The sequence below is a fragment of the Ammospiza caudacuta genome, chromosome 9 (assembly GCF_027887145.1).
Source record: "Ammospiza caudacuta isolate bAmmCau1 chromosome 9, bAmmCau1.pri, whole genome shotgun sequence".
NCBI lineage: Eukaryota > Metazoa > Chordata > Aves > Passeriformes > Passerellidae > Ammospiza > Ammospiza caudacuta.
The window spans coordinates 29527672-29671850 of NC_080601.1; positions in this window are offsets into that span (position 1 = coordinate 29527672).

A 144179-nucleotide genomic window follows, 5' to 3' on the forward strand; every position below is an offset into this window, starting at 1 on the left:
TGTATGCTAATAACAATTCTTCTGCCTTTCTACTCTGTCTCTGCTTGAGCAGGTCAATGCTGAATTCATGATTCTGTTTTGTGCTGTGAGGATTTCACTTATATTTTAAAAAAATGGTATCTCAATAATTAATTATAGATAAATTATTGAGAAAGCAGCAGCAGGTGCAAAGGAAGAGTTGTCTGTATCCAACACAGACTTTGAAACCAGATATCTTTGAAATATCCCATATATATATACACACACACACATACACACATACATATATGTATATATATATATATAAAATTTTCATGTTCAGTTATCAGAATGCTTTCCTAGCATTTTATGCTTCATGTGATACCATAGACCGCTGACAAAAAATAAGCTTTTTCTATCATATTATGTCCATAATGAATATTTGAAACAAATGTCTCCCAAGAGAAAAATATACCAGTGTATCTAGACTATGCTTCAGTGAAGAAATTCCTGCATATTTAGGAAGAACAGCTCTGCTATCAGAGAAACTAAGTGAAGAGTTGACATATAATTTGAAATTTTCTGCTTATCTGAAATGTTTATATAATCACAATATTTAGGTATATTAGTAATAGCCCTGGACTTACTGAAGCATGACTGCCTGCTGAAAAAATGTTTAACCAAAGTTTTCAGTATCTTTTCTGATGCAGACAGGACTCCCACTGTTCTTGTGCATCTCTAAATCTCAGTAAGAGTTTGGATACCCTGTCTTAAGCTGAGATAATTAAGTTATATTAAATTCCCTGCTACTCACCGGCTCAAGGAGTGGTTTGGACTGGAACAGACCTCTGGAGGTTGTCCAGCCAAATCTCCATCCCAAAACAAGGACAACTCCAAAGGCAGGTCAGACTGCTTAGGGCTTTGAGCTGAGCATGGAGAGTCCACAAACTCACTGGCCCTGTGTTTCAGTGGTTATTGCCACCCACAGAGAAGATTTATTTCTTTGTGTCCTTGTACTCTTTCTCCCTCATTCTGTCCTTGTGATTCTTCAAGAGGAGCCTAGCTCGTTTTTTATAAAATCCTTTCAGGTAGTAGAAGACAGCAACAAGTTCCTCCTGAAGCTTCTCCCTGCCAGACTGAGTGTCCCCTGTGCTTTCCTCCTCTTGTCACACAGCCTGTGCTCAGCCCCAGCCTGATGTCCTCCAGCTGGGCCCTCCCCAGGATGTCAGAAAACGTGGTGCTCCTTTTGTGTGCACACACACAGTGGGGACTGGGGACTGCTACTGCAGCTCAAGTGACACACCAGGTATGTCTGAGCTCTGAGCAGTGCTGGCCACATCCAGACACCTATATTATTTCCTGATACATTCACTTATTTTATTTCCTGATCTCCAAATAAGTCTGTATTGGTAATGTCTGTTGTCTGCTCCTTCACATCTCTGCAGAGAACTGGCTTTGAAGGACTAATGGTGGCAGGGAGAGTCTTCCTCTTTAATATTTTACGATATTTAAAATGTTAGACCATGGAAGTAATTTCAGGGCCTAGTTCATCACAGTTTCTCTCCCCCAGAAAATCCATCTTCAGAGAGCTGCTCCAAGGCACAAGGATGCCAAAAGGAGTATTTCCATTGACGTTTGTCCTCCTTGCTTTCTATTCTAAAGAAAATCCAATTTTCAACTAAGCTTTCAACCACATTTGTCATAAAACATAAAACATGGGCCAATTTCACTTCTTAGTTACTTCAAGGAGAGATGATGCCAAGGCTGGGCTTCTGTTTTCGTGAAGAACAACACAAAAACCAGGCTCCTTGTTAGCAACACAAAAAGCTCTGTATGGGGAAATGAGCTGTCCTTGGAATGGCACAACTGATATTTTAGCCTCAGGATCCTTTTCTAAAGGTCACAGCACAATTTTAAGCCCAGAATATTGCAAAGCATTTAAATATCTAAGATTGAGGTTAAACAAGATCTACTAATGTAAAACAGAAATTAAGAAATCATATCTACCTTTTTCATTACAGAATTGACTCATCCCAGGAATAGACAATTGCAAGCAGTGGGGAAATAAAACTGGCCTGTCCATGCCATGATCTTGGCTTACAGACCTTCTTCCTCACTGCACAGAGGGATGATGATAGGTGAGGTGACTGGCTTAGTGGATGAGAGGAGAGAGGTGGATGTTGGTTATCTTAATTTTAGGGAGTGATTTTCAACACTGTTTTTCATTAGGTCCTCAGATACAATCTGATGAAGTAGGGAAACAACAAATGGAAATGACATGGGGTGAAACGGGCTCTGCTTAGAGAGAAATTCAGAGCAAGGCTTTACTGTAGCTGAGAGTTTCTGTTTATAGCACAAAATGATGATGGGCTCATCATCATTTAATTGTTAATTATTCAAAAGCAAATTGTATGCTTTTGTGCAAACATTTTTATCCTAGGAAGAATATTTTTGTTGAAGTATTTGAATCTTCAAAACATTCCAGTCAATTTAGCTGTAAGATGGTAAACCCTGCAAAGCACTCTTGTCCTTACTAAGGGATCAATGAAATTGAAACTATCTCAGTATGCAAGTATTGACTTTTATTCCTAGCACTGATTTAAACTGTAAAGGCCTATTAAACTAGAGATCAAAACATCTACCAAAGAGTTCACTTAGCTCTTTAAATAAAAACATACAGTATTTAGAAGATAATACAAGGAAAGTGATAGAAAATACAGGTCTACAATTAGTGATGGAAGCTTAATAGGTGTTCAGTGTGCTAAATCTTGCCAAAGGGAAAGTGGCTTAGACTTTGATTTGAAAGAGAATAGCATGAAAGACAAAATTTTTTTGCACTTTTGCAAAATAGAAAATGAAAAACTGAGTTCCACGAGAAGTTTGAATCAGTATTGAGTGCAAAATCTGGGTGTGAGTCCTAATCTGATATCTTCATCATAAAAATGTCCTTCCTTGTGCTGTACAGAGATGGGGATAAAATATTCCAAATAATCCTAGACTGTGCACTTGAATTAAGCAGCATAAGGGAGGGGACACTACTGTGCAAGCGGCTGTAGGGTGGCATGAAGATAGATGGTGTCTGGGATGAGACAGGGCTAAAAGAAGAGAAGCAGCATTATGTTTTTTCCATTCCAGTCAGTCACTAAAAGCAGGAATACACACATAAACTGAAGATTTTTTTTGTTTTCAACTGGCACAGAGAAGTCATATCAGCAGCCACATAATTAAAGCAACCTGGCTCCTCTCATGCACAGGGAGCAATTGTTCCTTTTCTTGCAGAAGGAAATGCACTCATGTGTGCACACACACACACTTTAAAATGTTTTAAAAATGTTATATTTGACTTCCTGGCTAGTTTGGAAATTCTCTTCAAAAATAGCTCTCATGATTGCAGGCTGGCAGAGCTGTTCCTGCCTGGATTTAAATGGGAAAACTCAATTAGAGTTTGAATCTGTTGTACTGAAATGGAATTGTCTCTTGCAGGCAGAGCTCAGTCACGGACACAGCAGCATGAATGAGAGAAGAGGGAGAGGAGGAGGTTGTGCCATTGTGGAGGGAAGGTTGTGGGGCTTTGAGCTGGAATGTTCCATGTCCTGTCACTCTGGAAAGGAAAATTCATTGCACTTCTCCAAACATGATCAAGGAAAAGTAGCTTCAATCAGGCTTTTTCCTGGAAGAGGCCCTGATGGGTCTGGGGGTGGCAGGGACTGGGCACTGAGTAGCTCACAGGCAGAGCAGTGACTTGCTCCATGAAGATTTTTACTTTTTACCTCCATTTACTTTACCTCTCTGGCTTTGTACAAACATTCACCCCTCCTCAGGCTCTTTCCATCAGGTTTAAGGATGTTATTTGTGTTTCTGTAGTCTAGAAATATTTGTGGGGATCTTGGGAAGGCTGAAGCTTAGGCACAGGAAAATTGGACTTTTGGTGGCAGTTTCACCACTGAGTCCTCCTCTCTCTCCTTGTCTCTGCCTGTGTTCCATTGCAGTCCCACATCTCTCCTTGTGGTTTCCACAGCAGCTTTCAAGCTGTGAGGGTAAACCCTTCAAAGCTGCCTCTGCTCCTGAGAGCCCTGAGCTGGCCTCAATATTTTTCTCATCATTGTGCATTGAGATCTATGTCTAGAAATGACCTGCTCCTCCTTGCTTCTCTTATCTGGGATCTCAGCCTGAGCCTCAGTTTCCTCTTGTCATCTATGTTAAACTACTCCTCATAAAGCAGCTTCCAGCATGACTTCTTTCATCTGTGGGCTTGTGTTTGTGTGTGAGAGGGAGAAAACAGGTTCATTTCCATGAGAGCAGCTGGCTCCTCTGATCTGCCCCCTGGAGACTTGGCTGACAGGGAATGTGTGTCTGCAGGCAGGGCAGACCCATGCTCCTCCAGCTGTGCCATCTCTGCTGTCACCCTGCTGGCATGGGCAAACACCCCTTTCCCCACTCCTTTGGGACCTGCTGGACACATTTATCGGATATTATGGGTTGGGAAGAAGATGCAGAGCTCCCAGCAGTGCACAGGCTCGAGGGATCCTTTTGTAAAACCTGCAGTGAAGAGATTCAAGTGTGTTCATTGAAGCAGGTGAGGAAAAGGCTTGTTCATGTGTGGGAGGGGATTGTGGGCAGGCAGGGCTCAGTCCAGCTCTGATTCCCTGCCCTCTGTTGACACTGCCATCCTGTGCTACAGACACCCAGCTGGAGATGTCCATGTGGGCTGTACTGCCCTTTGTCCAGGGGAGGAGGGTGACATTAATTAAACATTTTGTTGTTGTTCTTGGAGAATCTGTTGCTGAAGAAGTGTTTATGTCTTTCTTTGGGCATGTTGTGCAGGTGAGAGCAGATGGAGATGAAGGAGTTTTGACAGCCACACACAGAGGAGCCTCAGGTAAGGGTAAGTGCCCTGCACTGATGTAGTTATAGCCTGTCCATTCTTCAAACAAATGCTGTTTAATGCTGTAAAACTCCTCAGTGCAGGCCCCTGCTGCTCTTCCCTGCATGGATGGATGCACCTGCATGGTCTGAACTGAGGTGGTGTTACACGTGCTCAGGTTACCCTGTCCTTGACATGGGGCAGCCCAGGGATGTTCATTAAACTGTGACAGTTACTGTAATAGCACTCTCCACCCTCTGAAGAGATCATGGACTTTTGGTTTCTACCTGATTTAGCTTTTGTTGTTTTTCGTTGATTTTTTTTTCCCCATTAATAGGTTGAGATTTTCTTTGGTGTCAATTTCAAAAGAGTAAAGGAGAGAGAGTTTGGAAAAAATGCCATCTATGACTTCTGACAGCTGGAAAAAGCAAGGGCAGATAGCATGGCTCTGTGGTCCAGGGGAATTTTCTGAGGAGGGCATTCTCAGATGCCTGCGGCACTTTTGCAGGGACAAGGAGGAACCCATGTAAGCTGTGATGGGGCCAGCAGCTACCTGATGTTCCTGGGGCTGAGAAGGGCCCTCAGCAAATGTCAGAACTTGTCAGTGAGAAGGGGAGATTTTTCTAACTGTTCCAAATCCTACAGATTTTTGAGACAAGCAAGGAAATTTTCCAGAAAGCTCTCCTGAGAAAAACTAGCTGAGCTGTGGTGGCAAAAATGGTAAAAATGAAAAACCAACTCATAGCTCAGGCTGTGGCTCCTGCAGCAGAAGTGGTGGCTGCAGGTCCAGGGAGAAAGCCCAGGATGGATGAGATGGGAACAGGCATCAGGCCCAAGGGGGAACAGCTCTGCTCAGCACTGCAGGCACCATCCACGTGGCCAGCTCTGCCGGCAGCAGGAGCTTTAATGATCTCAGAACAGAAAGGGCTGAAATGAAACCAAGAGCTTTGCCTGACTGAGCTTCTCTAGAACGAGACTCAGAAGAGGGAACAAGCATTTCTATCAGGGGCTGTCCGCACCGCCCCTCACCTCCCGGGGCAGGGCGGCCCGGCCCTGCTGCCGGCTCTGCTCCGGGGCTGTGCGGGGAGCCTGGGCCCGGCTGGGTCGGGAGCTGGGGGCAGCGGGAGGCGGGGGAAAGAAGGGTCCCTGCCCAGGCTGGAGCAGTGGAAAGGGGGTGCCAGCAGCCAGCGGTGACCGCTCAGGAGGAGCAGGTGAGGAGAAATCCATCGCGGAGTGTCCGCGCTGGGCCCGGCTCTGCGCAGCCACAGAGCCCTCTGGTGTTGCCGGCTGGGTTGCAGAGCAGCCCGAAGAGCAGCCTGCTCCTTTCACCAGACCGAGCACGCTAAAAAAATGGGTGTCTAAGGTTTATTTGTCCCTGTTTAGAAGTTTTCAGCTCGTGGGTGTTTCTAGAAGGCAAGAATAGCAGGAGTGAAATAATCTCTTGTTGGTAGGAGTAGGAGATGTGTTCTGTGCAACTTCTAAAGAGCCGTACACCAGGAGGAGGAATTTACTCTGGAGCTGTTCCAATGTGCTAACCATTATTAATTGATTGATTTTTCAGACAATATTATAGCTTCTTGCAGAAACCCAAGCTGCAAGAACTTATTGTTTCATCTGTAAAAAATGTTCTTCTAACAAAACAACAACAACAAAAAAACCAACCAAAAAACCAACCAACCAACCAAACAAACAAACAAAAAACCTGCAAAACCCAAACAAACAAAAAAGAAATTGAAACCAACAAACCAAACCCAAAAAACTGTTCTGTTTTTAAATGTGGAAAATAAATTTTTATTTTCTTTTAAAGCAAAGCCTGAAACATACCCTTTGGCTGAACTGTCAAGTCTCTGAAGCCTTAAAGTTCAGGTAACCTTCCTTTGGACACCCACCTCCCTTCACTGCTCCCTTTAAGGGAAGCCACCTCAGGCACAAGGACTTTGCAGTGGAGGCTAATGAGGTACCGGGAAGCCCTGCTCCAGTGGAGTCCCCAGGGACACAATTCTGTCTTCCCCTGGCAGTCATACATCATTGGACAGGTTCCCAGAAATCACAAGCAGATTAAACATTACAGGATCTTTTCCCTTCCTGGCTCAGGTATGCTTGCCTCTCTAATGGTTGCAGAAGGTATAAAGCCAGAAAGGACTATTAGATCATTTTAATTTGCTCACTGATAGTTTTGTGTAATGTCTTCTATTAACTAGAAATTAATTAAACTAGCAGGCACCCCCAGCGAGGAAAAAATATGTCATCAAGGTTAAGAATGCTTTAAAACAACAGTGGGAGGAAAAAAAGGGATAGAAAGTGATTGTGAAAACATTTTACTGTGCTGCAGAAAAATGCAAATTTGTCCTTCCCTCTGTCGGCACTAAACTGCAATGACTCTGAACAGGGAGGAAATTATTTCCTGCCTTCAGATCCAATGGTCTCCAAACCCCTGATAATACAAACAAAGACTGAACGACTCAATCAGCCAAATACAGTGCAAGGGAGGTCTTGTTTTCAATCACATCCACAAATGGCAAACAGAGCTGTATGTCAGAGTCTTTTCCTATTTACAATCAGTGGAATAGACTCTTGTATATGTCTAAAATGTTCATGAGTTTAGAAACAGGTGGTGAGGGTTCAGGAAGCTGATGTGTGTTTTGGAATTTCCTATCTTCTGAAATAGTTTTTCTAATAATTCAAGATGCTGTCACATTAAATAAAATTATCCCAATGATGATGCTCTGTATGTGTCAGCTTCTGTTTCAATAATGTAGCCTGAATTTTGGCTGCCTAGGATCAATTTTTGGATAAAAATTTATTTTTCTTTATATTGGTGCCAGCATGATCCTATTTGAATTCGGTGTTGGCATCAGAAATGTAAGAATGAGGATCTGTTGTAGTGCTCCCTTTAGTTTACATTGATTAGTTTACATTAATTTTCACTTCAGCTGTTGCAATATCACCTTACCAAAATATTTGGATTGGGTTTTTTTTTTTAAGATTTTCCCTTCAAAGTTTAATTAAGTTAGTTTATGAAAACATTTTCACTCATTGCAGATTTGGGAAATACTGCATTATTTCAGAACAAAGCTCCTGGGTCTCTTTTTTTTTCCTGTCGTCAGAAAAATGTGTTCATACAAGACTAAGAAGTATACAAATTGGAAAAACAATCAAAAGAGCTGAGTATTACAGCATGACTTTTCAGTGTCATGTCAAGACAAATGAGGTGCTGCCCAGAGTGTTCTTTGCTATAGTTTTAGTAATGATTTTTAGTGGGATCTTTGGCCTGGCCCATGATAAAGAAAGTTATTATGTCATTTGTTTACTGATTCCTTTTCTTACTGTCTTCTTGCAAAGCCACCTCTTCTCCTATGAGCTCTAATTGAATTGACTGCCTATATTAGGTTCTTAGATTCACCATATGCTCTCTGCCTAACAATATTTATTTCAGATTAATGGTAACTGCACGAAGAGCAAGTGAATGCAAAGCCTGTAGGAGAGGTCACAGAGCATCTTCTTGTGCCACATGGTGTTGTAGCTCTCCTGAAAGCTGCCAGGTGGGTGTTGCAGAAAGTTATATTCTTCTTTTGAATTTGAGGAAAATTTAAAGAATTGCTATGAGATGCTGCCTAAAGGCTTCCAGTCCAGAGAAAGAGAGAAATGTCATTTAAACCATCAGGGAAAGAAGCTCAAGTGCTGTGATTCTCAGCTCTAAGGAAGTCTGTAAAAAGGCCAGAAATTCAAGATTTATATCTGAAACATGAACTTTGCTTCTCTATTCCCACTCATCTCTTGGTATTTGGTATGTTTTCATGGATTACTTTAAAAAAAAAAGGATCTTATTTGCAAACTATCTGTGTCTGTTTCATGTTACCCTTGCCAGAAGGTGTCTCACTTGCATGATCATTGCAAGGACCTGTAGGATCATTTACACTCCATGAGCTATCTTTAAGTGCACTACATATTGCTGGCTTGGTTTAAGATGATGTATTGCAGCCAGCCAGCAAGATAATTAAGAGAATATATTAAGGTAACCTGGGTGTTGTGAGCAAGGCTTGAATAAGCACAGCACATTTCACAAATTCTATTTAGCAGCAGAAATATTTTTTCCGATGTAGATTGTGTTGAAAAGAGACGAAAGCAATAAGGAAAAGTGAAAAAGAGAAAAGGAGGATGAAAGAAAAAACTGACCAGTGAAGGGAGAGGAGGTATTTGGGTACTGCAGGGACTGGAGGAGATGGGAGAAGATGGGAGTTTGTGTGTGAGGCAGGAACAGAGCAGTGGGGTAATGAGGTCTGGATGGGAGAGGAGATGGCAGAAGAAGGAGGGTTGTGGAGGGATCTCTGATTAGAGGAGAAGGTGTAACCAGGAAGAGGGATTAAGTGTCCCAGGCCAACAGCTCTGCCAGTTGTCCCATCTCTCTGGTCCCTTATCCAGCTGGATCCCATCCACAAGAGATGTTCTCTCTGGGCTGAGTCCTGCCCTGGCAGGAGGCTCTGCAGCTCAATTACAGAGTAATTAGCTCACTTGAGAACAGGAGATATGATGGAATAAGGGGGAGAGAGGAAAGCATAGCTAAGAAGTTGCTTTAATGAATTTGGCTTTCCTCTTTGAAAGTTTGAAGACACGAAAGATGTTTTCAAGGAAGCAGGAAAGCTTGCTTAAGGAATGGATTATTCAGAGCTTAAAAAGTGTTGATTGCAAATTGCTCTGTGTATGCTTTAGGTTGTTAAGTGTAAAGAGCTCTTAATAACTAAGCTAATAAACTCCTTGGTGTTTCACCTTGATATTTTTATTTGTCTTCAAAAATATGCTAACTTGCTGCATAAATAGCAAGGCATACTTCCTCTTGGAGCAAATGGAGAACACACTCAAAAATTTATTCAACATAGGAAAAAATGAGAGTTTTTTCATTTACTTTATTGTCCTTTGGTATTTTTTGTGTTTCCTGTTGTCCTCAAGTAAATACAAACTTCACCTGTGTGATCTTTCTGGAATATCTAGCAGATCTCTGTGCATCCAAGTGACATGTGAAAGCTGACAGCACTGATATGGGGTGAAGGCAGTCCCTTTAAAATGTGGATTAATTAAAAATGCTTGAAGATTTAGGACTTTTTAAGATAACCCTAGCCAGTTAACTTGATCCCTTAATTCCAAATGAAAGCTCTTGCCATCTTCTGTTTAAGGAACAATTCACAGACTGACTTGCAAATAAGATCTTTTCCTGAGAAGTGAGAGTTTACAGTGAGTTCCCTTTGTCTGGTGGGCAGAAAGATCTCGAAAAAGCTGTTACCCAGCTACTCTTAATGCCTTTCCCCTGAGGCAGACAGGGCATATTTGGACTCTACTTATTGATCTGTGTTATGAAACAATTACAGTAGCATTCATGAGCCTTGAAAGCCATAAGCAAGGATAATATGCACACTCCACTTAATTCAATAAGTTTGGTGGGGGGTGTAATATGCCTCTTGGAGCGTAGCTTGAGGAAATCATCTTGGTTTACACTGCTTGAGGAGGCTCTGATAATGTATTTAATAACAACAACAATAAAAATAAGACCACCTGGGTTATGTGGTGTTGCAAAACCTCTGCTCCCAGCTGTCATTAACACCAGCCTTGGCTGGCCCCAGATCTCTGTGCCTATGCCTGTGGGAAGAGGGGGAACAATTGCACCCCTGCCTTTCTCCTTTGTGTTGAGTTGGCAAAATAATTCAGGCAGAAACTGCCTCTCTCTGGCTCTGCACAGCACCTGCTAAAGAAAGGTCTCATTTAGGCTGGGGCTTTCAAACATAACAGTAGTACAAATAATTCCATGTAATGATTTCATTTTGTTTCCAGTCCCTGGCTTTATCCAGAGACTCACAGTGGAACTATTAGGCATGTCTGGAGTTGTTATGAACCTCTTTTCCCAAAAGTGATTTATCTGACTGAAGGTAATACAGTGTAATTTTATGTTAGCCTCTGATTTTTCTTCTAGGAAAGCTCAGCTCCTGTCCTTGTGAGAACCATCTCAAAAAATAAGACAGGAGCTGCTCTAAACCCAGCCACTGTCCCTTCAGGCTGGGCTGGTGCAGTACAAGCCAAAGCCTGCTGATGGATGGATGTGCTGTGTAGGCTGTGAGGAGCATCTTTAGCACAGAACAGGGGGGAAGAATGGGATCCAGTGGCTGCACAGAGAGTAACAAGACTCTGAATGAGGCAATAGAGGGGACCAGCTTTGCCTTGATGGAGGGTACATGTGGGCCTGCAGGAATAATTTGAAAGGGTTGGACTTTGAAAAATACTCTGCAGCCAAGCTAAGAAAGTCAGCATTGGGCTGGCCTTCTTCTTTTAGCTCCTGGCTGATGTGTTGAAATGTCTTTCATAGCTCAGTTCTGAAAGCTTTCCTGTGCAAACATGAAACCTCTTTGTCACTCATATATCGTAATAATGGGCTTATACCCTAAGCCATCACACAGAGCCCATTTTTTGCCATTGAAGTGGTCTGCAGGAAGGGATGGGGTTTAGTCCCACCTGGGGTTATCACCAATGTTGCACTGCTCTGTGGCCAAAGCCCATGCTGGGAGCAGCACTGTATGTCGCACATTTTTGCGATTGATATGGCAAAGTGGTGGATTTTGGGATGCACAGATTTGGGTCTTGTCTCCCAGGTTTGCAGAACCTCAGAAGCCTAAGCAGAAATGTGCGGTCCTCTTTGATGCTTTGTATGTTCCACGTCCCAAATACTGATAGCAAAACAGAGGAAATTTCAGGTGCTGAGAATGAGAAATTGCAAATTCTCATTCTCTGCATATGTTCTGCAAACAATAAACAGCTATTCAGGAGCACCTGGCTCTTTCACTAGTTGACTTGAAGTCCTGTAGCTTCACTGAATTTTAAAACAAGTCTTTTCAGGGCATCTTCAAAATACTGGCCTCTGGCAAGAAAGATCTTAATTTGCTGGAATAATCAAAGCTTGGCATGTAACAGCCTCAGCACTCTTTCTCCCTTTGCCCCAGCCCTACTGAATGAATTTAATGCCCTGCAAAATACCTGGTAGTTGAGGGGTCTTGCTTCATACAAACAACTAGCAGTGAGTTGGTCCAACAGTTGTGCTGTAAATACCAGGCTGTCTCTGTACCCCCCTCCTTCTCTTCAACCTGCCTGTCATTTTTGTTTGTTTGCTTTTGTTTTTCCTTCTGGTATGGGAGGTCTATCACATTTGGGATATAGATTTCTGGGGCTGTGAAAAGCCAGAGAAAACTGTAAAAATGTAATTGGAGGCTTAAAATTCAAAATCTGAAGCTTGGTTTAGTAAGCAAGTCTGGGCAAACAGTGAGTGCCAGTGATCTGCTCTTTTGAAATTGAGAGCTATCTTAGTGGAACAGACTCTGCTTTGAAGCAGGTAAAATGTAGCAAATGTACCACCTCAGACACACTTCACCCTGACAGGCACAAGCTATGTGCAGATTGGTAAAATCTGTCTGTGTTTTCCCTGGTGTTTTTCTTGAGTACAAGCATTTGTTCTACTTTGACTTTAATTAGTCCCTCATAGTGCCGCTCTGACAGACTAAATTAGGTGTCAGTAATAATATATTTTGTAAATGCTCTGTCTGTACAGAAATTCTCCATGCCAAGGCTAGGATTGTTTTCCATGTCTATTCACTCCACATAATTATACATTAATGTAGGAATAAATGTGAAACACTGGCTAGATCTTAAATTGTGCAATTTCTCAGGTGTTACTCCTGTGGCTTGTCCACAGGACAGTAAGTCTCCTCCTCAGTCAAGTGAAAGAAAGGTTTAATATGGAGATAAGGTGTAGCAATTAGCACTGGAGTCTGTTCAGAGCTGATGTTTATTTAGTAGAGCTGATCATTGATCATAAAGTGCAGACACTGAGATTTTTTGCAGACATTTTCCTGTCTGCTGTGTTTCTTAAGCTGTGATCTTCAACGTGATGCCCAATTCTGCTCACCTGTCCATGTACCCTTGTTGTGGGTCAAAATCAGTTCAAGCCAGCTCCTTTCATCTGCTCCTGTGAGCTTTGGCTGAGACACTTGATCTCTTTCAGATCACAGGCTTGAGCATGAGCATGAGTTCAAGCTGCAAGGTAACACATAGGCTGTCAACTGAGATTTTAAGATCAAAATGGATCTCTGAGGTATTTATAACATTAAACACCGAATTTCCTCTGATTACTCCTGTTCGGAGTCCAGCAGGTCATGTCTTCATCAAAACAGAGCTTCTAGTGCTGCTCCTGTCTTAACCAGAAGTCACAAAGAGGCAGAGATCCTGACATCTCCCTTTGCTGATTGTCCTGATCCCAGGTCACCCTTATTGTTACGTAATTGTGTACTGAGACATTGGAGAACCACAAGAAAACAGAAAAACACTTGTAGCCTGTAAAAAGCAGCCCCTTCCTTTCCACAAAGGAAAAGATGATGATTTCTATATCACCAGATGTTTTATAGGAAAATGAGGAGTATTCCTAATTGAAACCCTCTTTGGATTTTCTTGTAGCTGACAATGAAAAAGGTAATCACTGTGTGTTGAGACTTCTCTGTGACATTTCAGATAGAGGTACAATGTAAAAATAAGAATATTATGTGCTTTTCATAAAAAGCTTAATAGGAAAACTTTGTCTACTTTTCTTTCTTACTTGATATGCTTTGAATTTATTCAAAGAATTTAGAAAATTCTGGGTAAATAGCAAGTCAAATGACAAGTTTTTATGTTTTCTTTTTCATCCTTTTAAAAACAGAGCTATACCTTTGTCTGTGTTTCCAGTTCCTTTTTCTTTAAAACCAAATTCAGTGCAGTGGGGAAATTAGACTGGAGTCACATTCTTCTTTTTTCCCATATTTTGTAATGTCATGTTCTAAAATTTGCTGCTTATGAGACCACTTCAAAATATTCCATATGAATGGGAACTCTGCAGAAATAACAGACTTCAATTTGTCTAGTGGGCTGTTGCCTGAAGAGAGAGAGAGTCTCATTGTAGCTTCTCAGTGGTGGCTGCTTTCTCAATAATGAAACATGAAGAACAATTTTCTTACCTTGCATTTATGCAAACCTTAACAGTGGAAAAATGGGAAACTTAAAAAAACTTCCCAAACAAGACTTCTAACCATTCTTCAAGCCTCCCAGGGATCAACGAGCTTTGCAGATCAATGCTGTTATTACATGAATGAGGGGACTTCAGAAAGCCATCACATATAGGCAGGAGCCTATGGTTTGTGGCAAACCCTATTGGAAATGAGCATTCCTTGTCCCTTTGTGACTTCCTATGCTTTTCAAAAGGGAGTAGTTTGAGAAGTGTTTGGGATTCAGCATTTATAATGGAATCTGTAACAAAACTCAGCATGTGAACTGCAAGAAAGTATTTAAGCAGTTTGAGTGAGACTCAGAAACTGGTTTCAAAAGCATTTCCTGAAGGTACAATCACTTCTGGCACCAGAGTAGAAGCATTTATGCATATTTCTGCACCCTGGGGCAGTTTTCAAGAATGTACCTAATGTTAAATCTGAACTCAAAGGGTTTTAATTTTTCTGTTTAATGGGGAGCCCTCATTATGCAGATAAGATAGCCTTTGGTCAGCTGTCTATATTCCTAATTTTTTTTTTCTATTTTGGAAGGATGCTAGTTTAAAATGGAAATTTCCACATTGAGGTTACCTATTTAGTCACAGCTTTTTATTTGCCTCGAAGATGTGAAGTGGAAGACAATCAGATACAAGCATGATTAGTGAAGCCCAATCCTGGCATAAAAGGAATCTTGTCTCAGTTTGGCATGGCCACTTTTAAAACTCCTCCCTGACAGGGATATTGCAGCAACCTGGACTTATCTTTGACCTCATGGCACAGGTTAAATATCCATTTATTGTCTCCATGTCTGGCCTCTGGTGCCCAGCTACATCCCATAATTCCAGACCTATCTTCACCCTGGGCTTCTGGGGCAGGGGCAATTTGGGCCAGGGTTATAATTGTAGCTAATGTCTCTACTCTGCCTTGCAGTATTCTTGCTTTCCTCCTGACATTTGATGTTTAAGAGGGACCTCATTCCAGTCTTCCTGACCAACATCTGCAGTGTGACAGACCCACACTGAGCAGTGGAGATATGGCCATGTGAGAGGTACGTGCACATTTTGGCCTGTGGTGTCCATTTTTCCCACCTGATGGATTCCATGGCTTTCCTGGATGTGGACAAGCATGCAGGCATGCTTTGTTGTTTTTTAAATGAGGTAAGCAAGGGCCTTATTCACCACCAGCAAAGTCAAGAGATTGGGCCAGAAGAGACTCTGAAGATACATCCTTTGCTTGTACAGCTCACATGCCACGACAAAGCCAATAGAGTGAGGGGATTTTAGATCTGCAGGGATTTCTTTTTTCTGCTGATACTTTCCTTCTTCCAGCACTAGCACTTCTAGCAGTCTCACAAATATTATGGAGAATTCAGGGGATTTGACCCCTATCCCCACTGTGAAATCTAGGGACTTTTAGGAACCAGGCTTTAACCTTTGAGGAAAAGGCAGTCCATAAGGAACATGAAGAATTGAAAAGCAATAAAAGCCTTTAAGTAACTTCTAAAAACTTATTCCCCATTGACTACTGTGCTTCATAACATGGACACAGGTACCTGGATATGCATCTCCCAACAGCTCAGTGAGGGTCTGGTGCAGCCTCACTCTGGGAGCAGTGAAGGAAAAGAACCATCCTCCCTTCTCTGGTGCCTCTTGTGTAGGGGAAACCATAAATTATCTGACCTACTACCATTCAGATATTTCCTCCCCAGGCTGAGTTTCCTTACAAATAACTCTCATTATTTGTGCGAGGCTGGTGGTAAGACATCTGCTTTCTTACATCCAAAAGGGCTTTGTTGTGTAGCTCTAAGGAGAGCTTCCTCTGCTGAGTCTGGCTTGCTTAATTAACAGTTTGTGAAATGCTTTGGATCCATCTGGAGGAACGATCCTCCTGAAATGGGGCTCGTTATTCTAACAATGCAAACCCACCTCGGTGAGCAGGGGCTGGGGGACCAAACCTTGTCTGTAAGGAAGATGCATGGCAGGGGATGGGAGGTTTGCTGAGGGGGGAAGCAGGTGGCTCCTGTGAGTCGAGTGGGAGCTCTGCTCTCCTGGGGACAAAAGCAACAGCAGTGCAAGTGCTGAGACTGACAGGAAAAGTTAGTGGAAGTGCTTTCCTATGTTGCTGGGCACAGCTGCAGCAAAGTGCTTTGCTGTGCTTGAATACTTAGTGTTGCTGAGCTTGCAGCTGGAGAGCTGCAGAGCCAGGCAGGGAAAGCTATACACAGTGAACTTCACTTTCCATCCAGCACTGTAAAGTGATCAGGGTGAGTGATATCAGGACTCCAGGTTTTCAGGAGTTTGGGATGAAATTAAACAACCTTGGGACTTTTTCAGACAAAGAATGCAGAAGCAGCTGCTGAGCAGCCTGGTACATGGATGTCTCTCACTCTCCCTCTTTCCCAAGCATTCTGTTTGTCATGTGCTGTGTGTGGTTGTGTCTAAGGGCGGTCAAAGCTATTAATTCCCACTTGCCTCTTTTTAATTCTGAGGAACATTGGGGCAGGGCCCTCAGAAGTGTGTGCCAGGCAGCTCCCAGGGTAATGGCCCTTGGCGTTGGCTCCGTGGTTACAACAGCTTCTGCTTGGGGTGTGCCCTGCTCAGCTGTGCCCCTTTCTCCTTAAAGCTTTCCTCCTGCTTTGTTTTGCCAGGAACAACCTGAGTGCAGTGGTCAGAGGGTCTTCCTGTGCTGGTAAGCACATTTTGGAAGGAAGAGAAATGCTATTGCCTTATCATCAAATCATTTCCCACAGGCTTTTTATTCACCTGCTGCAGAGGACACAGTGAGCTATATGTGGGGAAGGCTGCTGAGGATACCCTGTTTTCTTCTCTCTGGTATCTGGATCATGCTTGGTGCAGTTGTAGCACCCTTTGAAGCCTAGCATCCTATTTTTCTGACACTTGGAAAAAATAGAGCCTGAAAGAGAAATAACAAGCAAACCAATCAAAACCATATTTTCGTAAAATATGCATAAACTTTCCCTTCCAGTAAGAAAATACCCCAAGGACATTGGGTCTCAGCACTGAATCCAAGCCTTTAGAAACAGGATGCATAAGGCAAACAACACTGCCAAGGTCACATGCAGCGTGCTTCAGTTGCCGTCATCCTTGGAGGAAATGCTGGGGCCGCCAGGAAGATCTGTGCTCCTGAGATATTTCAGGGACACACCAGGAGGAGAAGGAGAGCCAGGATGCTTGCTTTTGGTCTTGCTGGGGTGGACGAGTGCCTCCCAGTCTGCTGTGTCCACAGCTGAGCAGGTGCAGCTCCTACACAGGTTGGACCTTCTCTGTTTTTGTCTAAATATGGGTGTGGAGTGTTTTCTGAGCTGGGATTCATTACTCTGCTGGCTCAAACAAAAACAAAGCTGTGCTTTCCTTTTCCAAATCACACTGCAGGCTTTTTCACTCTCCCTGCTGATTTTGTTCTCAGGGAAATACCAGTGAATTTTCTGGTGTTACACCAGAATCAGCCATTAGCGTTGAAAATTTTAGGACTGGCTTGGTATTTTCTTACTTTCTTGTCAGAAATGAGTCAACAAAGTGCTAACATTGGTGACCTGCCTTTACACAAACATGCTCTGCGTTTCACTGTGAATTTACAGCCTGTCCAGGGAAGCTCCCTGCTGTCCAGATGCAAAAACTTCTGGAAGAGCACTCCTAGACATAAATATGTATTTTCAAGAGGCATAAAAGATGCTCAAGTAGAGGTTTTATGATTTTCCTTTAGAAGAGACTCAGGTGCTTAATTAAAGGCCCAGAAACAGGCTTTTCAAAAGCTACAGAAGGGTCTTGACCTATCCGAAAAGTAAAGAGAAAAGCAAGAACATGAGAAAGTGCCTTCATTTTTCCTCTATGCCAAGGAAACGTGCTGGTGTGATGGTTTCTCTGATGTCATTGGGAAAAGGGAGATGGGTGACAGTACACAACACTTATCCTGTGTCCCACTTCTGAGGATTTTGAGAATCCAGGAGCAGTTGCACAAAGACACTCAGTGCCTTTTGACATGAGCTTTCATCCTTCTTCAGAGAGTCATGGATATACCTGGGGTACCTGAGGTTGCTTAGCTGAAAATCAGAGCCATGAGGCAAAGTGGCATGAAGATAGGTGATGCCTTACATTTTAGATTTTATATTTTTCAGATTCTGTGCTGTTTTAGTGTGTACTTCTGAGCTTCATATTAAGAGACAGTAAGCTCTCTTCACAGAGTAGGTAGACAAAACAATTCCTTTTCTAGCTTTGAACCAAGGATAATCGATCCAAATTTCAGGCCCAAGAGCATAAACAATGTGGACTGAACAGAGGAAAACAAAAAGGATGGGATTTCATAACCTAAAGCTGTAAGTGGACAATTAACTCAAATATGTTAATGGGACAGAACTTATAAAAATGGGGGACCCCATGACTGGTCATGCATTTGTGACCATTTTGGGTTCATCTTGGGTGCAGCCCTGGCTGGGCTCTTGTGCTGCCCAAGGTGTATCCATTGAGGCCTTTTAATAAATAACTACTTTATTCTTTAACTCCATCTTCCCCTCTGTTCTGTCAGGTTCAGCCTTGATAAGGCAGCCTAGGAAAGTCTATCAGAGGACAGGAATAAAACCCCATAATCTGACTGTCAAAGGGATCAAGCTCCTGCTCTGTGCAGTGATACAGAAGTCTGGTGTAAGTCACAGTAGGGCAGTCTCAGGACGCTGTCAGCCACAGACATCTGGCAGGTATTTTCCTATTTTTCACTATTTTGTTCTTCCAAGTATCATCACAGAATTTGGCAAATTCTGCTTCCTTGAGTGTTTCTCACTGTCATGACTGTGAGAAGGCTGTGGCTGCTGTAGGATGTGCCCATGTGCTGTAGAGGAGGTACTGCTCCCAGGCAGCTGGCATGGGTTGCTTATGTGCTATGCAGGTTTCTGTCTTTTGCCAGGAAAAGTCAGTTGATGCTTTATTAGGTAAAGTAAAAATTCAGAATAAATTTCAGCAAATTAAATAAACTATGACTTGAGTGACTTGAACATCAGCTGTAATCGAATATACTACATTTTTTAATGTTGATTTTTTAAAATCAAAAATCAGCTTATTTCATCTCTTGGCTATCAGTCTATATTTCTCAATTTTTCATAATTACAAAAAGCAAAAAAAAAAATCACCTTTGCTTTTAATGCATTGAAAAGTCCAGGGAAAGATTTCAAGCTGAACATTTATAAAAATTTCACAGAAATCATACCAGATTTATAGCTGAGTTCACCGTCCTACCTCAAGTCCTATTTCCTTTTAAGGTATATCTATCATTTCAAGAGACTTTCTAAAGAGATTTAGATCTTTTAATCCCTTTACTTCCTTTTCCAGGCAGAATTTAGTATTTATGCTAAATTGCCTGCAGTTTGGATAAGATAGGTATGACTTCAAATTGTTACAGACTTACAAAATCCAGCCAGTACTTTTTGTAAACAACATCACTTAAGCCTAAAATGTTCAAATCTCTTTGCTACTCATAAGTCGAGCAATTAGTTGATGGGTCAAAGGTAAAGTGCAATAACTTCATTGAATTAAAATGAACCTGGGATAATTTCCTTTAGGTACAATCCAGCCCAATTTTCCCTTTAGCACTATATTCTGTTTTATTTTCCATAACACTCCTTATGCTGGCCTCTAAATTTTTTTTGCAAATAAATGGAGTTTTGTCTGCAAGCTTTTTGGTCATAATTTCTGCTATTAGTGTCAGAATGAACTCATGATTTTTCTCATAGTTAAAAAGCTGTGAATGCTGCACTTCCATCACCTTTCCTAGTAAAAGCTATAGTAAACCCAACAGCAGGCACATTTTAAACAAGATACAGCTGAAAAGTGCAGTGATCTCAGTGGTGTTTGTAGGTTAGGAGCTGCAAAAAAATGCATTCATGGTTTGCATAAAAGATTAGTGCTTAATCCTGTTTTCATGGTGTCAGTGGGAGTTCTGCCACCATTCAATAAGGGATGGGTCAGATCCTTAATATATTTGATGAAGTGGCTTGCCCAAGGATTGTAGCTTTCAATGCACAAAAGCACACACAGACTGTGGCCAAAATAAACTGAAAATAAACAAAACTCCTGTCTCTGGTGGCTAAGCAATGTCTCAGATCCTGCTTTGAAAAGATCCTGCTTTGAAACCGGGGCTGCTGTGTGTAAATGATTGAGCAGGTTCAGCAGAGAGGGCACAGAATGACATTTTCCTGGGGAATATTTGATGTAATGTCCAAATTTTGCTACACAGAGTAGTCTGATCCAAAAAGACTCTGATAGCACAAGAAGGATACTGGCAAGGCCAAAAGATTTAATGTGGAGCTCAGTCTGTGTCCAGGGTCCACCTGCAAAGGAACCCTGTTTGCACCTTAGCTGTTTCTCTGCTATGTTGGCAGGAATATTTTCTTTTCCTGAATTACTTTTTTTATAAATAAATTTCCTGATGTGATGCCCCAGGTACTGCCCTGAAAGGAGGTTGCACTGAGGTGGGGGTTGGTCACTTCTCCCAAATAGCAAATGGTAGGAAAAAAGGAAACTGCCACAAAAGCTGCACCAGGGGAGCTTTAGATTGGCTATTAGGGAAAATTTCTTCTCTGAAAGGATTGTCAGGCCCTGAAACAGGCTGCCCATGGAGGTGGTGGTGTGACCATCCCTGGAGGTATCTGTAAGGTGTGTAAATGTTGCACTGAGGGACACAGCTCAGTGTTGGACTTGGATAAACAGTTGGATTTAATGGTCGAAAAGTCTTTTCCAACCTAAAAAATTCTGTGATTCTATATATTGTGACAGCTGATGCCCCTGCATTTCCTTAAGGTGTTTCTGTGCTGTATTGCCATTGGTATGAGAAAGAATGTGTTTGCAGAGAGATCTTGGCAAACTATTTGAGTTCTCAAATTTCCTTCTGTTTAAACTCCGTACCTCTCATTTTCATAATGAGAACTGAACAGGAAAGGCAGCAACGTAGTTACAGTTTTGTTTCTCCTTAAGCAGAAACACTTTTTTTAAATTACTTTTTAAATTTCCTTTCTAAGTTAGAAGCAGAGATGCTTTGTGGCCAAACCAGATTCACAGAAGGGTGATTAAGCACCATCACAGCCTGGTTCTTAAGGATTCTGCTGGGGAGAATTGCCAAATATTTTGAGTGATCCTAGTGTCATGTGAATTCAGTTGCAGTGCAGTCGTGCAATGGTATCAATGGCTTGTAAAAGATTCTGAGTGGGCTCTCCAGAGACTGCCTTCAGCAGCAGAAATCCTTCTCACCTCAGCCCAGAAGGATTAGGCCCACCAGACACCACTGCCTGTCTGATGAGTGTTTTGTGAGAATTTTTGCTCTGGTTAATTGTGAAGAAAATTCTGCCCAGATGATGAAGGAACCCAGCACAAGTGAAAAATGTGTTAGGGATGGAAGATCTCCTAAGGGTTCCTGGAGAGCCCAGGTGGTCCTGGTGGCTGGTGGTGCTTTGCTGTTTGAAGCAAAACATATGAAGCTCATGACACTGCTAACCTTGTTCTTTGGTCAGTGTGTTTCCACATTTGTCAGTTGGATGTCTTCCTTGAAAATTATGTTTGCTTGGAAAGAAAATATAGTAAGAGCTGGTAAGAAACTGACAGCAGTGGAATAGGGTTATGCAAAAGAGACTGTAAAGAATATAAAATCATTGACTTTTGTAAATCTGAGTTTTTTTGGTCCTTGTATCTGTCGGCAGCTTAGCATAGAGAGATTCTACAGGAACTGAACTTAGGCAGTAAAGCTGTCACAGCACAGACTTTGGATAGGCAGAAATAATTCTTGTTGAACCTAAGGTCAGTGGCAAATACAGAATCTAAAAGGAAAGCACAAACCTTAAACACAGAAATTAGTATCTGCATCCTCACAAAGGAGAATTGCAGGTTTAAACCAAGATTTTTTAAGCAGACTGTATTTGTTACCTGTATTTCTTTCTTCCTTTCATTGAAGTGGGGACTTGGATGTAGCAGACATTTTAGAAATACATTTGCAAATGCTGTCTTTGTTAAGATCTTCTAGAATAAATTTCTCGATGTGTAAGGCGTAATTTTACATATCACTGTGACTCCATGGGTAGATTTCCACACAATTACTTGTGCACAAAGCAAAGTACATGCTTGAATATTTATTAAGCTTGGGTACACATTTCAAAATGGACCAAATGAGGGATAACTGGAGAGATTTTGGTAGGATCTTTTAAGGTATTTGAGCAATTCCCTTTTTTTCTGACTTGAGGCTAAATGATTTATAACAGTCTGGTGCATTTGTGTCTCACTCTAGGGTACTGGTGTGTAATTTGCAGTGGCTTTGCTTTTCAAACAATCCCAGGTAGTGTGAGGATGGTAATGAATGTAGGGACTTTAATATCATTGAGTCTTAAAAAACTTTGCATTGAGGAGAGCTGAAAGGGACTAGATGTCTACTTTCCTGAGAAAATCAGAAAAAAATGACACTTTTTATCCTGAATCACCAAGAATAGCATTTTTGAAAATCTATTAGTTTGTATCTCAGTTTTTCCAATATTAGATCTGAATTTATATTTGCATAATTTGGTTTATTATTGTACAAGAAGTCCCATGCTCTGTTTCCATTTTTGATACTCAGTTTTACTGAAATAAATGTGTTCCCATGAAAAACAATTAATCTGGCATATTTTCTGACAGAAAGACATGTTTTTGAAAATCTTTTAAGTAATTTTAGGCTTCAGCATACAAATGTGATTAATCAAAAAGTCAGCTCAAAAGCTGGCACTCTGTAATGCCGGAAAAGCAACTAAGTGGTGTTTGTGTTGTAATTGCAATCAAGCAGAGCAATGAAACTGGGAAATAGGGCAGTTACATATACAAAGTTGAAATCCATTGAATTTGCACTATATTTTCCTTCTTACGAGATCTGGAACAGTTTGGTTGCAGAGAATTCTGTCCATGGGCCTTAGATAATTAAAAAAACTCTCCAAAAGAAAGGAATTCTCTCCATACTGTTGCCCTTTGGCTCAGGAATATGTCTCTGCCAGGTGTGGTGTGGCAAATAGGGTAATCAGAAGTTTTCTGGGAAGTGGCTTCTCCAAATTGCATGAAGTGTTTCTAATTTGCCTTGGCCTGACAAGCACAGGCATGAATTTCCAATGAACATTTGAGAACTGTGAGCTGATTGATCCAGAATTGACTTGGACATGAAACAACTGCTTCTGGAAGGCCTAAAATTTGCTTCAGGTTTAGTGATTTTTGGGTGTCCAGGTTATTAGCTGCATCTTTCAGCAGAGAGGACTTTAGTGAAGCCTATGCTGTTCTACTCAGGTGCCAGTAAGAGTGAAAAAAAACCAGATGGATTGACTTCTAGCTGCCACCCTAACACAAAATTCAGAAATGCACCAATTCTTTCTGCCCAGGAAAAAGAAGAAATCCCTTTTGCAAAGATTTTGGCCTATAGCACCATTAGATGCTGTGTCTTCTTGGTAATTTCTGATCTCCTGTGTTGCAGTTTCTTTTTCTATTTTTTGCTTCTTCTCCACTCTGCAGACTAATTATAGCAAAGGCCTTTTATTCATGTGTAGCCCAGAACAGCATCCTTTTTTAAATAATTTGTATCATGTTTATAATAATGTCTGATATTTTTTCCTGTTTGCTTGGAGTGAGAATCAGGGAAGATAATGCTGAAAGAAGTCAAATGTCGGTAGGATGGTTTCACACTTTGAAAACATGCAAAGATAGAGAAAGAATACAGAAAATACTTTTAAAAAATAACAATATCAGCACAGCAACTTTTCCTATTCTTCAAAATTTATTACAAATCAGTTCAGAAGCTTATTGTTAAGAAGAACATTTTTTGTTTAATTCCTGGGTCAGTACAGAAACAGAACTGTGGATTTCTGCAGGAATGATGGCTACAAACAGCCGAGTCAGTGAGGTCCCCAGAGCTCTGTGTCCTGTCTCTGATCACAGCCAGGGAAGGTTTCTTGGGAAGCATTTTAACAGCAGTGCCCATAAGGTCTGGTGCAGCCCTAGGTATATTCTTATTTCTTTTCCAAGTTAGAAAGACCCCGGGCTGTTCACTTTCTCTGTGTACAGAAATCATCCTCTTTTACTGTTAATTTTCTAGGGCTGCTGCTGAGCCTGTGACTTGGGTGGTCACACTATTTGCTCTTACTGAAAGCACCAGAGAGTCAATTAAAATCAATGAAAGGGCAGGCGTGAATTCATTCAGTCTTTTGATCCAGCTTGCTTTTATGTAATGAAATTGAAAGGTACAGATGATTTTCAGAAAGATGATTAACTCCAATCAGGTAGATAAGCAAACCTGTTAACAACTATGGCATGTCCCCAGGTGCCCCAATGAATCAAGACTCATAAGGACACAATTTAAAATATTTTAATTATTACTTTTTGAATTTGTAGTTTAGTTAGGATCTTGAAAATGTACAATGATTAATGACTATCTAGTCAAGTGACTGTAAAAATGTATTAAGCCCCTAAGAATGATAAATCTTCTGTAGATAAGTACAGACTGACAGTCAAGGATCACGTGTTCTCCAGACCTTTTGATAAATGTTCTTGCTTTTATTTCCAATCAACTTTGATACATGAAACTGGATAATTTATTTTCACTAATTTATCTTTGTTCTCATGGGTAGCAGCTCCTCTCTTTCCATATTTTCACCCTAGAGAAACACAGTGGAGGTTAGATCATCATCAGTAACAACAAGCCTAATAAAATCAACTGGAATATGTGATGTAAGTTCAAATTATTAGCATGGCAGCTGCTTGGTTAGATTAGGAAAAGAGTGGTAGAGAACTGTCCATTGTGCCTTGTGACTATGGAAATCCTGTACATCTCAACAATGAATAATTTCATTTTGTCCTCAATTCCAGAATGTTTCACTAGCATATTATATTGCTATGAGGTTCATATGTTATATGTGCTCTGCATACCAAGAATGAAAGAGTCCTGCCCCGATAGCTTTCTAATCCATCTTTCCTGCAGCAGAAATCTCAAGGAAAATCCATGCAGCCATCCTCTTGTTAATTAAAAAAATTCTGTAGTTTTTTCCCCCCTCATTTTATATAAAAGATGGGATCAATTCAGTCCCAATACATAAGGGGGATTAAAATTCAGAACTGTACCTTTACTTTTTGATCTTATAAGTGATTAGGGATTTGCAGTAGTCATCTCAGGCACTATCCTCCTTCTATTCTTTTCCAGTAGCAAAGCTTTCCCCTTCACTAAATAAGATCTATTAAATTAAAAATAAAAATCCAGAGTACTGTCTCACTGTGGAAAACAGAAATCCAGGTGAGATAGGAGGGGAAACCACTCCAGTGCCAGGTGTTGCAGGCATGTTCATGAATAGAGGAATTCATGGGGCATTTCCAAAGGAGATGTCACCCCTGTATAAACAAAAGTAGAAGAGCAAATCAAATCTCCAAGGCTCTGTGACTGGAACACTGTAAAGTGCTTGCTCCTAGGAGGAGATTTGGAGATATATCTTGGAAGGCTGAGGACAGTGCATGCTTTCTGAACACTACTTGGGATTCACTGGCAAGGGGATTCTCTGGAACAAGGAGCTTTAAAATGCTTGTTAAGCTGGGAATGGAGCCTAAAGGACCTGCCGAGATGTGAAAAATCTGCCAAGCCTTCTGTCCTCAGGTAGAGGGGTAGTGACTTCACTGGGGAGCTGCAGATATCAGGGTTGAGTAATGTAAAAAGGATCTGTTTGTGTTGGTAGGTCAAAAAAGCAAAGGTTTTGACTTGGAGAAGACAGATCAATCTGAGTCGTAAATTAAACCGAAGGTCAGCTCTTTTCCCAGCATATGTGTCATTTCAGAGGGAAGAGGCTTGCAAACTACTGTGAACAGAGTGTACTGTGTACTGCACTGTACAGCTGGGAAAATTCCACAATGATATTCAAACTGCAGAAACTAATGTTTATTCCCAGTTTTCACTCAAGCTGTTTCAGCTAAATATACTTCAGGATAGTTTGAAAATCTATGATACAATATAAGCCACCTACTTTTTTTTTACAGAGTTAATGGGACAATTTAAAGTGAATTTTTCTTCTAAGTAATAAATTTGTTTGGGGATTAACATTTTTTTTTTTTTTTGCTTAGATAGAACATTTATTCCCCAATGATGAAGTGCTTGGATCATTAGAATAAGCTGTGACCACAGTGCTATCACGTTCTCTATCATTTATTCAAGGTTGTTAAAATAAGACTAAACCTCTTATGAATATTAAGTATTCATATATTCAGATGTGGGATTCTTTTACTACCTTCAAACTAGTTCCATTTAGGAAAATGAGGAAACAGTGAGCTTACTTTGGTTGGTCCTTTTGTTTGTAAAGTCAAATCTCACCATTGTTCTTTCAGCTATGATGCCAAAACCCAGGAAGATGGAAGTGGAAATTGTGGGGGTCATTTGTAACGTGAGGGGTCTTCATCTGACTCCTTCCTAGGTGAATGTCAGCAGGTCAACCTGTCAGCAAAGAGGAGGGGAGAGAAGAATATGGGCTGCTCTGAACCAACCCCATTAGGGCACCAGTTTTCTGAGGCAAGGTCTACAGCCAAACACAACCATTGCAAATACCAGGACAGGGATGGGCCCAGGATGATCCCCTCTGCTTTAAACCACCACCTGTATTCCTGGGGAAGATAGATGTTGCGTTCAGTCCCAGTCAGAAAGGGACAATTTATGTAAGTAAAAAACTGTTTTCAAAGTATAATAGATCAATAAATTATTGTCAGTCAATGAACTATACACAAGGAATGAAACATCTCCTACATTATGTGTTTATGTTTCTAAGTATTTATGTATACAGTATTCCATCTTCACTGAATATCACACAGTGATATTTCCTCAGGCATCTGCCTTCTGCCTGAAAATTTCCACGATAGTTAGAAATATGTGAGATGAAGAAATAGAGTTCTGCTGCAGGCCTCAAAAAAACCCCAAATGTTGAGCAGCTTAAATCATGTGCCTTAAATCCTAGGTAGTGGAGTGGCTACCCACAGAGCAAGAGTTAGCTGTCATGTGGTGAGAGATGGGAATGGCTTGTTGACGTGTGTGCTCTCCTGCTGTGGCACAGCAAGCAGAGTGTTCTGCAGGCTCCAAGTGCATCAGGGCCCTGGAGCAATGGTCCTCTGCAGGACACATGGCCCTGTCTCCTTGCCAGTGCTCCAGACCACTTCCAGCCAGGGCTGTGTCTGAACAGTGAGGAAAAGCCAGGGTGATTTCTGTGCAGATGCAGAGGGGGCATGGTTTGGCTCGTACCTGAGCCAATATTGTCCTATTTCTAAAGTGCTTTGGAACCCTTTGAGACAGCATATGGTGATAATTATGCAAGATAAATTTCCATACAATATCATCTTTACTGTGAATAGGGCTTGGGAGAATAAGATAATGGTTGGCTGCTGCAACTTCTCCTTAGTATAGTTAATAATTAATCCTTGGAAAAAGGTGACTTTTTTTGTAATCTAAGAAAGGGGCTCTGGCACCATTTAATCTCTCTGCAAATATTTATGAAAACAGGGTCTGCAGATGGGAATGATGGGAATATATGCTGTTCCATATTGATACTGCCTTGCTGGGCTGGATTGATGTAATCTCTTAATGACAGCATGATTATTTTCTTTGTAGAGCTATGTTTTTGGGGACACAATTCCTTGGCAGTATTATTTAGGATTATTTCATTGCTCTTCTATGCAGCATGTCCTTCAGCAGAGAGCTGAGGGTAAGATATTGGTGCTGTACACCTTGTCCTAGTTACTCTTTTAGTTACTCTTTTGGAAGTAAAGCCCTTTTGGAAGAGTTGAAGTGCAACTCTGTGTCCAGGGATGCATCCTGAACTGCTGCATTAGTTTGGGACAAAGTGTGGTGCTTCCTTCTTTCCTTCTCCTTCCAGGCTTCACCAAAACCAGCCTTTACCCCCTCCAGGAATGGTTTGAGTTAGCAGCAGTCTCCTTCCCCTCTCGTGTTGGCAGAAATGGGGCCACTGCTGCCGTGTGGCTTCACTTTGTGGCTTGGAGTGACTTCAGATGTGACTTCTCCAGAGGGTCCTCCCTTAACTCAAGTTACTGGTGAGCAATAAACTGACCATTCTAGGATTTTGGACTAAACTTGTAATGGTTTATCCCAAGTTTTGGTTGAGCTCTTGTTTGTTCCTACAAACATTCACCTCTAGATTTCACCCCACATAATTGATATAATGCTATAGCTCCAAAGCATGTCATTTGCCCAGTAACAGCCCAAATTACTCAGGGGTTGCTGACTTTGACCTTTTAAAATACATTAGCTACAGGAATTGCCATGACCCCAATTACTACAAATATGTTCATGGATCAATGACCCTGCAACCAGACTTCTCCTCCTGACTAAGCATTAACCAGAAGAAGTATTGTGGAGCTGCCACAGATTTTTCTTAAGCTACTTTAGTGGTAAGACCATCTGACATGTATCTTGCTCCTTTCATCCTTCTAGAGGACTTCTAGAATATTAGTGAATTAAGATGGACAGGAGTTCTGGAATGGTATTTGGTCAACCTATCAGAAATGGAGCTTGAAAATACTTTGGAATGCAATATCTATCCTATTTTTCTCATTGTTATTGATTGTTCCATTGGCACAGTGTAATGAAAAACAATTATTTTTCTTTTTTCTAATTTTTCAGAAGTTTGAGAGGCCTGGCAGTGCAGCTCAGCAGTGTGAGGGAAGAACCATAAATTTGTGTTTTGGCTATGGTCTTCCAACAACTTTGTAGATAACTTTCAATTATCTAGAGAGGGGTGGGGAAGAGAAAGTTGTGTTTAAAGGTGAGATGAAGAACATCTGCCTAGTCTGTTTGTCCTTTCTGTGCCTCTGACTGTTTCCTGAGGACACAAAGTCAAAGGTAACTTGAACTCATGGGATCTTTTACATGAGCTGTCCCTAAGAGTTCAAGGTGCAAGGAGGTTGCTTCAGGGTGCAGGAAGTTGGACTGCTGGAGTGCCCCAGACTACAAGATATTTCTGTAAATGAGGGGATTTTCTGATGTGACCATCTAAATTTTTTCACAGGGGCAGAGAGCCCTTGCTGCATTTGTAGTCAGACCCTATTTTGCATCACCAGGAAATACATTCCTTTACCCACGCAGTAAATTAAAAAAACATACACACATCTACAGAGTCATTTATGTAAGCATTACAAAATTGTGATTGTCAGGAAGCCTTGCATTAAAACCTTCATTCCTGATTAGAAAATGGCATGCTGAGTACTTCAACCCACTTTGCACTTCAAATCAAGCTATTATTAGGACATCTGTCCGTTCACTCTTTTACTTAATGAGAACTGTTTTGTAGAGATGCAATAATGATGCTTCAATATAAAACTTCAGCTAAAAGTCTGATTTTGTTAAGCATCTCCTCACAAAATAAAATAGTGAACCTTGCTTTTGCAAAGCTTGAAGACCACTGAGAACATTGATGTAAATCTGGACCTTGCCATATTCCCTCGAGCAGGACTTTGTAACTCCCACATGGAACTTGGCTGTCCTCCATCCCCACTGGATTAATGAAATGCTGCAGTGTACATGGAATGTGTGCTCATTTAGACCAGAGGATGTAGCCTTTGGGACACCCAAAGGAGCATGCCAGACAATCATAGAATACTTTGGGTTGGAAGGGATCTTTAAAGGCCATCCAGTCCAACTCCCCTGCAGTGAACAGGAGCATCTTCAGCCAGATCCGGTTGCTCACAGCCCTGTCCATCCTGACCTGGGATGTTTCCATGGATGGGGCATCTACCGTGTATCTGGGCAACCTGTGCCAGTGCTTTACAACACTTATCATGAAGAATTTCTTCCTTATGATTTAGGAGGAAGACCAGAAAATACAGGGTTCTAGCACTGAAAAGTCAGTAGGATTTGCCCATCTCTTGTCTTAGTTTTGGGAAAATAATTACATGCTAAGGAGCATTGACAAAATGGTCCAGAAAGCTGGGATTCAGGAGGACAGTGCAGACAGCAGTGCATGAAGACTGAAACTGCTCCTGAGACCAGGTCCTGGCAGCTAGGATCCACTGGAAATAATTTATACGAAACCACATGGGAACCATCACCCAGGTTGGACTGAAATTCCTCTGCAACAGCCCTGGGAATGACCAGTCCTCAGCTTGATGCTGTGGTCATTGATTTCAGAGCTTTTCAGTGAGCTTTAAAACCCTGCACTGATGTTCTGGAGGTCACTCTGTATGAAAAAACCATTTTCCTGATGTTCTCAGTATATATTAACATTACTACAGCAAGGTCTGCTCTCATCACCACAACATCAGGGACCTGCAGCACCCATGACACTACATTTCTCTGCAAAGAGTGTTTGGCAGTGGTAACATCCACTGCCCTTGGGTTATGCTTGGTGGAATATTATGTCTTATTTCTCCTACCTCAGTCTCTGTGCAAGTATTGCTTTTGTGACAGCTAGCAAAATCCCTAGCATAGGGATTACAGGAACAAGAAACTGTTGAAGGAATAATATTTTTGTTAATTGTATTCCTTAATTTGGAATATGTAGGGTCCAAAAATACATGAACTGAATCTACAGTCTACCATGGCTAATGTTTTATAAATATTAAAATGGAGTCAGACAGCCTGAAAAATTGCTGGAATTAAACCTACAATTAAGTAAATTCTCTTAGATGCTCTCAGATCTCTCTTGAACATGAGAAGAAGGGGAAATTATGAAAGGAAAACACAGTGACTTCATTGCAGATAGAGAAGATAATGCTGTATAAAGAAATGAGAAATTAGTTAATAATATTTACTTTAAGTATGAATCTACAGACAGTCATGCAGATAATGCTCATTAAAAAAGAGTAGAAAATTCTTTTTAGTGCAAATTGTTATTCAGCTGACTTGTTCAATTTTCTGTCACTTGTATGTGGAGTGATTTATTCTTGTGTTCTTTGCAGGCACCATTTGTTTCACATTTGAAATGCCAATGATGATCAAGGTGTCTTCTGTGAAATGCCAGAAAAACAAAATCCAGGGAGCTATAGGGATGATAAGAAAAGACCCCTGATCCTGGACCATGCAGATTCTTGTTGGAAGGGTGTGCTTTGCTTTAACTCCTCAATACAAATGGAGACACCTGTGCTAGAGTGGGCTCCCTTCATTATTGACAAAAGTCACTATTAATTTGCACAGCCTCTTCCTTGTGATGGGATTTAAGCAGATGGTGCTGCAAGAAGGGTGAGTTTGGAGGACCCTGACCTCTGGCTGCCTCCTCCCCCTGGGTATATCCCTGTTTGTGTGTTACAGATCTCAACGACCCAAGGAGGAAAACTGCCAATGTGCAAAATTTCATTAACTTGCAAGGCAGCAAGACAGAGTCCCCCAGGCCAAACCGCAAATCTGCAAATCATGGTGTAAGGTAGAGGTGAAGAACAAAGTAGTAGAAAAGGAGAGCAGAGGGAACAGTACTGATGGTTCCCATCAGTCTTTGTTGAGGCTGCTCTGAGAGTCCATTGAAATACACAGCCTTGGTTTTGGGAGAGTGGGAACACTCTGGACCCAGCTTCTCCAGGCCTCCTCCTGTGCAGGAGATGTGCTGGCACTGTCACAGCCACAGAATACAGGAAGAAAAACTAAACTCTGTTGGAGCTCTGAATGCTTCTAAGAAGAGAAACTGCTACCTAGCCTAGTGTCTGCACTTCTGCTCTGCTGCCTCAGAAAGGTAAGAGCAGTAAGGGTGTCAGTTTTATAGTACCTTGAAAATATTGTCTGACATTGTGGTTTCCTTGGAGGCTGTGTTGCTGATTACCTGCATATTAATAATGATGATTTATTCTACTAAGGGAATTCTCTTTAAGAAAGAAAGTCTGTGGTTTACAAGCTTTCCCAGCCTCTCTATCAAAGTCCTAGGGAAGCATAAGGATTTGAGCTTCCATGTACTAAAATCTGATGGAAAAATAAAAATGAAAAATCACTCACACTTCTTCACACATTGGCAGTGTGTGCAGTGCTTTCCACTCTGTGAAATGATAATAAATGATAACAGAGCAGGTTGCTAAGAGGTAACATAGCTTGCCAAAAGTGTGCAGACATAACCAAATTAAGCCACTGTGCACCCTGAAGTTTTCAGGCTACCTTGGCAACGCTAATGAACTTTTAATGGTTGAAAGGGCCAGAACAGTTTAAGCTTCTCTTTTTAAAACAAACTTTGAGCAGTCTTTGCTCAGATTAAACACAGTCCCCTACCTCTTCTTGCTTTTGCGATAGATTTTTTCCTGAGTTGAACTCAATAATGAATTATTTCCTCTGATTCATGGATAGAAAATCCTTCCACAAATCTTTTCAGTCTGACGCTAAAAAGGAACCCACAGTGTGAAATCCAGGCTGAGTCAGCCTTTACACCAGTTTCTGTGAAAGAATCATCCTAATTTCCAATTATCTAAAGCAGTGGCTGCTAAAGTATTGATGCTTCTAGTTACAGGTATCAGAAATTAGTTACTGAAGCAAATTGCCTTGCTGCGTTTCCATTTTCAAATGTAATTCCACTGAAGGGACTCTTGGTTTACCCATTAAGACATTTTTTCAGAAGGCTGAGAGCTATCTTGGACATGCAGTTGTCTTGCACAAAGATGTTTTATGGAGTAGGAATTAAAGAACTCAGAATATTGTGATTCTGTCTGAGGCCACTACTTGACATCACTTTGAACAGGTCTTCTGGAGAGGTCTTGGCTTAACAGGGCCAGCTGATGGGCCTTGTCAAGTGCAGACTTGTTGGCTCTAGTAATGAGTGCATGATGAGCAGAGAGAAGTGCTGTGATTACAGGCAGGTGTTGTACTCCAGAGCTCATGCCCTAAAATCAGTGCAGACAGACCAATTCTGGTGCTTCTAGAACATCAGGAAAGCAGTGAATGATCTGTGAGTAGGGCGCCATAAATTAATTTGTTTAACCTTATTACTACGCTTCTAGCTTCCTGAATTAGGCACCCAATTGTCTGTAAAATGTGTAAGGAAAAAATGAGAGTTACAAACCCACACCCTGTTGGGCAACTGCTAGTAGAAACACTGACTAGTAAGTGTGGGCCTAATTTTATCTGCCAGCAGCTTAGATGTCAGATGTGTTGCTAAGAGGGAACTCACATCCTATTTGCATGTGTAGCTCATGGAAGGGAATTGTCTGAATGCCGTCTCTTGTCACAGGTGAAATGAGAGCAAAGAGGAGAGCTCTTCACACCCTGTACACTTGTCCAGGAATTCAAAAGTTCCCAGGCCCAGATCCAGCATCTCACCCTGCCTGCTCTGAATGTGCCAGGGTTTGAGCCTGACTCTTGAGAACAGTGAGAAATGGAAAAGCTTGGGTGAAGTACCCCAGATGGGAGTCCTGCTCTGAGCTGGTGCCCTGGGCTAGGGGGAATGTGCTGGTTCTGCTCATGCGTTCAGCAGCTCACATGTCCTGAACCAGCATTGAGAGAAGTTTCAGAGCTTTACTTCTGAAGATTTTTGAACAAACAGGAATGAGAAATCTCTGTGTTAGGCAGCACCTCAGAGATGTCTTGGAGGATCTGAGTACTTACATTTGTCTGTACATCTGGTCTTAGGTCACGCACTTTGTTCAACAACTGTTCTCAAATGTAATAACTTTGCTACTGTAATGAGACAGTGTGCAGGAGTGTGAGTAGTGTGCAAGAGGGTGAGTGTGAGTAGTGTGCAAGGGTGTGTGTGAGTGTGCAAGAATGTGAGTGTGAGTAGTGTGCAAGAGGTTGTGAGTGTGCAATAGTGTGAGTAGTGTGCAAGAATGTGAGTAGTGTGCAAGAGTGTGAGTGTGAGTAGTGTGAGAAGTGTGCAAGAATGTGAGTGGTGTGCAAGAGTGTGAGTGAGTGCAAGAGTGTGAGTGTGCAAGAGTGTGAGTGTGCGTGAGTGTGAGTGTGCAAGAGTGTGAGTAGTGTGCAAGAGTGTGAGTGAGGGTCCCTGGTGTTGTGCAGATGTAGTGCATGAATCTAAATGAACATGAAGTGCACCTGCACTCCCTCTATTCACTTACCCAGACCAATAACATCCTCACACTCGCAAACCATTTGGAGCTGGCAGATGCTGCTTTGCTGTTACCTGTGTGTGCAGGGCTTGTGCACATGGTGGGAGTGGGACACCTGAGCTACCATCAGCATTTAGGGAGAAATAACTGCTAGTCTTCTCGGGTTCTCCAAATGGCATCTCTATGACTTTATTCATCCCATTCTAAAACGGACAAGCAATACGTCCTCTCAGAAGTCTTTATGTATGGGTTTAACACAATTTAAGTAGAAAGCACTAAAAAAAACCCCAAAGGTCAACAACAACCAGAGGAACAACAATACTGACAAAATAAGAGGCATTTTGTGTGAATCTCAAATCAGTTAATTATTCAGAAATATTTTCTTAGTCACTTTCCCTTATCTATTTTTCTATTTTCCATTTAATATCAGATGTCTTCAGTGTCTTAATATCAGACTTCTTTCAGTGTCTTAATTAGTCCATCCATAAATATGGATTGGTTATTATATATTGAAGTAATAACACAGTAGTCCTTTTTATATTAACTTTCACCTTAAGACCAGCAATTTCTTTACTTTGAGTTGGTTCTTTTCTGTTATAGTTTAGCTTAGAGGTTTTGTGCAATATGTGGCTTAAATTATTGCTACTTTTAATTTTTTTGGCTTTATTTCTTCATTAGTGCTTTTGAAACTCTTCAAGTTTTAAAACATTTAAACCTCAAATTATACTTTATGATTAAGAGAAAGTAAATTTTGCTTGTAATCCAAACACATCTTTAATATAAAAGAAGATCTTCTGCTCAAGCAGCAAAAACGTGTCTACGTGCATGTGGTCACACTGTAACACTATGAAGAAATTTCCTGTAAGGTGTGTATCTTTAATATTCAAGACATCAAATACAAAGCAGTGTGCAGCTCTTGGTATGATAAAATAGCTTTGCTGTGCATCTGAGAAAATCCCTCCAAAGATTTCCTTCCAGTCTTCTGAACCTCTCTGAGGCTCTTAAATTAGTGCAGAGGTTTCCCAATGGATGGTGACAGAATGAAGCACAGATTTGTTCATTTCTCTGGTATAAATTCCCACAGAAAGCTGTAACACCAACTCTGGAGATGAGATGCCAGAGGGACTCTCACTGTCTCTATTTCTAGTTTCTTATGCTCTTTCATCAAGGATTCATAACTGTCACATACAAAATAGCAGGATAAAGAGTTTTGGGTTGCTAAATCTTGTTTGGTTTTAGGTTCTACCTCCATGCTAAAAATACTTATATTAATATATATTTATAAAAACACTCTTTGTTTTAATCTTAAGAAAATAAATAAAAATAATACAGTTAAACACAGAAAAAAGACTACATAAGATTCTTATTTCATACATCTGTTAGGAGAAAGTGAATTTTTTTGAGTCATCTGAAAAGCAAAATTCTTTGAAAGCTTTTACGAACTAGGATACAAAAGGACTGATAAAAAGCCCCTAAGCAATATTCTAGGATTTCAAGTCAAATACTTTTAGTAAATAACAGAAAGTCCTATAATAACAACAATCAATTCAACTAATCATATCCATTAGTTGAAATCAAAGGAAAAATGTTGTGAGATATCATTTTAAATTATAATAAGTTTTTCTAAAAAAAAAAAAAAATGTCAATTGCATAAAGTGTTGCAATATACTGGCAAAGGTAATTAAACAAATTCTTTTGCATTTCTACTGCCAGGCCTTGGCTCCAGCTGAGAAAAAGTCCAGAAAAGATCCAGGACTAGTGGGATTCATGGGACATATTGGTATGTAGCAAGAGGAGGGACAATATCAGATTCAGATAACAGAGAAAACATTTTAATTGAATCCTGCTGTAATCCCATCAAAGTCACCATTCCTACTCAATTTGAACCAGAAGGCTAATGGCTGCTAGATTTCCAGCTCCCTCTGGGAATGTGGTTTGTGGAGACCCTTGAACCATTGGCTTCACATTCTGAACCAGATCAGGTCTGGTTTGGGTCTGTCCATCAGATGGGTATGATCCAGTAGCTGATGGAGAGATGCGGGCAGAGCAAGATTTGAGAAAAATCACCTTCCTCAGACACTGTCTCCTTTCTTTATCTCTGAGCTCTTGATTTTGGCTATGACATGGTGATGAAGTACAGGGCTGGAGCAACAAACAGTCTTTGACATTTAAAATTAGTTGACATAACTTCTCTGGTCAGGAAATCCCATCATAAAGCTTTCCTGCTGGACAGAAGAACGCAGGCTGAGATTAGATGCAGCAATCACATTGAGATGATGAACAGGCCCTTTGAGTCCTTTGGAGAATTTGCTTTTCACACATTGCTGCAGCATGTCAAAGTGTTCTACTGGTTATTTGGAGAGGGGAAGGCTTGCAGCTTTGATGGGACAGATGGGGCAGAACTCAGTACCTGCATTGGTACCTTGGAAAAGTGAGAGCAGGAGTTTGTGATTGTCACCCCAGTCCCCATCCCACCACAGCTGTGGGGAGCAGGAAGGGGTACCCTGACTGCCTGGGGGACCCCAGGGCTTTGCAGTGGCCTGCAGCCAGTGTGCAAAATTCCCTCTAGGTGCTCTGGGAACCCAGGGAAAGAGAGCTCACAGGGCCAGAATAACGCCTTCAGTTCCTTTCATTCTATTTGGTCCTGGCGGAAAAGATAGTCCAAGTCAGAAAGACAAAAAGTAATGATGAAAAGGTCATCCATTTGTACAAGGCCACTGTTCTTGTAGCTCCTGTCAGTCTCTCAATTTTCAATTTTGGAGGAGAGTAATAGCTAGATTTTCTTTAAAAACAGATTTGAGGACCTTTAGGGTCAAAAGAATTCGTGATTTCATATTTCTAATATTTTTTTCTCATTCTTGTTAGTTTAGGAGAACATTAAAAGAGTTTTGTTTAAATGTACTTAACAAAGAAATCCAAGTCACCTCAGGCTGGAATTTGAAAGTCTGAATTCAATTGAGATGAATTTTTAAAGATCTATTCATAATGCCTTAAAGGGTTTGTGTATGAGGAATGTTTTGAGTTTGTTCCACAGTCTTTTCAAGAGCGTATCACATAATTTTTCTTTAAACTAGTGGCCTATTTTCTCTTTGATATATCTTCTCATTTAGAATTCTAAATCTAATGATTTTTTTTCTCGTGCTGACAAAGAGAATAAAAGGCTCTGCACTGTTTTCCTTAACATTTTAAAATCTCAAACAAACATGAAAACTGCAAGAAGTCACTTTAAAAGAGTTATATTAAATAAATGCTACAGCAGGATTGGGTCCTTCTCCTGAAAGTAGAAAAAAAGAAAATGAAAAACAGCTCTTCAAATAAACATTGAATTTCCCCAGGTGGAGATGAAACACTGGCAGTTATCTCCAAGGCTATTTATGTTAGTCAAACTGTTGTGCCCTAAGAACCTGAACATCTCAGTGTTTGGAGATCAAAAATGGTAATTTTACCTTGTGCCAAACCAATGGCCCTAGAAATTGCCCAGCGTGCTGCCAGCTGCCTATTCAAGCAAGATGCATAGCAATGGAAAAAACCCCTCATGTTTCTCCTGTTCCTAGGTACCTGTGTGCTGTGCATACATCTCATCACAGCCAGTCAAAATCCTTTCCCACCAGTCTAACAAACGTATATTCTTGCTTCACAATTCCCAGCCCATGAAAAATAGAAATTACTTCCTTGTAATGTGCCCCTTCGTATCTGGAAGTATTCCTTTCCAATAATTCCTTGGGTTTGTTTTCTGTCATTACAACAATTACTAACAGAAACACAAGAGTGAAGGTTTATAACAGCTTGCATTATATTTGTTTCAGTATTTTTTTCTGTGGAGATAAAACTTTCCCAAATTTCCCATTGTGAAAAGAAATTTTCCCAGGCTTGGTTATATTTAAAAGCAAAATTATTCGGAAAGTTTGAGTTAAGTCTCTTAAGTGGCTTTTAAATGAGGGGAGAATGAGAAGGATAGGAAACTTGGTAAGGTCACAGGACACAGACATCAGCTCCCACAGACATCAGCAGCAATGTTCTCAAAGTCCTCCCAGAGGATCTAGAACCAGGGACAGGGACTGTTGCTCTGCATTCCTTGTATAGGCAGAGTTGCCAAAGAGTCTTGGTGCAACACTGGTGTGAAGTACAAATCCCAAACTCAACAAGGCAACATGAGCCTGTACAGAGCACCACAGGCTGGATGAACCACTTAACTACACACACAACCCAAGACTCCAAAGCTATTTGGTTCTCACTCAGCAAAGCCCTGCCCAGTCAACTTGCCTCTTTATCATGGGTGGAAGAAAGCAGAACATTCACCAAACTCTGGTTTTGTGCTTTCCGTACCTTTACTTTTTCCTGATGCATTTTCACTTAAAAAGGAGAAAAGAAAGCAACCGACCACCACCACCACTAATAATGGTAACAACAACAACAACAACATTGCATAGAATTTATAATATAATATAATATAATATAATATAATATAATATAATATAATATAATATAATATAATATAATTACACCAATAACAATATATATTACAAAACATCATAATAGAGATTATTAAATATTATTTATATGTTCTATATATTATAATATATAATAATATAAATTGCTTATATTGAAATATAATTTTTTAAACTGCTGTTGTTAATAAAACCAACCCATCGATCAAAAAAATTCCCTTGTTCCCAGTGAAGAGATTTGCATTCTTTCAAAATTTGTGCTGAAACTAAACTCTGCTAGTGATCAAGGAGATAGGTTTGTTTTTCTCTATACCCGTGTTGTGAAGTCTGTTGTAAGGATAGCTTTATGTTTTATGCAAGGAATCAGTCCTATGTAACTGGCCATAGTGAAAAAGTTTTGGAAATTTAGTATTCAGTTTTGCTGATGCAGCTGGAACCTTCTCTGTTTTTCTGTACTGCTTTCTTCCTGCAGAACAGAGCTCCTTCTGCCATGATTTTCTCTATTTCACAATGGGCTCAACCAGCTGAACTGGAGAGAATCATCATGGGACCAAGACTGCAAAGGTATCAATATATCTATATGTGCAAGGTATATAACTAAGTACCCAACATACAGTCCAAGAGAAACTTGAAGTATGCATGATAAGAGTTTTGATCAGCTAACTCTTTTCAGATCTGTGGGAATCCTTATTTATGAAAAGGAGAAATATGTTGCATCCAAAACTGTTTGTCAACATCCAGACAACCAAATCATCCCAGAATCCAGAAGCACAGCAGGAGGGTGGAGTAAAGACAAATCAGAGTCCCATTTAAAGTGGAATTTCTCTGAGTTCCCTAAAAACAGATAATTCAGGAGTTACTGGTAAAGAAAGACAGGGACAATGCAGGTACAATGTGAAAGCACTGCATGAAAATCCCTCCCCATGGATGCACTTTGATGGAAGAATGTTGCAATCTGCTAGACAACTAAAACATACTACCCCTGAGGATAATTGCTGCTTCAGCCTTCAGCTTCCTCACTGCTTGGATCAGGATCTTTTCTTTGCAAAAAAAAACCTTTCAATCTCATCGTAGTGACTCCAGTGCACAAGGCAGGGTGAATGCAGGACGTCTCAGCCTCTAAAATATATAATGTTTATATCTGTTGCATCTGCTTCTTTTCTTAGTTTAATCATTCAATCATCATGAGGAAACCTTGCTTACAAAACATATATTGTTTGTATTGTAAGCAAGGACTATGTGCATCATACTCCAGTATCTTTTCCTCTACACAAATATTTTGAGTAACTCTGATACCAAAAGATCTGGCAGGTCTCCAAGAAAGATTCAGGATAGAAGTTAAACAGCCTGAATTGTTACAGTTCAGCAAGCAACATTTCTTTTTTTTTCTGATGGATTCTGTAGTTTCTTAATAATTTCTGGACATAGAGCAATAATGTCTCACACCTGGATGTCTTTGAATTGCTATAAGAGCCATCAGTGCAGGGGATTGTGTCCATGGACTCCAGATTGGAGTTTCCATCATGGATAATAATTTTCCTTACTTTTAAACCTAAAGCCTCATTTGTAATAGATGAATGCAGTCAAACTGTTACATTGGGTTGGTAGGTGAAAGGATTCTGGTGCACAGGTTGTATCTCAGCTCTCAACCTCTGCACAGGTTTTATCTCAGCTATCTCAAACTCTCATAGTAGTCCTTCAAAATTTGAGGCATTAATGAACCAAAATTTACCAATATTCCTTCAGAAAATTACAACACTTTTAGTCTTGCTTTTCTTTTGCAACTTCTTCCTTTAAGTGACTTAAAAAGCAGCTTCTGAGGGTATTTTTTAAAAAGGGAGTGAAATTCTTAATAAGGACTTTATGAGCTTCTTAATCTATCTGCTAGTGCTCTCTTCCACCCCAACTTCTAGAGAATTGCATTGCTTGGATTAGTGTCATATTCCACTGTGAACTGGGACAGGTCACCCCTCCTCTAAGAAAAATGGCTGATGAAATATTTATCTAGTCAAATTATCTAAGCTGGAGCCCAGCATGCAGATGACACAGATTGCAAAAATGATGGGCAGGTGCTTTTTGGGTTGCAGGGCAGCATTTAGCCAGTCTCTGAGACTCAGAGAGGCCTTCCCTTATGCCAGTGATTGAGAGTTGATGATCTGTGCTGGGGTTTCCACTGTTCAGATGTCTTGGCATAATCCAGTGGAGGTTATGCAGGGGATTTGTCTCTGTGACACTGCAAAGGGCAGTTCATGCTCCAGCAGACTGAAAAGCACAATTACTAAATGGCTGGACTTGTCTCTCTGGATATTTTTGAAGCACATGCATTCTTCATGAATTTTTGCTGTCACCTGTAGTCACTGAGGGCATCTTAATGAATCGGACACTGTGCTCATTTGACAAAATCTTACGTATCTTCCTGGAGATAAATCTATTTTATTTCAATTTTCATCATGCAATGTGAGAAAGAGTGGGAAAGATGAATTTTTTAATGCTGGATATTCTCCATCATCATGCCAAAAATGTCTGTAAACAAACAAGCCTTTTCCTTAACTCTCACTGACATTTGGGAGACTAAAACTGACAACTTCAATTTCTCAGTAAACACTAGGTCTATGGGAGCTGGCAACATCCCCCTTGAAAGGAATTTAAATGAAAAAGAATCAAATCATTTACATCTCCAAGGGTGTGATATTGAGGAGATAGATGCCCTCTGTACGTAAGTCTTTGGAGTTGTGGTGTTTTGAGAACTGTCTGAGTTGGTTCTTGCTGGAGTGCAATTAAATATCTTTATATTTAAAAGAGGGAGGGAGGGAAATTCATGCCAATGCTTTCCTCTGCTGCCTTGCAAAGGAACAGCATCTTCCACCTTTGTCTTATTCAAGGAATAATGAAGCATATTACCCAGAAGCTGAACACTCTCCTATCTGTGGTGTCATGCACGCAGGAATTTTTCTGCTTTCTGTTTCCTGTTCTGTCTTCTTATGTACCTAGAGAAGTAGAAAAGAATCTCTGAACTCTTCTAATTACACTAATGCAATTTCTTCTCTCAGAGCTAGTTTAGATTTCTGTTTTAACTTGCATTCAGGGAGACCAACCACATTATGCTTTTGGGAAACAAAAGAGCTGTCTCTGTTTAAGAAAGCACCATGGCAGTGTTTGCAAACCTGTCTTTTCTCAGGCTTCAGAAAATAAAGTCGTATCAGAGCTCACCTTTTAAAGCAATCTCCAATTCACCTTCTAAAATAAGGTCTGACCTGAGGTTTCTAAGTGGGGAATGAGGGAACTCTGTCAATACAGTATTTCAAATGAGCAATCATTTGGAGGGGCAAGTGCCTCAGGGCCAATCTCTTTTCTTGGTTATCATTATAGTCCCCAGGGGAACTTTTTATTTCCCTAGTATGGCTTTCAGTTTGCACATGGAGAGGTGTAAGAATTCATGTCAGACATGATAGCATAACTCTACAGATTGGTCCATCACACTCATATCACAGAGATGATTTCATCAGAGCCAAGTGCCTGCATTACTGTAGATCTGGGTCTGCACAACTAATAATGATTTCAGCTGTTTTTAACTTCAGCTTCTACATTCTCCCTTTCTTTAGTTAATTCGAGTGAACAGTGAGAAATGTTTAATGCCTTATTTCAGACCCATGACCCAGTGAAGGGTAATGTCAGCTTCTTGTAATGATTTACCACTGAATGGTGATCGTGTTATTGTTCTGTAAGCCAAGTTTTTTTTTTTCACCAGCACTCAGAATTGCAGTCCTGAAATTTGCAAGAACTGCATGTGGCTGAGAAACAAACTGGATTTAAGGCACAAATTTTTGCTCAAAAATTTAATAAAATTGCTCAAATCACTGTGCCTCATGCAAGGAAGTTCAGCTTTACTCCAAACCCCACTTATTTTGCTGGCTGTGAGATACAGAAACACCCATTGCCAGTGAGCATCCCAGCTCACTTACAGACATCACGTGCCAGCAGCTGATGGCATGTGCTTCCTGATGGCAGCCTTGCTGCAGCCTGCACTCCCTGCTGCTCTCCCTTCCTTCAGAAAGGGACTCCTGCTGGGCTGGGGATGTTTGTCAGCTCCCCAGAATCACAGAGCTGATCCTTGGCTGCACGAGGCTGGCTGCTGGGAGGTTGCCTTCTGCCAGTGGAGTGCCACAGGATGTGTTGCAAGCTCTCCATATTAATGGCATAGCATGAGGCTAAGCAGCAGGGGCTGCTGCCTGAGAACCTTTCAAGACACCGGCACTTTTATTTATTTATTCTTCCACTTTTCTTATAAAATCATCAAGAATCTTTTCAATGTTCCTGAGAACTTCCGCTTTGCCTTCTTTTATGAGGAGGTGGAGGAGTTGATACCTCCTGCTGCCTCCTCTGACCCTCCTGCTCCTTCTCTGCAATCACATCACATGAGTACAAGTCCTTTCCTTCAGGCAGCTTTTTCGCTATTTGTGCAGGTAAATAGTGAAGTCTCTTTGCCTTTTTTTAAATTTTATTTTTTATTTGTCTGTGTGTATGTTTATGAATTTATGTTTCCACTGATTGCTGGAGATTTATACCAAAGGAATTGGCTATTTTAAACCATCTTCTCACTGGGATTTTTGCTGGATTAAGCATTGCCTGTAGTAATGGCACTGGGTGGTAATAGCTGCCTATATGAGAAACGTGCTTTTCTGTCAATAATGCTCTGAATCAAGTGTTTGAACTGACCAGCTCTGTGGTCAGACTGAACTGTTCTGTAAACTATAAACTCTCTTTGCTGCTCCCTTGCATGAAGCCAAAAAGGAAATCAGTGCAAAACAAGGAGAATGAAGGAAATTAGAAGCTGTTACTCCTTCCTGAGACAAGGTGTCCCCTTGAACAATTGCTGTGTTTAACACAAGTGTTATGTGTGGGCATCTGGAGTGGTAGAATGAGTGAAAAGCTGATGTGTTTCTAGACACTCCAGATTCTATCACTTCAGCAACAAGAGACTGAAGTGCCCTCCAAACTTTGTCTTCAGACAGGAGATCTCTCTCTACTTTTTGCAGTCACTGAATTCAAACTCAGCATCCATAAACTGTTCAACCATTTGCCATTCAAGGGGAGGAACCATGCACACTGATGAGATTTGAGATCAGCCGCAGTTTGGAGTGGAGACTGTAGCTAGGGAGAGAATGAAGGTACAGGAGACATGAAAACAAAAGGAAATGTCCATTTACAATGGACAGACTCAGTATTGAAGACCTTGCTTACAGACAAGAGTCAAGCTGAATTCTGCATTTGATTCTGCTGCCTCTAATAATCAAGTGTAAAAGAGCCACAGCAATCTGAAGGTATGGCTCTTGGGAAACACACCCAATTTGTTCTTACCAGATAACTTCCACAGCCAGTACCAGACCTCTGAAAAGCCCAGAAGAGAAGGCCTCTCAGATCCAAGCAATTTAAATTCAATGAATGTGATTTGGCTTGCAGTTAGTTCCCTAGGAAGTAATGAAAGAGGTAATTAAAAGACAACTGGACAACTGCTTTAAGTAAAACATTATGCATTAGAGTAAAAGCATTTCAGATAAACTGTTTCCAGGCCATGAAAGCCAGCTCTATGTCTTTATGTGCATCACTACAGTGACCCAGTTCCAGATGGGGGAATGAGACCTCCTTTCTGAAGGTCCCACCACATCCTGCTTCTGTTTGAGAAGGAGGAGAGACACTTATGTTAGAACGTGTAGAAACATTCATGAAATGTTAGGAATTTCCTTTACTCACTCCTCTCCAACAACTTTACTCCCCCTATGTCATCCTCAAAGACCTGTCCTCAACTTTCTTCTGGTACAGCGATGGAACAAAAGAATCCCTCTTCCCTGAAAGAGGTGGATTCCTTTGAGTTAAAGATCTGAGGGATGCTGGGAGGATGCACTGAGGGTGAAAAGGGGTAATCCAGGCAAAGTCTTGGATAATGGAATTTGATCAGCACCTTCCTTTTTAGAAAGCAAAAAATACTGCTGGTGTCAGGAAGAGAGTAAGTCCCAGCCATGTCAAGGACAGTGCTCCAATGGCAAGCAGCAGAGCAGGCAGAAAATTGTTCTCTGAAGAGGGAAAACATGTACTATTCAGTCAAGGAACTGGGCAATTTGCAACATCCTAAAAGTCCAGAAAAAAAACCCCCTCACCCAATCATTAAAAATACAAAAGACGCCCTTTAAATAAATGTACATATGTGAAGGTGAATAGCAGCAGAACAATATCTGTGCAGGCATCAGTGCTCCACACACACACACACCAGGTAGTATTTTTAAATACTATTAAATGGAAATGTGTAACTGCATCTCCGTGGTGGGTTTGAGCACACCCTAACTACCAACTGCATCAGTGCAATCAGCCTCCACGCTGAGATTTTTTCCTTCAACCTTCTATTTTACGAGGTGACAGTAAATCTCTTTTAACCTGCAAATACTGATCCTTAGTTAAGATAAAATAATCTGAGCCTGCAAATATCTCACCTTGAACACCCCAAATTAATCACATGAAGGAAAATACTTGCTGCCTTTTCCTGTGGAATGAGTGAAGGGTTAGGCATGTCTTCCTTGCTAACAAAATGCCTTAAAAAGCTTTTTTTTTGCTGTGGCATTGATTCTGCAGCCCAGCCAGTGTGAATAGGACTGCCAGTGTGTACAAGGGATGCAGAGATGAGGCAGGCTTTGCAGGGAGGAATTGCTGTTACTCTCTTTTGTGGCATTTGTGGGATGTTCCTGTTGCAGGTTCCATGACTCAGACATTTGTGGGTCGGCAGGGTCCTTCCCTGCTCCTTTGACTCGAGGCTGATGCAAGGAGATTGTGCCTTGGGAAGGAAGGGCCTGCCAACCACCACACTGTGCCTTTAATATCACAGTGAGAGGAATCAGGACTAATCAGCAAATAAATCAGGTTTTCATCATTATAACTAAGAGACTGTTTCACCTCTGCAAATCAGTGCAATGGTGCGATGAAAACACAATTAATATCTTCTAGAAATTCCCTGGGTGCATCTTTCCATCAAGATTATAGGCAATAAAATTATTAATGTTCCAAAACAATTAAGCCATAATGAAAATTAGTAAACTTTCCCTATCCTTCTGCCATTATTATTGATTAATTCCATCACTGAAACTTTACTGAGAACATTTTAAAGTAGGACAAATATCAGTAAGGCATAATTCAAGTAGTGTTGATCTTGCCTTAATGACCTAGTGACATCTTGAGATCCTTTCCAGAACAGTTTTTCTCCCAAAGCATTTTGAAAATCTGTTTTCTCAGCAGTGATTTGTATTCATTTCACATGGGTAGAGATGAGGACACTAGCTTCTTGAAATAGGGAAGTCAATCTCTAACACATTCAGATCAGGTCTATTTTTAACTTTTAGACATTGAGATATTCAAACACCTGAAAAATATCTCACTTTGACATAATGCATGCCATTTTGTTGATTTTTAGCAAGAAAAATTTCCTATTTGATATATTCTGGTTCTAAAGTACTAATTGATAAGTAAGCTTAAAACATACAGTAAAGTATTTTTCCTGTAATTCAACATTTTTTCATTCTGCTCATTTTAATTCTTTCTTCTTCCACTTTATTTAGCATTTCAATTGCAGTTCATCTTCAATGACTTAGAAGGAAATACTTTGTCAGAAGTGTAAATTATCATTTCCTTCATGTAAAGCCAATTTTCTTTTCTTAATCAAACACAAACCAAGCAAAAAGCCAGAGAAGATATCTGATTTTTTTTCCATATTCTTTCTGACATGATGAATTTTTGAATTTACTTTCATTAGGACTTTACATAACTTGTTGCATACGAGTTCTTTGTAAACTTATAATCACATACAAACTAACCTTAGGTACTCTTTAAGTATCTCTATTTGTTAACAGTAAGAAAAAAATAGTATATAAAACATTACAACAAATCAAGTTATCTAACTTCTTTTTGTTTTTCTCTGTATGACACTTCCCTTCTGTATAGGGACTTACACCCTTGGGTCTGGAGAGGCCAGAAGATGTTTGCAAGCATAGGAGGCAGAAACCACTGTTTGGGTTCATGTTCCCAGGACCATTTGGGTAACTGCTCTGGATGCAGTTCCCTCTCAGCTGTAGGTATGAGAGTTTTGGAAAACTCTGTCTCGTGCAGAGTGTGGCTGTCCTTCGGAGTCAGGGTCTCCACATACAAGGAGCTGTGTGCACTGCCAGGCAGGAGCCCAGGGACAGGGGGTGGACTAAGGGACCACAAGGGGATATGAGTGTGGATCCCTCAGGGGACTTCTGATTTGCCCTATAAATGTGAACTGATGTTATCTCTCCTGCATGGAAATCTTTACCTTGCATCAAGCATATAGATATAGACAGATAAAGTACATTTCACTCATTTTTTGAAGGCTAAAATCATTAACTCATAACATATCAAGTGCATCAGGATCCATTTGACACATTCTTCAGTGAATTGAATTGCAGTGCTGCCTTTCTCATTGGCCTTGCTTACAGATTGAAAGGAGAGAGAATGTTCTACCTCCTTCTGTGGAGCACACAGGATTTCATCATGGGTTACACCTGGTACCTACAGATACTTCTTTGTGCTATTGCCAGGTTATATCTTAGGAGGAATTCAAGGCTGAATTGCTGCAATTATTAACAGCCCCATTGTTTTCTTCATGGCCGTTGGACACAATTACTCCAACAGACTCTGCCAAAGATCAGGAAAGACATACCTTTTCTTTTCAGGCTTCCTCTGACCTTGCATTTCTCCTACAAGGCTATTTTGTAGGGTGATAGTATGTCTAATTAAATCAAAAGAGGAGCTCTTTTTTTTTGGTAGCTAGATACCACTTCAGACAATCAAAGAAATCTTTTATTTATTTTAATTTTAAACTGGATTGCTATTAAAAAGTATTACTAGCCTTGAATGTCTTGATTTATGATCAGATCCTTTCCCAGCTTTGGAAACTCATAAAATAAGACAAAATTTGCTTGGTGTCATATGGTGTATGAAGGAGCTTTTGCACAGGGAATGACAGAGCTGTCTGGAATTTTATGAAAATGCAGATACTGAGCTATCAGCATGCCTGATTAATTAACACTTGTTTATGTTCTGTTTCTTTCAACCTTATTTCAACACTCCAGAACTGATTCAAATAAAAATCCTTTGAGAGTTCTTTTTCCTTCCACACACTTAACTCATGATTGCAAAAATCATTACCACTTTTGATTATAATCTTTAATTAGCAGGAAAATATATGTGGTGAATTATTTAGCTAGCGTTCATTTTCATCGTGATGTTTTGACAGCTTTTGCATTAATAAATCTTTCATAGACCTGAAGACCCTGGATTGCCTTAGATGCAGTTGTCTAAGGATTTCCCTTAAACACTTTTCCTTCCAAGGACCTTAAAGCATGGTGTGCTACCCAGGATTTTTCACTCCCAGGTGAGTTTCTTGATCACTAGCCTGTCTCTTCTTTATAGCTCACTTTATAGCTTAATGAATTTTTAAGAGCTTTTCTTCTCAAAACCAGAGGAGGAGATAACATCTCGGCACAGCCTGTCATGCAAGAGTGGTTGTGTGGCCTGAGGCCAAATCCATCACTTGTCTGCTGCTTGGCCTTCTGGGTTGGTTCTGGGACTGCTCAACTGGATTTCCAAGGAGGAAGACTTTGATTTTAGCTTATTCCTTACAATGTTCTCAAAGGACCCTTTACCTGCCTCACAGAAGCGCCTCAGGGCATCTGTGCTTGATCTGGCATCCCATTTCTGTTAAATCCACATTTTTGGTGGGTGAGAACATTGGTTCAGATTCTCAGAAGGACCTCAGCATCTCTGCCAAGGCCTTTAGGGCTGTAGGCAGCAAAAGTTAAGGGTGTTCTATGGTTTGATCCATTTATGTAAAGCAAAGTCTGTAACGTGCAAAGAGCTTCAGATTGGAGGATATCTGGTTTCCTGCACAAAACCATGCTAGACCCAGTGGGGGTCCCTGCCAAGTTGTTATGTAAGAAAAAAGCCTTTTAGACTGGGCCTAGGCTTGTTCTTTAAGGCATAACACTGTCCCTGCTAGTTCAGCTCTAGACTTGCTATCCAGGCAGCATGAAATGTTGAGTTCAGCAGCCAGTGAACTGCAGCTCTGTGTTCTCAAGTTCTCTGACAACATTTGAGTCTATCAACACCTTGGGCTGTAGATAGGATGTTGAGTTTAAGGTTTAGCCTGATTATTGGCTTGATGTGTTTTTCTGTTCGGTCTGATGAAATGTCTGTGTCTATAATTGCAAGCATTGCGGGCAGTTATTTCTAAGTGAATGTAATTTATTAACTTTAATGAGCAAGTAAGCACCTAACCACCACAGAAAGAGTTGCCCCCCAAATCTTTAAATAATAATAAACAATACAGCCTCAAAGGACATCTCAGACTGGAGTAATGGCCCCATGTGCCATTATGCCCATACAATAACAATTTAAAACTGTTTTAAATGCTTCCTGTCATCACTGTGGAGGAGAAATAATTTTGCATGGTTCATTTGCTGCAGTACTTAGTTATCTTTGCTGCTTCTGGAAGGAGAGATTTTTATCAGAAAAATTACTATAGCAAGATTGTGTTATTATATGTTTAGTTTCCATTAGGAAATTCTCAATCCAAATCAAACTAGAATCAATGCAGCAGAGGAGTGCTTGCAATGGAATAGCACAATTTGTTCAGAACAGGGTGATGCTGACCATCCATCTGGAAACTGGAATTTCAAAATATTTATGAATTATGCAAAAGTATATTACTAATAACAAACTGTTTGTTATCTTGTTCTGAACAAACTCCAGAACTTTGACAGATAACCTGAGACCAAAGCATAACCTTTGATTTAAAAAACCCCAAAATTAGGAATGAGAAATAGAGATTTCCTCTAGTAAGTTTCCTTTGGACATTTTCTGATTAACCCTTAACCAAATATCCAAACCCCTCAATAAAAAACTCTCAGAAACAACTTAACTTTTTACAAAAAGAACAAGCTAAAGTGAAATTCAGACATTCTGCTTCCAAGAGTGTCCACTCAGGATTTTATTACAGCTCAATAACTTCACTTTAAATATTTATTCAAATTGATTCTCCTGGTTGTCCCTACATTTCAATGTCCTCTACTGAATGCAGAAGTATGAGTATTGACAGAAGAACTAACAAGTGGATAGAGATTCTTAGAGTGTTATGGTGTTAATTTAAACAGTATAGGTCTTTCCTGTACAATTTGAATAACATTTAATATTCCTAGAGCCAAACCACTTTTTGAGGCATCCTTGAATACAAGATGCTGCATCTCAAGGACTTATCACCAGACTTGCATCCTGACAAATTAATCTTTTCAATCCCTTTTTCAGCTTGTCAACTTTTTATGCTGGTCTTTTCACTAAATGAGTTGTTTATACTCATCACCCTTCATTTAACTTTAATAAGATGTTTAAACTGTGATATTATCTCTTTTTTTAAGGGACTTGCAAGTCTGGCATCTCAGTAGGGATAGAAAGAATTAAAATGGTATTCCTGACAACAGAAATGATTAATACAAGGCTCTTGAGAGGGCACTTTTGTGTTCGCAGTGTTGGTATCATTATATTTGCTGAGATGACTTAACACAGCATCAGAAATGCAAAAACTGTGAACAGCCTGTTACCAGATTTCTAGTGTCTGTTGCACTCTGTGAGCCCACAGAGATCTGGGAAGTGAAGGAAATACCTGGTCAGAGCAAAGATTTGATGGGCAAATGCAGTACTTTGTTTTGAATAAGCAGAAAATAAGTGAGCATAACAAAGAAACATCTGCAAACCTGAATCTGCCTCCTGAGCAGCAGTTAAGCACTTTGTCTGGTGAGAAGAGCAGAAGGAGATCAGTTAACATGGCATCAACCCTGGGCAGCTTGGGAACAAGAGAACCTTCACAAGAGGAGATGAAACAAAGCAAAGAGGTAAGAAGAGCTTTTTGTGGGTGGTTTGACTCTGGGCTTCATATATTCCATGTGTAAGAGATGTGAGAGGGAGAATTAGCATTCCTGAGTACACTTCTGAAGAGCATTTCTGTTTCTGCTCCAAATATGACCCTGACTACCTGCCCACTAATCCACGCTGGCGTGTCATCACACCCAGTGTCTCCCCAGCCTGCAGGGAAAATGAGATTCTTACAGCACTGCCTCCCTGTTTCCCTCCCCTCCTTGTCCATCACACCCCACAACAGGGGCCAGTGCTGCTCCTTGGTGGGAGCCCTTTGGCTGTGCTCCTCTTCTGGGCCTCTCCAAGGGAGCTTTTTGGTGCTCCAGCAGGGAAGGTGATCATCCTCCCATGCAGCTGGGGTGGGAGGGGTGAGAGACAGAGATCCCAACCCCACAGTCACCTTACAGCCCCTTGTTTCTGCTCTGTGCTCCTGGATAACAGGGAAAGTCCCTTACCCTTCTGCTTGAGCTGGTGCATTTGCTCCCTGCTGCTGTTCCACCTGTCACACTCCTGTGGTTGAGGGAGGACTCTGCCACTGCCTGTGGTATGAAACCCTTGGCTGCTGGGTACAGCAGAAGAGGAGTTGGTGAACAGGAGGGAAAGAAGTGAAGTTTAATGTCAAATCTATGAAAAGCAGAGCAGGAAAAATGAGATTGGGGGATGGGGATAAGGAGTGATGTCCTGGGTCATGGAGTACACTATTGTCATAGGTAAACAAAGTAAAAATCTATTAATTAAACAGGAGGTAAGTAAAACCAAGTTAATGGAAGATCAACCGATTGATAATTAGTTACATATATACAACCTATACTGTTATAATTAGATTAATTGATAAATTAGAAGTAACATCTATTTATTAAAATGTAGTAAAATTTTAAGTCCCTACTGAGTTTGCTGTCACTAATTTTTTTTGCCTGATAACTGCAAATCTTCCTCAATTTTAGCTTAAAATAGTTACTGACCACATTTAGGCAGTTAGTCCTCATGTCCCTTTAGAGAGGAGTGCGTGTTTTGGGTGGACAGGATGGCACTGTCAGCTGTGCCTCGTGCACCCCAAGTGCAAAGGTGTAAGAGGTTACCAAGAGAGGTTTGCCTGTCCCTTCTCTCCCAGGAGGCTTGAATCAGCAGCCAGACTGAAATCAGCAGCTCAGCACTGGGGGCTGGGCTGCTGACCTGTTATCTTTTGTCAGGGCATTGAGTATCCCCTCAACCTGTTTCTTTTAGGGACAAATTAACCCTGGACTCTTTAAATTTGTGCATTATATTAGTATGACAAGGCGCAAAGATGTTTTGTACTCTGTTCTGGGGGAGAGTCGACCTGCCAGCTCTACAACTTGACTTTCCTAGTTCCTTGTGTGACAAGTTGCAGCTCCTGCTCTCCTTTAGAGGTGGAAATCCACAAAAGAGCCAGGAGGTAGTTGTGATTGTGGCTGATATCTCAGTAGGCATTTCCTGTCCATGAATGACTGCCCTAAAACACTTTGCAGCATTTGACCTCTCATCCTGTGAGTAGCAAGCTCTTATTTATTCAGCTGACATGTAGGGCTCTAAGCCTATCCACTGGCATTTCCAAGATATTTAATAGTGACAGTAATTATTATAATCCTTCCATTCAGTAGCAGGCTTGAAGCCTACTCTTTCCATTGACATAGTTGATCTACGTGCAGAATAAGTCACATGTTGACAGCTGGACTGAAAAACCACCCACAGATGTTGCTTAATAGGAGCCTGAGTAAGTCCACCTACTGCGGGTACATTTAGTCCTTCTACAGGAGGCAGGTGTATAATCTCAGAAATTTTCCAGTTCAGCCCTTACAGATATGAATCATTAATGTTTTGTGCAAAGAAATAATGTCCTTTTTATCCATGGGGGAAAAAAGACCACAGACATGATAAAAAAAGTGAAGACAACGTGGAGACAGCTCACAAGCAGAAAGTAGCCAACTTTACACCAAAGCTGGCTGCTGGGTGTCACTATGGGAAATAACACAGAAGCCTCTCCCAATACTCTGAGGTATTTTTTCATGTCTAACCTGGAACATTTCTGCTGTCTACAAGACAGGGTCAGAGGCAGCAGGCTCTGAATGAGCAGAAATAATTGGACACTGCTATTGCTGGTGGCTCTGGGAGCTTTCCTGCTCTAGTTTTGAGTGAAATGGTGAACTTAGAGTTTGTATGTTTCTTGTTGTGTTTCTCTCTTTGTCCGCTGCCTTCCTATCACACCCAGGCAGGGGATGGCCCATACTTTGCCTGCCACATGGTGAAAGAGCATGGCACCAGGGGCATAAAGAGAGAGTTGGAATTGAGGATAATCCTTACTAAGCAGTGTTGAACACAAAAAGGCCCACTGGCTTGTTTTCAGAAAAGAAGAGGCTTCTAGGACAAAGCCCAAAAAAATCATCAACACAGAACCCTGTTTATTCCCATAGCCCTAAGACAGTGCTGAAAATGGCTAAGTAAATAATAGCCTGATAAAAAAAAGAGAAGCTACCTTTTTCTCCTCATTTGCATTTTTGCTCATTGTCTTTCTGAACCTTTTCCAAAACTGGAGTATTTTGTAAAGGTAGAGAGACTAAAACCTCAACGAGTCAATCAGTTGTAATGGGAAGAGTCCCAGAACAGCCATCCCAAACCTCATCTTTGAATGTGAACTTTGATCCAAAAGCCATTAGCTTTTTGACAGTACTGGAACATCTCCTGAATTGTGTGACCTTGGAGAACTAGGTTCTTTTGCCTGTGCAAACTGGCATTTTCTGATCTGTGTGCAGCAGCCCTCTGCTGTTATAAACTGGCTGGGTGTGTGACTCAAGACCATTTCTTCTTTACTACAGTTCTCTCTCTCTCTCTTGGTATTTTGTTCTTACTTCAAAAAAGAACATTTAAGAAAAGAAAGAGAAAGAAAAGGGCATTTCAGTTTTGATTAGTGTGATTTACTAGAGAGATGACAGGCTGTGGGGCTTCTGGCTGGTCCCCACAAGGTGTGTATAATGCAATTAGTCACAGGGCAACATAAATAGACAGATCTGAACTGTAAGCACTCACATGACCAGAAAACGTGCAGCAGCCTCCTCTGGGAAAATGGCATTTTTCCTAGCATTTACAGCACCCCTGGCAAGGTGGTTCCTGCTTTTTCCCAGAGCTCTCAGATATGGAGCCACGAGCTTCACTTGGCATTAGCCAAGAGCTGAGTAAGCCATACATTTTCATGGGATTGTAGACTTCTTAAGGAGGTAGACAGCATTCTAGTTCTTTATCTATTTTTGTTGGAGTGAATATCCTTGTCCTGAAAAAACTAACCCAAAAAATCTCTTGTTATTTTTTTAAAGCCAAAATTAAAACCCTCCTGGGAAAAACACGACTCTGGGGATGAGGAATGGGTTGTTTTGTTTCCTCAGTTAGGCCAAGTGTTTTGGAATATTCATTCAATGCCTCTGCTCTTTGTCAAACAAGTGGGAGAATATTAACTCCAGCCCTGAGCCATTTTGGGGTCTGGCATGGGACTGCTGGGAAATATCTAAGGAGAATCAATGGCAGCTGATTGAGTGCAGGGTCTCATTTTAAATACTGTGTTGGAGTAAAATCTCCACCAAGTAAGATTTCTTCACCAAAAGCATCACTGTGTTTGGAAAATTAAAAAAAAAATATTTTGAAGCAAGAAATTAGGTTTTGTAATTTGATAAAAAAGAAAATATAAACCTTTAGAAAAGACTAACAAAAATGAGCTAGTAGAAACATCAGGCAGAGTAGACCTAGGTGGATTTGACTGCTATTGCCATGTGGTTACATCCCTCCATGGACTTTGCAAATAAGGCAGTTTTTATTCAGTGCCTTAGATTGAAGGTGTGCCATTCCAAAGAAGAGCAGATGGAGGTTGAAATTAAAAAAAAAAAAAAAATAAAAACTCCATTTTTAGGAAAAGCCACTGTACTAACAGATGGTTATGTATCTGAAGAAATTACCAATTTGCTATTCTATTGTTGAAGGCATACTCCAAGAACCTGAACTTACAGGAGTAAAGTTTCCTTTTCAGAGATGCAAATTTCCCTTAATCACAAGATTCTACAATATCAAACTTTTCTCCTTTAACTAGCTTCAGCACAAATAAAGTGAAACCTGTTTTATCAGCAGTACCTCTGAGAACAACAGATTATAGAGTCTCTTTACATTAAATTCTTAGGCTTTTTGAGAGGGAAACATTTTAATGTGTCGCTTCCTGACATATCTTCTAACCAGTTTGTTCCCAGCAAAACACATGAATTCTATGTGCTATGTTTCATTGGCAAATTAATGAGGACATGAAAAACCAGCATCAATGTATAATAAAAAAATGCAAAAGCATTGAACACTTAATTACAGCTTGAGTTGTTCCAAAAGGCTCAGTAGCTGAAAGGTTGAAGAGGTACAGTTTCTAGGACTGGCTGCCTAGATCACACATAATTTTCTGAGATCTGTTGCTATCAGTGATGATGAAAGCAGAGGATGAAATGAACAATCCCCTGTTGGCACTGATGTACAGGAGAGCTCTGATTCAGAGCAGACACCAGTGTTTTACCTGGCAGGTGCAGTTCATGGTCAGGTGCCTTGAGGTGCAGCATGAGTGAGTGTATTTGGTCTCTTCCTTCAGATAACAAGTAACAGAACTAGAGAAAATGATCTCAAGTTTCGACACGGGAGACTTACATTGGGTACCGAGAAAAATTTCTTCTGTGAAAGAGTAGTTGTACACAGGAACAGGCAAAGTGGTGGAATCACAATTCCTGGAAGTGTTCAAATAATGTGTGGATGTGGCCCTTGGAGACATGCCTTAATGGTAACATGGTGATGCCATGTTAGACACAATGATCTTAGAGGTCTTTGCCAACCTTAATAATTCTATGAAACAGTAAGTTCCACCTCAGATGTGCCTCAAAGCATGTGTTAGGTGCTAGGGATTGCTTCCACACATGAGAGGCAAGATGCTGTGCAGGACCTGTTCCAGGGTGTTGATGATGGGTTTTTCAGTGGGTGTTGTTTTCTCATATGGACTGAGAAGATCAAATCCCACCACACTTCAGACTTAAATGCGTGACTGAGCCTGTGGTTTGGTGAGTTACTGTCTTTAGCAGTTCTGAGATAGGAAATTTCCACAGCAAATATAAAATAAAATATATTAGTTTAACCCTCTTTCCTCAACTGTGATTTACTCCTTACTTGTAAAGTCCTTGGAAAGGTAGAATGGTTATTATATCTCAGATTTTAAGGCAGGAATTTATTAAACAGAAACCTCAATGCTGGATCTCACAGAGGCACCTGAAAGAATTTTCTAGGATCATACTGTAGCCCAGGGAATCACGATGACTGCAAAATTTCTTCCAGGGCCCCAGTGGAAGGAGCTCATTGAGGAAACTCAGAGGAAAGCAGAAGTCTTTGCTTTCACCATAAACAACCTCAGAGCAAAGAAGGGTATGCCACTCCTGAAGAAAGGAAATGGGAAAAGTCTGCTGGAGTTTTGTTAAGAGATTTTTTAGGAAAAGGATGGACGGTGAATAAGACCATCTTTCATTGTAGCAGTGCACATAGGAGCAGCATGCTCCCATCACTGGGGGAAACTGTTGTCAGTTTGGGAAGGAGAATGTGTGTCAGGAACTTGCTGCTGGCTTCACATGGAGTGGAAATGTGAGAGAGGGAAGTTGCAGCATGTCTTTCTGCTTGGATGGGAGAAACCAAATAGAAGTGCTGGAGTGTGTGCATTCCCATGCTGAGAAAATCTGGGAGCTGTTAGAGGCAGTGACAAACTGTTCAGTGTACCCTCTTCCAGAAGGATGTTTCCATTTTGGCTGAGATGGTTTATGGATGTGCAGGGACACAGCTATGGCCACCTCTCTTAGGCCCAGCAACAGCATGGATTGTAAATTGGGTTTTCTGGGACATCACACCTCTGCTCTGCTCTGTGTCAGGAATGGATAAAAATGTGTCTCTTGGCTCCACACACGTGACAGCCCTCAAGGAAGGAAAGGTGATTAGGGGTTGTCAAAGAAGCCTTTATTCTCTAGTCCTTTGCCTTTTTGCCCTGTGAGCATTTTTTACTGCATTCCCTCCATTACCTCAGAAGCTTTCAACTCTTGAAAACAATTTAGTCATTTTTCAAACTTTAAGAAATTTGGGCTTGATTGCCTTATTTTATGACTTCCTTGTAGTTTCCTAAATTCCCTCCCTGCAAAAAGCAGTGAAGTTCATTTCTGAGCCTGTAAAGAAGTGTTGGAGAGTATTTTTATATCAGGCAGATTAATGGTTTTAGAAGACGATACATTTATCATAAGACAGCATTTTGGCAGCACAGTGAGCTTCAGCGAGCAGTTGTTTTCAATCTTGTCACGTGTTTTCCAAGAGCTAACCTGAATTTCCTCTTGAATTTGGAGTTTTAAAAAATCATGACTCAATCCCATTAAAAAAAAAAAGACAAAAAGCAAAACTATCCAACATCTTAGAAATACGTATTTTGATAGAGAATAAATGATTTTTAAAATTCCTTCTCTGCATTTGTCTGTGTCCTCCTTAATCGCAGTTTCCCTTGGTGGAGCTAAACTAATCATGTAGAGAGATTTATGCATTACAAATAAACAAACTGAAATTTAAGTCAAACAGAAACCATTGAAGTTAGAAGACAAATCTTAATGTAGTATTTTTTGGGGAGTCACATAATGGAGGTTCTGTTTTAAATAGTTCAAATTTGACGTCAACACTTGGTAAGAATTACAACAGGAATTGGAAACAGCATTTCATCCTGTGTAAGCTACAAGCAGAGAAATTGTTTGAATGATAAAAAAATCCAGCATCAAATAGCTGTAAATTATTTATCACTGTCATTCTATTTCAGATCAGAAGTCTAATAAACCCCCCAGAGTGTTTGCCTGCAATGTGTCCCTTGGGAGCTCATAGGGATGGCAATGTGTCACTTCACACTAGAGCAAGAGAAGAGCAGGAATTCTTTCCCTTAATGACTGTAGTTCTGTGAATTGCAGTGTGTGAACTCAGCTGGACCTTGGATGACAGACTTTCCTAAAAATGTCCTTTTGGTATTGTGGCAAATTCAGACAATTCAAGGTTGTTCTCTTTGGTACATTCCTTTTTTGTTAATCTCTAGATGAAGCCTAAGAGTAGTCCATTATACTTCTCTTCACAGTGCTCAGTGGAACGTATTTCAAAGAGTGGTAAAAACCTGAGAGAAGAAAGACCAGGTTTGGAGCAGAAAACAGTGGTGTTCTTGTGGGGGACAATTAAAATCTAAAACATGGGAATATGGTTTTTTAGGGAAAAAAAAGAAGTGTGTAAAACAGACCAGGAGGTCTATGAGAGAAAATTTCCATTTCAGCAACAAGCTTGGGGCTGTGCTAATGATCACGTACACCAGAGAGGAGATGGGTTTCATGATGAGTTTCCAGGTATTTTGCTTCTATAATGCAACATCCTGAAAGATGATCAGGCTAGAATGGAGGAAGAATGAGAGGAGACAGAATGACAGTGTGTACATTCTGGTTTCCCCTCCCTCCCTCTCTCTTGTTCTGTGTGTTTTCCCTGCCTGGATCAAATACCTCTGAAGTGTAGGTGCTCTTGGCTGTGGTGTTCCCTGGCACCCAGCAGAGATTGGCACAGAGATCCCTGGCACAGCTAGGGTGGAAACTCTAGGGTTTTACCCTACTGAAGTCAGAGACTTTCCTACCAAGAGTGTTCCTGTGGATGCTAGGAGCCTTGGGGATTAGAAACATGAGTGTTATCACTTTAAGTAAGACCGTGTTTATCTTTATGTGAGGGAGGAGACACCATAGCAGTGTTCTGGGACTGTGAAAGCCCTTCTGAGTGCCACCACAGGGCCCAGGGCTGAGGCATGGAGGATGTGGCAGGCTCCCTGGGGATTCCTCCGTGGAGCTAAAGGGAAAAGCTTTCTGTTTCAGCTTCCACAACAGACTTTGACAGATGGGGAGGTAAAAAAGTAAAATAACACACTGCAGAAAAGTCTGCAGTGATCTGGAGAATGTCAGGAGGCTGCTCTTGGAGAACACGAGGGACAGAGAATCCTTCTCATCCCACTCTCTTCAAGGTGCCTTCAGCAAGAGCTGAAGGGTTTCTTTTCTCCCCCACTGTTGTCAATAATTCCTTCCCTTCCTCCCTACCCTGAGGTTAGAGCAGCCAGAGCAGCAGGATCAATCTTTCTCCCCAAAGCATCCAGAACTGGACCATAACCATGCAAACTTGCAAGATGCTGGCACATTACAGAGTACCTTGCCCAAGGGAAATTTGTTCTTTATTCCCTTTCAGCCAAACTAGATTTTTATCCTAAAATACATGCTTCCACCTCTTCTAAAATCCCTTTAAAAGAAATTGGACATTTACAGGCATGCTTTAGCTGTGAAAGTAGGTGGCTGCATTTTGTTTAACAGATGTGTGTTTCCTTGTCTATAGGCTGTGGATTTGCTGCAGGGAGTCTGAAAAACTGTGGTCACATAGCAACTGTATATTAACTAAAGCTTTTGAGAGTTGCTGAGATTAAAGTTTCAACAGTGTTCAGTGTGCTGGTCAATGTGCTGATCTGCACGTGTCCAGCTTTGTTTTGTACTACCTGTCAATTGAGGAACCAGGGTTTTGCAATAATTATGACTGTTATTCAGGGAATTGCTTAGAAATTAAAGGTCATCTAGAAAAACAAAAAACAAAAAAAATCCAGCCTCAAAAAGAGAAGACAGTGATGAAAACATCTAGTACTAGGAAGCTGAAAAAGTCCCAAAGCTAAACTTTAATATTCTCCATGGAAACTAGACACAGGGGTTACAATGTATTTGGTGACTTTACTGGATTTTACTGACTGTTCCCTGCACTGAAAACAAATGCAAATCACTTGGGGAGCAAGCAACCATTGAAGGCTCCATTCCTTTCATTCCTTTTCTTTTAATTTCTCTTTCAAACCCTGATACTTGCCTTGCAGAGTTTATTATTAGCAGCTGTACCAAAGACTAGGGATAATGTTGCAAGAGGACAACTATAGGTACTTTTTTCTTTAAATAAAATAATATCTCTTTCTTGGCTCTGGGTGTCTTCAGTAACTTCATTGTGGTATGGCAGGGTGTGGGAGTGAAATAAAACCAGTGATCTTTGAAAAATCACCTTGAAAACCCATTTTACTTCCAGGCTTGGACTGTATTCATCTCTGGCCTGTCCAGAATCCCTCAAACTTCTGTTGCCAGTTTATAGAAGAGAAAATCATTAATACAGGTGTTTGCGATACCTACTGCAGAAGGTTGGCATTCAATTAAAAAGGGTAAACCAAGTCATTTTCATTTAATACCAGATACACAGAAGAAGCACAGCTGTGTGTTATTTTACTAGGGCTTTGCCAGACTTGGTAACTCCCAGCCATAATAATCCTAATAATAAAGTTTGCTGCTGAGTCAGCCCTGTTTCCTCAGTGGAGGAGTGTAGAGCAGATGCTGCAGTGCTCCAGGGTGTGTTTGTCAGCAGCCAGGAGAATCAGAGCAGATGCTCCTCTCACTGAGCAGCCCTGGGGAGGAGGGAAAGACTCAACCAGAGCTGCTCTGCACTGATCAAATGGCTTGAGAGCAGTGCTGCTGTTTGGCCCACGTAGCCAAGTGTCTTTTTGCAGAGCTCAGAGGGAGAAGAGGGGCAGGGTAGATCTCATCATAAGATTGTGGTGCAATTATTTGAATTTCTATACATAGATTCAGAAATGTTCCTCTTCCGCTATTTTTAGGAATTATTTAAGCATCTTCTCTTAGAAACCAGTAAACCCAGGATAATATTGAGATGCTTAGAATGCCTCACCCTATTTCCTTTAATATGCTAGTTGGAATAGTCTCTGTTAAGTTTCTGTGAGTTATTAACTCTCTTTTCCTAACTAGAAAAGAAATATAGGGATTCTTTTATTTACAACTTTCTGACAGATATTAAAACATGATAAAATGAAAATGGCTTCATGCTGGAATGCACTGGGACATTTCTCCTGAGAATGGAATTGAGCAATGCAAAATTAATATTGATTTTATCACTGTTGCCTACTCTAAGGAAAAAAGTCCTTGCAGAGAAAGAATGTTCTTTTTGTGTGGCAATCTGTTGGGAGTTGTGCTGCCTGTGTTTAAAGTCTCTGAAGGTCCAAGTCCCTCAAGACTGAATGGAGTCCTAAATGATGATCAGCGTGATTCAGTATCTTAACAATTTAAGCTCTAAGAAAAGGAACCAGTGTAACCACAGTGAACATCTGAAGGCTTGCCTCAGACCCCATTAGACATAACAACTCTTGGCCCAGTCTCCATCCTGATTTCCTTTCTCATGGTTACAATTTTAGATGAAAACCTCTTGCAAGTCTTTGTGTTTTTCTCTTCTCCACGGTACTTTCAGATGGTCAGAAATTAAGCTTACAGAATAGAGTTTAGGGGGATTTTGGCCATCATGAACAACATATGTTTGTACAAAGAATTTCAAACTATAGCTTCCAACCACAGGAAATGTTTTCCTGATAGCTCCAAACCTCTTTTTTTGTGCATGGATCACCAAGGTCTGCATCCTGCATGAACTGCAGGGAATATGGAGACAGGAATGAACAGAGCACAGACCAGAGTTATGCGGATTCAGAAAGCTCTTATCTGGCAGCATGACTGCTAGGGAAAGGAGGTCAAACCTGACATTCATTACCTCATTCAAACCCTGTTAAATCAGTCTCTGTCTTTATTCTCAACTGTTTGTCTTTTGCCACCCACATTCTCCCTGACTCTATCATTATAATGAATAATTCAATGAGTATTTTTAAACTTCAACTATTATTGACTATTCCAAGCTTCCTACTTTATGATTTATGCAGTTTTCAGGGATTGCTGTGTGTCTCTTCTGAGTGGTTTTATAAAGGACACAGGGAAGAAGCAGTTGGTGTTTGTTAGCATAGCAAACTAACAATTGAAAGTGGCATAATTGATAGACTAGAAAACTATAATTACAACAGTGAGTAAGAGGGAAGATGAGACCAGAAAGTCCTTGAGGGTTAAAAGCAGCAAAAAGACAGTAAATGAAGAGGAGCCATTTGTGGCATTTACGAGTGGAGAGATTGCAGGGCCCTGAGATTGACTTGAAGGAATACATGGATGGAACATCAATTATTCGTATAGGTTGGAGGGGAAAAAAACCTCAGGGAGGGAGCTGAACAGGAACAGGATAGCAGGGCTTGCATTTTACCTTCAGGGAATGGTCAAAATGAGATACTCAGGCTGTGGCTGGGGGAAAAAACAGCAGCAGTTGGAGAGAGGAGAATGAGAGGGACAAAAAGGAATAAAAGCCATTCTGAAGCAGAGCAATATTGAAGTTTGAATTGCCCTCACCTAAACCTGTTTTGCTCTTTTATAGTTTACAAGAGAAATAATGAAAATGAAGTGTTTGCCCTGGAGCCACCCCATGCCTGGAGAGCAGTAACCCTGCAAACCATTGGTGTGTGCAAGGCTCATGAGTCTGGATCTCACACAGCCCCGTGCCTCAGTGTCGCTGTGGGACCCTCCTGGAACTCCTCTTGCTCTCCTTGTCCACTTGCTCAGAGCACAGAATTAAGAAAAAGGAATCAAGTTTCTGTTGGCTTTCCCATTAGAGATGGTTTCTGAACAGTTTCCAAAGTTTGGAATATTTGATATTTCAAGGACATCACAACATCCTGTTTCACTTTCTACAACCTGCAATATGTCTTTCCTGTTTCTATTAGCCCCCCCTATTCTATAAGGCTTTGGAACAGAAGATATGCTAGGAGTGAAGCTCTTAAGGAGAAAAACCCAAAGAGCTGATATTTCCTTTTCTTCCTTGTTTCCCTTCTCTAAGCTATTTGACTTTCCCCTCAGTAAATATTGATGAAACTGAATGCTGGAGAGGAAGGGTTCTCACTGTTAGTCATACCAAAAGGTATCAATACAGTAAATTTTCAAAATCTTACCCTATATCCATTCTCCAAGTGTGGTAAGTGTGCCACTTCTTTCTCATTACTGAATTAGATATTTAAATGTTAAAAAAATTTCAAACTTATAATTTCTACATGTTATTTTCTCAGACAATTTATTTTTAAAAAAGTATTTTTACGTTACAAAAAATAATCTAGAACTGTGCTTTTGTCCTAGGAAAGCTATAAATGGGTATTCACAGTTTGTAGCAGGAAAATTGCATGAAGTATTACAAAAATAATAGAATTATAGAGACATGGGTAAATTAGGTACATGAGAAAAGATTAAAACAGCCTTCTCTGAGAGAAATTAAGTCTCACAGAGGAGTAAATGAGTACAGCTTTAACTGTGACCCGGGTGAAATAGTGCAGTTCAGTTAAGAAAACTTTTTGATGAGACATCTCCAAGGACTTCTACAGTAACTAAGCTGTCATGGAATGAATGTGGATGTCCTCTTCTGAATTAACTGTCAAAAGATAAGAGACCAAATGAAGGAATAAATGGACTGCTTTCTCATGGAGACGCCATCAGGGGAGTCGTGCTACATCTGTGCTTGTCAACGTGTTTCCAAATGGTCTGAGAAAGAAGCTGAATTCAACGCTAATGAGTGAGAGTTTATGGAAAAAGCAAACCATTAGTACCATGATGGAGAGACTGCTTCAGAAGGGGACTGAACAGGCTCAGAGAAAGAACAGTCTAACTACAGCTAGCAAACCCAACCAGACGAATGCATCTTCCAAAACAACATCTCCAAGTCTCCATCAGAAGCTGAAACAGTTTAAGAGAGGAAAATAATCCCTGTGGATATCCTTTCTGCTCCTGCTCTACGTTTCTGCTACCAAACTCATCTGCGGGATGCTGAGTGGAGTGACTCTGGTGAGGTGCACAAAATAATCAATCAACTTAAAACAATTACATCAGTGAAAAAAGAGGGAAAAGCATACAGTGGTTTATTTTTCTTTATGTGGGATGTGCAGATGCTGTGACAGGCAGCCTTGCTTCAGAAACATCAAAAGTGTAATGGTGTTAATGGAATCACTTAGGCCTGAGAAAAAAATATGTCATTTACAAGTAAATGACAACTCAAAACTTGTAACTACAGGACTGCAAAATATGGCCACAAAATGCTTCCACAAGCATTGTCCAGGAAATTATTACACAAAATGCTTCCCCAAGCACGAGTCCAGAAAATTATTGCACAGCTGTAGCACAAGTGTGGAGGAGATTAGTAGAGACTTTCAATAGATTTTTAGGTTCTCCATCTTTAAAAATACCTTTTATTCTCAATGCAGCTTGATTGCATATAGTAGCTGGCATGAAGGCAAAAAACAGCTATAGCAAAGTCTTGGGAAGAAATTGCCAGCTTATTTGGAAATGCTGACAATGTAGCTGCAGGATGGAAAAAAACTTTCAGTATCTGAATCATAGGAAGAAGGACAGGATCATGATTTTGCAACCTTAAACAGAGGCGGAAGTCTTTGAAGGAAATTATTCCACCCCGCTCTGGGTAAGCATTACAATCTTTATCATATTCAGTCCAAGAATCTCCTGGCTGTATCAATTAGAGTTTGATTATAAATAGGCAGAAAGAGGCTGTGGAGTCCTTTGTCCAGCTGTGATGTCTGGTGCTGTGCTTCTCTTGCCCCCAGGCAGAGATGCAAGCACAGGGTGATGAATGTCTTGGGACACTATTTCCAAATCACTGGGACAACACATTGGCCAAGGGAATGGTGATTAGATCTGCCCTTATCTAAAAAACTGTATTTCCCAGCTTACCCAAAGCAAGAAAGTTAATTATCAAGACAGGTACTCTCTTATTTCCCCTCCTCCCCTCAGTTAACTTAAATTCAGTCCTGGCTGAAGAGTGGATTGTCGCCTGGAAATGATGCTTAGATTTGTCTCCAGGATACATCAAAACAGGAGACACAAGAGCACAAGAGCTCCCGTTTGGTATTCATAGATAGAAAATAGGGTGTCATTGTAAAGAGATCCCAGTTTCAAGTACTTTATGGCCAACTCTTCTAAACTACCAACATGCATGAATTAAATCCATGGAAATTCCACAATACAAATTTGGTGTTACAGGCTAGAATAAGCTGGTCATGTCCTCAGCTGATCCTAATTAAAACTGAACAGAGAGTTTACCCTGGCCATGCAGATGTACTCTGGTGGAAAATTCAGCTGCATGGTTTTTGCTTGGCTTTGGGATTATGACATGTTAGATTTTTTGGCTCATTTGCTGCAGTAAATGAGAGGCTCTGGCTTGAGCAACCATTGATAGCAGAGAGGTGCATGGGCTGGCTGAGGAGCAGGACAGGAATGGAGAGAGAACATTTGTCCTGAAAGACAGAACACAGTCCTCACACACTGTCCTAGTCCATCATGACTGTTTTCCACAGCCACTAGACATGATCTGCTTTGCCACTTGAAATGAACAAACACAATTTTTTTCTTAATTGAGAAGTGTTGTAATGAAAAGAATCTGACAGGTCATAGAATGTACTACAGGAGCTTTTTTGAAGTGAGCTGGCTTCCCTACCACTAGAAAGAAAAGGGATTTCCTGGTGCCAATTTCCATGCTAAGAATTGAAGTGTAGGGAAGGCAAAGGATTTTACATATTCTTGCACAGGAAATAAAGGTGTTTGGTTTTGCAGTTACCTGCTGTATCGAGATACCCAAACACAATTTGGGAATCATGAGAAATTGAGGTACTTATGCCAGAGAGTGTAGGCACCTGAAATTATGGATTAAAAATATCATATTTATAAGCCAAGTGAAAATGAGTAAATAAAGACAGATGAGACATGATGACTTTCTATGTGACAATATGAAGCTGATGAACGTGATGATCACATGCAAAGAATGAGAAAAATATTTTCCTATGATTCAATTTCTGACTCAGAATTTAAATCTTCTCCTGAAAGATCCCTAACAAGGGGACACTTTAGTAAGGAGGGAATCTGCCTAACTTAACAAAATTCAGAGAATAAATTTCACAAAAAATATAGAGCAACTGCACAGAGGCAACTGTGAATGAATGCAGGTTGAAAGCCAGAGGAAGGACTCTTCCAAAATATTTTCCCTATTTTGTTACCTCATCATTAATATAATATTGTCTTAACCTTATGGTAACTGGTAATGGTAACTGAAAGTATTAAGAGCAAATTTGTAGCAGATGGTTTCCAGCTTGCTGTATGAGGACTTGAGCTCCCAGAGAAGTCTCATGGGCTGGCCATGGCCCCTGTGACAGAGTTCAGGGTAGCAGGGTCCAGAGCACATCAGATGCAGGAGAGGAGCATATGGAGAAATACCATCCACTTGCTGTCTATCTTAAACTTCCACTCCTGTCCTACTTTGACTGCTGAACCATGAGCCTTCTGTTCTTACAAAGCTTTCCCTGAGGCAGCACCTCTCACTGCTCAGGCTCATGCCCTGTGTGTGCTACAATGAATTAATGTTGTTTTGCTGCATGTGCAGCGTTGCCATGGCCCTGATCTGATCTCATATCAACAAGAGAAGTGTTTTCTGCAGTGCTAGACTCAAGCCAAGACAGAATTTGATGTGAGTACCCTTTGGAGGATAAAGAAACTGATACCATAAAATGATTTATACAGTGCCCTGGCATTTTCAGCTACCAAGATGAACTGCTATGGAGTATACAATAAAGCTCTTTATCAAACATAGCTTTTCATGTCCCTTTCAGCTGTAAAGAGAAATGTGTGAGAACACAGCCCCATCAGTTATCCCCAGAGGAACAGAAGGACAATTTCTTCAATACAATATTTGATGCTGGTAGTAGAATTTTTTCTGGATTATCAGCTTGTAACAAAGGAAGTTATTAATACTGCGAAGTAATGTTGACCTTAATCCGTAATCTATAACCAACTTTAAAAAACAAAAGTAGACTCAGCAGAAGAGAGGATACAAGTGATTACTGTGCCAATTACTCCACTGGTGTGAAAAAGTGTGACCCAGACCCCTGCAAAAGCACCAGTGTGGGAGCTGGTAACATGGCATGGCACTTACTGGGGGCAGTCAGACTCTTTGTAATACTCATGTGGTTTTTTTTACTTTCCTCCACTCCAAATTACAGAATGGGTCAGGGTGGAAGTGATGGAAGAAACACTCACTTTGTTGAAAATATTAAAAAGAAAATTGTTTTAGATGATGAAATTGAATAAATTACTTTTCATGTGATTTTTCTGTTGCTCATCTTCTACCCCTTCAGGTTTTCTAACCCTTCTGTTGCTCTGTACATTTACAAAGCCTTTGTACTATTTCAAACATCAGAAATACTAACTTGCACCATAAGCCAGGACTTTCAAAGTTAGCTTAAATTTTTGAAATTCCAGATGGTTCCAAGGAACAGCAACTCTCGCTCAACCATGCATTCTGCAATTTTTTTACTGCTTGGGGAAAGTAACAAGGAAAGGAATAAGGCAAAACACTGAAATGTCCAGTTGCAACCAAAGGTGGAGTATAAATAATAAATTTTAAAGAAAAAAATTGTTAACTAATTGGTAAAAAGCCACATCTACCACTCATTTTTTTTGATCTTCGCTAATGCCAACAGTTCTAATGGATTTTTCCTTGTGGAGTGAAATAATTGGTGTAAACTTAAAGAAAAATAAATCTATACTTCTACTATTAGGTGTCAGGTTACCAGCCCGTGTGGTAAGCTGTTGTCCTCTCTGGCCTGGAGCATAATAATTTAAATATTGTACTTGCTGCCAAGCCTCTGCTGCCCTGAAAAGTTGCTTTTTCCCCGGCAGTACTGAAGAGAAATCTCTCCAATATGAGTACATTAAACACATGAACAACTCTGACAAGAGGCAGAGTAATATTTTGTTGGGTGAACTAATTTGTGCTTTATTGAATTCATCTATTGGCTGACCAACAGATCCATCAGGTGCTTTTGCAGCAGTCAGATACAGGGACATGACCTCAAGTCTGACATCAAGCCAAAAGATCCTCCCTGCTGCTTTACAAAGAGGTAAAACAAAAAATTTTAAGTAAGCAGAGGTGTTCTGTCACCCTGACTTCCACCACATGAGGTGCAGACAAAGCATTAGCATTTTTTCAGCAGTGTGGCTGTACCAACCTTTGGCAAATTAATGTGCTCTGAATATGTCTGAAGTGCTCAACAGTTTGATGTGGCAATAGCAGCTAATAGAATTTTAATCAAATTTGACCATTTTTCTCTCCTGAGATGTAAAAGCTTCATTAGTGCAACAGTGTGCAACCTCTTGCATCCATTCTTCTGTGCAGCTTCAATGTAAATTATGGTGTGTTGTTAGCACACTGAAAAGTAACAAACTGAGGCAGACTGCAAATTTACCAGTGAAATACTGAAGAAGATGACATTTTGTCTCCATGACTGTAAAAGGGTAGAAATAGGTCAGTAGAAGTCTACTTTTCTATCAAGCCTGAGATAAGCCCTTCATTACTGGCCACACGTTTACACAGCAATTACAGGAAATAAGCCATAACAGAGAGAAATGTTAATCTATTCCCTGAGGAAAAAGAAAATTGTAGGCTGGTTCTCCTGTCTCAGCATTGTGCTGCAAACTACATGTTAAAAATATATTGTACAGAATAAATGGAATAGGAATAAGTGATGAACAATCACAAAATAGAGATGCTGAGAGCTTTAATGCATATCGGATAAGGTTTGGATATTTGCTAGTGACACATGGTAGGAATTTGGAAATAAAAAAAAGGAGACTTTCTCTCTTCTTGGGAGAAGCTCAGGGCTATCATAAAAGTTCAGGCTTAGGGCCAAGGAGGTATGAGCTTTGCTCTCAATGCTTTCCTTTGCCTATATACAAACAGATGATCCCAGGCCTCCCGCTGCTCTGGCTCCCTGAGATCCCTTTCCATAGCATGACTAAATCCACGCACACCTGGGTCTAGGTCCTGTTCCTACTGTGGGCCTTGGAAGCAAGACCCAAACCCCTATTGTGGCATGGCACTCTCATTCCTTCTCATAGCAAGTGTCCCCTGTCCCTGTGCAACCATTTTCTTCTGAAGGCAAATCAGTCCACCAGAACTGTTCTTCTGCACATCTTTTGGATCCTTAATGAGCCAAGATAATCATTACTGTCCTTTCTGTGTAAACCTGAGATAAAGAATTCCAGCTCTTAGAAAAAAATTCTAGCCTTCACTAGAGACTTAGTTTGCAACTGTGAAATAACATTTCTTTTAGACCTATGAATTTTTTCTTCCCCACTTCTCACTGTGTTTTCCCATGCCCCAAAGGAATTTATTCTTACTTATTGAAGTATCTTCTATGCAGATTGCCTCCAAACATCAAATGCAAGTCAGATTAATTATCAAGTAGATCATCACAATTTATAATAAGTCATGTGCTAATTACATGTACCCTATGAGTATTTTACTCTCATTTATCTTGTGAGTGCTCATTTGCAGATTAGTAATGAACATGACAACTGCAAGTGCAACCACTACTGTGGACTGTCAAATAAAGACGTGGAGGAATTGGGCTCTTAATTAAAGCTGGTATTTGCTTTGCATTACAAGTGCAACTACTGATGTTGCTTCCAGGAAAGTATGTTTATTAAAAATATATTACTCCCAAGAGACAGACAAAAGACACTGAGACACTCAGGCAACACCAAAAGAATCACTTAGTATTGAAAACTCTTTCATAGCAATGATGAATTACAATCTATGAAAAAACCCACCCTGTTAGACCTGAAGAGCAACACACTCTCACTTACGCTGTACATATGAGCTTTTCTCCTCTGTCTGAGCCATTTCCAAAGAATTCAGGCCTGCCTGTGGTTTCCTTCCTCCAATTTGGTTTGGCCTAGATTCACTCACTAAAACTGTCTGTAGATCTCACAAGTAATTTCTGTAGTTGAGAAGCACAATGAACTTGGCTATGAGTGGTCATCAGTCAGGGACTTGTTCAATGCCAGCTTCATGGGCTACATGAGAATCTGCAGTTTGGAAGTGAAAAATGGTTTACTTATTTTTTTAAAGAGCACTTCATTCCTTCTCACAACCTAAAAAACAGTACTCATGGTTTTAATACAAGGAAAAATGTGGATAGAAATACCTCAGCATCCAGTGTTTCTGAGAAAATAAGTAATTTTTTGAGCATCAGCATTCTTCTGGCAGTTTATGGTCTGCTTTGGGATGGATTTCCTTTGGCTGGATGTAGGTTTATAATGGAAATTACCTTTGAGAGTGATAACTTTGTGTCAGAAAAACAGTCCTGCTTTTCTTAATTCTACTCAGCATCCTATTACTTTTGACATTTTTCCTATACTGCTTTTCAGATTATCACCTGTTTCATTCCTTTTAGTAGCTTGGCTAAGTTTCTGATGAATGTTTCAGCAAGATTTCATTTGTTCCTCTAAAAAGCTCCAAACTGAATTACTCTAGAGTTGTGCCTCTGCATGTTCTCCCCTTTCCCCCCTAATAACTTCACTAATATTAGGGCTGGAATTCAAGAAGTAATTTCCAACAAGAAACAAATTCTCTCACAACTAACAACCCTTACATTTCAGAAAGAACCTCTTGTGGAATGTCTTTAAAAAGCCTATTTCTTTTTGCTCTTTCCATATCCCAGAAGAGATAATTAAAACTCATGTAATTTCTTGTTTACTACTTTGTGACTCTGTGACTCAGGTGATATGTCTCAAATCCTGGGTCCAGTTCTGGGGCCCTCAATTTAAGAAGGACATCAAGGTGCTGGAGCAAAACCAGACAGGGCAAAGAAGTTGGTGAAAAGTCTGGAGCACAAGTCCTGTGAGGAGCAACTGAGGGAGCTGTGGTTTGTAACCCTGGAGAAAAGGAGGCTCAGGGGTGATGTTACTGCTCTCTGCAATTCTCTGGAAGAAGCTTGTAGCAAGGTGGGGGTCAGGCTCTTCTCCTGGACAGCCAGTGACAGGAGGAAAGGACACAGTTTTAAGTCAGTGAAGGTATAGGTTGGAAATAAGTAAGAAATTCTTCAGAGAGGATAACTAGACATTGGAATGGGCTGCCCAAGGAGGCAGTGGTCATCATGCTTGGAAGTATTTAAGCAAAGACTGGATATGGCACTCAGTGCCATGGTCTGATCGATGTTTGGTCATAGGTTGGACTCCATCTTAAAGGTTTTTCCAGCCTAATTGATTCTGTGGTTCTAGGATATGTTACCAGTTGTGCATTCATCAGAGACACAGAACCAGGCCATTCTCCTCTGCTAGACCTTCCAGCACTGCACAACTCTCCTACAAGTGTCTGGCTCTGTTCTGGACCTGTCCTTGCCACTGTTCTTTTCTTTATTCCTGCTTTCCCACTCTCACTCTGCCAAACAAAACTGCAACCAGCCAACATTGCTGCTAAATGTCTTTCTTTTCCTACCAATACCAATCTGAATACAGAGCAGGCAGTGAACTTGTTGACACCCATACTTAAATCAGAATAATGTTTCTTATCCAGTACATTTGTTTTTATGACCTTGATGACATATTTATAAAATTTTGTTTTTCTGGTTTGTGTTTACTCATGCAGCAGCTGTGCTCTGTCCTTTAAAATTACAGTATAGTCCTGATGCCTGGCTAATTTTAAACTACATAGGTCTCACTGGTCATCTAAAAATAAGTTTGTAATGTTCACATGTAGTATACATAGAACTATCGTTTGACCAAACATGGTAGCATAAAGAGGTCCTTATCAGGTCTTTGGCTTCTTCTTTAATGGTAATATTGACTTTAAAATACACAACAAAACCATAAACAGGCCCTGTACTTCCTGTTTGCAAAACACCATGAGAAGAAATTAATGTTTTTGTGCAAATAGAATCTAGTTTAAGGACACATTTAGACTTTTCCCAGCAGTAATCAAAAAATAATATTTTATACTTCCTTGAAAGATCTGGTTTATTATAACCCCTGTAGAGCAATGGTGGTGAATATTTTGAAGGGAAAAATAGTGCTGGAATGTAAACAAAAAAATTCCGATCCTTTGAAATACCAATTAATTGTCAGTCTTTTAAATAAGCATAATCCAAACATCTTGTTTTCCAGCATCCTGATCAGAATTATTTCTTAAACCCAGGCCCAAAATGTCTGGGTCATCTGATTCCTTTTAGGTTCAGGCTTTTAGGCTTTTTCTCCCTCATGATCCTAGCTCAGAGAAGAGATATCAAAGGACCTGAACTGCTCAGACACAAAGCAATCCATATAACAGAACAGACCTTGATTTTAGCTATCCAGGCTTTCTCAGCAGAAGTGTACCAACCTGGATAAGAGAAAATGCCATGGGTCATCTAACATTTAGAGAGATGGGTTATGAAGGCTTTAGCAAAATGTTTTAGCTTTCATTAGCTGGGTATTTCTTTGAAAAAAAACAGAATGGAAAAGGTTTTCATAAGACGAGGCTCTAAGAAACCCATGTCTGTCACAGTTTAAAAGAACACCATGAGCAGTAGAATTAAGAGTGTCTGGCTTTTTATTGATTTGTGTCCCAAATGACCACCTTGGTGGACTTGAAACCTTTCTTTTCTCACCTTCTGTTCTTTCCACAAATCCAGCAGGAATTCTGTAATTTTGAGAAAACTGTATTTCCTCAAACCCCTTAGACAGCTACATCATTCCAGAGTTACTGGGAAAAGATGGCCAGAACGGGGTAGAGAAACAAAAAGCACATCACTACATCAAAATGGTTTGGGTACAAATTCTGCAATACAGGCATTTACCACTACAGGAAGCATGGATGTTTTGCTTCTACAGCTGTACATCTAAATTAATATGCTCCATCCCCATGCTGTTTTTCTATAGACAAGCAAAAGCATCAGGTTAAATACATTGCACAGAAAACGATTAAAACCCAATTAGCAGGAATTTTGGTTGCTTAAGGATTTAAGAATTAATTCTAAAGATCTCAATGCAGCTGTTTGGAAAGTAGTCAGGGCCAGCTTGTTTGATGAACTGAACTGGAATATGTAAGTCCTGGTTTTGAAAACCTCTCAAGAAATACTTCAGTATGACAAAATATGGATGGTAATGGGATATTTTCAGTGTCATGTTTGAGTGCATTACAAGTCTGCTTGCATTCTTTCAGAAGAGGATGAGTCATTACCCACAGAATGCAATAAATTTAACTTGGTTTTCCGCTTAAGCAATATTATGAAGTAAAACAATTTCCTGAAATGTGTATTTTATTGAATTTCATTCTTCACTGAGGCTATAGTTTTTACCTTAATATTTCTATCATGTGCCTAGTAGACATCTGACCCACCACAGACCTTCCTATGACATTAATACAGTCTACCTGTAAAAAAAAAAATGCAGATTTCAGTGAGAGCTCAGCATTCCACACGACTATGAGGTCCTGATTGTATTTTATATGTCCTGCACTATTTTAAAAGCTTTTATTTAGCTTCCTTTTAACCATTTCTCTGTTTTTGTCATCATCTCCCACACTGCTGGTATTGGTCATTAACAATTCTCTTTTTTCAAGCTTTGTCAGTATTTGTCCAGCATCTACAACATTGGAGCACCAGCATCACAGTTGTGCCCTATTGTGACAGAAATAATAATAAACCCATCTTTGTTGTTTCTTTCTGCAGGCTGTGGGTATGGCTGATACTTCCGTAAACACACAGTGCTGCACTCAAATGAAAAAGAACACTCTAAGGATATTGCCATCTGAGTGAAATAGAAAGGGTTCTGCTTGTATGACAATATGAAAAACCATTCTAAGGGATGGCTTCCCACAAAACAGAAGAAAAAAATGTTCTATGGTTTCAGCTGAGCATGTGAATTTTACAACAGCATTTCAGAGCTTTCTGCAGCAGTGGTTTTCATAAGTGAAGATGTTTTCACAAATGAAGATAGACTCACACAATTACAGGAGTGGGGTTTGAACTTCATGGTAGGATGGATGCCCTAGTATTACAAAGCAGCTCCTAAGAGGAAACTTCTATATTGTGGGAACTTTGTGATGTTTATTGAAGTTTAAGTACATATTTTTCGTAATTCATGGCAGCTCTCATGCACAATGTGCTATGTTGAAAAAACAAAGTCCACTTATATTTTCATACCATTCCAAACGGAGTGGGTTGGATTGCATGCAATTCAAAATAGCAATGGTGCCTACTGTTTTTGCTTATATTATCACAGGAATCCCATCGTGTTTATATAGGATATTTTTTTGGGTTCATTAAAGGAAAAACATTCCAACAAAATGTTGTATACAGACTGCAGCTGGGGCAAAGGGATGAAAAAAACATCAAGAAAACCATCTGTTAGGGGAGTTAGGAAGACACTCTCAAAGTAATGATTTATCCAAGAAAACAGCTGGTTTAGTAACCCTACATCATAAGACCTGAGCACATGGAAAACTCACAGAAACTATAGCAGAAAGGTCCCTTATAGCTCACTGACAGTGATCTATAAAGATGTTCAATGATTCTTGCAGATAAGCAGATTTTAAAGGCCAGAAGGAAGGCTTCCACCACCTCGCTTGTTTTCAATACGAACAGCATCCAGGGTCTCCTGTAACTTGTGTTTAAAGAGTTTTCCAAAAAGATATTCTAGATTTAAAGAATTAAAGAGGTGAATCATTCTCTGGCCTCTGTTGGTGACCTGAAACTCAAGGAGTTTGCATTTTATTTGCAAGTGTCCCAAAAGCGGAGTTTATGCAGAATAAGCTATTTTCTGAGGCTTATAGCATTAAATTCTTTTTATTCTGAATGCTGAGAACTTTAGAGAGAAGGGAAGAGAAGAGAAAGAAATTTGTGGTGATGAGGCTTAAGTACATTTTTTCTAAATACTGTGAATGTATCCAAAACATAGGAAAAAAGCTAGTGAGTTTTCTAAGACAGTGGGAGGAAAGCTGAGATACGGGAAGGCCTTCCCTTCTTGGTCAAAATGTGATTTTTCCAAAAGAGAAAATAAAAACCTAGGGCAAATATATTGACCTTCATCCTGCACTATTGGTGTGCTTGTCACAGCCATTAACTTGACAATGTTCTAGTTCTTGCTTCTGATTGAAGGTGTTGGTTGGGACAGCATGCTAATTCTTTGACAGTTCAAAATATGGAGCATTTCAAACATAGGAAAAAAGGCTTCTGCATTTCATTAAGCTGCTTTTGGAAGCATGATGGGAAACTGAGATGGGAAAAGAGATTGCAAATGCTGATGGAGGCATTTCACCAAGTTTCTAGGCTACACTTGAAATTCAACTCCTGGCCTAGCAGCGCTTGGCATTGTCTTTGAGCAACATGAATCTGAAGGAGCTAAAGGAATGTGAATGAGCCCTTTAACCCAGATATCATAGATCTTGTACTTTTGGGATTTTAGAAATTGACAGCATATGTTGGTAAAAAGCCCAAGAGATCAGCTAGGACCATAAGTTACTGTTAGGATACAACTTGTTTATCTGGCTTTAATTTGCTGCAGCTGGGTTGCCTGCATGAGGGCACATGGCTACACAAGCATGTAAAAGCCTTTGCAGTGCCCCACACAATTCCACCTGGCCATTCATGCCATCCTTCACCCCTGGAATGGCATGCAGCACTGGAATAACAGAACAGCTCCTTCCCCTTTCAGAGGCACAGCAGCAGGAAATATATTCTAAACCCATCTGAGTTAGTCTGTGGAATTGTCAGGTCTCCTGCCAGCTGGAAGGTGGTTGGCAGGCACACACAGGCTCCCAGCCTCTCTCAAACACAGCCTTGTTTGATAGCTTGCTCTGATGAGCTGCACAGAAGAGTCAACCCCTGAATGAGGACGGATGGGCTGCAAGTGCTTGTTTAGTCTGAACCACCAGCAGTCACTACAGGCCACACACAGCACAGAAAAGAGAAATGCCTCAGAGAGGCCACAGCACAGGATACATTGGGCTGTATGTGTTGGGAGACATGGCTCCTTGACCACCTCATAGAGGCAAAAGCAAGCAGGTTGCTTGGAGCCAAGAAGAACTAAACACTGAGATCCAAGAATCAGGGAGCTGGAGAACAGCAGCTCCACTGCTGCCCCACTGCCCAAGAGCTGCAGAGCTTGGATGGGCAGCTTGGCCCAGAGGAGCACAGTGATGTCTGCTTCAGCATTATCTGCTGCTTTATTTCACCCTCACAACAGTCACTTGAATTAGCCAGCAATTCCTGTGGCAGCACAGCCCTATATCCAGTTTAAGACTCATGCAATTCAACCATTCATCTTCTGCATTTGGCTTGATGACCACAGTTTGGCCACCTCTCTCACTTTTGTCCTAGTTTCCCTAAGCAGCAGCCAGGGGATTTTTTGTTGTATTTCCTGAGGGAAATTCCAGTATGATCAAAAATATAACTCCATGATTTCCTGTGAATTTCTTGCAGTACTAACACATCTATCAACACAAACCATAGTCTTTTAAATTAACAATTATACAGCAAGGTATTTGAGAATAATCCTAAAGGGTAAAGGTTTTTTAAGAGTTTTTATCAAAGAATTCAAAATATTAACAGTCTGCCCATAACCACCTAAAGCATCTACTGAGGATGTCCTGTCAATGACCCACAATGTTAGATTTTTTGGAGCTGGAAAGGACATGAAAGAATATCTCAATGGGGCAGGGATATCTTCTACTAGACCAGATTGCTGAAAGCCTCATCCAATCTGTCCTTGTGCAATTCCAGGGCTGGGACATCCACAGCTTCTCTGGAAAATATATCCCAGTGCCCCAACACCCTCACAGTAAAGAACTTTCCCCTAATATCTAAACTCAATTTACTCTCTATGAGCTTAAAGGCATTCCCCCCCTTCCTATCACTATGGGCCTTTGTGAAAAGCCCCTCTCCAGCTCTCTTGTAACCAGCCCCTTTAGGTCCTGGAAGGCTGAGATATATCACATGTACATCCACAATGTATGGTTATTGACGCTGTTTATGTTAATCCTATGTGTTTAAAAACTCTGGAGTTACTTTATTGAAGATCAAAGTGCAGCTGGGTTCTCTGGTGCAGGAGGGAGATAGAGACTAATCAGCTGGTGATGGACATACTATGAGACCAGCACTGGAGAGGAAGGCTTTTGGCTTTGTTAGGGGGTTGGATAAACACAGAACTCATCACCCAATCTGGAATTTTTCCCGATATCAAAATTAAAACTGTGATGCCCCTAACCTTCTCAGGAAATCACACAGACTACTCTCTGTGGCCATCCTAGTTTGTATCATCCTGCCTGACTGCTTATCAACAACTCTGTTTCCTGGCAAAGGATTACTTTGGCTTCACTACTGAGAATAAATCCTGTAACTGTTTAGGAAAGAACTACCCCCCTAGAATTAGACTACAACTTTCAGTGTGAAATCCAACCCAAAATTGTAACTACCCCAAAAGCTGGAATTGTGGTTCAGTTTGTGGCTACTTCTTGTAACACTTTGACAGGACACATGAAAAATTTGATTTGTTTTACTAACAGGAGTCAGGGCATACCATGAAAACTACAAATACTAAAAGTGTCCAGAGTTTTGCAGGGCACAGACAGTAAAAGCATCAATATATACAGCTATCCCTGAGGAGACTCTGCTCCAGTTATGTCAGGAGTACAGATCAATGTTTTCAAATTGGTTTAAGTTTTGTGGTGTTTTTTGTGTACTACACCACCACTGCATATGTTTTCATTAAAGAAACAGAAATTATTAGTATTGTGGGCTTGGGTTTTGGTGATTTTTCCCACACCTTTTTCTGCTAATAAAATTTCTGCATTTAAGCAAATGCTGCTGCCACAAACAGAATTTTCATTTGGTGAAAAGAGACAACAGAAAAAAGCAAGAAAATGGTATTGAGACACAGAGAGACCAGGGCAAAAAACGCCCCAAACAATGGTGTGAGAGATGAACAATAATGCTGAGTCAGAAGAATAATAGATGGCAGAGGGTATATTGAACAGTCATGGTAGAAAAGGAAGTATAACCTGCAAATAGGAAGGAATACTAATTCACCACAAACCAGTAGTCCTAACGGGATGGTCCTGGGTGTTTTCCTGATCTCTAGAAAAGGCATGGAAGGGTCATGAATATCAGCATGTAGCTCCATATTTTGTGTTCTGAAGTCTTAAGACTTCTGATCAGTGGAAGATATTCACAGGGAAAGGACTGCTGGTAGGTGGACTCCACTGGTGTTCAGGAGATGCTCCCACTCACTTCCTCTGGAGGGGAAAACGTTCAGGATTTTCTTCAGAACTTATAAAAAAGTGAAGAATGTAACAACAGAAGAATATCAGCATATAGAAAACCAGATATTTAGGAAACAGATGCTAACATGGAGGAAAACAGTTCTGGACAACTCTAAAGTCTAAAGAAGGACTTGTTCTGATAGAGAAATGGAATGAGTTAAGATAAACCAATTTAAGAATCTGATTGCCATGCAACAGGATGGCAAACCAGAAGGAAATACACTGATTAAAGTAGGACATGAAAAGAGCTATATGGGGTAAAGATAAAGAGTATGGAAAAACAGTTATGACTAAAGGACGCTCGCTGTTCAAAGGGTATAGAAACAAACATGAACTGATCTGAGAGGCTGAAGAAGAGTAGGTAATATAAAATGACAGGGAAAAATAGAGGCTGAAAGAAACCTTGGGAGATCACTAGTCCGACCTCCTGCCCAAAGCAGAGCTAACTTCAAAGTTAGACCAGGTGGTTCAGGCTTTTTAATGCTGAATGCTGGGAATTTTGAAGGATAGAGATTTCACTGTCTCTCAAGAGACTCTGCTAGAGTTGCATATATGTACTTTACAGACACTCAAGGTCAGATCTGTTTACAACTTGAAAGCTCTTTGATAGTTTTGACAGATCAATATTACAAGGAAATATCCCATTCTAAAGGACATAAAACTTTCCCATTGGAAACCCAGAACAAACATTTCCAGTAAATGTTAAAAGCTGCATCAATTTCTTTGCCAAACAGCAAACATATCAATCAAGAGTGACAGCATTTTAGATTTGGTTTAAATTATCATAAATAACAATATAAGATGTTGAATAAAATAGCCTTGGATAGTGTGATCAAAGGTTTGATAATAAAAAAAAACCAAAAGAAACCAGAAGGAAAATATAGCAGTGGATGCAGTGTAGTGAAAAGACTTGCCAGTTTGCAATTTGATGTTGCTGAACTTCATGTATAGGGCTCTCTGGAGAGCCCAGATGTTGACTGATTCAGGGAGCAGCAGGAGACCTTGCTCTCCAAGACATGCAAAAGAAGAAATCCAGGCTTACTGTTTTTTGCAATGCTATTGATGCTTGTAAATTGCTTTATTTATTCTACAGAATTCTCACTTGATGTTATTTTGTAAGCTAGCATTGTTGACAGGCTACGAAGCAATTCATTAATCTGCAAGGAGAATATTTTGTAAATTGTATTTGATGGATGCTGGCAGGTCCCGATGGTTTTTACAAAGTAACTCTGAAAATGACATTTTTATCTTGTTAATGGATGATGGCCCTTGTTGGCCATGTGAAATCATCTGTCAAAAGACGATCCCACTTGCCACAGTGAAGCTGGTTCCTTATGATCTGTGTGTCAGACGGACTGAGAGACTGGGGGAAAAACTGAAAGATGCTGACAAAGGAATGTGACAAAATCAGTAACAGCTGAGAAATTTTGGTATTTTAACCTGTAAAAACCATGTCACAAAAATTTAGAGCTTAAGTGTCACTTGAGAATGGGTTTAGTTTGGAGGAAAAAGCCTCTTTGATTGTTCTGTGGTGATCATGAAAGCAGAAATTTGTGCTTTCTTTGACAAGACAGATGGCTGCAGGGATATTTGATTCTAGACTAATTTCTTCTTCTGATCCAAATTGGACTACTGCTTTAGCTGTAAAGGGAAAAGAGTTTATTTTCTTTCCTGCTATAGAGCCTGAAAAACATCTCTGTATCTGTGAAAAGATATGACATATCATTTATTGTTAAGATTTTCTGATATGACTTAGTGCTATAGAACAATCTGTCTTAAATGTCTTTATTTTATTAAAAGTATTTGTCTGTTAGAGAATAACCAATTCTTTAGGGCAGAATAAAGAATTTTGCAGCAGAACCACAAGGACATTTTAAGTAGTCAAGCTGAGAGCTGGAAAAGGATTAAAAGAAAATTTCCCTCAACTTAAATGGTTTACATTCACTCAGGTCAACTCCTTTTCAACAGGGAGGATTAAAGACAAGCTCTTTGTGCAAAGGCAATGAACTACAGAAAGGATCCTCATTTCTGGCATTGCCAGGGGGTTTTGGGGTTTTTTTTTGGCACAATAAGAAAAATCACAATGTAAAGCTGTGTAAAATTTGGGATGTAACAGAGGAAACAAACACAGCACAACACATAAGCAGCAGAGGACATTTGATGATGCTCTGTTTAAGCTTAAAGCATTTTTTAGATCTTGCCTCCACAAACATTTAGGAAGCTGTCAAAGAAAGAGTAAATCCTGTTCATGGCATAGAATTATTTGAAACCTTAAGTTTTAAAGGCATGCAGTCTAAGAAAGTCATTAAGATACAGCCTAAAGGGCTTTCCTCTCTATGCTACATTGAGGACATGCCCATTTTCATTAAACTCTCATTAAAAAGACTTGATATTAATGAGTCACTTCTACCATTTAATTTCCTTCTCAGAATCATAAATTATCTACAATTCTGAGTTCTACACTTTGGTCGTTCAATTCCCAAATGTTCTGTACTTTACAATCCCTTCATATGGAATGGGGGCACTGTGACAAACCAAAACTCCTTAATGCTTTCCCAACATAACAGACCGCATCTTGCAATGTCTCCTTGGAAAAGGAGATGAGTGCAAGTGCTTCCAGGACTTGAACAGTAATGGGTTTACACTTTTATACTTATGTCTGACAACAAACACCTACAAGAGCCAGTAGATTTCAAACAGCTTCTTGACACTAAACAAACTACAGTGAGAAAAATCTTGGCAACAATTACTGCGTGAAAGAGACTCCATGTCCTGAGTTAATTACTGCTTCTTATATTGCCTCTGTTAAGTCTCCCACTGAAGTGTTCCACTCAGCACTTTACAGACTTGTCTCTCCCTACCCAAGCTCCATTTAAGAAATGGTTAAACATAAGCACTTTTTGCTTGCTTTTTTTCTCACTTGGATAAGTCCAGGAGGTGTGCTTACTGTTGGTTTTTGGCGTATGGGTCCTGTGGAAGGCAACCCCTGCTGAGCAATTTCTTCACTCTCAAACCAGAACCTACACTGCACTCAGGACATTGTGACTCTGGCCTCCTGTTGGATCCTCTGGACACTGTCATAATATGACATCATCAGCCCAAACTTTAGTAAATGAGGTTCCATCTCAGATATTCAGGGATCCTGTGGAGCAGGAAGCTGGGAAGCACACCTCTGAGGAGTGCTGTGGCAACTTGAATGTTGTTATGTTTATGCACATACCATCTCAAGGCCAAGAAAATAAAATACTTGTGTTTTGGGAGGCTTTTACAGTTTTCAGAGAGTAAGAACAAAGAAAAGGTGGTTAGCATGCTTTTTCTTACCAAAAGCACTTTTCCCCACACCATGCTGATTTTCTAGTTGTCTCCATAGTCTGCTGCTCCACTTATTAACATTCTGTTTTGGGATTTTGTGCAAGACTGGCACAGCACTACTTGCACATTGCTTGGATGACAATGCAGAACCAGCTGCTTGCTCCCCTTATGCTGTGATTGCCTCTGAGATGAGAGTGGAGGGTGCAGGCTGAAGCCCTCACTGAGCAGACAAGCGCTTTGTGCAGGCATTCCCTGGGACAATCTTGCTGAGCAGTAGTCATTTGGTCAGGAGAGAGTCCTGCCCTGTCTGCACTCTCTTAAGAGCATAATCTGACAAAGTGGGTTTGCAATGTCTTTGAGAGGGAACAAAATGATCATACAGATTTTTAGAAAGTGTTTTTCACCAATTGCAAATGCCAGTAGTAGGGCAATAATCTCTTTTTTTGTGTATGAAGCCTGAGTGTAACAATCTGTTCATACATAACTGTCTTTTCCTTTCCCAGGTGAGTGAAGAGCTTTTAATCATGTAACCTGGGGACAGCTATGTCATTACCTGGATTTTTGCCTGTGGTCTGTAGTGAAGAATGTTTATCACCCCAGTCCAGACTGACCACTCGGCAAATCATAAATCACAGATGTTACTATATCAGGGTTTAGCCTAAATGCAGAACGGATTTATGTTGCTGGTTCCCTCATTGCTGATAAAGAAAATTTAACTGACAGGCAGGCAGAGGGTTTGAAGATCCTGAATCTACATCTTTTTGAGCACAGTGGTCCAAAGAAGAAAAAGCCCAATAAAAACTCTCTGTCAAAGATTTCAGATCAGTGATGTTAGATATCTGTGTGTCCAAAGAGAATGGCTATAACTGACACAGTTGGTTTCATATGGAGAAAAAGAGCCCAAACAAAACCCCATAAAACCCCCCCAAAGATCCTCAAAAGAAAAGATTATTTAGAAATTTGGCTACTTAGAATTGTTCCTTTGGTTAAACCTGAGCTATCTCAACCTTTTTTTGCCATAATATTTCAGCCACAAATACATCTGACACACACTTGAAATGTCCTTTACATTTTCCTTTTCTCTGCAGCTCTGGTGTACTCAGAGTTCTCACAGCAGAACAAACACCACTGTTCCTCTCTTTTCATTTTCTGTAATAAATCCAGTGCACCCACAGGTTGGTGAAGCCATTGGACATGTCTTCAGGGAAGCCTCTCCACAGGCACTCCTGAGAACAGGGTGTTCATGTCTCTTTAAATGAATCATCCATGTAACAGCTAAATTGGGAAAGCAGCCAAAGAGTTCCCAAGAGAACTGCTGGTAGAACCACATCATAGCCCTGTAATATAAAAATATGAACTCCATGGCATTACAGCTGCTTTATTGTAACACTTTCCAAGATGGCTTTGGGTAATAAAATGTAACAGCAAGCACAGAATCATCAGGGTTTGAGGGCACAGATAAAATTACCCAAGTTCTTTTCCTCTCTTAATTGCCTGTCTGGAGGTGTTCTTGGCTCTGTGTCAGCCAAGAATGAGACACCAGGTCACTGTGGGCTGGCATTTTTGTTTGAGATAAATACCTGTCTGTACTTGTGTTGGTCAGGCTGTGACCCTTGGCAGTGTAAAACCATGAGGACACGAGGACCAGGCTTTTGGAAGCCCTAATCAGCCCCACCTCTGCTGGTCCTCAGACACAGGGGAGGTCACCAGCCACCACCTGAGGAAACAGGTGAGGCCAAAAAACCCAACAAACCCAACCACATACAAAGGAACAATTCTTTGTTTAAATCTGTAGTAACTCTATGGCATGAGTAAAGTCCCTTCCCGCATAGGGGATGGTTTTGTCAGGCTCAAACTCAATGTGAGCAAAGACAGAAGATCTCTCTAAGCATGAGACAGGATCTTAATAAAACAGAGCCCTGGAAAATAAACTTTGATTTTTGCCTTGAGGCAAGGTCTTGAATCAGGGGCAAAACTGAAAATCCCTAACTGAGATGGTTTGAATCACAGCCTGGGGACCAGCTCTCCTAGTTTTCATGTCTGACAACAACAGTCTCACACACAACTACTGACGTTCATTCTTTCAAGAAAAGGTTGAGAAGGTCCCTCTAACTGTGAAAATATATGACTGTGACAGTCAGTGATAAAAAAACTGCTTTGAGGTCTCACAGAAATAGTGATTTCTGCTGAGATTCAGCAGGAAAGTAACAACCAGTGCTCCAACTCTTGAATGTAAAAGTCAAAACTCCACCTGACATTCAGAAAAATAACAACTGTTTTATATATGTCTGCAACAGCCAGATGCTATGAATCTTGTGTAGCCTCAGGGAACATCAAGTTACTTGATAACATGTGATTTGATATTCCAAGGAGAAGAATAACCTGACAAAATTTTGCTAAAGAAACATTACCAGAAGCATCAAACTGTTCCCATTTCTTTCTCATGCTATGTCTCCATGGTACCCAAGGGGAAGGACTGAAAGTACAAGTTTGGCATCAGATAGAAAGATCCAGAGCCATTTTTTATAATATGCAGTCCATTGCAAGAATAATACTTAATTCTGCTGTCACTAAAGTAATCAGCATCAGTTTATCAACCGAATAATAAACCAAATTCTGTGCTGTGGGTTAGTTGCACTTGGAAACCTTTAATTCTATAGATATCCCCAATGAAAAGCACAAGATACGAGGAAAAAATCCACATCTAATTTATTAAAACAAATTACTCTCAAACAGTGTGAAAAGAGGAAGCAGGCTGGGTAACATTATTGACTTTGTGGGCCATAGATAAACCCACTGGTGGTTTCAGCACACTCTTAGAGGCAGAACTGCAAGGGATTTATCTCCTGAAGGGAATTATCTGCTCAGCACTGCAGCAGACAGAGATGCATTCCCCTAGAGCCATGGCCAACAAAAACAAACCCTCCTGAGAGGAGAGGAAGATTCTCCTTCCATACTATGAGCCATATGGTAACTGGGTTCAAACAAATAAACAAATAAAGAGAGTTTCTCTCCCACTCTGGCTCCCCACACACCAAAAAGATTCCTGAAACAGCAGGACTAGGGCTTCTAAAAACACAGAATCTGGTTTTATTTTTGTAGCTTATGAGGAAAGCTGCTCTAATTTCACTTGTAAAGCGCAGTCAGAACCGCAATGAAACATTGCTGGGTTTTCCTAAAATCCTTGCTTTATTCCAATGGTTAGTTAAAAGTAATAGGAGAAAGGCCATTGGTCTTAAATGTTCCTCATCATCAGCTCCCAGTTTAGCCTCTAGGATGGAGCATCTAAAGATGAAATTGTAGACAAGATCTAACAACAGATGTGAAGAACCATGAATTTCCTTCCTCCTTTCCAGGTTGTAAAGAAGATGTCTCCAAACTGAGACAGGATAATGTGCTCGCAATAAGGACCTGTGAGACGGCTGGCTTTACAAGTGATGGGTAATAACAAGATATAACTTCATAATTTTAATGTGAATGTTGAGCTTCCCCCCATCCTTCAGAGATAATGATTTTAGTCAGACAGCTGGACATTTAAATATCCATTCTGTTAATCTGTAGGCATTGCATACTAACTGCAGCTTTACTAAGAATGTTGATACTAAGAATGTTGAGCAGCTCCTATGAGTACATGACACAGACTGAAAGCTGACATATGGGCTAATTAACTTATTTAAGAAAGGAAGCAGAAACACACCCCTGAATAAATGATATTTGTGGTGACTATTTTAAACTTCACCCAGGAACAACATGCAAGCAGGATACTTCCAACAACTCTAATGTCTTTCTGAATCATGGACTGCCTCTGTCTGACCTACACTGGTTTTGACTAAATTTACCAGTGCCTTGTACAGAGTACATATTTCAAGAATCAGGAGATCCCCACTTTTTGGTACTATTTTGTAACACAAAACTGGGTTTTTTATTTTCTTCTCAGGAATAACATAAAAAAAGGACAATGCTTTCTGGTTTTCTGATTGTGACTTAGCTAAAAGTTAAGGATGTTTTTTATCTGAAAATTATTCACAGTTCCATGTAGATAAAATGGAAAAATATAATAATACAATAGCTACTTTTTAGCAGAAGAAAAATAAACTTAATGTGCACAGTCACACAAAACTATATTAGCCTCCAAGTTTTTGTGAAAAAAATCTCAGAAGTTCTGACACTTTTGGCAGGTACAGAAGTTATTGAAGTTCACTGACTGACAGTGTGATAATTACCTCATATTTCTGCATCTCTGATTTTAAAAATTTTCACTATGTAAATTCTAGTACATGAAATTGTTTCCTGAGAGTTTTATTAATCATCATGCACACTTTAAAGAAAATCTTGACACAAGACACCACCCAGGACTGAGATCTCCCTTGCAAGTTGATGGTAAAAGCTGAAGCTGTGTGTGAGGACAATGTTCAGCTCACCCTGTTCTTGTGTCCTCAATCACTTTCTGTAGTTTCTCAATCTGAGAAGTTGTTCTGGCAACTTCAGCCAATATTTAATCTAAAACTGGATAGTTTTCTTTCCTTTCTTTTGAGAATTAATTTGTCTTGTACAATGTTCCAGTTCTGGACTTGGCTCTGGGTTACATGGCAGCTCTGCCAAATGCTGAGGAGAGCGTGAGTCCACAGCCCCTCAGCACCACTGCACTTACAGGCACTCTGCACATTGTAAACTTTTAATTCCAAGCATCAGTTGGTTTCCCAGAGGGCTTTTTCTGGGTGTTTTTAGCAATTGCAAGAAGTACCTTGGTCGGACTAGCAAATGTAAAATTTTCAATTTCTGTGGAAAGCCCTAAACCTCCATCAGGTTTAGGGCATACTAAGTTCCCTTCTGCAGTGTGAGGGACATCAGGCCATGGATCCCCTGTGACAGGGAGATACCTGTAGTCACTTTTTTTATGCTCCCCCTCCTAGCAGATATTAACAAGGTCCATGTGCTGTCTTTATAGTTGCACTCTAATTTTCTCCCACTTTTCTGGAAATTGCAGGATGGCTTCATTCTTTCAAAGGGATACACTTAGGCAGCTAGATACACCCCCATAACTTTTCTTTCTCCTCTACTGAACACCACACATTAACATGTGCTTACAATCAGAAGTTTCTACAGAGAAAAGCCTGAAAGCTTGTTACTCAACACAATTCCTGTATCAGGTTTCTCCTTCTTTGATACTGAATACTGGCTACAGGAGAAGAAAACAAAATCTAAAAATGAAACACTTAAATGTATCCAGAAAACTCTTTCGCCATTGCTTTCCATGACCTTGGACTGCAGCATTTAGCTTCTCATATAGAACAAATCTTTGAATGAGCAATCTGGAAAAATAAATTAACTAAGCTCTTGATACCAGACGCCTAAAGAGTTTCCACATGTTTATGAGAAGGGAACTCAAAGTACTGAAAACATTGCTCACGTCATGTTTTTTGCAAGCTTTCCATTTTTATTTGGTAAAAATATCTCCCCAGACTTTCCCATAACTACAATGTTCATAGCTATATCACCTCCAGCTGTGATCTCATCAGATGTCTCAGGCAGAGCAAGGTCAGGCCTGGCTGGATCCTGCACATGGAGCTTCCAGGAAAGGCCATGCAGGATGAAGTACAGTAATTATACATAAATAAAATGTATAAATAAATAAAGCTGGATACCAAAACACTGGATAAAGGCAACGTGAGTTCAACCTTGGGTTTTGCTACCCACAGAAAAGAGGAAAGAGGTGGAGTGATGACAAGAGCAAGTGAATGAATAGCTGTTCAACAATTTTTTGCAAGCCTTAAATGCAAATCAACTGTGCCAAGATGGTCTGGGTTAGGAAAAAGACTGCTGTGCTTTATGTACACAGCAATAGGAGAAGTGGATGGGATTGCAAAGAATCACAGAATCACAGAAATTCTAGGTTGGAAGAGACCATCAAGTCCAACCCATGTTCTAACACCTCAACTAGATCATGGCACCAAGTGCCACATCCAGTCTTTTTTTAAACTCTTCGAGGGATGGTGACTCTACCACCTCCCTGGGTAGATGATTCCAGTATTTGACCACTCTTTCTGTAAAATACTTCCTCCTTAATTCTAGCCTGTATGTCCCTTGACGCAGCTTGAGACTGTGTCCTCTTGTTCTATCTGTTGTTGCCCGGAGAAAGAGACCGACCCCCAGCTCACCACAGCCACCCTTCAGGAAGCTGAAGGGAGTGATAAGGTCACCCCTGAGTCTCCTTTTCTCCAGGCTGAACAACCCCAGCTCCCTCAGTCATTCTTCATATGGCTTGTGCTCCAAGCCCCTCACCAGCCTCGTTGCTCTCCTCTGGACTCGCTCAAGCATCTCAACATCCCTCCTAAAGTGAGGGGCCCAGAACTGGACACAATACTCCAGGTGAGGCCTCACCAGTGCCGAGTACAGGGGAAGAATGACCTCCCTGCTCCTGCTGGCCACACCGTTCCTGATACTGGCCAGGATGCCATTGGCCCTCTTGGCCACCTGGGCACACTGCTGGCTCATATTCAATCGACTGTCAACCAGCACCCCCAGGTCCCTTTCCACCTCAGCACTGTCCAGCCACACCGTCCCCAGCTTATATCAGTGCAGGGGTTATTGTGGCCAAAGTGCAGGACTCGGCACTTGGACTTATTGAACTTCATCCCATTAGATTCTGCCCATCCATCCAACCGTTCCAAGTCCCTCTGCAAAGCCCTACGTCCCTCTAACAGATCAACACATGTTCCCAGCTTAGTGTCATCTGCAAATTTGCTAATAAAGGACTCTAAACCCTCATCCATGTCACTAAACCCTCATCCATGTTAGAGTAGAGTATCTGTAAAAAGGAGCATGGAATTTATGATGCACTTTGACACAAGCTTTCAGTGACTCTGTAGACCTCCACAGGGGAGTCAATGTTAGAGACACAGTGATTGCTACTCAGTGTTTCTGTAAGCCAGGAATAACATCACACTGTCATTCACCTACAATACCTCAATTGCTATGGAAACTGCAGAATTTCTGGAGGACTCATACAGGACATGACACGCCAACTCCAGGTGCTACATCTGAGGTAGAGTGAACTTACTTTACTTGGCTAGCCTCCTAATGCATTTGTTGAAATGTTAAATAATAAAAAACCGATGCTTTCCTTTGAAAGAAGAAAATCAGTCTCTAGCAATAAAATGGCTACAAAATGACCTTGAGTTTGGGTTGTTGCCAAAGAAGGTGGTTTCAGGTGAAAATGTCCTCTTCTCATTTTGCTTTAAGAGGGATTTGGTGAGTTCTGTTTATTTTGAAGAGCCCCTGGTGACCTGAAACCTCACTTGCACTCTCTTTGTTTACCAGTGAGACTGTTGAGGTCCTGTTCATTGAGTGTAAAATCAGGCTGGTTCCCATTTCTTAGCCATGATAAGCAGCTTTTCTGTAGCATGTTTGTACTCTCACAGTCCTACTTTATTAGCTTGGATGTTTCCTCACTAGCCTGGCAAGATGCTCTTTGCTTTGTCAGCTCAAACAATTTCCATAGATAATGTCTCATTTGCAGTTCTTCTCTGATGTCGTTATGCCCAAATCTACTCCTCCTCCTTTTTCCCTATGAACAGCCATTTAATGTTATATTTCCTGCTTCAGTTTCCAGTACTCAGAACAAATGCACTACTCAAGTTCACAGGAATTTATCTATACATCTCATGATGAGCCAGTAAGTAAATCACACATGTATATCATGCCTGCCCCTCTGTGTCCCACCAGATCATAGGGACAAGGGACCCATGAAGTTGAGAACCTCACTCATGCAAGTAGTTTAATATGCTCTTTTTTAGTGACTGAAGCTAAGATTTGAGATCCCCACCACTCTGAAATATTCAAGCAGACTGAAAATCCACATGTGCTGCACAACCTGCAGCTCCCACTGATTGCTGCTGATTTTGAGAGTGCTTTTGTATCACTTGAAAACACTCTTAACAAGCAAGTTCTTCTGTCTAAATGTAACTATTGAAGCCCTGGATAGAGTGTGCTGAAGGCTGTGACATGTTTCCAGGCACCACATCTCTCTAGGCTTTAAAGTGCTGTTGAAGAAGTCAGACTTTGGTAAGTCTGGTTTGTTCAGAGGAATCTGATTTTCTCACCTCCATTAGGGAGGACAATGACTAACAGCAAGAAACCTCAGGCAACTCAATTATTTACCTGCCTCTGCTGAATTCAGGAACTAAGCCTTAGGCATTCAACCTTGAAAACCATTAGCTAAAAATCTTCAAACACTGAGAACCTTGTGACACAGTACCCATGCCAAGCACAGCAGACAAGGACAGGCACAAAAGTTTTGTAGAAATAAGCACAAGGAAAAGAGACAAAGAGAAATTGAAGAGAAACATTTGCGTTGTTGTGGGAGGGCATGAACTACAGAAGTTTCCAGACTCTCTTCTTGAGGGGCTGGTTGCTACCCTGATTGAGAGGACTAAGGATGGTTGGTAACCTTGCTAGCAATATTAGTTTTATTTACTGCAACATGCAGGACAACTTGAAGAAATGGATGAAATAAAACACAGTGAGGTTAAATAAAAGACCAGAATTAGTGAGCCACCAGTCAGAGTAAGATGTGGCCTACAGCTGAGTTTAGCAATGCATGAGAACAGTGGCATCTAGATAACACTCTCTAAGTTTTAGCTTTAAGGCTACTAGAAATTGTGACAGGTGAGCACTGGGGAGGGGAAAAAAAAGTAAATCCCAGCCATATGCATTTTGTAGTAAACAGTCCCTGTCCAAACATGCAAATTTTTCATCAGCCTCAAATTAACTGCCAGGTATTGCTCAGTGCATCACAGAGAATGAATGCTAACTCCAAGAACATCTACTGGCAAGTGTGCCTTATTAAATTTTATATACATATATATATATATATGCAAGCACTTAAATAGACTAACCCCTGTCCTGTTTGCAGTATATCTTCCAAAAGCTGCAAGACATAAATCAACCCACTTATCTTTATAATAAATGCCTCTTGTACACTGTGCAATATGCCTAGAAATAGACTGATTGTTTTACCATAAGCATGAAAGGTGACATAACCAGGAGGATACTTGTTTTTCCCCTGGGACTCATGAAACTGAGATCACTGTGTTCTGAACATGAGGGGGTAAAAAAGTGTCCTCCTGGCTATGTCACCTTTCATACCCACAGTAAAATAATCAGTCTCTTTCTGGGTGAAAAACAGTCTTTTCATAGAGGAGAACATCATGTGTGACCTCAAATAGATCACAAGTAGCACACACTGGATATATCAAGGGAAGGCATAACGACAGGGAAGAGAAAACTAGTGTTTGAGAAGAAGTTGGACCTGACTATGGAGAGGTTTTGTACCACAGATTAAAAGCCTCCAGGTCAATGCAGTGGATGTGAGGGCAACTAGAGAGTGCATGGCACTTTGGCTGTGTTCCTGGGGCTCTGGACAGAAGGGAAGGTCAGTGTAAATCAGGATAAAATCAACACCATGGTGGCACTGTTGTGAAAGCAATTAAGTAATAATTCAGTAAATCTGTGTTTGAAGGCTAAAATGACCAGCCTAGAACAGCCTTTTTTCCTGTCCTAAACAGGTAAAATTTGGGGACCTTCAGCAACTGGGTGCTATCTGTATTTTCTCACAACTTCCCCAGGGGTTTTGAGGGCTTCCTGCTATTTTAGAGCCATTGCAGCCTCAAACCCCTCTATGACCACACAGATCACACCAAGCACAACAGAAAACAAGGGGCTGCTGCAGAAGGCAACTGGCAGATGACACAGCAAACATTCCAAGCTAACCATTCCAAACATTCCATCTAACCAGCTCCTGACCCCAGTGCTTGCTGCACCCACTGTGCCTAAGCAGCATCAGCGCTTCCCTACAAAAGCCAATCCAAGAGAGCCAAAATCAAGGACTTCAGCCAAACCCTCAGGAAGGTATCCATATGTAAAAACATAATGCTATGCAGAATCTACACAGAATTTTGCAGAATAGAATCTGAGCCCCTCAGATACACGTGCAGTGATGGGATTGGGAGCTGGGGGAACCAGCAGGGTTTGTAGCTGCCCTCAGAAGAAGCATCTGGCAACTCCTTTGAGCTGCCTTGGCAAAAGCCAGCAGCAGGTTCAAGAGAGGCATGGGACAAAATTACCAATGAAGAGTCAAACCAAAGTATGTTGCAGTTACCTCTTTTAGATGCAAGAAAGGATCTCAATTAATTCACTTCTAATAAAAAATCCAAAATATTGAGAGTCAGATGTAGACATTACCTTTGCTGGGTCTCCAGGATTCCCTTCCTTCTTGCAGTGACAAATCTTGAGACAGCATCACTTGCATCACTTCTTCTTTTAAAGCATATTTCCCTTTCCTGCCTTTGAGCTCCTTACTATAATTTCAGAAATGAGTTCTTGCCTCAAAACTTACAGCTAAATTACTGGAGAAAAAAAAAAAAAAAAAAAACAGAGGAAAAGCACTACTCTCTTCCACATTCCTATTCCCAACTACCATTCTAGCACAACTCTTGCCTTACCCTTTATATAAATCAGCTGCTCTTTAGCAGCATCAGCTGTAAAGATTCACAGGTGTCCTGTCTCATCTTCCCTCTGCATCTGTCAACACTCTCCATTAAAGATCTTTGGCTGCAAGTTTAGTGTATTTCTTATTATTGTTTCCAAATGCTGTTTAAGGAAACATTATTAGAAGGTTCTTCTAAAACCCTACACTACTCCTTCTTTAGGGAAAGAAATCTGTTAATAGCAAAATTTTCAGAAGAGGTCCCTGCTCTGTCTGTTCAGTGAAGGTCAAAGACTTTTGCAAATCTGATGGAAAGGGATGTAGCTGGAGTTCAGCTGTGAATTCCAGCCTGCAGGCAGTTGTCTCCTTTACAAGAATGTATCTAGTAATAAGAGTCTTTGATAAGTGTATAATTGCAATGCTGTTGTAATTAAAAAATCGATCATTTCCCATGGTTTAAGCATTGACCTGTGGCATTTTTTTTGGCTGAGATTTTAATACTGACAAAGACAACACTGTCATTTGCATAACAAAAAGTGACTGCATCTATTGAATACTGCTTTTTTAGTCCTAAAATGGATGAAAAGTCTAGGCCTATGGAAAAATGTGTTTAGGGAAATAAATAGCTCTTTCAAAAGTAGACATTTGATGTTGCTGTTGGCTGTGAAGCTCATGCAGAAGCACAAGCTATGTAAGAGCAGAACTTTATCCTCTGTTAAAGTGACATTTTCCAAATGGCACTGCTCACAAAAAGTAATTCATGACTTCCCTGAGGGTTTGGGGGTTGCTTTTTTTGCCATCTGTTGGTGAAGAGGTAGCCAAAAGGACCGTGCAGCCGTGGGTTCTGACTCTGAAATGAGTATCTCAAATACCATTGAGGAAATGTGATAAACTGAGTCACAGAGAGTGTAAATCAACAGCTGAGGAAGAACCTGAATCCACCTTCTGCTGACTCCACATCACATCTTTTAAACAGGTGGGAAGAAACAAGTTCCAAGTGCAAGAAATGCTAATTCACATCCCAAAGAAATGCTAATTCACACGCAGACTGTCAAGTGAGAAGCAGGCAGGGTTCTGGGTAGGGAAGCATTGAGCTGAATGATGGGGACTTGTCATTAATCCATAAATAGCACCTCTGCTAAGAGAAGGACTCTGGAAATGAGTCAGTGGAGGTTGACTCTCCTTCCTAGAGATGCTTCCTTTTGATGGAGTTCTTCTTTTTCCTCCTCTGCCAAAGGAATCTACACATTGCGATTATGGGTTAGATTGGGCAGCTGGGACTGATTTTATGGGTTTCATCTTTCTTTTTTTCCAATACTGCAGAAGATTTTGCTTAGAGGAAAAGGAGTAATTGCATTAGCATTGAAAAAAATCACTCTTAGAAAGTAGTGTTCTTTAGGTCCAACCAATTTCATAACATTTATTTAGCTTAAACCATAAGAGCAGAGTACCGAACTGCAGGTTTTAATCTCATATTTTTTATCTGTCTTTCTCTGGTTTTTGCATGTACAGATATATGGGTATTTTTTTTTGTATGTATTTACAGAATGTTCACTTTTAAGTGTGTGTTTATCCAGTGACACATTTGATTTTGATGCTCTGGCAAAACTGCCTGAAAATCTCCATCCTTGTCTGAAATATTGCAAAGAAGTAACATGAAAAAGGATTTCTATGTACTGTGGGTTAAAAAAATATGTAGTGAAAGAAAAATATGTCTCTTGAAGGTAATGTTTTCTGCTGAGGATTGCATAAAATTTTTCTTTTTTTGCCCTGCCTTCAGCATTCCATTTGGCTCAAAGTACAGAGAGAGTGAAAACCCTTCCAGTCTTGAAGGACGTCAGTTCTTTTATCTGGATTTTTCTAAGAAAACATATAGAACTTCTTCTCCAGGCTAGCTTTTAGCAGTCTGGGCCCTTTCTGAGCTTTAAAATTTACCTTTCTTGTCCTTAATAAATTATAAAGAATTGTTTCACTTTTCATAAAATTATCTCTTGAAAATAATTGTTTCCATTAAAATTTTTATGTACTGAGAGCTTTCAAAGCAGATTTCCACTGCAAAATTGGATGTATTTTGACTAACCTGAAAAAGGACACTGTCACTTGCTGTGATAAGGAATGGTCAAGGAGTCTATTCATACTATCTAATATCAGCTTGTAAATGAGGAACCTAAATGAAGATTTTAGCAGTAATGGGCTTCCATGGAGCTAATGGAGCAATATGGGATATTGCAGAGAACTATTTATGAGAACTGGATGTAGATGATAGATAAAGAGGTAACTTCATGAATGCTTTGGTGCGACAGAAGTGGAGATTTGTGAGCAATATTCTGTCTTAATTGCGCTTCCCTGGGGGTGAAAATAGACTGTGATCTCCTCCCAGAAGATGACATCCCTTGGGGGCGTACACAAGTATTATGTATTAAGGATACTCTTGAGATTTAATTCTGAATTTCTTCAGCGTTTTTAGTTGACCATCAGAGCTCAGTGGGGCAGGTGACACCAGACATGCCTAGGCAGAAATTCCATGCATGACAATGATGGGATGTGCTGCAGACTGAGATCTGCTTGGCATCAGGCAGCACAGAATGTGTTCCCCAGCCTCAGAGCCTAACACACTGTCTGAATTTCTCGGAATTCACCTGCTGTCACCCCTGTGGTACCACACATGCCATGGTTGTTGGGTCATGGCAACATGGAAATCTGTATGAACAAATTTGTCCAGAGAAAGACATGATGCCTAAAGTGATTTCATCCCTCAAAGAACTTAATTTGGCAGCTATTATGGGGATAAAACAATGCATAACTGTAGAGTAATCTCTCTAACATAGAGTTTAAAAAGTCTCTGCTGCTGCATAGTTGAGTAATGGGAAGGAGAAACTCTTTCACTATAAAATATAAATGAAGTTTTCCACCCTCAAACACATCTCTCTGGAGTGTCAAATGGATGAATTGTCTCACTGCTCAGCCTTGGTGCAGCACTGTGGCCCCTGGATCTGAGCCAGGCCACAATATACACTGAAACTCTCCTCAGAAAGGCCCAGCTGAGTTATTTCCCTTCTGGCATCACCAATCTCAGAATAGCCCTGCTGGCTGGTTTCCAGCTCACAGAGTGCCTGTAAACTCCTCTGAAAGTGATGATAGATGCTGGTGCTTATTCTGTAAGATGGAGACAAAATTAAAGTTGCCAGGGGTTTATTAGAGATACTATTTTATGTGATACACCATGACCTACCTTGCAAACCTTTTGCAATAAAGGCTTCCTAATATCCTAGAGCACCTCCTGGGATTTTTTCAGGAGGCACCAGGACTGTGTTTCAGTGGACAGCTCCTGATTGTCTCTAGAGATGCTGGGCAGAACCAACACACATTAGCAGCACTCATCATTTACCTAACTTGATCAGGTCCTGCAGCCCGTTTGTGACTTTTCCCCCACTCATTGCCATGGCCACAAAGATACACAGAATCCTGCAGAAGGCAATGTCTGTGCTCTGCCTCTCAGGACAGAACTCACAGGTGCTGTCAGTTGAACTCAAGGGGCTGGGCGGCTTCTGCCTGTTAACCCTGAGGTGCTATTTTATTTTATTTTTTAGGCAGACTCCCCCCAGCCAAAGGCTGATGTACCCCACCTCATTGGAAAGAGCATTGCACAGGGCCCAGGGGAATGTGATGGTTGCAGGGGGTGAGGAGCAGCAGCTGTGTGCTCACTTTGGTTGCACACCCAGGTTAGGTTTTAGAGCCCTGCTGGGATGGGCAGGGTGAGTGATTGCTTCAGCAATGGTGAGTGAATCACTGCTGGCCCACTCCCTTCACCCAGGGGAACTATGAACAGCTGAGATAGTGTTAATTTGTCCCTGTTAATGCAGGAGACAGAAGGTTTTGGTGTTTCCAATACCTTGTGCAAGGGCTGCAAGTAACTTCTTGCCACTATGACAGCAAAGACAACCCAAACACAGAGGGCCCAGGGAGCCTGCTGTCACTTGGAGAGTGCATCTTTATACTCCTGTGCCTTGTTTCACAATAAATTTTGCTTGTGTTCTGCAGAATTAATTTTACTTGAAAATAAATTCTTTCCTGTCCTAAAATACAGCCCAGGAGAATGGGCAGTGGTCTGGCAGACAGGAGTGTTGGGGGTTTTGTTTCCATCTGCCACTGCTTTGCACTGCAGCTTTGAGCAATCTGGCCTAGAGCTGCCACAGGTTCAGGAGAACCATACCCTGACTTGTGTACATGTATACAGACATACAGATATCAGCACATGCTTCATTACCCCATCCCTAAGTCAAATGTTATCTCTTAGGTGCTGTCCTGATGTGAGGCATGGACAAAATGTGGTGTGGGAGTGAGCAGCATGAGTCAGTCAAAGCAGAGCACGAGCAGAGCTCAGGAAAGGAACAAAAACTTTGGATAACAACATATGTAAATATAGATTGGCATACGTACCTTAAAAATAGATGCTCTTATTCTTAAATCAGACAACAAATTGTGTGGGCAAGAATTACTCCATCAATATTTTTTCCCTGTAGGAGATAAATGAGGCACAGACAGTAAGTGAATTTCTTGGGATCACATATGTTCAAAGTACAGCTCTGGAGCTCACCATGGGCTGTATTGGCACTGTGTGACTGAATTTAACATCTTGTTTCATGATTAAAATGCCTCTTCTAATGTCCAACATCTCCTATAAAGACAAATGTCATCCCAAAATGTCAATATTCTAAGAAATAAAAATCTCTGAATAGGTTGCTATAAAGAACATTTTTTATGAGACTTACTTTCCTAATTAGAAGTAACCAGGGCAGTCTTAAAGAGTTTTAGGGAACATTGAATAAAGCACAGCCTTAAGCCAACAGTGAATGTCTCTTATTATTAGTCACAGCTTGTGTCAACGTCTCTCCATTGTGTTTTGGCATCCATGGATTTGCTCCTGACTGTGGACATGTCCTTGTGAGTGAAAAAGATGAAGAGAATATTTTTCTTTTAGCTGAAGAAAGTTGCCTGGCACAAAGCTATCATAACAACAAAGCAGAGGGACTGCCTTCCATAGAAGGGGAAGAGTTTAATGAGAAATCTGTGATGTTTTTAGAACTACTTATGAGCCCAGCACAGATTTATTGATAGTAGCTGAAATGCAAATCATAAATGTTGTCACAAACACTCCTAAAACCAGAAAAACAAGCGTTTAAAAAGCCAAACAAAATGATACTAAACAAAAAAGCCACACAATCCTTTTTGGTCCACATCTAGTTCTCTGAAGAAACTTTACCAGAACTATTTCCTTACAAATCTGCTCCCCTGTATTGTTAGTGTGTCTTCCAAGAGCACTAGAGGAGCACAGGGACTCTCGCCTCTGTGGGGCTGTCATTATTCTGTGTGTGGGTGACACTGCCACTTGATGATGCATGGCACTGATGAATGATGGCCTGGTGACAGGGCTGGGCTGGCTTCCTCCCTCTGCCACTGGGATTCTGCTGGGTGAGGAGAAGAAAAACACATGTGGATTATTTTTGGCATAGCTGTGCGATAATCAGCCTCAAGTGCAAGAAGAAGGATGGAGGTGCCATCATCCATGAGCTGGATGGGGCTCTGGTTTCATGCAAGGTGTCCCTGCCCACTGCAGGGGGCTGGAATGAGATGATCTTTAGGGTCCCTCCCAACCCAGGCATTTGATGGTTCTGTGATCCACGTGTGAGGCATTGAACAAGCTTTGAAGGCGTGAGGAGGACAATATAGGAGGGGTATACAGAAACCAGCTGATGGCTGACACCCCTGAGCAGATCCAGATCAGCTGTGTAGGATTCTGCAGCTCACTTGCTGCTTCAAAACAGAGATTGCTGCCAAGTCTCAAAAATGTTCTGTTTCTAGTCTTGTTAGTGAAAGGTAAAGGCCTAAGTTTGATTTTGGTACAAGACAGTAAAAATGTGGGCGTTGTTTTATTTTTTCTTTAATGGATCTCTGAATAGTAGCTTAGTGCTGCTTTTATAAATCCAAAGGAGATAAGCAGTATATTGAATAATAAACATACTAATAATTTCTTTATCTTTTGGATGGAAAAAATCAGGCCCTATTTTGCCCTCAATGCCGTTGCAGGCACTGAGCATGCAGCTCTCATTTTGGGTTTTGCCTTACAGTGCTGCATGTGAGCCCTCAGAGGTCACTCTGGAGCATTTTTTTGCCAGTAATGCCATTGTGGCTGTATGCATTCCTCTGTGCCAGCTCTACCATAAATATGGAGGGAGACACGAGTCCCATGTGAGGTACTTTTACCCCTTAAGTCCCTCAGGCTAATGTGGTAATTTTGGTTTCCAAACTCCCTTTGCATTCCTTTTCAGCACTTCTGTTCAAAGGTTACAGCATCTGTCTTTTCTGTGACTCCTGCTTGAATGGCCTTTATGAACATCTTCTCAATGCAAACAAAATTTATTAAAAAGAGAAAGAAAAAGAAATTGATAAAAAGAGTTGATAAAAATAAATAAAATTATTATTTCACATTTTACATAAATTTATTTACTTTTCTTATGAGTTAAACTTTTCAGCTATGTGATATAAAATAAAAAGAAGTATGACTATTTCACTTTTCATGAAAATCAATCTTCTGTCTATTCAAATTCTCTGTTATCATGAGTTTTTTGTCTAGAGAGAGCTGTGAGCATCCTACTTATTCTCAGCAGAGTTTTCTACAGGTAAACATAGGATAGAAGCTGAATCCATCATTTTGCTGACAGCTGGCTCCTTGAGGTTGTTATCTTAAGTGTGATTAACCACTCTTCTTCAAATGCTCATTATCTGTTTCAGAAATTGCCTTGCACAGTTTGTAACATCTCAGCGGAGCAAAAGTTACTCTGACATCATCTTGATTGAATTTTCCTTTACGGTAGTTTTCCATTTGAGTTGATATATCATGCATTAAAAAAAAATAATTATGGGCAGATCTCTGGACTCTGCTTAACATTTGCCCAGTCTGAGTCTTGCAGTAAGTTTGGAAATGCTGAGCTGACAATCTCCAGCTTTCTCCACCTGACACCTGGAATTAACCTGAGGTTTGAACTATCTCTGCCATCATGAAATAGCAATTAAAATGCAATTACTCTTTGGCATTTTCACAGAACATCACCTATTCTCAGAACTCCTAAAATGCAAGAAATGAAGGGAAATGACTGTGGTGTGTGAGTGGATGGTGATCTAAGCTGCATGGGTAGTGTGTAAATGAATGTGCTCTCTCCCACTGCCTTCTAAATCAGGTGTGAAGGCAGTGGGCTGCTAAAATGGAGGAGCTTCACTTAATGATGTTGCCTTGTCCTGCCCTGCTGCAAGGTAATAAGGCAATTAGGAAAGGCTGGCTGAATAATAAGCACACTGTTGTTGTGGGCTACAGGAAGGTGTTTCTTAGCATCTCTCAGAAAACGAAGACAGCTTTTCTCAGCTGTACAGAACCATGCCCTTGCCAAGCCCCGTGTCTTAGCTGTCTTTTAATTTTACTTTATTTTTCTTAAGAAAACCAGAGCTCCTTGTTGCTGGGTCTTAAATGACAGAAAATGTGTTTGGTCATGTCTGCTCCTTGCTCCATATCATCCTTCCCTGGACAAACCTGCTGTGATTTTACCTCCCAGGGAGCCTGGGACAAGCAGGAATTCCTACAATTGGAATGGAAACTTTATCTGTGCAGGGCTGAAGCCTCATCTGTCAGGACTGTCCTGCAGATCCAGAGCAAACCAATTGCTCTTCTAAATGGCTTTGAACTGGGGAGGGTTTAACAGTGTAATGAAAGTGCTCCAGCATATTTCTCCCTATTTTACTGAAGGATGAGAGGTCCAGGCCTCTGTGAGGATCTTTTCACACAATTCCATTACTTTTACCAAAGCAAGAGCTGGAAGCTATTTTTTATAGAGAAAGCTGTACATCTTGCACAGTAGTTTGGTTTTCAAACCACTCTGGGAGATTTCAGACATGGATCTTCCATTTGCTTTAACACACTCTGATTGAAATGGAAGATATGTGCCTGAATCCCACAGGCTGCTCTGGAAGTCCCAACTACAGAGCGTGAGTTAAAACCCACTGAGATCAGACCTCTCAACTGATGTCAATGGGTCCCAAAGTAAAAGAGGTTTCTGAATTTGATGTACCTGTAAATGCAGGATCTCAGCCAATTCACAGTGACCCATTCTTCATTTCAGCAGACTTTAGTCAGTAGTGGCCAGAGTTAGAGAGCAGTGGCATTTCCCAGGCTGCTGGGTGATGAATGATTAAACAGCCACAAATACAGTGAAGTCTTCAGTGCAATCACTGATAGAAATAGGTCAGGGAGGGGGGAGGTTGCCTAAGAAGCATTCCCTGGGATTACAAGGATTGAAGAGAATGCCCAGAAACACAGGAAAGAATTTGAGATGGTACCTTAAATAAATGGAAAAGTCGGAAATACATTTTAAACCCTTTTTGTACACAACTTAGTTTCTCAGCTACTTTTCTACACCTGGAAGACCCAAGATTAGCTTCAGCTAGTAAGACACGAGCTGGGGACACTGATGTTCTCAGTTGTACAGAAAAGCTTTTCAGGGACCTGCTTGCTTTCACTTTCAACTCAAGGTTTATCTGCCTGTGAGGAAAGATTCCCCCACAGAGAGCAGGAGGGACTGTTTTAATTTGGAAATGTAAGAAGGGGAAAGAAATAGGACCATGGGAAATGTGGATTGTTTGTTTTTCTTTGTATGGGGGATATGGTCTCTCCCAAGTCACTAAAATTTTCCCTGCTGTTTGCAAGGACAGAGCTGCCTGTCCCTTCTGCAGGCAGGAAGATGTAGCTTTGATGCACCCAAAATGAAGATATTACACTCTCTGCAGGCTGATGGGGAGCATTGGGTATTTTTCAAACCACAGAGAACATAAGATTTGATTTTGTGGGTCTGTGGAGCACTGCAGGGAAACAGCAAAAGTGCTTCTCATGTTCCAGGGAAAGGGCTGGGGGCTCAGTCTCTGTGGCTCTGTGTTCACAGCTGAGGGAGCTACCAATTGATATATTGGAAAGTTTAATTTATCATTTAATAGACTAAGGCACCACAGCACTGTGGTGCTGTGTCCTTAGCTGCAGAGGGAGGCTGAACCCCAGAGAGTTTAGTTTAGATTGTGCTGAATTTCTTGCCAGCCCTTTGACAAAACCAACAGCAGGAGAGTTAACCAGCTGTGCTTTGCAAGAAGCAGGCAACTTTTCCTTTTTAACAAAAGTTAACTTTAAAAGTTATATTTTGGATTTTAATTTGTCTTTTTTTTTTCCCCATGAGTTTTCACAGCTCCACCATTCTGACAAATCAGTCACACTCCTCTAGTGGAAATAACTAGATGGAAAATATTTCTAGTGGAAATAACTGAGAGTGGGCATCACTGTCAGTAGGTATCTGCAGGCTAAGGTCATGGTCTTGTGAATTTAAACTATGCAAATATGATAGAAATTAGTTCGATCATCAGGAAAATCTAGCAATCGCTTGACAGGTCTGAGTGTGTGGTGCAGAACAGAGAACCCTCATTTCTATGAAAAGATGACAATATTTTGAACAGTTCTTGTATTTCCAGACTTTCCAGAGAGACTTTGAGCAAAAAAAAAAAAAAAAAGTACCTATTTGGGGATTTGGTGTTATGTTCTTTAGCCCGTTTTACTGAAAGGAATATGAGTCATTTGAAAATCATAAAGTAAATTAATGACTGTGACTGAAACTGGAGACAGTTCTCTCTAGAACAAGTGCAAAGTGTCTTCAGGCAAGGAGTTGATTTCTCAGCAATGTTGTTACTCCAGTGGTGGTGCACAGACTTAGGTAGTCATGGACTATAAAGTCTTCCACAAAGTTAGAAAACAATGGATGCTCAGCTTAGGAGAAATGTGCAACTTGCCAATATTTACTTTTTTCTATTTGTAATTATAACTATCCACAGGCAGATGCTTTTGAATTTGTGTGTCTATTTAAACACATGTACACTTCTATCTATACCTACACGTACCTCCCACCCACTCTTGTTATGGAATATGAATCCAACTTGTGATTGAAGGAAAGCCCTCATATCTTGTGTGAAGCAGTGGTGAGCTGTCAGAGGATGGTATCATGGGTTCTTGTGACAGGTTAGTCAGAGAACTGACATGTCAGAGAGAAATGCTCTCTCCATCTGAAAGCTGACAGGAGCATAGTTACATGTAGAGTTTGGAAGGAAGTATCCAGGCATAGGAAATCCCCTTATAGACTTCTGGCTGTATCAGAATATTTCTCCATATACTTATAGGATTTTTATATATGCCTTGTGTATGCTCTAGATTAGATGCCACATGATAAAAACTTGTTTTATACTGCTGACTTTAACAGAGATATCCAAATTCATGTCAGCTGATTATGTGTTGTATTAAATATATAAAATTAAGATCAATGTCTATCTTGTTTATAAGATATCTAGGTGGTTATTTTGTAATTCAAGCTTGTTCTCTAGGTAGGTTTGGTGTTTGGGACTTTCTCCACATCTCTGTATACACATGGCTAAAATCAGCTGTTTTTTCCTTAGCTCCATTTGGTGCATCAGAAGATAGTGCTGTTGCTTTCATTAACATTTCTTCCACAGAAAAAAACTCAACCCAAAACCTTAAATAACCATCACAAATCTTTTTATTTTTTTTCATTTCTGTGGCTGTTTGGTCTAAGCTAACACACAGAGAAAAGCAATAAGGTTGATATTGATGGTAGGGGAAAGAAAGCACCCACTCATCAATGCTCCCCCATATTGCTCTTTCTAGATTTAATTTCAAACTATCCAATGTTTATCCCATCTCAAATATCTCATTTCATCTGAAGTTTGTATGGTATTACAAGAAGGAAGGGCCAGAGTCTAACATTTCTGGATAAAGTCTTGTAGCCTTTCCTTCTCATCCTTGTTTTTGTTTTTTGTTAATTCCCTTCCTGTTTTCAGAGGAGCAGAACCATTTCCCAAACAGTATTGCTGAGAACAACAACTTGAGGGCCGAGTCCTGTGCCAAGTTCCTGGTAGGATGGGGAGTTTTGAGCCATCCCATTGCTAATCCAACAATCTGGTGACATCCTGCCAACCCCATCCTTGTCATCTGCTGCTCCCTCTGCACACACATTGATCAGCTCAGCAGCATATTCTCCTGCTGTGCACAAAATTTCTTTTCCTTTGCTAACAGCCAAAGGAAGGAGGGGTAGACAGATTTAGGACTCTTGGCTCATCTTATCTGGCTCATGACAGATATATTCTCAAATTGGTCTTGTAAGTCACTTTTTCCTAACTAGAAATGACTTTTTACAATGGTTTTATATCTTTCTAGCCTGCTGCTCTGTTTTTCTATCCCAGGTTCATTTTCCCAGGCTCTTTCTTAGGGTTTGATTCTGAAAAGGGAAACAATTTTCCTTTAGGAAAGCAGTAAAGGAGACAAGCACATCCCACTCTTTTCAGACCACAACTGTCTGTGTTTTAAACTGGTCAAGTCACAGTAGAGAAGGATCTGTCCCAAAATGCAAACACTACTAGAGAAAGTATGTGATAAAATTCCTTATCTTTTCCTGAACATAAAGAGTGGTATCTCCTCCTAGTGTACAGTGGCTCCCGGAGGTTTTGTTGCCTCTCCACCCATTACTCAACAGTCATTGCTCCCTCCTTGCCTCCCCTTCTACCACAAAAACACAATGCAGGAGGAAGATTATGAAAGCAGAAATCCCCTTGGACAACTCAGATCAAGGATGAAAAACTACTGCTCATAAAGCATAGCTGGAATCATTCCCACGAGGAGGGAAAGGTTAGTGAGTGTGAATGCCTGTGGAGAGCTTGTCCGCAGGGATTGACAATTTTGAGTGACACAGGATTTTCCAAGTGAATGCAGCAAAAAGATAAGTGCCTTGCAAACAAGCAGCTCATTTCTCTTTTAGGCTGAGGCCACTCTGTCAAGTTTTGAAATCACAAACAGGGCTAAAAAATTCATTTGATTACATGACTATTAGAATCAGGTCACCTGGGTACTCGGCCTCAGAGTGCTGGACATCAGGCATCTAAATATTCAAACAGTTGTAGATAACAGAATCAAATAAAGTTTCTGCAGCAGTGACTTTACAATCTAAAAAGGGAGAGTTCTCAAAACATAGTAAAAGCCTGGCTTTAAGAGTTTAAGTCTTTTTAATAAGTATATGGATTAAGTATTCTCAGAAATTGTTGTGTTCAACAATTGCTGCTTCATCCAGCACTGATTCTACCTTAGGTAATACAAAATGTAGTGGTTGTGCTGATATCAGTGTGTTCCACTTCTTTGCTCTGGTCTGAACCAGAGCTCTGTGTGTGTGCCACTGGTCCTGTGCTGCTCAGCACAGCAGAGATGTTGCTAATATTTCCTGGGGACAGAAATCCCTTCCTGATCAGCCCTGGGCTGCCACAGTTGTCAAGCACCACCACCACAGCACAGTGTTAAGTGACAGTGGCTGACAAAGGTGAAGTCCCTGAAAGTCAAACAGGGATTTTTCACTGGTTATCCTTAGAGTTCTTTGTCTCTAATGCTCCCTTTGGGTACCTGCTTCTTGCTGGTTACCTACAACCTGGACATCTGCTCCAACGTGGAATGGTGGGCAAGATATTATACACATATGTCATAATCAAATGGAAAAAACTTCCAGAGGACAATTTTCTTAACTTTTCAGAGGTTTCTCTTTCTGTGGGCAATAGAGGTAGTCAGGGACAAAACCAGGCTAGATATTCAACCTGCAGACAACTGGCTAGAGAATCACCTTACTTCTGAGTGTCTAAGTGAAATATATGCCCCATTTTGACTGCAGATTACTTGGGGCATCACAGCCATTTTCATACTTTGCAGTGCACTTTTTGGTCAGGGTTTTGGTCAACTATCTGCTTTCTTTCAGAATACTGCAGCATAGGATGAACTCATTAGTTCATCCATTTGATTCAAGGTAAGGAGGGAGAAGGACTGTAATGTATGGAAAGTCAAGTTAGTCTTTCTTCTGGGCAGTATAAAATAATGGGACAAGAGGCTTTCCAAAAAGATCCAATGAACAAAAGTCAACGTGTACCCATAATGAAGCAGGTACTGGAAGGAACAAGATCATAGATTTTCAAGTAGTGCTCTCTTTTGCCTTGGGTTAAAAGAGTAAATAAAATATGGTGTCTTACTTTCTCTGCCTTATGGCATGGTCCTGGCAAGTGATAATGCATCAAATGCATTAAGAAGCACTATAAGATAATTTTTGTTAGTTAAAAATTGTTGCAATTTGGATCATTAAGCAATTTTCCACTTAGCTTTGTCTTAAAAGAAAACACATTAAAAGGCCATCAAAATTGCTGATATCACATTTGTTACCTGAAAATAATGGTTGGCATTGGAGAGAGAGCTATTGGATTTTGGCAAATTAACCTCCCAACTAAAAATGAATGCCACATGTTTGCTGAGAACCTAGTTTTACAACTTGCTTTATAGAAGTAAATGTCTCTAAAAATTTCAAGCTTGTAATGCTCAATAAATATAGAACAAAGTCCTGCAGGGTAAGGGCAACTTTCCTCCAACCAGGAACCTGGTTTTGTGGAAATGTATAATAGAAAGGTAAATGTGTATTTCCATACCTTTGGAAGGGCTGCTTTTCCAACTTTCAGAAGTCTTTAATGCATATTTGTGGGGTGGGAGGGAATGACCATAACCTAAGAGGGATGTTATGTTTCTTCCATGCTTTTCTCCAGTTTGAAGTAATAAAATTTTAACACCCACTAAAGCTTATCCTGCAGCACAGACATCCTTAACTCTGCATTGTGTGAAGTATATTTTTGCTTTGTTTTAAACCAACTTCCTGTTAAAAAACTATAAACACCTCATAGTCTGTGTTTTGCTGGAGGCAAACCTTTCATATGCCACACAAGATTTAATAGACCTCTCTCCTGTAGCACCTCCTTCCCCACATCCATCTCATTTCCAGACCAGGCACCAAACTGATGTAATCCTTTTTATGTCAAACTACTCTACACCATCATAAAAGAACTGAAATCCTGTGAAATTAGCCAGGTGAGAGCGAGTTCAGACGTAAAAAGTGTTGAAAATGGAATACATCCAGAAAACCTGATAAATGTTATAAACTAACACATTTTCTTTGCTCCCTTGTGAACAATTAGCCACGTCTTATGCGCAAGATGGATAAGAAAATGAATATGTTCTAGAGGAGCTGCTGCACAGTTCACTGTGACTCTCCCCTGCTATCTGACTGCCTCAGAGCTCCTGTGGCTGCCAGGCTGGGGGATTAAACCATGGGCAGCATGGTGATCCCATGGGAACTGGGGGTTTTAGCCATGGGGAGGGCCCTGCTCACAGCTTGTGCACGACACACAGCCTGGTGGCTCTCATCAACAGCGGTGACTTGTCTGCTTCCCCAGAGCCCATGGGCTGTGGGAGCTGGCTTGGGCTGTGGTCCTCCCAGGCCCTTGTCTCACAGAGCCTGCAGAACCTTCCTGGCCCCATCAGAAGCTGAACTAAAATTCCTTTAAATGGATTATTCCATTTCACCTCTCCACAGAATCAGAGAACCATCAAGCTTGGAAGAGATCTTTTAAGGTCATCAAGTCCAGCTGTGTGTCCAACACTGCCACTGTAACCCCTAAACCCCATCACAAAGCACCAGAGTCAGATGTCTCTTAACACCTCCAGGGTGCTTTTGTGCCTGTCAATCTACAGATGAGTCTGCCTTTGAATTTCTCACCCTCCTGAAGTACCCATTCACTTCTCTTCCAGCAGATCCAGCACCAGAAAGCAGATACTCCTCTCTCTCTGAGCTAACACCTTGCAACAATAAGTGGATTCAACTCTGACTCTCTTCAGCACAAGATAAAAATATCAGACCAAAGTGTGGAATGGATGGATTTGAAATCCCAGTAAGAAGATATCCCTTGTAGCTGTGTATTTTGCACTTAAATACCTGTTTCTGAGTTGCAGCCACTTCTGGGACGGGGCAGGATAGAGGTGGAATAGAAAGTTCGAATGGAAACAATAAGACAGGACTTTTTATAGCAGCACAGAGAACTTTAAACCTTATTTAGCCTGTGCAGCAGTGAACATATTGAGTCAATGAACATTTAAGCTGTGTGATATTTGACATTACTTTTTCTAAAAAGTTTGACTCACCCACTGAGTCAAACAGATGATTTTGAGGCTGCAGCCTAAAGTTCTGAGGGGTTTACACCGGAGGATCAGTTCCATAAGCCATTGCCCATTGTTACAGGAGCTGCAGAATTTTACTTTTTTGCACTTTCAGCAACTACATGAACACAAACAGGAAACTTTCTGCTTTTTACACTTGCCATGAAAAGGAAAGATGGTCAGAAAAAATTCCCATGCCTGAAAGAAATCCTCAATGGAATTTGAAAAGCACTTTTACTGTTTTGGCTATCTGAGGGCAGCTCTTCTGCAAATCCCACCTCAGTATATGGACAATTCTCTCTCTGGTGTTCATTCCTACTTCACATACTTTCATAGGAGGTGGTCTCTGGATGTACAGGTCTCAGCTATGACTCAAAGCAAATTTTGTGTAAACCCTGTGGATTAAACAGCACTGATTTACTCTGAAAACATCTCAGGTCTTGCTGAGCATCTGAAGAACTGAAAATATGTCCAGGAAGATGCAGATGGAGCTGGCTGACTCAAGATTACCCCCTGGATTACAGACATCATGTGGACCATGGAAAATGGTTTGATTAGAAGAAGCTGAGAAAGTTTTCATCTAATACCCAGCAGAGAAGAAAATGTTTCCCAAAAAATATTTGAGAAAAAAAATCTCCATTCCAACCTTTTCTGTAGAAAACAGGGCTGGTTTTTTTCCTTCAGGAAAAAATGAAAAAGTTGAAATTTTTTTATATTTTTAAATTAGAACAATTCCCGAACAGGTAAAAAGCTGAAAAATCATCAGAAATTAATGGACAAAATGCTTTCTTTTGAAAGTAACATCATCACTTTTACGTAACACCAGTGCAGGGAATGCTACTTTATAAGTGAAAAGCAGCACTTACCTTAGAAGGTCCTACTCTTAACTATTCTGTCAAAGATTTTATAATGATTTTTAAGTGGAAAAAATAGGGTAGAAATTACCTTTTGCAAATGAGAGCATTAAAAGCAAGAAGAAAAACCACTTTTTCCTATAGAAACTTATTTCATCAAGTCATTATTACACCTCTTATTAGTAAAATTACATTTTGGCCTTGTCAGGAGGGGAATTAGTTCAGTTTGCAATATTATTACCCCCCACTGCAAATCATTTTTCTTCTGGAAAAAATGCACCAGGCATTAGACTAACCCCTGTGTTTCTTTCATAGCTCAGTACTATAGAGGCATAAAGTCAAAACTGGCCAACGATCCAACTCAAAGCCCATTAAAAATCAATGAAAAGCTTTGGAATTGACTTCTAGTGTGGGTTACCTCCCCACTGACTACAAATGAAATTAATCTGTCAGGCAACAATAATACAGTGATATAATTAACTTGCTTAGAATACAATCATTTTAAGTTTCATTAAAAGTGATGAGTTTCTTTCAATTATGTTGCCAACATGCATTTTATTGTTGTTTGCTTGTTTGCTGTTGAAAAAAGGAAATAAATCCTTTTTTTTAGTTCATTTCCCCCCGGACTGGGGATTGTTGCTGTAATGAAGTCCAACTTCCAGGGTCAGGCTTGAGAATGTAGTGACAAATGGGGATAGCTGTAGATCAGGGAAATAGCTGCCATTTTCTACTGGAGCCAGAAGCATGCACATTTCACCCAAAAGTTAATGAGAACTCAATGCAATATTGATTCTGCCTGAGCACCAGCTCCAGTGGTAAGCTGGTATTGCAATGAGAGATTGCACAAGTTTTCCAGAGAGAGATGGGCTGGTGAGGGGCAAGCTTGGGCCCAGAGCCTGGAGAGACCATGGCTTTGGGCACCTTTGGTCTGGAAAGCTCCCTGACAGAAAGGCTGCTGAATTGTACCTCAGGATTTCATTGGGATTTGGAAACTCAATAGCTCCCATTGACTTCTCAGGGCAGTGGTTGAATTGTGCCTTCTCTTGGGGCAAGAACTAGAAATGAGAAGCGACTGCCTCCTCTGCTGCAGTCCTTCCCTTCTCAGCAGGATCTCAGGCCACTTCTGACTGCTTGTGACTCCTTTCCAGCCCAGACCTCACATCTCACCAGGGTGACAGGGAGCTGGGGAGGTTTGCTCTTCTCCTGCCTACACAACACTTCTTAATGACAGAATCTTAATGACAATTACAGAGGAGAGCTGCACCAAGCCACAGATGGGGGAAAGAGCATTAAGTAAAGATGAGAGTGGATCCAGCAGAGCTATGAGAAACTTGGCAGGTTTGATTCCCACAGGTTCACAGGAGCATCTTCAGCTGCAATCCACTGAACAGCTGCCAAAGTCAGGGGTGGTTCCAGCCTGGGATACAGAGAAGGAGAGGCCACCTGGGTGTGAATTTCCCTTTTATTCCTTCCCTGTCACATTTTTATGCACATTAAGGTTTATATTCTCTCCCCTTTCTTTTACTTTGCAATCTCTTATTTGAAAGTATCAATCAAAGTTTATGGTTTTAAATAGAACACAATAGTCCAGGGTGGAATATAGTCAGCTTTCACAGAGGTCTAGATGGACTGGGTTTGACTTCATAACCTAACAACAGATATCTCTTTATTCTTTGAAAAATCAAAGGTGCAAGATGCCTGAAAGTATAAAGATTACACAATACTAACCATTGGAAAAAGAGACAGATGTTTCTTTAAGCATAAACATTGGCTGCATAAGTAGAGCTCTTGTAAAGAATGAACTGCAGGGTGTGGGGAAGAATTTTGTTTGTGCTGATCTGGAAGAATTTAGAGAAATGGAGTAAAGGAGGGAAAAAGTGCATATATGTATTTTTAATGGGGGTGAACTTACTCTCTTTTCACATTTTTAACAGTTATTTTAACATCAAAATCTAGCTTAATTTTTCATAGGGTAAAATTACCTTTAGATGGCAAAGAAATAACCCAGAAAAGCTCCAGTTTGAGAAAGCTGACATAAGATGTTATCATGTCCCTGCCAGTTCTTTCCTGCCTCTTCCTCGCCCCCAAAATGTGCCATATGACACATTCAGTCAAACACCTTCAGCTGCTCTAGAGATCCATTTTTAGGCAAAAATTTCTATTCATCTGAGAGGGTTTGCCTAGGTCACCCAAGTCTGGTATTGGATGTACAGTTCTGCTTCATTCTCCTAAACAGCAAGCTCCCCAATAACATGGACAAGTTCTCCATTGCATTGCCAGTGCCTTACCACCCCTCCAAAGGAAAAGTTAAGTGTCCTTTGCTTGGCCAGGTGTTGCTTTGTCTGGTACCCACAGAGCACTGAGCTGTGTAACACACACTTCTAAAATAAAGGGGCCAGAAACTGAGTATTAGTTCATTTTTGTAGGAGCATGATGGATATCACTGCCAGAAGAAAAAGTAGGATATTCTTCCCTAAAGCCATAAGGAAACCATTGCAGATTTCACTTTTCAGCTTCATGTTTGCAGGACCTGTCACTTACAGCTGTAATTTAAATAGCTCCTTGATGTTTCTTGTATTTCTGGTGCTTACTTTTAGTCCAACTCAGAAGGCAGCACTTACTCACATGTGCTATTTTGCAGTGACCCCTCTTAAAAATGGAATAACAAGATGAGCTGGCAGAAGTGAGCAGAAACTACAGTGACTGGGCAATAACATTCTTCTGCCCTGCTGGATACTTGTAAGGAGGGTGAAAGATACAGCTGACCTTTTAAACTCTGATTTAGATCTCTTCTGCTTAGGATTTCCACAGGATCTTTCTCCATTCTGTGCAATGTTTAATGTATGTGATGGCTGGCAAGGAAATGCCTTGTTATATCTGACTCAGTATTCAGCAAATATCCAAAGGGCTGAATGCTACTCTAATTACAACCTATTTGCCTCCAACTTCTCTGTGCACCAGCTTTCCTCTGTGCCTGGCATTATCTCAGATGTTATCCCTCCCCATTCCCTGTGCTGCTGGTGGATTTGTTACCAGCTCAGGAGGTCACTGTGAATTTTGCAGGGAGCAGAAGGACCAGGGGCTTGTCTGAGGGACACAGGGGTTTTCCCTGGGGATCCTGGGGTCTCCAGTGCAAACAGCCCTGGGCTTGCAGTTTGGGGCAGGGTAACTGAGGATGAGGATGAAATATTCTGTCATTATTCTGCTCCAGGGCAGAGCTGTGAGCAGAAGGTGCTTAGAGCTATGCAGCCACTTGCAGTGGGGCACTTCATGTGAAACATGCAGGTGGGAGGGGGCAGCATTTATTTCTGGACATGTTTGGTGGTTAGAGGCACAAGATGGGCCTTCCCCAGGCATGGCAAATACCACATGGGGTTCTGTGTGAGTTCTGAGTACAGCTTGAATGCATAAGGAATCACTGGCCTTTCTTAAATCCGTTCAGTCTGCTGTGATGGCATTTGTATCTTTATTGTACTACCTTTGAAAAACACCAAACAACACCTTTCCCCCAGTATTTAATGTGGCCAAGAGAAAGAGAAAGCTTAGGATAGAGGAACTACCATGAGGATGGTGGTGTTGTCTCCCCTGCTCTCTGGCACCTTTTTCAGCTCATGTTTTCATGGGGAAGTGGGAGAGGCAGAGATCACCTTTACCAAGTACCTGTCATGGGCTGGTATGGATGGATTTGATTCCTCAGCACTGCAGCCACCTGTGCTGTGGCAATGTTTAATTAAAGACAGAAGCGTTGTCAGCAGCTGTCTCTTGCTCCCAGCTCAGGATTAATGTCAGTGAGGATTGTATCCTCACTGCTTTCAAGCCATCAGCTCCTGTCAGTTCTCATGGGCATCTTGAGGCTTTGTTGCTTCCTCATGCTTTGACACCTTCAGGATTTGAGGAAGAAGCTCAGAAACTACGTCCTTTATCCAAAATCCTTCTTATCCACCAATACATTAAATATTATGTTTTTTTTAAAGAGGCTGTCAGGAAAGTAATCCCACTGACATGAAGTCTTTAAGCCAAGTGCTAAAATTAAATAATGATGTGAGCAATTCTGAACTGGAGAGTGTATTGGATTCCTTGCATAACAGACTTATCTAGGTGTATTAATTCCCCATTCAGACACTCCTCTCTAGTATGTCCTGGCTGACCTCTTCCCCCAGCTAAGTTGCATTTAACTAAAATGCTTGAAAAGAACATGCAGGGGAGGCAATTTCCTACCAATGCCTCCAACTCAGCACCCCAGAACACATTAGCATCTCACTATTGTTGTTTTCACACACAAATTGCTCCATTTTCCAAGTCTGACAGATTAGCAGACAAAGCATGAAGCTTTTGCTGAAAAACAGTTGAAATCATTAAGTAAGATTTGGGGTTAGTTTCTTTCTGGGAAAATCCATGCAAAGCATCATTTAGTATTTTGTAACGTTAATCTGCCTTTGTGTACAGACTGGGGGGCAGGTTTAGCTCCAGGTGCTCTGTGGCTCCTCTTGGGCCACACTTGGCAGCCAGCCCAACCTCTCCGAAGCCCTGACTTGGCCAGGGCTGCTATGGGGTGGAAATTTCATTTTTTTCCAGTCAGATTTATTTTCTAGGCAATTACTTTCTATTTGGTCTCAGAGTTCTTTGCCTAAATTAAAACAAAGAACACATGTTTTAATCTCTTCCACACTTTCCTTTTTAGTCCTGTCCTGCTGTGATTTACTGGATGCTGCAAACCACGAATTTCTGGCTGGGAAAGCCATGGCTGAGATGAGGACAATGGTGGCTGAGGTTTTCTGGGAAGGGAGCCTGTCCTGTTTCAATCCAGCTCATACTTTAAGAGTGCTTGCCACCTTCCGGTTTTGGTAAGGATAACAAGTGTTTAACTATGGCATATTGAGGAAATCAAGTGTAAAAATGCCGGTCCTGATCCTAATTCCCCTGCAGCAGATGAGAGATTTTCAAGATGTCATAATGCTGGTTGGAGAGTTTTGAAGTGAAATGATGGGTTTGGGTATTCTTTATTTTTATTTTTTTTTTTAGTCAGAATGTAGAAATGACATCTGACAAGAAAGAAATAAAAGAAATCTTTAAAATGAAATACTTCATTTAATACTATTGGCATTGTTGGAGAATGCCCTTTAACCATTATGTAAAGCATTCATGAAAGCAAGAAGAATGGACAGTTAATTTTTTTAAAGTGAAATAGGTACAAATCCTTCAAAAGGGAGAGAGCTTTGAAATTGGATTTTTTTTTCTCACAAAGCTTCTTGCAGATTTTGACCAGTCTCAGACACTTCTATTCATCTTGTCAGTTGTCAGCACTCAGCCCAATTTCAGCAAGACCATTTAAGAGCATTACATGGGCCATTTGTGTGAGAGGAGAGTGTGCATTATCCCTAAAAAAGCCACTTCAAAATTATGGCACTCAGATAATATGAATAGCACTTCTATCAAAAACCAAAGCATACCTTAGCCAGTCATCTGCAGTTTAGCTGGATGAAAGCATTCCACAGAACACATACATTTGGGGAAGGCTGGCACATGCTTATTCTAATGGCTGTCACATTCGCTTGGCTTGATGTAATTCATACTTAATTTTACATGTCACAGTTCTGTCCAAAAAACCATTTCTACAGAGTTCCTAATTGAAGGCATCAGAGCATTTGAAAACATTCCAGCAGTGTGTGAAGCAGTGTGACTAACATATGCCATTGGATTGTTCAATTTGTTCCTCCCCAGCAAGGGACAATGGGCAGTGAAGCAATTCTTATGGTTGTGCATTTGAATCTCATACACAACTCTGTCTATATTGAAAAAGCAGGTCAAAGGCAATGTTCCTTACAGGGAGAGAGAAAGGCAGTAAAGTTTCAATGCTGCACAGTTTTTGGCAGTTCCTATAAGGTTTTTTGGCAAAAAAAAGGTTGTTTTCTTGGATCTAACTTGGTCTTGCACATCTTCACACTGCAACATACTCCTTGTTTGTCTTTGTTAATTAGAGCAGCACCCCAGCACCCAGCACAGCCTGAAGGATGGCTGCAGTCACAGCAAGGCAAGCAGCACCATTTGTTGGTCATGGCCCACTAAGGACGTGTGGGAGGAGAAGGTGAAAATTGGAGGGAAGTTTGCAGGTGGGGAACATTTCATTCCACAGTGATGTGGTGCAGAACCCCTTGCAGAGGATGCCACATCTCTGCGTGTGCAAGAGTCTACAGGCAATATATGACAAGACTGAAAAAAAACCAAAATGAAGCCATGGCTTTTAGACAGCCCCAACATGGCCTTCATGCAGAAGGGAAGAGCTGGAGGAAAAAGCTGCCAATTCTTTCTGTCCATCACAGGAAAGCAAAATAGGATCAGAGCCAGTGGGAATAAGGGAAGAACAAGGTACAAGGGGTCTGTGAGGCACAAAGAACTATTTCTGCACCTTTTAATTTTGCAACTGAAGTTCATTTTCTCCCAGGCCTTCACCTGGGACAATGCTCAGAGTTACAATAACATCCTGAAAACAAGCAGCCCAGATGCCAAGGCACAGTTAGCTGAAGAAGCAGGCGGTTGCTTACCCAGGAGACCAAGTGATGACTGTTCTCAATTTTGCCCTAATTCATCACAAATCCCTGCCAGACCCATTTTGGAGCCATGAGGTTTGTCAGGCTCCCTTCTCTGACCAGCAGACATGTCAGGCTTCTCAAAAGTGGGAGCATCCCACCCAGGCTAATTTATCCCCCTCTCTCTCCCTTCCAGGATGAAAAATCAGAGCTGTTCCCACCAAGACTCTCTTGGCAGAGCCCCAGAATACATGGGGCTCAGGGGGAGTGTAGGTTTGAAGAAAATTCCTCCTGCACAGCCTGCTGCTGTGTAAGGCAGTGCTGACACCCACGAGAGCTCTGCAACAGTGTGGGTGAACTGGGTTTTCCCCCCCACTTTCAGTGCATAAATCAGCAGAAATCAGCCTGTTTTGTCTTTGTCCTGGTTTAGCCAATTTTCCTGCCTTCTGTTGAGCCATATGAGAAACTGTGGCAAACATATTAAGCAGCTTGTTTGTTACACCTCAAGTTCCATTCATTTTCTAAACCAAAACAGGGGACATTTTGCAATTAATATTTGAGTTGGCTGTTAATAACAAATCTGGCTGTCCATGTTATAGCCACAACAGTTATGTTTGAGCCCTCCTTAACTGGGCAGTTTCTAAATTCAGGAATTAATTCTCCAACACAAAAGAGATAAAATTTTGTGACTGTGACAATAAAATCTCTCTGCAGACCTGCAGGATCTCAGGTATCTTCCATCACTACCAGAGTCTACCAAATGAAGACTAAGAAACAAATTAATTTGCCAGAAGTATATTTGTACCATCATCGAGAGCAATAAGAACAAATACACCTTTGGAGGCTGAACCATGCTTTAATAATGACTAAAGTATCTGTGCTTTTCATAGCAATTTTAACAAAAAATACTTAAAATATTTGCTTTCTCAGATTTATCCATGTAAATAATTTCTGCTCCATGTATCCCTTCATAAAAACTGCTAGAATATTGTGGAAAGGAAATTTCATTGATCTGACTGGTACTAAGTTATACAGTATGTATCTACTCATTATTTTATTGAATAAAATCCAGATTATGAGGACAATATATCTAAGATTCCCTCCTGACAATTGTTTCTTTTTCTTTTTTTAATACTTAAATAAACTATTTTCCATGGATGTTCCTGCCAACACACTTGTTCATTCAGAACTTTGGGCTTTATCCCAATTGGCCACTTAATTTTCGGTCAAAAATGGACAGATGCAGGAGGTCAGGATTTTTTAGGGTCAAGCCATAAAAAAGAAATTTTAGCTTCTAGCTATTTCCATGATGTTGAGCATGCTTTTCATTTTAAGCACGACTGATCCCACCAGTGCTAGATGACATTTGCAGGAGACAAATTGCAAAACTGCTGTGGAATCTGTTGGATTTCTCAGCACATGTGAGGCAACATGAGAGGGGCTACCACAGCATGGTAAAATACCATTCCCATTAAGGGAAGGAACATAGCTGGAATTATCTGGCCACGCATTTGCAGATGAAATGAAAAAGCCTCACAGACATTTAAGGCCATTGGATGATGGCAAATACATGCAAACTTTGCTTGAGATGCCTTCTGTCTGAGGACTGCTGCCTACTGTAACAACTCACAGAGGTGAAAGGATGGTTCAGTGTCAGTGAGTGTGGCCATCAGCCAAAAGCTTGCAGATCAAATGAAGCTCTCTTTCACAGCAGAGGTAACATACCTGCCTGTATTGTGTTTAACATTGCTACTAAAAGGCTGCACTGCTCTCAAGCACGGGAGTGACAGCACCTGAATTTTTATGTGTGAAGAAGAGCTTCTCCTGAGCACATCCTAAAGCCTCTGGAACTTCACAGGAACGCCCAGGCAGGCCCTGAGAAGAGTTGTCTGAATATAAACACATTGCTTGCATAAAAACTATATGCATGCCTTCCTTTGGACATACATAAGCAGAGGTGGAGAGAAAAAAACCCCTACTCTTATATTTGTTTGCCTTTATTGCTATTTTTTTCTGATGGTTGAAAAGTTCTGTTCATAGTTCCTCTAAATTAATGAGAAATTTATTACATCTTTTCCTTTAAAAACAAGTCCAGGACTGATAAATAGGTTGCTTGGCAATTTTTTGTGTGGGGTGTTTTGTTTCTTTATCTTAAATTTAGCTACTTTTCTTTTACAGGAGGGAGGAAAAGATAGTCACTTTTCTCTCACTTAAATCCATACTCGGAATTTCTTGGCTTTGCAAAATTTTGAATTTTTTGATGACAGCTTAAAAAACCCCCAACATTTTTCATCCATCTCTGGAGCTGCATGTGTATCCAAGTGCTTTGCATAGCTCTCAGCAATTTACAGGGAGATCAAATTCTTCATGAGCTGACAACTGGAAACCTTTATCACCCACCTGGGGTGGTGTGCTCTGAGCTCACCATGCTCTGATCCTCCTGGCCTGAATGGGTCACCTTGTGAAATATCACTGAGTCCATGCTGGGAACTGATGCTCCAAAGAATTCTATGAGTTCCATATTTTTACAGACATAAGGGTGTTCTAGCCAAGTCCTCACACTCAGAGGCACTCCAGAGGTTTTAACATTGCCCAAGAAATTACTGTTGGGCTCATAATTAGACCTGGAGTCCTCAGGAGGTGAAGAGGACACCATGGCTCTACACAGTTAATTAGGTGATTAGTGACCTCCACCAATTAAGCAAGTATTTTTACTTATTTACCACTAGACTATCCCTGGTTTAATGCCTTTTCCAGATTAAACAGACTTGCACTTGCACACTGTTTTCTACACTGTGGCTACAGAAAATACTGCTCTGAGACAGTCCCTCTAGGCAGGACTTTCTGGTTGCTTCTGAGAATCAAGGTTATATCTCTGTGAAGTGTTTTTCTATGTGATCTGGACCTACAGGTCAGGATGACTTTAATTTGGAGGTCCTTTGCACAACATAGATCTTTGTGTGAATTGTATTGCAGGATTTAACTCACCATACTGCAAAAATTGAGCTTTTATGTCCTAAATTCATTCACTGCTTTCTGCTGTTTAGGTAAGCCAAGAATGATAGAAAGTGAGAGCTGGATTTCAAGAAGTGAAGGTTTTTTTACTTCTCTCTATATCACCTTCAGCTACAACCTACATCATTGAAAAGACATTTGTAATATTCTTGAAGATACTTCCCATGTTATTGAGCAGTTACACTAATTTGTTTCCTGAATATAACTCCTAAATCCTTCTTTGGGATCCTTGTTCCCCAAGGTATCATAACACACCATTTTGCAGAAGAGGTTTTGGGTGTGACTTGAGTAGGGTAGCTGATAACTATTAATGATGTTAGATCCCTGTGCATCATAGTCTTGCCCTTATCTTTACTTAAGAGAATACCAGATTTTGTCCATACTTAAAAATTACTTTTTACCTCCCTGATAGTCTTTGATGAAACATATACAACAGCATAACCCTCAGGCAGAATCACTCCCAATCTGCCAAGGAACCACCCCTTTTTGCTAATGATTTCCCCTTGATAGATCTCTTTTAGGGTTTTTCAGTCACTTTTTGTGCTATATATTGTATTCTCCATAGGTTCTGATATTTAATCAAACAGAGACAACTCAATTTCAAACACTTAAAAAAGAGTAACATCGTGGATTAACAGAAAGTACAACTGGGGGAAGTAAAGGGATGATCAATTCCTTCCCACACCCCCAGACAGGATCACCAACACCTCATTCTAAGAATGTTACATCTTGAGAGGTACCTTCATCCTCCAGTTGTGCATTCTTGTCAAAGAACAAATTAGGTTTTGTGTTACAAGACCCCTTTTCCACAGAACAATATTGACTGGCAGCGCATATTTTTCTTCCTTACCTATTACATTTTTAAAAATATCTTGTCATTTGAAATGCTCATGTTTGAACCTCTTTTCAAAAGTAGAAATGAAGAATCTTCACTCTGCACTGCAAGAAATTGCAAGAAATTTCATCTGCTTCCAACTAGATATGATCAGGCTTTTAATCTTTAGCCATAATTACAGCTTGATTCAAAGATCATTAAAGCCAGCAGGAATATTTGCAATTATTTAATAAGCCAGGTCTTCCCTATGTTTTAAAATGTTGAAACAATTGCCAGCTGCTTAACCTGAAGAGAAGTTCCAAATGGGTGAATTTCATTCTACTGGGACAAAATAAGACCTGGAAAAGCTGACAACAGTTATCTCTTCATATTCAAATGCCAAGACAAAATTGGAGAATTAGATTCCCTCTTAGAGTAACAGCCTACAAAACACCCTTGGCTGCTGTAGAGACAGACATGAGCAGAAAGCAAAGTTTGCTGGTAAGAAGACCAAAGGTTCAGACTAAAAAGCATTAGATAAAAAGGATCTAAGAGACAACTGTGCACCTCAGATCTTGTTTTCATGGTGCAAGTTCTGTTTCTTAGATATATATATATATATCCTAAGGACACTTGACAGCCTCAGAACTTTTCTTGTATTACTTCAGAATAAACCTTCTGAAAACATCTTTGTGTGAAAGGCCAAACACCCCCCAATATTATTTTTTTGGTCCTCACTGTTTATTTCCCATGTTGTGTTGTGAACATGCCCTATTGCAAAGTAAAGACCTTTACTAATGTTTTGTGTATTTGCTTGCTTCCAAAATTCATCTATTTGATCAGATCACTTTTCCTGAGCAGTTTAAAAGAAAATTAGCCTCCAAGCCCCTAAAGTGACTAACATCTAAAGTATCATTGCCCATTTTCATCTTTCATATGGGGATTTGAAGATCAATGTTTCATATGGCATAGAAGAGCAGCAAGTAAAATAAGCTTATTTGAAGGGAAAAAATAATGTTTTTTTGAGATACAATTTTTTGGTAGCTCCTTTTATACTCTTCTTGATTTTTGTTTCATGTTTTTCTTTGCTACTTGAAAATGAATCTGTCTAACCTTGGTTTGGTATGATTAGGTGGCATAAGTCAGCTTATGGGGCAGAGGGGATGAAGGGAAAAAAGCAATTGCCAAAATTGCTGCAAGTGTCTTACTGAATCCATAGCTCCTTACAACTTTAGGCTGTGAAGCAATCAATGTAATTTTTCTAACAGAGCTTTTTCAGCTGGCTGGGAGGAGTGTAGGCTTGGTAATTGCAGTGTTTTCTACTTGGGAAATTGGTATTTGCTTAGCTGCAGTTCTCATTTGAGGGTGTGCCTCTCTTTGTGTCACAGGACAAGGACCCTTGAAGCTCTGCCTAGGGAGCTGGGTGTGCAGCAGTCCCTGCTGGGTGCATTTCACAATTATCAGGAAGGTGATTTGTAGTTGCATGTGTGGATACTCGTGGCAAATGCACTTGTTTAGGCTGCTAAATGGAAGGCAAAACATTTCATCTAGTAGCCTGATGAAAATCAGCATCTAAGTGTTTGTCAAAAGCACAATTCACACACAGCACGGGCAGAGCAATTCCTGCAGTGGGCAGGAGTCACCACCAGCAGCTCAAGGCTCTAGAGCTGAAACTTGCTGCCCTGAGGATGCAAATCCTGGCTGGGACAGGGCTGCCATGCAGAGGGAGCAGAACAGATGGAGGCACTTGGGTCTGGCTGCAAGGAGCAAAGCTGCATCTGCTGCCCCTGTGCCAGCCAGAGAGAGCAGCATCAGTGAGCAGGGATTTGGGTACACACTGTCACCTGTGCACCCAAATCCCTCCCCGAGCTGCAGACAGCTCTGCCACCGCACTGCAAACCACAAAGCAGAGCCCATGGTTCCAACACCATCCTGATAAACTGCTGACCTGGAGTTTATGCACAAAATATGTGCATATTTTGGTTGTGCTTATGGTTAGCCCTCAGCCCTCGAGGTTTTTTTTGCATGGTCTAAACTGCAAGTATAAAAAGGATGGCATATTTGCTAAACAAAGATAGGAATTGTGGATAGACCTCTCTGCAAGGCAAAAGTGATTCTTGTAGAGGCACATTTCTATCAAAACTAATTAAAATAGTTTTATATTATTTAGACACAAGTAAAATTTAAATTGCAGATTGCTATTGAACTGTTCATCCTGTTCTTTGTGCTTCGCTCTGAATTTTCCATTTCAAAAGCTCAAAAAAAAAAAAAAGATAAAATATTCTGGGTTTTTTGTTTCTAATTTTGAATTGGACTAAAGAAATCAAGTTTTTCCTAAAGCATATGACTACTTCCGTTTTTTTTTAAAAAGCTTACAATCCCTCTTTCATTCAAAACATGCTCATTACTATTATGAAAGTTATAATGAATACAACTATATTGCATGTCATTCAAATATGAAAAAAAAGTGTGTGAATTACAGAAAGTGGATGAAAATCATGCAGCAGATGCATATGGCATAATTATGTTGAAGTATCACAGAACTATATCAAAATACCAGAGAAAAGAAGACTTACACCCCCAACTTCCTAAAATAACAGAACTAACTTGGAATCAAAGAAGAAGTAAGCTGCTCTGGGTGAATTATAGGGTTTCCTCTGGCTGTGTTGGTCTTTGTAAAAGAATCTTCTCTCTTTCATATCTTTAGCTGCAAGACCAGGATTATCTAAGGATCTGCATCTTTGGTGGCATGAGTGGCTTTCTGAAAGGAGTGTTGTGAGACAGACATAGAAAGACTGGACAAACTCTGCTTCTCTTACCCCTGAGAAAGCTTGTCTAACTCTTTGGATAACTGTCAAGCCAATATATAGCACAAATAAATTATCGTGTTATATCTTCAGTGAATATCCTGGCGGTAATTCAGCTATCTCTCAGTAATGAATAAAAAGAGTATAGATAGGCAGATCTCAATGGATGAAAGCTATCACTGAAGAGTAAGAAAAACAAGTCCTATAATAGCTAAATATTTCATCTACTCTGAATGAATGGCTTTGAAATGATGTCTCACTTGGAAACAGATGTTAGAGGGAAAATGAAGTGCTGGTAAATGTCAACAGAGAATCATCAATACTTTATTTTTCTTGAACTCACTTTTGCATGACTTACCCCCTACATTTCCCAATTGACATTACTTATTTGCTAATGCTGATTTTGTGCTGCCTCATGAACATACAACTTTCTTTCAGACCTTGTGGTCGACTTTAAAAAATAACTTTATGTATGATTTGTTTAAAATTCCAGCCCTTCTCAGTCACCAAATTAGTTAGCTACATATTCAGAGAGATGACAGTGTTCCTTTGCAGAATGATGCTCAGTTACTCTCACCTCATTCCACCCTTGCTGGCTCCAGGACAAAGCCAGGACATTTGCATTGCTCTCCTCTGGGCGAGGCTGACCCTGTATCTGTCTCACAGCCCCCACCCAAGAAACACCATTTTTGGCCAAACACCGTGGTGTTCGTGCAGTGGGATTTGTCACAGCCCTGACAGGGACAGGTGACAACACAGCAGAACCAGCCAGGCCTTTTGGGAAACCAGCCAGACAACAACCTGATGCCACCCCTGCTGCTGAGAACAGCACAGAGTGCCCATGGATGATGGATGTCAGCAAATTCAGGCAAGATTTCCTTCCTTGTCTTGTTTTGTTGGTAGTAGAAAGTACAGTCCCTGAAGGGCACTAACTTATTATTACAGTCAATTGAGTGTACTGAGTGGTTATGTCTCAAAATACCCACGTGAGAATATATTTTAAGTCTTCTTGGGAGTCAGTAAGTAAACTCTGGCAATGCTGACAAGCCCATGGAGAGATATTAAGTGCAGAAATATACCTCTGCCACAGGAAATCTCTCAACCACAATTTCCTGAGGGTTATGAGAGCATTTTGGGAAAAGGATCATCATACAGTCATTTTGTTTTATGTTTTGCAGGAGGCATCTGCTTTGGCCACGACTTGACCCCCCTTGCAGGAGGGGCTGCACTGGGTGGATGCATCATGGAAATCAGAACCACTGATCTCAGTGAAGCTGATGAGACCCTTACTGAGCACCTTGTTGGGAAAAGTCTTCTCTCTCAGCTTTCACAAGGACAAAGTATAATTGCTGAAGATCTAAATAAACTTGTCAAGTATCAGCATTAGTGATTGGAATTATTCTAGTACTCAGCTCATTCATACACACCTGGGTTTGGCTATCTTCTTACTGAACTGGGGTGTTCTGTTAAACCACTCCTGCTACTAGAAGCCTTCCCTAGATTGCTCAGTTTGTGTGGGAAACACAATCTCAGATTTTCTGATTTTGTTGGATCTGTAGTGTTAGATAAACCATCCCTATGGCTTAGAGCAAGAGCCAGTTCAGTTTTTCTCTGTAGTCATTGCTGCAGACAGTGCTAAGGAAGCAGAACCTGTCACTTTGGGAAGGGAAAGGAGACTTCTGTGGCTTTTAGTCTCTGACACACCAGAAAGAAAGAGTTTTCCAAGAGATGTGGAACAACTGGAAAGATCCACAGGGCAGGAAGACATCTCTCAGGAGAATGGCTGAACAATTTGTCCATGGACAAGAGATTTAAGATCTGTTTCTCTATGGATAATCACAGGTGTTTTCAGAGACCAGATTTTGAAACTAGTTTTATTTATTTTACCCACATGGGGTGCCAGAAGGAAGGTGGATATGGAATTACAGGACATTGAGAACAGCATAAACATGCATATTCATGAATTTTTATATATATATATATATATATATATATATATATATGATTGTATTTGAACCCTCCTACCCTCCTGCAATTTTCATGGAGTCCACAGTCCCTGATCAAATTTTAAGCCAAAAAAAACCCAATATCAGCTAAGCTATCTGGGATGAAATGAAGTTGTTCCTTTAGCAGTGCTCATGACAATAACAGCAAATAAAAATTCAGACATTTAAGAATGCTCAAACAGTCAAATAATCTTGGAAAAAGCCTCAGATAATGAGGAGCAGACAACATTCTTTGCCCATAAAATTTCTACACTGTTCGTGTTTTGCATTTTTTCCATTCACCCATTGTTCTATCTTCTCACATGCCACACAAACCCTTCCAGTGAACTTCTACCACACATAAAACAAACTCCACATTTTGGACAGTGCCATCGTTTAAAGGGGCACATGACATGCATCACTGGTTTTCATTTCTAAATGTAAATAAAGTATGGGTACTCCTGGTGCATGGTTTCCATTAAGATTCCTATTCTGATTGCAAATGCAAAACTGGGAAAACAAACCTACTGTTTCCAAAAGATCTCACTGCCTCTTGCTTCAGCACATGAGCCACTCAAGCACATGGAAACACAGATAAATTGCTTTAAATTCAACATGACTTTCTCCTCCTATATTGGTTTGATTTTTCTTTCTTCCTAACAGGTCTAACAGACCTTTCCTTTGTGTGTGTCTCGCCCATTCTTCCCTTCTCTCTATACAACTGTTTGCCCTTTCTGTGCTCAGGGCAGTGTATTCCTCTCTTGCAACCACAAGTCTGAATCAGGTCAGAGACCTCCAAACCTTTGGTCTACCTCTGAGCTGTGCTATTTAGTGTTGAATCAGAGCTGAGCATGAATCTGGACAAATTGTTTACTTCTCCTCTTGAAAAACATGGATTTTTTATGTTTGTATCTTTTGAGCACAATTGCCATGAATTTTACACAGTTAATCTAAAATAGTCATAGGAACTGGCATGACATTTCAGGAAACTTTCCTATTTAATGGCACACTGTGCACAGAGCAAATAACCAGGCCCCCTTCCAGTCCCTTTTACAACCCACTCAGGTTACAAGGTTGGCTCACATGACAACTTGCTCTGGGCTGAATCATCCACAGAGCCTGAACTCGCAACCTCTGTGACTGCAGTTATAATTTTCTATGACTGTAGATAAACTACCAGGTTCATTGCCGCAGAGACAGCAAGAGCCTTATCAATCTCCTCTGCACTCCAACCAATGGGAAGGAAAAAAAAAAACAAGTGTAACCCAGGGCAGAAAAAGCCCTGGATCTGTTTTGCCAAATGTGTAAGCCTAACTTGTCCATTTTACTGTACAGTCAGCATCAGAAAATCAGAGAACCTTTTCAAAAAGTGCACCTGATTTCTTGAAGATTCCTTCACCTCAGTCTACCGCTTGTGCAAACCTGTGTGATTTATCTCTTTAAATCAAGACTAAACAATGTTTTTCATTTCACAAACAGTGAGAGACAGAGCAGGGACTAAAGGATCCTGTGATAAGGGTGTTGTGTCAGCTGAATATTAAAAGTCACATAAAACTGGGGAGATCTGCTAGCAGCTAAGCAGATGTGGGGTAAGCTCTGCAGGAATGCCAAAACCCCATAGTTACAAATATATTCCTTGCAAAAGACTCCAGATTAAATTGTTCACCATTAAAAGTAGTCTCATCTACTATGAGTGAGTCAATGCTGTGGGGGGAGATTTTTTTTCAAAATTCAACTGAATTTTATTAATCCAAAATTTGTCTTCTAAGTTTTCATTTTGAGTAGCAGGAACCCCTAGGGCCGGAGAAGGTTCAACTCCTCATGGCCAGGCCATGTACACTTGCACAATGGGGTCCTGGCAGCTTGGACTTGGCTGAATTGCATTGTTCAGTAAAAACTCCTTTTTCAGGCATCAGTTATGGTGAGTAGAACTCTCTAACTCGACTAAAAATGTAACTGCTGTGGCATGCACTGAGGGAGCATTATTTAACATTTACTGAAAAAATTTCTTTGTCTTGAGCTCTCTTCTGCAGGGACTCACACACTCACCTGCACTGAAACCTCAGTTGGCTTTTTCACAATTTATGAGCTGTGGGATGGGAGGCTGAAGCTGCTCTCCAGGTCAGGAGTGATTTTGAGACAAAACTCTCAGGGAAGAAACCAAAGTCCTTTGTAGGCACTGTCTTTGCACAGTAATACAACCAACAAGTGGTACTACAACAACATTACACTAAATTTAATGACTTTGCCTGGTTCATCTCTACAGCAGCTAATGAAACATTATGAATGCAAAGCAAATAGTGTGTTCAGGCTGGTTCAGGATCCACATGGCATCTGAATGTGCTGCATGAATTATTCACACTGTTTTTGTTCACCCCTGTCATTCCTCCCCCATCACAGACTAAAGCTCCTCTCCTGGCATTAGCAAACTCCTCTAAAACTGTTCCCCTTGCACTGAGCGAAGTTTCATTCCTAGAGTGTCAAAAACATATGAGCCAGGTCACCCAGTAAAAGTGAAATGATAAAATATGAATATGCTCAAGGAAGGAGGGAGAGAGAGAAGGAGCTGGCAACCTTCCTTCCCATATGAGTGAAGGTCTTCTCATTTTTTATTTTTCAACAAACCACTGTACCACTGCTCCTTCCTCCCATTTAGCTTATAAATGAGATGGCTGGAGAGACTATGTTGATCTGCTCTTGATGCAGAAACTGCCTGTCTGGCATAACTCAAATTTCCTCAACATCAAGGTGTGCTTATGGTGTTAGCATTCAGAACCAACCCAGTTTTGCATCAGTATCAACTACCTCCCCACACCTTTCCTCCAATCTCAGTTGCCAGGTACTGTGATAATTGCTGTTTGACCTCTGTTACCCTTTTGCTAGTTTTTGCATCCAGAAAAAAAAAAATATTCAATTTTGACTTCAAAACAAACATAATCTGTTTTTCGGCATTGACCTGCTGTTTGCCTGTTAGCAGGAGGCAAATATTTGCAGTGATTTGGAAGGCACACAGAAAACAGACTGATAGAGAGTCAATCAGCATGCCAAATACCTTACTATTTGCTCTCATGAAAGGCTGGTGAATCTGCTTTTTTGTTGGACTTTTTGGCTTTTTTTTTTCTTTTTTCCTAGTTTTCTCATCTATGATTGCCTCACCTACTAGAGAGATGATCAATTTGTTGCAATTTCATTTTCGTCTCAATTACTGCAATGAAGGTAATGTTTCTACCAGCTTATTTAAAAAATTTTCCAGGGTTTTTAGAGTCATACAGGTTTCAGCCTGACAGACCAAGGTGTATATTATACATCACAGCATTGATGTCCATCAGAGAAAAGCTAGAGATAGGTAGCAAGTACAGACATTAATTGACTGAAAAGTCCTTGGGCATTTTGAGTCAGGGAAGAAGTAAGAAGTGTGGGTATGATGGGGGTGTAGAATATTTGAGGTCCTGCCCCCTCCCCAGGAACAAGTCAGAAGGGTACAATTGAGTCTGTATTGGGAGAACTTGAAAGAAACTACACACCTCTCTCTGGGCTGGTGGGACTCAGAGGTGCAGTAAAGCTGGCTAGAGGGATGGGAGATAAAGCTTGAGGGATGGGAAGCCATCAAGGTTTTATGCCCTTGCCCTGTGTGTGGGGTATTGCCATATATACTGCCCTGAGGTGAGCTTTCCTGCCAGCTCCAGCAGCCTTCTGCTCCCTTATTTCTTCACACTTTTGCATCTTGAGCTGCTGCTGATCGTGTGCTAGTCCCTGAGCTGGCTCTGTGTCATGTCAGGCATTGCAGGTGTGCCATGGCATCTCAGCCTTGCACTGCCCTGCCTTCTCCCAAGGCACTGAAATGCCCAGAAAAGTGGTGGGATTGAAATTAAATCATCTTCTCTGGAAGTTTTCAGAAAATGCATGGATGTGCTTTAGTGGTGGACATGGTTTAGTGATGAACACAACAGTGGTGGATTAATGACTGTACTTGATCTTAGAGTTATTTTCCAACAAAAATCTTTGATTCTAGGACACAAAGGGTAAGATAAGTCACAGTTCTGATGGCAGCTTTCTGCTGCTTCTCTGGTTCTTGGGATGTTTCAGTGCAGCTCAAAATATGAAGATTTAGCAGATGGACTTGGAAGAAGGAAAAATAGCCTGTCCTGCTCATCTTCCTTTCCCCTAGACTGTACAATCACTGAATTACTCCTTATTATTGTACCAAGCTTCAAAGTAGAGCCAGAGAGACCAGAAAGCAGCACACAATCGTCTGCTCCAGGTGTTCCATTCCTGCCTTCTCAGCTGTTATTGTTCCTCCACGCAGGCAGCATAAAGAAAGTGACATTTTTATTAGCTCACATTCAGCTGTGCCTGATTGATATCAACACTACAGCGAAACAGCTTTTTGCAGCCATTTCCCTTTCAGTGAAGGATGTGTTTTAATTGTCATAGTCAGTCTTTTGTCAAATGTTTGTGTGTTTCTGAAGAACACAGGGTAGCACAGTAGCTGTTACTGCAGGATTAATGAAAGGCATTTTCTGTTTACACAAAACTGACACCGAGTTAAGTGACTTCATAGAAAAAGAGAATCTTGGCTAATCAGTGCCTAAGGACTGAAGGCAAGGAAGTCAAAACTGCAAGCACCCAGGACCTGTTTTATAAAGAATTTCATTTTTACACAGGAAATCTTTTACTCTGTTATGACCATAATAGTTGCTTATCTCAATCATTTTAATGAAGACGTGTAATAGTGGTACTGTTTTAACTATTTTACAAAAATACTTAAGAAATGGAATGGAGTTTCATGTGAAAGTTGGGTAATTACCCAGATCCATCACAGATAATTTATATAGTACAGCCCAATATAATCATCCTTAAAGTCAAGAGACATTTTCCATCAAATTCAGAGTTGTTTAGACTAGACCTGCTATCTTCAGATTCAGCCCCTAATTTTTATTTCTTCACTTCCCCTGACGGTGAGGGAGGCAGAGATAGAGAAAACAAGAGCTAACAAAGCTTATTTGAAACAGATTTAAAATATTGGGGGAGGGGGGGGGGAATAACTATGAATGGCAAGGAATCTTATCTAAAAAGCAATTGTTCTATTAAGTCTTTCTATCCCATGATGTGTTAGGATCCTAATGCATCAGTCCTATGAAAGTCTAATCACTGGTTCTCATCAGGAAAAGCACTTAAGCACCTGCTTAACTTTGTCTGTGAATGCTCCTGGCAGATGTCCTAAAACATGACTGAGCTGAAAGCAGAATATTCAACAACTAAAAGGTGCTGTCCAATTTAATGACTGTTACTGATACAAGAAAGAGACATCAAATTCATTCTAAAGTGTTACCTAAAAAGAAGTAGAAATAATTAATTGCTTTAATGCAATCAATCCCAGGAGGAAACACTTGGCAAGGGCAAAGATGCATTTACAAGTCCACTGTAGCTTAAGAATAAATCCCCACTTTGTTCTTATATAATTATCTGTCAAATGGAGCCCTCAAAGCAAGCTCTAGGCATTTCAGAGACTTGAGAAAAACTGTGAGGAGCCATAAGGTTTTGTTAGAGAACAGATGTGGGAGAGGAAGGGAAGCCAGAGAGGTTTCTCTTTGTCCTGGGACTGATCATTGCCTCTTTCTGGCTCCCCTCTTTTATTGAAACAGCTGGATCTGCCAGCACAGGCAGAACTGTTCCCTGGTTTGTCTGCTGCCTCAAGCTAATTATGGCAGCTCATCACTTTTGCAAAGTGATCTACAGGATGCTTTTCTCACACGTGTGATTTGTACAAATTGTGGCTGTGTCAACACACTGCAGTGAACTGCCCAGAGCTAACAAACGACACAAAGACAGGTGATCAGATTGGTTTTGTGCTTGACTGCACTAACAGTGAGAGGAGTTTGCTGCTGCTGAAAGCTACATGCTTCTGCTGATGGCAATTCTTCTGGCAGAACTTGGGCACTGGGATGGGAGAATCAGCAGCTTTGTGGGGAGGACAAAGGCAGTGGCTAGAATCAGATATATTTCCTCTCATCGGCCCTATACTGCAGGAAGTCACCACTTGATTTTTAATGTTGTAGCTATTGCCTCCAAATCAAAAATAAGGTAAATACTGTCTTTGTTAATTTGAAAACACAGAAATATGCATTTTCTGGCATCAGATAGGAAATATACATGATACAAACTGGCCAAACTCTTTGGATTGGATTCATTAAAATGAGATTGTTTCAAGTCACCTGTCTGGGTTTTCCTGACACTTTTCAAACCCAGTGTTCAAAACCAGCTGTTTTACTCAGAGAATATGTTCTTGGATAAATCCCCAAGGAATTTGATGCTAAATAATTTGTGTATTACAGCCAGATAGTGTAGGACTTTTATGAAAAATGGAAGGTTTGATTAAATAACCTTTCTTGGATTTTTTGTTTTTTCTTTCCAAAGAGCATAGTTATGCTTTTATAATACAGGATACTTTCTCACCTATTTCTGGAACAGTCGGGATGCCCTGACAAAGTACCATTTGACCTCTTTCCTGGCTTTCTTTCCATAAGTAAATACCCCATAATATTTGACACTGTTTCCAAAAACATTACCCCAGTACATGAGATTAAATTATTCCTAGATGCAAGACTCTAAGAGTTCCTTTTACAGACATCCAAAGTTTTCTTCATGTAAGTAGGTATGCAGCAGTGTCATAGAGCAACTTGGGGGGAAAAAAAATTTATTAAGTGTATAAAGTTCACTCCTGAAAGTTAGCAGAACTTCTGCCTTTTGGTTATCAATTGAATTCTCAGTGATGGCTGAAGCAGAGGCAGGAATGAATTAAAACACCCAACTGATAGATAATATATTTTCCAATTTTCTACAGCAGCACTAAGGTCCAGCTGTGTCTGAGACCCTTCCTGGTTCCACAGAAAGAAAAGGAAAACAAACCAGTATTTCAGGAATATCCTTTTCTGTGACTTATTTCCTTTCCTAAAAAGACTGCAATGATTCACACAAAACACTCATCTACCACAACACTTTTCATAAATCATCCTTATAATCACAATTCAAGTGACCCTGTGGTTTCATTCATTCAAAAGAGGTTTAAAAAGATTTGCTTAGCAAAGCAGTGAGCAGGAAAGATAATTCCTCTGTCCTTGCAATTACTCATCTTTGTTTCCCTGTCCTATCTCAGATTTCCCTGAACCTTGTCCTTTGGTGCATTCAGGGAATTCGGGATGGCTTCATATTCAATTGTTGCTTGAATCCGAAACTATTCTTAAAACAACACTGTACCAAACAATCCCTAAAGGGTTTGCACTCTGCAAATGGAGGGTGCTGTCAGATGTACTCTCCTGTGTTAGGTGCCCTCATGGCAATCCATTGTTTGGCATAACTCTTATGAGGCAAGAAATGTGTCAGACTGTTAATTTCAAGAAAAAAATTATTTGGACAGAGTCAGGCAGAAAAAAAAAAGGACAGGAAAAATGAGGAAGCTTTTGTAACCAACTGATTCAAGGAAGGGAATAAACACAGTATTTTGTTTAAAAGCAATTCCAGGCGCTGGAGCTCATAAATAAAATGATGAAAGAATGGAGCAGAATCTGAGTATAGTCTATATGTTCACTGTTTCTTTTCATGTATTTCAGCACAGGCACTGTGCAACTGTGTGTTCTGAACTGGTCAGATGTCCTTCTGACACTATACATTAAATAATGAAAACTCACAGGATACAGACAGCCAACCCCTGGCAACAACTTTCTCCCAAATATGACTTGATTAGAAGGGATTAAAAAAGTCTTTTGAACCTGCCCTTTCATTAAAATTTGACTTTAAATACCATAGACATTTTCATAAAAATTAATAAAATCTCTGCTTAATGGAATGTGGTTTGGTTTTATTTTAAATTTCAAATGTTACCTACTTGGTTCTTGTTTTTTATGAGAAGTTAGACGGAAGAAGACAAAGAGACATGCAAAACTACCACAGAAGCTGATTATAGAATATTTTTCAGAAGAAAAAGTAATTTTTCAACCAGTTTTCCAAATCAAAACACCACCGACTACAATCAAACTTTCCACCACATCTGAGTCTAGCCAAAATAGCTGTAGATACCAATGATTTCCTTCCTACTTTAATACAAGCCCAGTATCTCTGCAACAAACCCAACAGTCTACACCCAAGTTTATGTGCATTTTACACTGTGCCTTGGCACAAAGGTCAAAACATGGTGGGTTTGGATCACAAATTCTGAAATGACTGCAGCATAATGCTTGGTTCATTAAAAGAGCTTAATATCTAGACTGATGATAATTTATGACTTTATTTTTTTTCATCTACCTAGAATTGTCAAGAATCCAGTCTACTTCTAATGCCAAGAAACAGTTCCATGGGATCTCAGTCCAAAATTCAAGAATGAAGAGCAGTTATGTGACCTAGTTGGAAGGTTTCTCCAGAAAAACATGTCTTTGGTCAATGGAACACAGTTTAGGAACTTCCAATATACATTCATGGACAACTTATTCCTGCCACTCATCACTTCCCACACACTCATCTTACATTGCAGTTTTTCTAAATTTTAGCAGCTCCTGTCCATGGTATTCTCTTCAATCTCTAATGCATTTACTGCAGCAACTGCATAACTGTCCCCCATCGCCATTTGCTCAACCAAACAAGCCAAACTTTTGCAGATCCCCAAGACAGTCTCTGTTTTCCTATTTTCAGAAATATCTCTCTCTGCCTCTTTTACCTTGGATTCATCTTTCTGAACCCCAGTAACTGGGTCTTGTGCTGCCTTGCATTTGAATGTGGTTTGCAAGGGACCTGAGCACGTGTAGGTCAGTCTCTCTTCATCCTCTTTGGAAGAGTTTCTGCCACAGGAAACATAACCTACACCACCTCTGGCTTTCTCAGCAAAAAAGACCAGGTCATTTATATATCTATATATCTATCTATATAGATATAGATATATATAGATATAGATATATTATATATCTATTTATACTCCCTGTATATAAAGAAATATATAATGAAACAAATCTCCCACCACAACAACTCAACAATCACAACAAACGTGTCCTTTTTTTTTGACATAACCACAGCACAGGAAAGTGGTGAGGGCATTGTTGATTCCATGTTAAGTATGCATGTAAGTGTGTATGATCAAATGGATCCATTTCTTAAGAACAATAACTTATTATACTTCATGATCATCAAGACAAATTGAAATCTGAAGCACACAGTTTTAGGTGTAAGCCTGACATGCACTGGCTTTTACCATGTGCTCCACCTGCTTTATCAAAAACCAATGACAACACCACAACAAGAAAGAAAGAAAAAAAATTCCCTGGCCTGACTGCTCTTGAAATGTGGTTATTTTATTTAACCTACTTCAAAGGCTGATACTGAGCCAGAGTATTGTAGCAGGCTGAATATCAATCATTCATGATTACATTGCTCTGTATCCCTGGGGATGGATGTGAAAATTTTTATTGACGTTCTAGGCAGTCATGAGGAATTGTACTCTGACATCTAGTGCAGGCATTTACCTGATTTCTCATCTATCAGGAAAAACTCTGCTCTCTGCTGTCCACTGACATCTGTAAGCAAGGCAGGGCTGTTGCGGAACCTACAATGCTGTGCTGATACAACTCTTTTTTGAAACTATTATTTACTCTCTCTTTTCTTAAAAAAACCCAACAAAACTGGCTAGATGGTAACCATGGTGAAGACGAGCCTCTCAGTGAGAGCTGGAGATAAAAGTTGAAATGTTTCTTGTGTGTCTGCAAAGGGCTGGGCAGGAGCTCTATGAATGAACTGTATCATTTGTTCCAATGATGTGTTAACTCAGATACCCAGGGATAACAATTTATTGTGACAGCCTCATTTTTCTCTCATATTGTAGTCTCTTTCATGCAGATTCTGTCATCTTACCTTTGTGTGCCTTCTCAGCAGTCCAGTCTCCCTCTGTCCCTCTCTCCTGGTGGGAACCATTCCACACTGCCATGCCAGCTGCTCAGGCACCCCAGGCTGGCTGGGCTCTTGCAGGGCATCCCTGCCACCACAAACGTACAATCTGTCTCAACTGAGACATCAGCGTGTGGGAAGCCTATCTTTGCTCTTGGGGCAGAGTTTAGGTTTAGGGCAGATAAACCATTGCAGCAGAGAAGCAACAGCTGTCAAACACCACGCACCTCAGCCTGGAGTGTGAAGGTCCTGACTCCTCCACCACAAAGTCAAACAATGAGATAAAGTTAAAACCCTTTTCAGCAAGGCGTTGTTGAACTCTGAGCACAGTGAAGGATGCACAGACACTCCTGGGGACCCAGGTAGAAACCTGTCCTGAACAACAGGGGAAAACTTCCTCACCAGTTTCTCAGACCTGGCTGGCTGCACAAGGGTTATCACCAAAAAGTCAGACAAAATAATTTCACTTCATGCTAAGGATGTTTTAGGCTGGGGTGATTACCCCAGTTAAGGCAGAAAGATCTGAGACTGAATTAACCAATGTTCAGTCTGGAATGCCAACTAGCAGACAAGCAGCTAGTTTCAGTCTGTTGGGTTTTGTGTTGTTTTTTTAACTTTGTTTGTTCATTATTTTCCAGGCACCTGTGGGTATTATTGAGTAAGGGGAACACTTCTATTATGGCTTGGAGAAGAGTAAAACAAGATAAAATAAATTGATTTCACTATGGTTTAAATCAACTGTATTTTGTCTCTGCAGCCTGCCAAGATGCAAAAGACCATTTGCTGAGCACTGGGCATTATGGAAAGATGGCATGAAGTTCTACCTGTTCTACATCTAGAAATTTGTTACAGGTGTGAAAACAGCTCAGACATGGCCACATCAGGGAATGACACTTTTATGAGCTCAGGATGGTAGCAACATAATTTGGTGGATGTATTTTGTCACTTTTACAGACAACTGGAGGTTGTTTCCATGCAGTGTCCTTGGAGAAGATGTTGCTCAATGGGGAAATAGAGGAATTTGTTTAAATAAACCTCACCTGCAAGATATAGAAAAAGCCCTAGACGTAAAACCAAGCCCAGTGTGAACTTTGTGTTTCTCACTGGTGGGAACCCAAGAAATCAAGAAGCCAGGACAGCTCTGCTTTATGACTCTGCATGACACACCCCGAGGAGTTTGGGGAGCAATGTTTGCCAACAGGTGGAGTGCTCCTGGTGTCTCTCCCACAGACTCCTGCTGGGTACCCTGTGCAGAGTTCCACCTCTTTTTTTGTCCTATGACAACACTATATTTCTTCTCAGTGGTAAAAATGGGAATTTGTATTTTAATACACATTTTTTCGTCTTTGTCAGATACAGATTGAGAAATGCAGAAGAGCAAATAAGACCCTTTAAGGCCTTTGAAGCTTTTAGAAAGGCCACACTCCCCTCACTAATTGTTTAGTATTTTCTCAAGGTCAAGCAAAGGGCTTGAATCAATAATAAGTTGCACACAAGCTAGACAGGTTAAGGAGACTTAGAACTCTTGTCAAAATACATGACATTAATTAACGTTATGAAAGCAAAATAATAGTAGTACCCCATAAAAACTGCATTAGGAAGGAGATAAAATAACACAGGTCATGTTAACTTACTGCAAAAGGGAAAGGAGGGGGTGGCATTTTTTTCTGGTGAGAGCTAGGAAACTATGCACTTCAGAGGCTATAAAGAGACCTCAAATATAGATCAGAGGTCTCAGGTGGTACTGGGGGACTCAGATGAAGTTCAGCTGAGAAATGGTGGGTGTTATTTAGATGTTAGGTCCAGTTGTGCTAAATGCAGTTGCACTTGTTGCGATTTTATCCTTTGATTTGAAAAAAAAGAAGGAAGGGAGGAAAAGAAACACAGAAAGTAGAAAATATATAAGGGAAATAAGGAAGAAAGAGAACAGAGAAACCAGCAAAGCATAAGAGATTCATCCTCACCAGACCTATGCCTTCCTTTCTTTTTTTTCTGTCAGTACTGGATGATCATGAACCAGCCAGAAACAAGAAACAAGAAGAGAAATAGGGAGAAACTGTACCTTCAAGGGGTACAGGGGTGCTGCTGTTGTTGTTCTCCCTGTGTGCCACTGATACCCTGAACACTTCACACTGAAGAAAAGCAGCAGCATCAAAAGCTGCCCCTAGCCACACCAGAATTCCATCCAGCCTGTGTTGGGGTGACCTGTTTTGTGATCTACTGCCATGACCTTGCTGCTGATTTATGGCTTCTTGCCTGAGACAGTGCAAGGAGTCATAAAAAGTTTTTGTTTTTTTTCTTTTTAATTCTATACTGCTGCCATCAATAGCTCCTCTTTGGAAGTGCTCTGCAAGCCTGGGAAATAAAACAATACTCAGGCCTCTTGACCCTTCTATTACTTTCTCTTCCACTATCTTTTTGTGCCGTGCAAGAATCATAAAAGAATAAAAACTCAGCAAACTCTCCTACCAGTTCATGATGCACTCTAAGTACATTTTTATAGCAAATTTAATGTTAATGAGCACCAATTACTCTTGGAAATCATCATAAAAGGCATAAAAAGGCTGATACTGTATATTTGATATACTCTGGAGGCTATCTCCAAGATGGAAGTGCAATTTTGAGAAACATCCACAATTACTATGGGATGGTAATTTCTGAGTACATGGTGCATTTGTGGTTTGGGCATGCATCACATTTATGGGCCACTCCAATACTCATCTTTGAGAGGATGGAATTGGCACCCTTCTTTAACAATAAAAATCATTTTACTGAGAAGATTTCTTCAGATTTTTTTCTCTTTTCTGCTGTAAAATGCTGTCATTAAATGTATAGGAGATAATCAGCCTTTTTCCTCTATTTCTCAGTTATACAGATAAGGCTTCTTTCAGAAAAAACTTGAAGTGGTATGAAGTGAATAAGGAAACCAGAGAAATTTCTCCCAGTTCTATGAAATTATATTAATTATAAAAATAACAGCAATAGTAATACTGCTACTAATTCAGCAACCATAATTTCTAGCCATAATTCACACTACAGTTAAGTTAATAGGACTTCTCAGAGTTGTAAGAACCTGCTGAGCCCAGAAACGTGTTGCAAATTCCACAAGCATGATACCTCCCAGACAAGCTTCTGCAGAAACTTCTAAGGAATATTTTATTAATTAAGAGTCACAGCTGTCATCAGAGACAGAAGAAGTATTTAAACAACAGATAACACTTTTTTCTGCCCCTCTGCTCTTCTGTCTCCAAGGTAGACAGAGATGGACTTCCATGTGGCTGCTGACAACTTCATGGCCACTGATTTCCTTCAGAACAAAGTCAACATCTGCTGTTCATGCATGCAATCACACAGCAGTGGAGTAAATTAATATTAAAGACATATAATGTATCATTATAATTCTCTGTCAAGTGAGAATTTTCTTTTTATCTTACAGATGGCAGAGGAAGGCCAAAAGCAGCTAATCATTAACAACCAGGCAGGTGCCATGCAGTACAGTCCTGACAAACTATTTTACCTCCCCTTGGTGTGCAAATATTTGAGAGATCACAGTTTACTTCCCTCAAATCTATCAGATGTTCTTATCTTAATAGATTTACATACCACCAGTGCTTATAAACATTAAATTGATGTGCTGGGAATCAACAGAGCCTCCCATCAGTCAGACTCCTCTCTTTTTGTGTGTCCCTCCAAATAAGCTCAGTCCTCAGCTAAAGTTCACAAGACCTAGGGAGCTCCAACCAATTTGTGCATACCTATTCCAAAATAAAAAGTTGCAAATAGTGGATTGGAGGGGAGTGGACAAGTTCACAGAAGAAGAAATCCATGGAGGATTACTGAAAACAGCAAAACCACATCTGACTCAGGAAGACTCAGAGTTCAAGTTTCCCTCAAATATTCTTCCAATCTCTAGGATATTGTCACAATCTCTTCTTTAATCCTTGTTCTTCCCCTAACCTTACTATTACTTTGGCAGCTGGGTTTGGGCACTGCTGTAGACAGTCTAAATGGATATTTATTCTTATTTAACACATCTGAGTAACTTAATATATTAATGGGTTCTTGGAAAAAAAACTTGAGGTTCACCAGGCTCCTCAGTGAGCTTTGTGTCCCTACAAAAAAACCCCAAATTTCTGTGATCAGCAGAGTATAACCTTCTCACTATATAGTTGTGGTTAGGCAACTGATAAATCCTACTAAACTTCAGGTATTCTGGACAGGTGATGTTGTGCTGTGAGGAGTCCAAAGAGGTTGTGGTCCTCCTCTTTAAAGGTGTTCCTACTTTTTTCCCCATCTTATAATAGTGGAAGTATTTCTTGGAGGCTTTTCTGAACAAATGCAGTATGAAAATGCTGGAGAACCTAGCTCATGTACTTCCTAAAACATCTGTCACTATCATTGGGCTTTATTTTCATGTCTGAATTTTCAGCCTGAGCTGTGGCTTGAATCATTCATATAGTAGTACTCTCAGAAGAACTAAATTGTGTTAAGAAGCTTTTGCATCATATTTGGAATTCCATGAGACTCTTTGAACATGTGACTCCAAGAATTTAATTTGTAGGCTGTGTATGTCAATAAATGATGTCTCTCTCCTGTTTGTTTCAAAGGAAGACATCGCTCAGAATGAGAGGAATTAGGAGCTGGATTTCCGTCCAAACATTTATGGGCTCCTTGTTTTGTCCTGAATCTCAGAAATAAAGTCAAATAGATGGGGAAAGGCTATGCTGGCATGATTGCAGCTTGGGAAGCCATAGCTGAGCTACTTTTGAACTGCTGATACCACTGGAGACAGAGCAACAAGATTCAGTACGAGAGGGAACGGTTATTGCAGCCATCAGCTTGGGTTGGACTTCAAAATAAAAAATTCCCTTTCCTTTGCATATCTGGCTATCCTAATGCAATTACCTGTATAGCGCTCCTGCAAGGTCAGCAGGTGCTATTAGCCTTGACAACAAACTGTCTGCCAGGATAACCTTTCAGTGGAAAATCTGTGCTTAATTCTGAGTGCCAGAAGCCTGGCAGACAGCGTGACATGGGTGGTAAGGATGAACCAGCTGGAGTGACTGCAGGGTGAGTGGCTTCCCTTGCCCCCAGCACATTGTAATTTCCCATGAGTAATTTGGAAAATATTAACAGTCACCTAAACCATGCCAAAAATAACATTTGTTTCTCCTGCTGAAACTAGTGACATTTAACTATAGAGGAGAAATGCAAATATTGTTGAAATATCTCCACATCTGAAAAGTTCCTTTCATATCCACAAGTAGCTGCCAGATTTATCAAATAATAAATCAAAGCCACTTTTCTCCAAATAGGAAAATGGCAACCCATAAATCTCTGGACCAACCATTACCAGGCACAAGTACATTGTATTAGGGAGGGATTCCATCAGACAGAGCATGGTCAGCAAAATCCAGCTCTGTGTTCTGCAAGAGGCTTTCTTTGCACATTTCTGCACCAAACCAAGTTCTCCTGTGACTTTCCTGGTCCAGCCTTCATGCCACAGAAGGTTTCTGTCAGGACAATGCAATTTTTTCCACCACCCCGAGGAACTCAGCAGATCATCACAAGACTGTGGGGTAGCAAAAACCCAGAGCCCTCTAAGAGTCTAGCCTATGAAAATTTATGTTTTTATTTGTGATTCTCATTACAAATATTTTAATTGCATAATTTGTAAAATTTGTGTTTCCATGGACTATATATAAAGGTAATTATATTATTACCTGCCTTTTTTTAAGGAAGAACTTATTTATAAAGCACAAGCTCAGCCACTTAGGTTTCATTTTCATCTAAATTTTTACTTTCATGAGATCCTACTCTGCAAAATGGGTTAGATTGCAATCTGTCTGGATTTTTCTCAAATCTAACCCTTCTTCATATACTTCACATCCATTGCTCACTGTAATGCCACAACCTTGGCAGTGATTTGATCATCAAGATAACAAGGTTTTGTCTGTCCCATAACAAATGCAGGCTAGGAAAGTAAAATAATACCCAGAAATACGAATTAATCTTTTAAATCCAAATATATTTCTGCCAGTAGGGCTTTTCTTGCTCATAAGCACTGAGGGCAAGTTGGATCCTTCAAGGCTTAGGGTCAGCCCTCTTACAGCCTCCTCTGTGCAGATTTTGGAATATGTCATTCTTCAACATCCGACATTTTTCAAGTTGTTTAAATAAAATTATTGGTATTTTCTTAGGAGGTAGATTTTTCAGTCTGTGATTAGAGTTTGTAAAAAGAAACAAATCCAAAATTGATCTCATGAAAAAAAATGTACCACTGACTTCAGAGACTGAATCTGCATTGATGCAATAAGCTTTGCTTTTCACACCCATAGAGAGGAAAACCATGCATTTACCAGATTTCACTGCCCTTCACAGTTCTCTGAAAAATCTTGCTTTCTCTTATAAACAAGTGTTAAAGACATTCTATGAGTTACTGACACAATCTACAAGAAGCAAAAGTTCCAGAAATGTTTTCCACTATATGCTTGGTTTTTTATTGGTTCAGTCCTCTTCTACTAACAAGCTATGGAAATAGAGCCTAGAAATCACTTGGGAGTAGGGATAGTTGGAATTAATTTTAATGCTGGAATTAATTTTGTCTGTGAGAAGGTATCCAGTGCACACTGTCTATGAAAGAGCAGCAGCTTTTTGCCCTCCAGTTGAAACTGGATAATGAATAGGAAACTGAAATTGATATTCTTCTGACAAGAGCTGTTGAGATCCAGTTTTCAGTCATCTCTGCCTTAACACAACCACACTCAGGAGGCTACTTTGGCTGCACTGTAGCTTTAATTAAACACACCTCTCAGTTTTGCTTTCAGTGAGCAAATGCTCACATCAGTGAAACCACAAACCAAGACTGGCATTAGTTGACCATGTCAGTAAGATATCCACTAGCAGTACTCCCAGATGTTATGGGCAGGTTTCAGTTTGCCAAAGTCAGCAGCCAGATTCTCAGAAGCTTTTGGCACATTGGATGCAAAGCTGTTGAGTGCCTGAAAGGGAGCAATGAACCTGTGAAAGTCTGGCTCCTGTTGGGCAGCGAGACTGAGCTAGAGAAGGGCCCTTCCAGGCACATTCAAACTTGTCCTGTTGCTGTCAGCTCTGGGCATGTTCAGCAGGTAATCAGAGTGTTCAGGCACTGTGGCTGTCAAATCAGCACCTCTCCTGGGCTCTGAAGTGGCACACACACAAGCAAAGCAACAGAGGTAGAGATACACTCGCAAACAAAATCTTCTCATGTCCCTGGGATGTTTTAAGCTTAAGAAAAATTGCTCTTCATTCTGCACAATCCCAGGTCTGACACCTCACAGCTTCCTGATGAGCAGCACAGCTCTCAGCACTAAGCAGTGTTTTTATCACCACTTGACAATTGTGAGCTCATGGAGTTAAACACTTCTAACTTGGCTCTCAACTCCAGCTGCCCTCTGTGCCTTGCCAAGGCTCCTGTGAGAGTGCCAACACAATCAGCTTCTGCGGGGGACAGACGAGAACTGGTCTGCCTTTTCAAGAAGAACTTTCATCTGTAGTGAAATACAGAATTTTGCCAAATTTATATATGCATATATATGCATATACATACATATATACACACATAGATACTACATACATATATACACACAGACACATTTACACACATACTAGAAGGAAATGGTGTCTAGTTTAACAACAATTCCTGGTTCTTGATTTTTCTGACTTCTATCATAGCTCCTCACACAACAGTTTTTGTTATTTATATTCCCATTTAATTGGGTTTAAGACATGACTGCTGAAATTACAGATAACCCTGCCTATCTAAAGCACTGATTTAGGTTTGGAATTGCTTAATCATTGCTTTAAAATGTTCACTACAATTTGATTTTCAGAAGTCTGTTAAGAACAGGTGTGAGACTGGAAGAGCACAGAGTAAGAGTTTGTTGCCTATAGGACAGACAGAAGTCCTTTTTCTGAGAAAATAGGATAAAATAAGTAAACATTAAAGAAACTGCTATGGATTAGCTGTGCTGAACAGTCAGAAAAGTAATGTCTGAGTCCTTGGCAGGCTGACCATCCAGAGCTAGAGACTGAGACTCAACCCAGGACACAGAGGACAGAGGGACCTGTCTCCTGTTTCCCTCCATGGAAGAACAATCAATAAAAATTATCAAATTTCTATCACAATCCTGGAAACAGAGGATGGATGAAGAAAAATGATTGAGTGTCTGATCTAAAGCTAGTCTCAGTTACAAGTGTCAGAATTCATCAGTTTCAGTAAATCATGTCTTCAAGGTTGTTTCTACTGATTGATGTCTCACTGTTGTTTCAGATGTTGCCAAATAGCATAAGTACTAATAAATTCCCAGGGAAAACCAGATTGGATGGACAGTGTACCAGACCCTTGTGCATCCTGATCAGTCTCCCCTAAGAACACATAATTAGCTAAAAGTATTTTTGACTTCTCTTTGAGGCTGCACAATCATTTTTCATTTCATAGGTCATATCTGAGAGAGCCTCTAGAGAAAGTGTGATACTGGCTTTAAAGACTTTTTTAAAAAACATTTGGCTCAAATAGAACAAATACAGCCAAGACAGCAAGAACAATACTCTCTGCATTGCCCTATAAATATTAAGTTCACAATGTAATATGTGTCAATTAAGGGTGATCTGTGCTGTAGACCAATAGAGAATATACCAAAAAATGAAATGAGATCAGTGCCATATTTTAAAATATAACATCCAAACAGCCAACATTCAGCAAAGCCTTATAGTATTGCTCAACTCAAATTAATATAAAACCATGCTTAAGAAAATATAGATTGCATAGTTCTCCTGACAATTCCAGCCAGGACTATTTACATCTGCCTTGTTTTGTTCCGTTTTTTATTTCTATTCCTGAAGTACAGAGCAATCATCTAGTCTCCTGGAAGCCAAAGACAAAACTTGATGATTTATTTTTTATGTTGGTAATAAAAAGAAAATCAATAACAGAAATTAAGAAAATAATACATTCAGATGGGCAGATATTAAAAATTCTTCTTTTGCTATAGTCATAGGGGAACTTGTAAAAAAAAATTTTAGTACTATCCATGATCATTTTATACAGAGATTGACAGAAAGATAAGTAAGTCGTTAAAAGTTAATTGAGTCATCAAAATTGGCTTGCCTTTCTTTTATTTGTTTATTTTGTTGGGTTTTTTGGTTTTTTTTTATTGAGGACATAGCCAGGTGTAAAACCCATACCTGGAAGAAAAAATCTCAGCGTCTCTTCCAGTGAGATTAAATGACAATAATTGCAAGACTGTCTGCCAAAAAAAGAGGTTCAGATACTCTTAGACATATTGATATGAAACCTGAAAAGCTACATTAGCTCACCAGCTGAAACAATAGTGTTTTGAATGTGGAAGTTGCAATGCAGAAGAAGATATCAGAAATACTTGAATTTGAAATATATTTGTAATATGAAGTCTGAAACACGTTCTTAAAAATCAGATTAACACGCTGATAAAGAAAACCTATGTCTTGATTGTTTATCTCTGAAATCCTCCTCTGAGAACTACATATCATTTAAGATGACAAGCTTTTGCCAAATTAAATCTCTTTATCTCAATAAAAGAGAAACAGGACAAAAATTGATGGCCCTTGTTTTTTAGACATCCAAACTTCTGCAGGTTCTTTCTGACCTTTGATTTGTGATGTTGCCTCCGGTTCAGGTGAAGGACTGAAAAAGAGAGAATTCAGAGGATATTTTTTCCCCTTTTAGAAGAAAGAGATTCCAAGCTGCAAGGATTAAGGATTTCATTAGGGTCCATAAACAGTTGTTTGATTTCTGGAATTATATTCCCAGATTCTTCACAGGCAGAGTTACTTAAAAGCAACCTTTTCACTCAGTCCCCTGGTTTCTTTTGTCACTTGTCTAAATCCATCCTTCTGCAGCAGACATTGGCCACTCTGCCTTTACTGGAAGCTAAGCAAGCAAGGTGGTAAAAGTTTCAATACCCCTGGCTATTCCCAAGGAGGGAATAGCCAATTTATTTATTTATTTATTTATTTATTTATTTATCCCAATTTATTTTTGCTGTTCAGGCCAGCAGTCCACTGGACTGCATTTCTGTGCCTTTCCACTCTCCATTGCACCCATTTTGGACAAATTATTGCCATGTATTTTTGCCTTTGGTTGTCCACCTCACAACTAGAAAATATATTGTGTATTTTTGACAAGCACTTGGAATTCTACTGAGTAAAAAACCAAAAGAAGCTACCAAGCAAAACAAACTGGAAAGCCGAAAGCAACAGAAATCTCTCATTAAAAGAGTTTGCTATGATTCATTATCTGACCTCCAAGATGTGAATTACTAGTCACAGGAAATAATTGTTACATGGCATCTTCAGTGTTCAGAGACTGAGAATTTCAGAAAGCTTGATTTACTGATGAGTAAAACAAAACTGAAAGATTTTAATCCCTGATTAAAAGAAGTGCAAATTTTTTAAGGGAAAAGGCTCTGCATCTATTAATAATCCCTCTGAGCATCCATGACTCAAGAGGAAGCATTTAATTTTGCCTTCTTTTCTGCTATTTTTCTTCTATTTTTGAATGATGCAGAGAGGGTGGAAGTTATTCCACTGAGCAAATTTCAGCCAATAAACTGACAGTGAAGTGAATGAGGCTCTCTCCATGACAGTTCCCTCTCCCTGTGTAATCACCAGAGAAGCCTATCCATAAATGACCCTTGGTTTTCATTTAAAAGCCTATCATCTCAGTAGGAAAAGTCTTCTAAAGCCTTCTGACTTAGAGAGAAAAAGCTCTGCTAGCTGGCCTAAGGGCAATTTCTTCCTTCTGTTTACCTCTTTGAGAGGCAGCAGCCCAAATACATTACTGTCTAGAAAGCACTGCTCATAAAATGGGGGGAGGAATAGGGAAGGAACAAAATAACAAGAGATCTGGACCTGAGGCAGAGAGAAAACCAGGGTATTGTATCCTTTAGTGCAAGCAGCATGTCTGTCAAGAAGTGCATGATTAAGATTTAACCCAAGATCCACCCCACTACAGCCTCTATTATTTTTATCCATGCAACTTTCCCTGACAGTGCAATTTACTCTATGAAAGTTCTATAACATAAGAGGCATTGCAGGACCCCATGGAAATGGTGATCACCACCATGCTAGTTTACCTCTAACTTTTACTAATTCTTCCAAGCTAACATAACCCATTAAAATAAAACTCAATCCCTGCCTGGATCAGTCTTACAGCATGGGCTAGACTAGCATGGGTGCTTGTTTGCAAGGCAGTCTGCTCCTTGCACAAGAAAAAAAGGACTGACTTTTCCTTCTCTCTGGAAAGTGATCCTCCACAACAGCTGCAGTCAGCATCCTCAACACCTCCACAGAGAGCAGCAGTCATTTAGGACTCTTAGTTGGTGTATGTGACATAGACCCCTTCATAAGGAATCACATGGTCTCAATGGAAAAGTCTCCATGGACAGCAAAATATATTTAAATGATGCTCAGGAGAGGTCAAGCCCCTGGACAGCTTCCTTGCCTGGGCAATTGAGCAGAATAAAACAAAGTTCAGTTTTGTTTTCCTTTTGAGCTCCTAGTGCAGATAAAGCCTGACCAGAAGAGTTGCTGAAGCCTGGGAAGGTTGCAGTGGCCATTGAAGTTGTCTCCATCAGCAAACTCCCACAGAGGGAGTTGCCAACAGCAGGCTCACATTGCTGCTCCCAGCTAACCACAGAGCTGCTGAGCTCCTTTCCCTCATCTGTCACACACTGAGAGAGCAAGATCTCATCCTGATGGCAAGGAACCAAAGTGTCTCTCTCATGCCTTGAGGCCTGTGCCTCTGTTCTCACCACACCTCTCCACAAGCTCACACAAAGCCTCACATT